At 37.4% G+C, this 131832-nt stretch overlaps 4 protein-coding genes across 10 annotated transcripts; 2 read left to right on the forward strand and 2 right to left on the reverse strand.

Moving 5' to 3' along the window:
• The first annotated feature begins 15032 nt into the window (after positions 1-15032).
• LOC139117432 (aquaporin-11-like) lies at positions 15033-25125 on the forward strand. The gene is made up of 3 exons (XM_070680544.1): positions 15033-15850; positions 21407-22753; positions 23326-25125. The coding sequence occupies exons 1-2, from the start codon at positions 15259-15261 to the stop codon at positions 21586-21588; spliced, it is 774 nt and encodes a 257-aa protein (XP_070536645.1). The 5' UTR covers positions 15033-15258; the 3' UTR covers positions 21589-22753; positions 23326-25125.
• Positions 25126-27767: 2642 nt separating this feature from the next.
• LOC139117433 (large ribosomal subunit protein eL13-like) lies at positions 27768-33676 on the reverse strand. Its single transcript, XM_070680545.1, has 4 exons — positions 33644-33676; positions 31761-32010; positions 28600-28773; positions 27768-28041 (listed from the first exon to the last, which is right to left on the reverse strand). The coding sequence occupies exons 2-4, from the start codon at positions 32004-32006 to the stop codon at positions 27823-27825; spliced, it is 639 nt and encodes a 212-aa protein (XP_070536646.1). The 5' UTR covers positions 32007-32010; positions 33644-33676; the 3' UTR covers positions 27768-27822.
• Positions 33677-33895: 219 nt separating this feature from the next.
• On the forward strand, positions 33896-74030 carry LOC139117431 (probable leucine--tRNA ligase, mitochondrial). 3 transcript variants are annotated; one of them, XM_070680541.1, is made up of 17 exons: positions 33896-33992; positions 36656-36773; positions 38229-38324; positions 40704-40924; positions 41472-41532; positions 42754-42894; positions 43528-43620; positions 44839-44949; positions 50783-50963; positions 54178-54398; positions 56358-56522; positions 57526-57811; positions 58708-58881; positions 63774-63956; positions 64375-64526; positions 65078-65311; positions 73497-74030. In XM_070680541.1, exons 2-17 carry the CDS (start codon positions 36681-36683, stop codon positions 73773-73775), a joined length of 2691 nt encoding a protein of 896 aa, XP_070536642.1. In that variant the 5' UTR covers positions 33896-33992; positions 36656-36680; the 3' UTR covers positions 73776-74030. The 3 variants fall into 3 exon arrangements, with proteins under 3 accessions (XP_070536642.1, XP_070536643.1, XP_070536644.1); XM_070680542.1 differs by having other exon boundaries at positions 33915-33988; positions 73497-73938; XM_070680543.1 differs by lacking the exons at positions 33896-33992; positions 36656-36773; positions 38229-38324 and having other exon boundaries at positions 40762-40952; positions 73497-73938.
• A 25745-nt stretch (positions 74031-99775) lies between these two features.
• On the reverse strand, positions 99776-120381 carry LOC139117418 (uncharacterized). 5 transcript variants are annotated; one of them, XM_070680519.1, is made up of 5 exons: positions 120168-120381; positions 117101-117748; positions 104695-105072; positions 102363-102576; positions 99776-101810 (listed from the first exon to the last, which is right to left on the reverse strand). In XM_070680519.1, the coding sequence occupies exons 2-5, from the start codon at positions 117566-117568 to the stop codon at positions 101632-101634; spliced, it is 1239 nt and encodes a 412-aa protein (XP_070536620.1). In that variant the 5' UTR covers positions 117569-117748; positions 120168-120381; the 3' UTR covers positions 99776-101631. The 5 variants fall into 5 exon arrangements, with proteins under 5 accessions (XP_070536620.1, XP_070536623.1, XP_070536619.1 ...); XM_070680522.1 differs by lacking the exon at positions 120168-120381 and adding an exon at positions 118900-119010; XM_070680518.1 differs by lacking the exon at positions 120168-120381 and adding an exon at positions 118683-119002.
• Between the last annotated feature and the right edge of the window lie 11451 nt (positions 120382-131832).

A 131832-nucleotide genomic window follows, 5' to 3' on the forward strand; every position in this document is an offset into this window, starting at 1 on the left:
GGACTCAGCAATTTGTTGAAATAAAATATCGACTTAACATAAGCCAGATATCGTTGGTTACAAACTTCATGCCTAATTTATCATCCTTTAAACTATATACAAGTTATCTGTATGATGTTTCTGGTACTCTTGCACAGGAAAAAGACGAGATTTTCTAGAAAGGCATTCAAATGATTTTGTACTGTACCTACACATAGACAAAAAAGCTCTACGAAGAAGATGGAGTTGTGTGTGAAGATGAATAGAGTGGAATGATAAAATCTGCGAGAAACTGAAACATGAAGTGGAATTAAAACTGAGGCAGCAAAGATAGAGCAGCCTAGTGAATTGTGAAGATACCAACACAGCTACAAAGGTCATATAATGATCAGGAATAATGTCACAAAAATCCTCTTTGCATACTCGTAGTGACAACAAGAAAATTCAACAAAAAACAGAGCCCAAACCCTAATTATGAAATCGTTGAGGCAAAGTTGGCTGAAAGGAGTATGAACATCAAAACAACAAAGGAAGTAAACATACTTGGGGGTTTGTATACTATGGTAATAGTTACTTTTCTGCCAATGAACGCGAGAATAGAGAGACAGGCTTTCAGTAGAACAGGCAGGAAAGGCAATCCAGGGTCAGCACAGCTTATTTTCATCCGGGAAGCCTTCCAGCTGGTGCCAAGCAGATGAAACATATCTGACACTGAAAGCCTGGCGTCATTATCGTGAATCTACAAGGATAGATGTTACTAGAAAAACAGAGGTTTGCTTCTGAAAGAGAGGCTTTTCTCTCAGTATTGTAGATTCATGGGCTCGACTCACCAGCAAGCAGGCAGCTCACTTGAAGATGAAGATGACAGAAAGATTGTGATTGATTCATTAAATGAACACTGGAGTATATGGTTCCAGATGCAGTCTGAGAGAATATCAAATTTTGATGAGTCTTCATTAGTAATAAATCTCGAGCCTTTCTCACTTCAGCTTCGAACCTTATTGCTTTAACGATGAAATCCCCTTATGCAAACATCAACATATAATTGAGTATGGTAATGAGTGCATGTTCAGAGGCGAGGATGACCATGCATGTGCCTTCTATGAACGAGCTATTAAGCTAAACGAAAATTGGGCCACAATAGCATATTATAATCGTGCGTACTGTACCATGAGGAAATGGGTAGTGGTAACAAAAGAAAGCATTACATGATCTTGGAAAGACCCAGGAAACACTTGCAAACTACAAAGGTGAGTTAACTTTAACGAAACACCTTGTAGATCACTCTTGGTCACTCTCCGACTCGGAGAGTGGATTTGATGAAAACATAAGCATAAGAGCACAGATCCTGAGTTTCTACGAAAAGCAGATCAACGAAACAATACAAAAACTGCAAGATATTAAAGAGAGAGGTCGTGATGCCGAAGTAGAAGCAACAGGTGTGTTCTCACTTGTCCCAAATTCTGACACATCTACTTTTCAAGAACTGTATGAATTATGGCAGCTTGGGTTGTTGAATATATTCTCTGTGAAAGAAAAGCCAGTGTTTTGTTGGGATGCATTGGCTTGCTTCTTCATTGGTCTGGCACAAGTGGAGGCTTGAATATTGGGAACTGAATTTTCTATAAGGGCCTTAATAAGTGTTGGTACTGGCTTAATCTGTGAAGGCATATCAGACATGGTGGATGGGATCGAAGGAATGATCACAGGGGAATTCTCGGGGAAACATTGGCCATTGGCAAAGCAATAGGAACTGCTATCGCTGGAGCTGGAGCTAGAAATCACAAAATTGGTTAGCAAAGGATACAAAGTAGCATAGCTGGGATTTTGCGTCACAATGAAAGAAATCAAACATCTCCCTAAAGTTGCATCTAAAATATATCCATGAAGGGTTGAAGTCAAACCTGAAACAAACCCTGAAGAATACAGGCAAAAAGGTTGCCAAGGAAATGGCAGAAGAGGGATTTCAAGAACTGTAACATATGCACAGGATAAACTAGTAGAAGAATTTATGAAAAAGATTGAAAATGCATGGAGAAACAGGATGACATGATGAAGGCAACTATGTCTGGTTAACTAAGTATCGAAATAAACAACTTGGTCATATCACAATACTTTAAAGGCAGCATTATTAAAGGACATGATGCTGCCGCCAGAAATAGCTTGAATATGGATTTTAAGCGGCTTGGATTGCTGTTGTTGAAGAACTTGTGAATGGTCATGATTGGGAATGGCAGGCAATCTTTTCAGTGCATTCGAGGTTCAAAGTGAACTAAAGGGCAATAAACAAGCATATCAAAAGTTGGTCCTATTCTTGGTGCTATCGAGCCAATACACGTCGGTGCTTCTGTTGCAGATGGTATGGCCGAAATTAAACAACTTGCTACAGAATCTGAAAGCAGACTTTGTCATGAAGTTGATGAGTTTTGTGCGAGAAATGAAATCACTGACCCTGAAGCAGGAAACTTGGAATAAAAGATATAAATCAGCTGAAGCAGGAGATAGGTGATACATTGGCCGGAATTCTATGTCAGGCTGTCACAAATATTTTCCACCAACAAGTGGCAGGACATCTTTTAATCAGATAAAAAGCAAAACGAACAGACTTGTCGGAAAATTTACCCAGGAGGAGCTGAATACTAGAAGAACAAAAGAGAAAATCAGAGCTGCTGCAGACATATTCTATATAACCTACCATGCTAGGAAACATGTCTTCGGACACTAAGTCTGTGAACAAGTACATTAAGTACAAGTACATTAGCCACGGATCTATTAGGATGTTTGAATTTTAGCTGGCGCACTTGATGTGGAAGTTAGAATATTAGAACGTGGAGGGAAGGGGGAAATTAAACTTGCCACAACAGTAGGGTCATCTTCCTGTGGTAAAATTGTCGAACTGGTTTATACTAGGAGAAATGGGGATTCTCCAGAAGGGCATTATAATGTCATGGTCAATGGGATGTTAATTCCAGTGGATAATGATGGAAAAATTGCCTGTTTCACGGACTAGTTAAAGGGCTGAATCCAGAGTTTCTGATGAAAATGATTGGCAACTTGCTAATAAGTTGAAGGCTTTAGAAATAACTGAGCCGAGTAAATTTCTCAGAAATGGGGTGAATATGTGCACTGTGCCCAGTTGGTTGCAAAAGAAAGGGCCATGGCTTCATTTTGAGTGGGGCAGGTTGGACTCTAAAGAAAGAGACTGATGGTCAGATTACTGGTGTAATTAAAGAGGGTTTTGTTGGAAAAGTTGGCACCTATAAAAACGAAAACAGGCAAAAGGAGAGCTAAAACGACAGCAAAATCAAAAGAACCTTTATATTGGTCGAACAAATCTTGATCACCAGCCTCCTGTTAGTTTCATCCGCCATGCTAAAAAGACTAGCTTATGAAATGCTATCGCTGGCTTTGCGGATCGTAATCTTGCCAACCACGGAGAAGGCCTGTTAGTTAACTGCGTATTGCGGTGTCACCATCGGGCTTACCGAACCACTGGAAGCAGTCGTGAGGCAAAAGCTGCTCGATCACTTATCACTCAAGCTATAAGTGATAATGATCCTTTAGCTATGTTCAAATATACTTTTATTGCATCGTCCCCGAAATTTACAAATCAGGTCCATGAAAAACTTGCAAAGACAGAGGGGCTTGACGATACAATCAAACATTCTGATCAAATATCAGAATTTGACGGGCTTGGCTTTCAAGATGTAGTTGATAAATATTACCAAGATTTCTTTGGTGCATTGGATAGAGTCAAAGGGATAAAATGATGCCAACAATCCTTATTACCAAAACATATTGCAGAAATGAGTTATATAGCTTAATATTTAAAATTCATTTACGCGATATTTGTTAAAAACATACAATCCTATTGTAAGTCAAATCACCGATTGTTGTATAAATTTCTGAATTTGTTAGGATAATTTGTTAATGAATATTTGGAAACTAGTATTTATATTTGGAATCTTATAATCATTAATCTAGACAACCACTCCCCCCCCCCAAAAAAAAAAAATAAATAAATAAATTGTTCTTTACCAGTACAGAGAAGATATAGAAGACCAGGTGTTGCATCTTTTGGAATTACATTCCTACCGATTTCTGAATTTCAAATACATAATTCATTTGGACAAATCATAATACTACCAAACCTTAACCTTTAAATTCGCCACGACCCTGTAATAAACTAATAAGGCAAAACAAAATACTAGATGTAATCAAATCAATGAAAGATATCATATCTAACGGTACACACCAAGATGAGCTGACAGATATTTCAAAAAGGAGGATGCATAATATCATCATTATTTCATCATTATAAAGGACACTTATGAATGCCCGATTGTCATGATAAGCCTTTCAGAGACAAGAGATGAATAGTTTACATGGTCTTTTTTGACCCTGTTACCCTTTCTAGTCTGATTGTAAGATCGCTTTGAACAGCACGGCTGATACGAGGAATGGTGATGGGTTAAGGTGTATGTGCTAGAATTTGACTAAAAGTAAACCGATGCTATTAGAGCCTTGATTTGTAAGATAATTAAGTACGTGTTTGTAAATAATTTGATTATGAGTGCGTTGACTTTAATGAATATTGTTAACTTAACATATTCTTTTGGCGTAATGTAACCTTGCTATTTCAAAAATATGTACGAAATGGAATATTTTCGAACTAATATTTCCATCTATAAAACACTTGTAAAAAGTGTTTAGAATATACATAAAAATAATAGAAATGCCTGTACGGGTACTTCTACTAGTGTGTAGATCTACAAACGTAATGTGTTATAGAACGCTATCTCATTTCAAATATAAATTTTAAGTTTTAGGAACCTGTATAGTGCATAACAATCTTTTAATAAGGGATAGATCAATAAATGTACAGCTTTATGCAAGTGATTTCGCTATCCACCACTCCATTGAGCAAAGACCAAGTACACTTTGTCAGAAAATACCGTATGAAAAATGAAATTATTTTCATACAAAGGGTCTATTGTGGTCACAATTTCAGACTGGTTGCCTAAAGCATTTTGAATGCATTATTGACAGTAAGCGCCAAAACACTTATATATGCCAAACTGATTTCGTTCAAAGTGGATACAGAGAAAGAGTTTCTTAAGTTATGTAGCTTGTCACTTCATTTCTAGATATGATAGAAAATAGCAACAAGGTGGTTTTGTTTTTTTATATTAGTCAATTCTAAAGCCATAGTGCTGTGCTGTCATGCCAGACCTACTTTTGTTTACATTTTGGTGCAAAGACATAACGTACTGTCTTACACCACGCATGACAATTATTTTTGTCTGTGGTAAAGTCTAACCTACCTTTCTTGCAGTCACTTTGCTATATTTTTTACCATCCAGATCAATTAATTAGTCTCGGGTTTTTTTTCCCAAACTTTTACTGATGCATTCAAAGTTGGTACAAGTACAGAGTGCTTTAGCTGGCTTATGCACATAATTATGTGGTAAGATCAATTAGCCAAGCTGAAGGACGGCCATTTTCATATGGTCTTTATTAATGTCTAGAGCCACGGAAAGGACGTCGTACAACTAATTTTGATTAGACCTTACAAAAAACCAACCCTATTTTTATCTTCTTTCAGTAACGTCAAATCCTTTAACGCCAAAAAGTTGGGAAGTATATATATGCAGTCATCGTTTTCTATGATGCTGTATCAGAATAACATCATAGGTATTTTCTAGAGAAAACAAAACACGATAATTACGATTACGCAAGAAATACATTTTTAAAAGTCAGTGAAAAAAGATATGTAGCATCTTACTTATAAGACTTTCCAATCGTAATTGGCATAAATTGTGACATTTCAGAATAATTGTATGTAATGCCATTTCCTTACACTCTCATTACATTGTAATATCTTATGTATATATTGGCAGAGTTTACCTTGATATAGTTAAAAACTACATACGAAGCCTGCTTTTTTATATTTGATACTCAATAAATTTTGTCGCATGAATAGAATTATTTCTGTATAGTTTACTCATTTTACCTTGTTACCATTAGTCATAAAACACACACAACACACACACACACACACACACACACACACACACACACACACACACACAAATATAATATATATATATATAAGAGTAGGTGATTAGAGAAGAATGACAAAACTATAAAGTAACGAAATTGGGTTAAATTTGTAAACTTTCTATGACATATTATTAACAACATCATCAAACCTCAAGCATCGTAAGATTTGATTGTTTATGTCGTATCGTTTTGATACATCAATTGCACAAATATGGACTAAAAGGTCGATTTTACAAAGTATTCATATCAAATCGTTCTTCTCTAATCATTTGCTACACTGAAATAAGAGTAGGTGATTTTTCTGGGAGTCACGAAACAAAATCATCTGTTTAGATTCAACAAAGGGTATATATATATATATATATAATATATTATATATATATATATATATAATTATATATATATATATATATATATATATATATATATATATATACGCTTATCATAATATGTGGTAGCTTCACTGTATCTAGCTTATTGTCAATAATAGCTATTAATTAATTACATATTTGACTTGTAAGATGAGAAATAGAATATAATGTGTTCGACTGGCCCCTTATGGCCCTTAGCTGACACCAACAACAAACTATAAAGTAACAAAATTGGGTTAAATTTGTAAACTTTCTATGACATATTATTAACAACATCATCAAACCTCAAGCACGTAAGATTTGATTGTTTATGTCGTATCGTTTTGATACATCAATTGCACAAATATGGACTAAAAGGTCGATTTTACAAAGTATTCATATCAAATCGTTCTTCTCTAATCATTTGCTACACTGAAATAAGAGTAGGTGATTTTTCTGGAGTCACGAAACAAAATCATCTGTTTAGATTCAACAAAGGGGTATATATATATATATATATATATATATATATATATATATATATATATATATATATATATATATATATATATATATATATAATATATATATATATATACGCTTATCATAATATGTGGTAGCTTCACTGTATCTAGCTTATTGTCAAATAATAGCTATTAATTAATTACATATTTGACTTGTAAGATGAGAAATAGAAATATAATGTGTTCGACTGGCCCCTTATGGCCCTTAGCTGACACCAACAACAAAACTATAAAGTAACAAAATGGGTTAAATTTGTAACTTTCTATGACATATTATTAACAACATCATCAACCTCAAGCATCGTAAGATTTGATTTTTTATGTCGTATCGTTTTGATACATCAATTGCACAAATATGGACTAAAAGGTCGATTTTACAAAGTATTCATATCAAATCGTTCTTCTCTAATCATTTGCTACACTGAAGAACTGCATTGTAATTCTGTATCAAAACGATTACCTTATAATGGACTTAACTCTGCTTTTACGTCGATTTTGCAAGTGTCTATACCTCAGCTTTCTCCTCTAATTACTTGCTACACTAAAGACCTACATGGCGATTCTGTATCAAAACGATGCATTTTTTATGAACTTTACTCTGCTGTCACGTCGATTCTTGTATTCTTTGATAGGAAATATGGAATTTTGTTTTTGTTAGCTAATCTGATAAGATAACAAGCAAGGTCTGATTAAGAATAAAACAATTTTATGTGATGGTTGATGTTAATCTGTGAATTGTTCTATGAAATAATCAAAATTTTATTTTATTTTATGTTTATTAGTTTTCTTGAATTGTTCTGTGATTTTACGCCGATTTGGCTTAAGAAACAAGCTAGCTTTTTGAGTTTTTTCATTATAAAACTTTTGTTTTGATTGAGTAATTGAAACACTGGTCACTGATAAAATAGTGGTCAACTCTGCACAACCTCTACTCTGATTGCAAAAAGACATATCAGTCATTCAGTGAAATGTTTTAGGGGTCTTTACAACAGAATAAAGTTCTCCTCATACATGGTTGAATACATTCTCATGTTTTTCCTCTGGTGCCTTTCAAATTGACAAGTATAACAGCTTTCAATTCACTTGCATTGTAGCAGTGTTTATTAGAATTAGGAAACCCAGCTGAAATAAGAGTAGGTGATTTTTCTGGGAGTCACGAAACAAATCATCTGTTTAGATTCAACAAGGGGTAATATTTGACATTTTTGAGTGACTTTATTCAACTATTGTATGCATTCTTGATATCACAAGTAAGTTAGAAAAGAGCGACTGTCCTGTAACTTAATATATACGGATTCGTCTATGCATTGCACGAAGTGTGTTTTGCTGCTGTAATATCCGACATATAATCTGATGTTTTAGTAAAAGCTCGGTTAATATTTTGGTGTGTTGGTAATGTTTTCTGATAAATAAAAATTAGACTTGTAATATTATATCTGGTTGTTGGCCTATTAATTTTATCAGACTCCATTTAATTTCGCCCATGAAAGAAATAACTTGCCGTTTTCTAGTTACCAAACCAATGAGTTGTCTGTTTTTTTCTCCTCGTAGGAAAAATAAAAAATCTCTCTGTCATGTGCGCTTTCAATCAAAGTAAATCTTAAAAGAATGTCACAGGAAACTAGGCAATTTTTATATAAGGTCATAGAAAAATCCTTTCCCCTCAGACTTTGTGAAACCAAGATGCAGGCGAGCTATTTACTGAGCATAGTTAAACAGTTACACTACAGATAAATTTATGATGATTAAAATATTTTGAGTGTACCATCTGTGTGTCACTAAAAATCTAGCTTTTTATTTATCGATAGTAACTGATGATAATGACCTAAGAAAACTGACTTATACCAATTGTAAATGCATTCAAGTTCAAAGTTGATTTTGCTCCTTAGCTGATCTTTTATTGTTAAACGTAACTAAATTGGCACAACCAATGAGAACGCTGTTAATCCAATCGATGAAATAGCTGATGTTGCAGAAATGGAAGCTCTATGGTTTTGACGATTGAAGAGTGGAAGCATCATTTCAAGGGTGTTCACAGTATCAAGCCTGTATCCCGGAATGTTTTTTGCGTATGCTCCCAATCCACAATGTGTAATGCAATATCATGTGTAAAATAACGTACTTAAGGCTGCAATTGAACATACCCGGTACGTATACACTGCACTGATGTAACCTAATAGGTAAATAGAGTACCCATGTATCCCCTGAATATATTTTTCAAACTTGCATTTTGGTAATCCTCAAAGTGCCTAGTAAACAACTTTTACCTTTCCGTCACAGGGTTACAGCTATTGGTAAAAGGAAATACAAACAATGCAAGTAATAAAAACTGACACAGCTTACATAATATCTTGAATGAAATTTTAAGAATAAAAAAATATCTGAGAAAGGCATGGTTAAAAGTACACTATCCATTGTGAAGTAAATCTATGATAAAATAAATTACAGTGGGCTGGAGACTTGTTAGAAATCGGTGAAAACGCCTAAAATGACCAACTACTTGTGGGAAAGTACAGTGTGAATAAGATTCCGATGGAGTAACTCAAGACGACAATGGAAAATGCGAACAAATGGATCGCAAATCAGAGCAAAGCTTACTTGACAGCAGATCGCAAAGCAGGGTGTATGGCCTGTGCAGACACGATGCGAGGGAGAAAGAGGACAACCATCTAAGTCTAGAAAGTCAAACCCATGCGGAATAAAAACCACTGGAGCAACAAAAAAAGGTAAACAAAAAAGAGAATATGATTGTTGAGAAAAGAATGGGTAGATAGGCCCTCGCGTTTACTAATACCATTTTAGGTGTTGAAAGTGTGAATATATTCGAGTTCGCAAAGTCTTCTTGTGTGGGTGTTTGCGGTGTGAACATTTCACATGCAAATGGCTCAGAAATGTGAATTTAACAGTTGGATGGCGTGTAAGATTGTGATCCCAGATGAATCGGACATCATCAATTAATCTGCCCCATTTTGTAGGTTTGAGGTTGGCCTTCTATGACCCCACCCTCATTGTCGAGGTAAGCATAGGATGTTATTATTTTGGATCCCATCGCGAAGTATTTAAATGATGAGGTCGGGATTTGTGTTGTAAATCTGATTTATGTTGTGTAGATAGTGGTTGGCGTCTTTAGTGTATGACCGAAATTATTTCACAATGGGCTGGAACGGCTTAATCCACAAAAGAAGCAAGGGCAATAGTAAAAGCTTAGCATTGAGAAAAAATGGGGTGGAAGGGGTTGTCTCTCTTGTGCGATTTGGGACGTTATGGAGGAAGTTTACTTGCTACATTGTGTGAGATCCAGTTTACTATTTTAAATTTCTTTTCCAAAGATCGACACTTTTCGCGGCAAAAGGACGCTTAAGTTTCCTGTAGGATCTGAAGGAAGTGGTTTATAAAACTGCGTATCTTGAAATATTTTTTCTCATTCAGAAAGCTCAACTCAGTCTCCATGACAACATGAATTAGCCCAACATTTTTGTTTCCGTTATGTGAGTTGAGCCTTCAAATACATCAACAAAGATATTTTGTTGAGGATTAACAAAGGAACAATGCTCACCACATCTCTATTCCTTACATTTGTTTGTGTAGCTTTCATAAGTACGGTAGGTCTCTGAGATAAATTTGTTTGACCTTTCTTTGTGGATAGGAACGAACTCGGATCAATGGTGTCATGGATAGAGTGGTAATACTTCGATACTCTTTTTAAGGTAGAACGCGCCTTGGGGACAGATATTCGGACTCTCAAACTTTTACAATTCTTTTCTGATATACCACTTGTGGGGTTAATTTAAAAACTCTCGCCGGCTTAGTTCTTCGAAAATCGAAAATTTTATTTTTCTCCATAGAGTTAACACAGGGATGGCGGCCAATTGAATTTTAAATATCGGTAAATCTTGGGTTATTTGTTGCTCTTAGTACCAAATTTGCACGGTGACCCCGATTTATTCTTGATTTAGACAAGAGAACGGATGAAAGTTTCATTAGGAAAGTTTGGGCAAAAATTGAAAAAGGCTTTCACTTTCGAGGTATATACTACCTCTAATCCTGTCAGTCGAGGTTTTACCCTCAGTCGCTTGAAATTCTATCTCTCTAAGTTGATATTTACATGTATAATACTTTGCTTTTTTAGGCCTCCGACCCATATTGCAAATTAATTTAATACACAGAATTTTAAGGAGAGTACGAAAACAAATTACAAACATTCTTTTCTCAAACTTGTTGCTTTGTATACAAATAATGCAAGTTTCAAAATTTATCAGTTGTTATTTGATGTCAAAACTGAATAATATTTTTCAGGTGTTGGAAAACTATATGCCCATCTCGAAATCAAGCCCCTGTGCCCTCCCCTCTTCAACTGCTAAACCTACACCATAGGTTCTAAGATTAGCGAGGGCGCTCTTTAGTTTGAAACCAATATCCATGTTAAGTAGTTTTCAGTTAGGAACGATGTTTTGAAGTTACAGAACAAACGAAGTTTATTCTTAGGGCGACATTTTTAATTTTTGTGTTTCTCATCTCCCGACCTACCGTAAATTTCAGCTACGACATGAAAATGAAAAAAAAAGTTTATTTGCGCTGCCTCTGAGGCGATCATCCTAGCAACAGCACCACCATCACCAAATTGTGAGATTGCAGCGACTCAGACTGAAAGGACAGAGAGTACAGAACACTGAACTGAAAGACAAGCAATTGCAGTGACAGTGAATGGACAGAACATTGAACTGAAAAAAATACTGGGTTTTTTTTTTAGTACTTGTATTTTTTTCATTTCAACCGCCCGCCCTGCCCGAGTATTCCTCTGGAGATGAGAAACAAAAAAATAAAAGGGTCACCCTTACAGCAGATGTCTAAAAACCAGTTTTGTTGGAAATATCTCCGTTCTTGTCATCATTTTAAAGAAAAAGATCAAAATCCCCTGGACCTTGCCATGCCAGAGCCAAACATCTCCAAAACCGTATTCATACAATAAACATTTGACATTAGTCGCCCACGATTCTTTTCCACTTTTATAGTGTCATTGTTAACTCGTAAACATGTTTGCTACTCTAGATCTGTTCGTGGGCATTTCTAATAAACCAGTATAAAATTACTTTCTTAAAAGTGTGGATAAAGATTGGTATCTTCTACTATGCGAAAACTGCATGCATCCGGTGTGGATGATTTTACGCCTATAAAAGCTTTACAATATTTCAGTTTTACTCTTTCAGCAACTTGATACCTCTAATAGCCCCATACTTCAGCTCCGTATGTTAGAACTGGCAATATCATTGAATCGAAAAGTTTAAAATACTCTTTTCAAAGGTAAAGCGCCAGTGTTTTAACCATTTGAAAGATGGCACCCATAGCTTTTCTGGCTTGGTCTGAGAGCGTGACAACATATAAGTCAAGTTGATATTTGTTTTTGGATCATATACTAATGTTTGCTCATCTAATAGAGACAGGTGCAGCCAAAGAACAATGCACTTTTACAGAGGTCCTTACTATGATAAGAATATACTGTGCATGACAAGTAATGTGAACGAATTATTTTAAGTCAAGAGGGTAATTAATTAGCTGTTCATAATTTGCCCTCCCACTGAAAATTTTTCGACTTACCCTCCCGCACTCAAACTTCATTTTTACCCACTCCCAATTTATTTTTGCCTGTTTCCCCTCCCCTCTGAGTCTTTTTGAAGCTCCCCTGTCCCGTGGCGAAAAAAAAACTTGCCGATTTCTCCTGCCCTGGAAAATATTCCCTCTCAAAATTTTGTCATTCCATTTCCCCTGCAGACATGAAGCTACCCTACCCTGTGAACAAAAACCTGTCGATTTTCCCTGCCCTGTGAAAAAATTTTGTCTCCACAAGTTTTCTAAAATGGCGCCCTCTATCGATCACAAATATGTCGACATACGGGGTAGTGGTCTCATGCTAACGGTCACGAATTGGATAAACACACACTTCCGCGCCACACCTCGTACGAGCATTCATGAAGGTACGAGAGTTCATATCTAACTTGGCGGCGTGTGTTTATCCAATTCGTGACCGTTAGCATGAGACCACTACCACATACGTTGTCGATGTTCCGAGAAGTTCCCGAGCACAGGACCTTGCTTGGTTCAATTTGTTATCGGTTCACCTAATGTTATTTTCGTTCATTTTTTGCTACGAAATTATATGAAATATTACACAGATAGAGATTGCCAAAAGTCCTGTACAAGTTACCCATATTTCATTGTTCGAAAGCTCCAATTCTACCTGCATGTTTGGTGTAAGTTTAGTCACAAAGCACTGATCATAAGGTTAATTTTGTAAAAAAGTCACATTTTCATGAAATATTTTTTTGTTATACAAAAAGGTGTGTAAAATACTGTGCAATACTTGTGCGTAAAAACAATAGTTTGAACTATCCTCGTGAAAGTTATCATTGAACTCATCTATACAATCAGGGCTCAATTGCACAAGCTCTACATTTTTTGGTAATTTTGTATTTTTTTTTTCAAAGGAATGATGCCAAATTAAACAAATTCTATGTCATGACCTTTGCCATGTTGTTGGCCATTTGGGTAGATAGTAAATCAGCACATTTGATATTTCTGTTAAAACATGCGGAGTTTAAGCTTGTGAACATTTCTGTTGTTTAGTTACCTTGATATTCTTAAAGTGTGGTTGCAAGTCTTTTATGATATTGTTTCCTTATCTTTAAAAGGAGGAGTAGCTTTAACTTCTAAGAATTTATTCAGTATTTTAATAACTGCAGTATTGTGCATCAATTACAATTTCTTCCCCAACAAAGTTAAAGGTATACGGTTACCTATGCAAATTTAGTTTGACTTTGTTTCAATGGTCAATACACTTAATGCAAGATTAGTCGAACGTGGCTAAAAACAACAGGAAATCTCTAGTCACATCGCAAACAGTTTGCCGCACGAATTACCCAACTACAACACAAGCGAACAAACGAAGAAACAAAGAACACACGTGTGTTCCCAACGAAAAAATAGCAAAAAATATATGTAAGAACACAAGCTATAAAAAACAGAAATGTGCGAAAACTGGAACACATAGACCAGGACGGAGCACTAAGCCCGAAGGAGATTATTCCACAAGAACCGATCATCGCATACAAAAGAAATCCAAACATAAGCGATAGACTGATAAAAGCCAAAGTCCACGGCATTTGGAACAAGGCAAGAAACAAAAAAAAAACAAGTATTTGCCTCGGCAGACTCTCTAAACAGTCTGCCGAGGCAGCATACTGTGCCCCGCATCAACTGAGCAATGCTGCTGCAGTGTAATTAAATTGACCATATTTCTTAGGGTCTGCGTTACATCTAATTTAGCATAAATACTGATCATCATTTAGGATTGGAGTGCTGTAGGATACTTTTGTAAGTTTACAATAATACCAAAAATATTGATTTTTATCAAGAATATTAGTAATCATAAATTCATTAATGTACTACAACTACGTAAATTTGTATGGAAACTGATCATCATTCAAGATTCGAATGCAGTAGAGTACTTTTGTAAGTGTACAATGATGACAGAAGTATTTAATGTTTGTCAAGAATATTCATAATCATAAATTTATTAATTTTCTTACAACTCTTGCTAAGATTGGTAGCGCTTTATTACCCTTTGACTGTAGTGTAAAATGTAAAAGTGAAAAAGAAGTTTCTGCTTTGATTCTTAAATGGGCATTCATAATCATAGTAGAAACGTCAACTGTTAAGTCATAATACATGGAAACAATCGAGTAAATATAAGCTTGCCTGTGTAAAATTTTCTCTGTGTGTTTTTGAATTACTTATCGGCCGCATACATTTCAAAAGTCTGAGTTCTTCGAAATAAAAGAATTTAATTGCTCTGGCCTAGCGCGTTTACTTATGGTAGCGTATTCATCGCACGCCACAGAGCAACCCTTATCCATTTACTCTAACATTCTGTCGAATACGTACATACTCATTTTTTTTCAATCAATTTCGATATGGAGACATCATGATAGGAAAGTTTCGGTCATTAATAAATGTTACAGAAGTTTTCCAAATCCCTTCCCTCCAATGTTTATATGCCGATTCCAGTGCAATGACCCGTAACTCAATACCGACAATGGAATGTAAAATTAGATGCCGGGCGAGTACGACGTCATTCCCTATCATTTGCATACATACAAAAGCTGGTACCTGGTATTTGTGGCATTGGAAGAGTAAACAATACTGTCCACCGTTCGGCTGAACATTGAAGTGTACAAATATTTTGTACGACTGACAGGGTTACCCAGTGTCATTACTTGACGCCTATGCAACTTTTGTGATCGAGAACCTTCTCCGCGAACTTGTGAACTTGTTCTGACAGCGACAGTATGTTGGTCCTTCCGACGTGTCCGGCTTGCGTGGTCTTCGTGGCGTTGACAACTGTGTTGGTCTATTTTCTTCGTGCTCTCTATCGACGAGTGCTTCCAGCTAAATACCATGTGTACGCGGCAGAAATGCTGTCCTGTTTCCAGCTAGTAGCTGGAGTACTGGAAGGAGATATCATCATGGATGCCTATGGAATTATTGGCTATGCATTTTATCTCTTCTGTCTGTTTGTGTCGTTCTCATTAACTTTTGATGGTTCAGCCAGTGTCTGTTGTGTGTGGGAGGACATGTTGGCCCGTCGGACCAGCCTGCTCGCCGGCCACGTCAAAATAGCTTGTCAGCTTATCGGTGGGTTAATGGCTCCAACGTATGTCAAGAAGTTTTGGACCTTGGCAATGTCTGAGACGCACTTAGCGAGATCTGAACTTCTTTCCCTACCCTGTCAGTCAGCTCTCAAAGTTTCCATCCTTCCCGGTATGATGGCTGAGATGCTAGCAACTTTAATCAGTACCCTAGTAATCCACGTGCACTTTGGTGGTGACAGATATGCGATGTACATTGAATCGTTGGTGTCGGTCACGATCGTTGTCATCGGTAAGTCTGATTACGCAACTGCCGAAGGATATTTTGGAAAACACTTCCCCATTTGTTTTCAACCCCATGCCCCAGTTCATTCGGCAATATTTTCGGCACAGGCGTTCGTAGGCGTGGTTGTCTGCGTGATCTATCTATCGATCATCTGATCAATCTATCGATCGATTACTCGTTGCTCTGTCCTCCACTGCAAATGAAATACACGGTTGCGATGGAGGACAGAACAACGAGTAATCGATCGATAGATAGAGCAGATGATCGATCGATCAAGCAGACTACCCAGCCCACAAGCGCCTGTGGTTTTCAGCAACACACGCCATGTGATGACCCGACGTTAATAATTGTAGGAGTAGATTCACAATTTCAATTCCGCATTGCACAATTTTACACCTTTATTCAACAAAGGATGACGATGACGTGACAACTGTTATCATATGGGCCACTCGGATAATGAAAAACAAATATGAATTTTCATGAATAAAAAAAATACCAGCATCGGCTTCACTATATAGGGTTCTATTTTCGTCTCTGTAGAACTGTTGATCATCAAAATAAAGTCGCCCAGGCATGCAGTTATCACAAGTCAGATGTACGTTTCTCAGCCATTTAAATTCCAAGTAGGTCAGTTGAGGACACACAGGTTAAAGACTTCATGTCATTCAAACTGCGATTACCGCCCTAACCATGGACAGTAGAGAAACTAAGTCTTCTACAAATGACAGTACAACCTTCCGGTAGCTCAAAGAAGGAAGAGCCACGTTTTGTAAAATTGACCTCGGCATTGAGTAATTTGACGTCCTGGGCGGAATACTAGCCATTGTATAGAGTCCATGCTGAACGATTGCCAGTCACACCATAGTACAAGGAACAAAAAGCAAAGTACGAACTGTGAACACCGGTGAAGTCTTCATCTGGAACACACTATAGGTTGTCGTCTCTGCCAGCGCGTCGCGTCTAAGGGAGCATTCGTTATTTACGGGGAGGGGGGGGTGTGGTGGGAATTTGAGCGACAAATGAAACGTAAAAAGCGACCCCCCCTCCAAATCAGATTTCTAAAATTGACCCCCCCTCAATTCATCAATTGTAAAATGTGACCCCCCCCCCCCCCCCCCCCTCCCATGAAAAAAAAATTCATCAGATTTGATTCATTAACCCTTCGCACCCTGTGCGCCCCGGGCTGAAAAAGTTTCCTCACATACTAGAGAATCAACATTTTTGGTGAAATGCCAAAATCAAATTTTTTGCACACACATGAACTTGTAATCGCTCTAGTCTAATTAAGTACACTAATATCAATAATCAAGAATACATAAATACACAGATTTGCCTAGTTTTATATTGGAAAAAGTTATTCATAGTTTCCATATAGACAAGATAGTGAATCAACATTTTGGTGACATTCTAAAAACAAATTTCTTGCACAAACATCCACTTGTTACCACCCTAGTCTAATCAAGTAAATTAATATCAATAATCAAGCGTACATAAATACACAGATTTAACTAGTTTTGTAATGGAAAAAAATTATTCATAGTTTCCTCTGACAAGATAGTGAATTAACAATTCGGTGAAATTCCAAAATCAAATTTCTGCTCACACATGCACTGGTAACTACCCTAGTCTTATCAAGTACATTATATCAATAATCAAGAGTCTATAAATACACAGATTTAGCTAATTTTGTATTTAAAAGAAATTATTCATAGCTTCTCATAGATTATGTATGGAGGACCTGTGTATTTTCTATTTTGCCTGGGAGTTCTTGTGTGTTATCACTGTATACCTAGGGAGTCCAAGACGGGAACTTTCCAGAGAGTGTTTTACGTTGTATGCTGCACTGGCACTGGAAGGTTTGAGTGTCAGCGTGTGCTTTTTAAATCAGATATTTCTCTATTTTGAGTCTTACTCAAGTCAGCAGATATGTAAAGAAACTGGTGAGTGGCAGAGATCGAATTTTATGCGGATCGGACTGTTTATTTAAACCCTACGCCATCCTCTACTTTAGTCGATGGAACGAACATTGCTCACACAAGTGAAGCCGTGCCGTATATTTGCAATATACGCACTGGCACGCTAAGATGATAATATCACCACAAGTTGAAAGCTGATCTTTCTGCAGCAAATTGTGTGTTAACTGTGGAACTTTATTCCGTTTATGAGTTCAGTCAGATGTCTGAGATTGTCATGAGAACATTATTTATGATCGTTCCACTGAACTTTTGTCGATGCGCGGAGTTAGCAGAGGAAGACTTCAGATTAGTTCGGCATGTCCCGACCGGAAGTAAACAAAAGATCTGGCTGCTTCCGTGGTAGCTGAACTGGACGCTGCTTAGCAGTGAATTGCGTGTGTTGTCGCCGACTTTCATGTGCAGACATTACACGGGACTTACAATTGTGCTCATCATCGAACATTAGTTAAAGTCGCGTGTGAACTATTTGTGTTTCCCAGCCGCGTGGTCAAGTCTGAGGTACCTCTGCGGTAACGTTAAGTTTTCCATAGAAATTGTTAAGCATTTAGAAAGGGTTTGAACAGAGTTTTGTTCTGAAAGTGTGTTCGACTCCTGCCGTCGGGAGGTCGATCAGTACGGTTACTGTTACCATGGAGTAATATTTATAGTTTTGAAGTACGGTTTTACTATTTTATATGTAGACCCCGATATTTGACACAATATAGTAATATACAGAAGTTGTTTGTTACATTATATGACTGTGTGTTGGTTCCTCATTTCATGCCCACGCTGTGTAGCCCTGCGTACAGGTGTGTGCACGTGTGTTCCCAGCATTATATGGCCTCTACCAAAGCCCTGCAATGGTCTTTGAACAGACTTGAGGTCTCTGCGGCCTGGATCTGGACCGCAATGAAGACTAAAGGGTCTTTTTGGCCGAAATTCTGCTCTATTGGGGCAAACTTTTCCCTGCCTACCTTTACCTCCTAACCAATCCCAGAAAAGATGCGATTGACTTCTCTAAACGCTCATTTTCTGAAACATAACAAAATCGACAAGTTGTTTACCCATGGAGATCCCCATTTTGAATCTCGCTGCAGAGACCCCAGTTATCTCCACAGACCGTTGCAGGGCTGTGGTGGAGGCCGTATAACGCCAGGAACACACAGACCTGTACTCAGGGCTACATGCTCTGTTGCTGCTCTAGAGAGGTTAACGTCAGTCTCGGACTTGTTGGCCCTGCTAGAGAAATAAATTTGGCTGAGCTTCGGTCGGTTATTATTCTGCCGTCTCGAAACATCGGTTACACAAGCAACATTTCGGTGAAATTCCAAAGTCAATTTTGTTTTCCATAACTCAATACAAACCTTTGTAAAATTTGACCCCCCCTTCAATCATTGATTGTAAAACTTGACCCCCCCTAAAAAGCGGGTTTGTAAAAGTCAACCCCCCCCTGATTTCCACCACCCCCCCCCTCCCCGTAAATAACGAATGCCTCCCTAACCACCACATTTTGGCATTTGTGTCAATTACTGAAAACGTAGACGGTCGAGACCTGAAAATTACTTTGTTGCAAAGAAACACCTAGCCCCGCACTTGTTTTCACAAGCAAGTCGCAGGGAGACAGGGAAAGTCACATTGTAAATTTGAAATAGATCACTTCCTAAAGGAGAACTTGTGATATTATGAAAGTTTAAAGTTTAAAGTTTAAAAAATCTATAACCAGACAGAGGCCAATTAACGAATCCGGCTCGTAGTCGAATGATGTATCTATGTCATGATACCTCGACCTTTTCCATCAGATTTCTCATTGCCGACCTACACAGCGCCATGCCCATTAAACTGTACGTTGAAAACATCGATAGCAAAAATAGCACGAGCGGTTCGGAAAGCCACGTCACGTGTATTGTTTTTATTGTTACACCAGCGAACTATTTCTAGTAATTAGAATCTTTCAAGGGCAGGTGTTTTCATATTCATAAATATTTATAAATATGAATACTAATGTGGTGAAATGTTAGTACAAGTAAATGAACTGAGAAGCGAAAGTATGCTATTGCGGTCAATAGGTTACGCGTATGGTCAACTGGGGGACAATTATATTTGTTCCGTGCTTATATTTGCTTTCATTTCATGCACGTTTTATGTATATAGTTTGCATTTTGATCGATTAAGAGAGCAATTGGGTAGGAATCAATTAACATACATTTAAATATAAACATTATTAGCACATATTACCTAAAACACACTGTGAAATAACTATTATTTATACGGGTATGGGTCAAAAGTCTTAATAACGCGACGTGATATTTTTATTTACAATAGTCTGGTTCTGAATGTCATTCACTATATTTTTTAGTAGAATGTTGCGGTATGGCACATTTTTTCCTGGATTATATTGGTTCTTACTACGGTATGCATGGGTTCAAAACGTACAATGAGATTACAAACGTACAATGAGATTCTACCGACATTTCTTAGACTTGCCAAAACGTCGAGCTATTTCTGACGTCGGCTGTTGCATTGGTGTGAAAACGCTTACCTAAATAGGGAAGCAGGATGACTCATTTGTAATTTAGTCGGAATTAATACCACAAAATTAGATCTTATGATAAAGTGCCCTAATTTACAACATATTCCTTACATAACCTGCATATTTTCAAAGGTTAACCTTTCCATTCATGTGTGTGGTTTCACAGTTCTCGAATAAAATTTCGACGTTGCTATAATTGCGAATTGACAAGCGATCGTAGGTGATGGTGCATGTAACAATACCATATGCTGAAACGTTTGCTCATCAATGGGTAATTTACATATCTATGAAGATATTTAATAAAGCTGTTGGACCGATTCAAATAAAAAATTATTATCCCGTGTCAGGACTCATGTATTTACTGATTGCATGACTTGCTAAACGAGAAATCCAGAACTGAAAGTCAATGTCAAATTATTAAATCGAGTCTGCGTTTTAGCTCACTTTATTATTCCTTGACTTGTTGCTGAAAGACGCCTGTTACATATGACATGAACAGATGAATTTTGAACGCCACTACATCACATGTGAACATGATTAGACCTAAGTCTGCAGGTTGGACATATCCAGTTGTAAGTGTTACGTATTTGAAGAACCATACCAAAAGGTTATGTGATAAGTTAAGGATATCACCAAAGGTTCAAAGATGAGAGTCAGTCCGTGTATGAAATGCAAATAACAGCAAAATTACACAAAGAGGTCTTTTTAGTGGAGCGGTTTTACTGAGGTAGTTTACGCCTCGAAATTGAAAGACTTAAACTTTTGCTGAAACTCGTGGAACTTTCAACCACACTCTTACCAAATCAACAAAAAAAATCAGGAGTCACTGTGCAAAGTACCAATATTTTAAATTCAAAATGGCCACTATCCCTATGTTAACTCTACGGGAAAAATATTAAATTTTCGATTTTGTAAAAACTAGGATGATGTGGTTTTTTTTCTTACTCCAAGAGCTGTAAAATTAACCCCTACAAGTGATAGATCAGAAAAGAATTGTAAACATTCCGATTCTCTGTCCCCATGCACATTCCACCTTGAGATAACATTTGACCAAAAGTTTTACCCATTCTGTTACAGGTTTGGAATGGACTGGCATGATGTTCAACCCAGCCCTGGCTACATCTCTGACCTACAGCTGTGAGAACCAAGCATTGGTTGACCATCTGTTGGTGTACTGGTTTGCACCGTTCTTGGCAGTAGTGGCCATATGGATCATGACACCATCATCAAGAGAAGAAAAGAGCAAGAAAATTGATTAAAACACAAATCAATATTTGTTTCCCAGTATTTCAATCCAGATTTTTTCTATCAACAGTACTCACAATTTGTTCTTTCTTGTAATCGTTGTGAAAATAAAGTTTTCACGGGCAAAATGCTCTGATGATATCTTATCAAACTCACAAAGGGCAATTGCGCTAGTCACATATAGTAGTTAAAGTGTAACTGACATTGTCATAAAATGTCAAGTCAAGTCTGCAGACAACATGAAGTGTGGCAGTACACTTTACAATTTGATTCACGCCTGTAGAATAGTGGACCCAATACCTGTCATGGTAATCTATCCTCGGAAGGAATGCATCATAAATCATTGAGACATTCTTTCAATTCCCCATCCCCTCAACTAAACCAGAATAATGTTGGATCATACGACGCAGGATTACACTATCACACTGCATTGATAATCTCAGCGTCAAATTTTCAGCCTTGTGCTTTAGTTCAGAGCATCAAAAATAGGCAAGTAGGGGTTTGAATTTGGTTAAAGCAACTTTGCAATCAACTGACTTTATAAAGCTTTTCACTGCCGCAGCAAGTTCATTTTATAGTATGATTGTGGTTAGAGCCAACAGGCAGACGGCTAGTGGAATGATACCATGAGGATAGATGTTGAGATCCCCAAAATGTTGCTTACAACTAATAAGAGGACTTATTAAATATCTGTGGACATCATTTAGTTTCCAACATCTTTTTATGACAATAGAAAATCATTTTTTCCATATAGAGAATGGAAGTCATTTCATAAGTTGGTAGATTGAATTTATTCAAAACTTTTACTCAGCAACCCTTGATTTTACTTTATCAAAGAATGTACTAGTCTAAAGCTGCTCAGAGGAATATGTAGCCTACAACCTCCATGTGATGGACCATTAGATTTTTGGAGGGGATAGAAAGGATGCAGAATTTGATTGTGCATTGTTTGGTTTCCCCAAAATTTACCCTTTTTTTCATGGCTGACCTTCATGTGAGTATTCGCATTTCAAGAATCATCATGGCTTCAACTACATTTCTGGCAATATTTGGTCAGCATATTTTTGTTCAATTTTTTAAAACCCCTCCCAAGATCTACTGGTCCACCCTTTAACCACAATGTAAGTGCTGTTCATTTGTACAGAGTGATATCAGTGTATCATGTTACCATGACGGGATGCTTGCATCTAAAAACAGTGCACTTTTTTGGGCTCTTTCTGTACTGATAATATGCAATCTAAATAGTTATATCAGATATAATCAGACATTACATAACGCTTAGTCAACAACTTCAGATACCAATAGCTTGGCCGGTACTTTATGCCAAGGTATTGTACAGTGAAGCGGCACAAACTCAGTCTCGTGTAAACCTTTACAACAGTATTATCATTTCAGGACATCGGAATTTGTTCCTACTTTTATTAATTTGAACCAACATATATCTTGTAGTATATTTATAGTTCCTATTCTGTGAAAATTAGGGTACAATGTTCAAAGAAGTTCAAGGCGAACGATTATCTGTATGAGTGAAGTGTGTAAGGCAGAGATGTCTTCCCTGTACACTCCCTTAATCGCTATCTCTAATCACATATTGCAAACAGCTTACGAGATGGCAAATAACTTTAATTAGGAGCTCCATACCCCTTGAAACCCCTATTTCAAGGGGTGAATGTGCATTGAATATGTATTGTTTTTTAGATGGAAACGTCCCCTAATGTTTACCTCTATTGACACAATCTCTAATCATTGAGTAAAACAAAAATTATTCCACGTTGGTGTTCTGCAGTCACATTCACAGAAATTGCCATTGAAAAACAGAGAATTCGCTGTTTCTATAAATGCCAATGTCAAATAGAGCAGGTTTTGACATTTCTGTACGATCACACAAGAATGTGAAATTTAATTTTATGCATGGTGTTTGAGATAATTTACCACTCACATTGTAGGATACTACATGTATTCATACATTTTCACAGATGATAGATTTAAAGGGTATCTACCTTACTTGTTTCATAGCCTGTAAATTTTAAAGGGTCACTCACAAGCCGTCAGTAGCACTTCAATAATATTTTAGAGCTCACTGCTTTTATTCAAAATCTGTCACATCTGACACGGATGTATGATAAATGGCAGCACATTTATCAGTGTCAGCATTCTATGTAAAAGCAGTGTAGTCTCCTTTACCCTTCCACCTCAAAATATTGGCATGACCCAATTTTCCTTCATGAGGTCAAAGTTAAAACTCTGCCAGGGGAATCAGGTCAAAAGGTCAAATGAGAATTTGAGCAACTGCTAGTTTTTCTTGACGATTTTTGTTGTAGTCAGATGTAGTTATCTCCTTCTCTCAGCTTGTTTACATATTTTGTCAAAATAAGTACAGTATCAAAACCTTGATATTAATGAAGATTTTTCCAGTATTGCTTTAAGCTGTGGAATCAACCGAGGGAGTCCAAACTAGGTTTTGGCCATGTGTCCATGGTGTTCACCAATTTCTTAAGGCACATGACATTATGTATGACAACAAACTAAAGGTAGCGAATATTTCAATTCAAATGTTCTATAGTCTTAAAGAAATTAGGGATTGGTGTAGTATACTTTTCAGCAAATGTAAAAACAGGGGACCTCTAAGATTTGTTGAAATTAGCTACAGAAAAGTAATTTATTATAAGAGGGTAGATGTGGGGTTAAAGTTTTACAAATGTCACATTTTGGATTGTTACAGAATGTAGTATTTTTGTTTGAAATTTACGATTTTTGTCAATTTGTAACTGCAATTAAAAAGATTCTATATTTGATTTATTTCTTAGTTTTACAAACTTTTCAGACAGAATATTTCCTGAGAAAAGCTGTTTGCCTTTTAATCTTGCTTTTTATCTTACTGTGGTGCTATACATCTTTTTTCAAAGGCAAATCTATTTATCTATTCAAAACTGAACTTGTCTTTTAAATCTTTATCAACATTTTTTTAAATGTGTGACTCTTTATTCAACTTCTCAAGAAGTACATCTTGAATTTCTTGCTGATTTCCAATCAGGTGCTTGACTTCCTTCTCTTAGCCTTGACCCCATCATGCTGTTTTCTTTTCCTTTTTGGGTAAAATTTGTATTTACTCAAGCCGAACTTCTTGGTCAACTCCTTGAATGCTGACCTCAATGACCCTATGATGCCATGTTAGGATTTACTTTGAACTGAGTAAAAGCTAACCCAAGGAAATGATATCTAGTGTGAAAGAACATCAAAGTACTATATTGAATGTAATCTTTTGCCATTTTTTCTTTCAGCACTTGCTGTAAAGATTTTAAGTCTTTACTGCAAGGAGGGAAATCTGGCTTCCTTTTCCCACATTTGTAGTACAATGTAAATTTATGACAAAGCAGCTGAAATGTCAATGTTTTCCTTTTTCAAAGTATGCCATGTTTTCATATCTTCATTTCTGCCTGAGGAATGTTACAAACATTTTCAGTTATTTTCTAAATTGAAACAATGATGTAATTTTTGAATTACCATGTCTTTCCAGTTTTTTCAATTGAATATAAATTTTTTCAACATTACTTGGTGAAATGTGTAACTATACTGACCTGCATGCATGTCTACCCACGCCCATAAACTTGAAGTGTGCTGAATGCACTGCAAATAGTATACTGAACGCCATCGTCCGCTCGCACGGCTCGTTAGCCAGACAGGAGTCTTCCACTAACTACGATTGATTCTGATTTTGGGAAGCATCCAGCTGCCCGAACAACAGGCCTTGGCTAGCGAAGATGACTGAACGCAAATTTGTCTTGCCTTTTTGGCCACAAATATGTGGCATATTTTGGCCTGAATTACTGATACTTTCAGAACATGATCCTTTGTAAACTACAAGAATTAACCTAAACCCAATTGCCAATAGTTTTGTTATCAGTCATCATTCATAGGTTATACATAGTGGGAGTTTTTCTACATCAATGGCAGAATTTGGTCAGTTCACCTTTGACACTGAATATAGACCACTCTGTGGTGTTTGAAATTCTGTACATCAACTGTGTTCTTGAGTCGGGCTGGCTGTTGGCAAAATTTTCACACTTCCTAAATGTATATTAATAATTTAAGGATTTCAAAGGTATTATCAGAAGGCGTTAATAATAATATCAGGGTTATTGGCAGTGGTGGTTTGTTGGTCAAAAAACCAAATTATTTTCACGTCGATCTATAATTGGTATATGTTACATTTTACAATTAAATCTTTACTCCATAACTTATCAGTGAACATTTTGAATTTGTTTTTGCTCAACATATGATAATGCATCTGATAACTAGAAAGCATTTGCAAGCAAAAGCGAAGTTCCAGAGACCAGAGCAGCGGAAGAAACAAGAGAATGTGTGACAAAGATAGGTGCAGAATGAAAGAGTGCTTTGGAATTTAATATTCAAGCACGTACCTATAGTTAGGGCTGATAGCAGTAAACACCAATACAAGGCAGTCCGGGGAATTACAGTACACAGATTACAAATGCCTACATGTACGGTAAAAACGCAACAGATACATATGGGGGCGACAACGCACAGCTCCGCTGACCTACGCAAAAATCAATCGCTTGACGGGTAGCGCTGAGTTGTTGCCGTAAAGAGGCGCGTAGTTTACGATGATGATCAGACGAGAGGAAACATCGGACCTAGGCCGTTGAAATTGAAAACCGAGGCCACATGCATTTTCATTTGATTAAAAGCACAGACTAAAACAATTTTCATTGCTATGTCGCTGTTTTCACAAGATACTGACCGTTTGATCTTGGAAAGTTGAGTTGCTTTTACGTGCAGCCAACGCATGCCGGTGCGGTGACAGACAGTTCACTATGAATGCCTAGCTCTGCATGGCAGGGCTGTGTGTTACCGGCGTTAAACGGCCTCCCACCACAGCCCCGCAGACTGATATAGGAAAAACCGCTGGTGGCTCCTCAGAAATACGGCGGGCAGTTTCTCCGCCCAAACAGCCGATTTTGAATCCAATTTTGCATTGATCTTCGTTTTCGAGCACACCCACCTCGCCTAGGTACACGATGTGCCCAGCCGCGCTTGTAAACTTAGGGAAAGCCTACATTTCTCTCTCTATGCGAGCGAAGCGATCGTATGCCGCCGCCATTTTTAATCTCATTCAACCATGAGCATTCGGGCGAAACAGTATAGCGCCACGTACGGCGAGTATTTAGAGAAAAATAAAATCAAAAAGCAACAAAAAACAAAGCAAGAGAAAGCTAGAATTATTAATAGCTGAACTCAATACGATAGTTGAGCAATCCAAAATAAAAAATAAATAAATAAACAAACGAGAAATGCCCGTAAATCCCGTCCGAGCTGAGCTATGACGTCATAAGCGTGACGCATTGCATTCTGGGTAATTAAGGTAAAATTTGTGTGTAGCATGTTCTATGGTAGTAATACCGGAAATAGAGAAAGAAAGAAAGAAGGAAAGTGAGTAAAAACTAACAGTTCCAGAGCTGGTCTCTGGAACTAATTAGCTGGAAATCTTTGCATGCATTGGAAGTACCCCAAGTATTCAACAATCTCGCCACTAGAGGGCGCCATACTAGGCTATACCAGTGTCTAAGGTGAATCGAGGTTACATCCTCACACTAGCAAGTTTTAAAAGAGCAGTGACACCAACCTGAAGATTGCCAGTGAAATACAACTTTTTTCAGTAATGACATGGCCACTGGGACATGGACCATTTTGCTTGAGACTGAAGAATAAGTTGCTGAAAGAGTTTAATCATGTACATTTTTTGGTTCATTTATCAAAACTTTAAACTTCTGAAGGATGTGACACCACAGTCGTTTCTCCTGAGTGGTTATTACAGTGCACATTGGACAGGTTCAGTAGTTTAAAGTATGTCGTTTCACAGGCCTGGGAAAGATCTTGCCTTTGGGGTCCAGGAGAATTTTCCATGTGCACGTAGCCAAACTCTCTCTCTTGTTCCATTTGATTTTACAAGCCATGTGCTGGATGCCTGTCAAATAGTCGGAACATGGATGTATATTTTGAAATATACCAAAGCACACATTTACCATTATGTCACAGTGAACTGCTTTAAGCTGAAGCTGAGATAGCTTTGGAGAGATCATCACCTCGACAAAAGGGAACTCAGCAATCGCAATCTTCCTTTCTTCATTCACACAGTCACATACACACAAAGAAAGCAACTTGAGAGATGACATCAGTGCAAAAAAGGCTGGGCTTTTCATTTATTTGTACATGTTGGTGTCACAAATTTACTTTTTCTTTGTCATAGCAGCAGCTTCTGCGGCTTCCTTGGCTCTCTTGGCTCTGATACCACTCAACCTGGCATTGGCACGAGCCATACGGATAGCCTGGAATACACTGTGTTTCCTCTCTTCATCAGTGATCGCACGGGCCTTCTCTTTCTTGTGAACCTTCTGGATTGGCATGACTTTACCAGAAAGCTGTGTGGCCATTTTCACTTCCTCCTCCTGGGTTAATTACAAGAAAAATATGAACATCAAATGTCTTTGTACATGGGAAATTAAGGAAGCTAGTGAGATTTACATAAACATGATTCTCAGGAATTTTATCTCTAACTACAGAAAGTCATGAAAATTTAAATTGGTATTATAAATGGGCTACTGGGAAGTAGGAGCTGGCCACTTCGACCACAGGAGTTTATGAACAAGTTAGGGGGCAGGTGTATGGATTTGGCAATCTGCAATCTGCAGCTGTACTCATGGGACAATGACAGGTCTGTTGCCATGCAAAACATATCTACAATTTTAACATGGTGGCTGTACCAAAACTGGTGACCATGGCCGAAGCATCTTCATATAAAGATATGGACGCAACCAGAGTTTCTTTTGCAAAGTCTTGCACTGGTTGGAAAGCCACAAAACTGGTAAAACATGAATGTGCATCAAATTTACTTATAATACAAATATATTGTGCATTATGCAAATTATATGTTATGTAAATTGGTTACCCCTCTGGTTGTCCAAGCTGTGGAGAATACCGTCCTGTGTAATGCAAATACATCTTACCTTGCTGTCCTCCTTTCTTGGTTTGCCAGGCCTCTTGGGGAAGAGGATCAATTTGGAACGGTATTCCTTCAATCTTTGCACATTAGCTTGAAGAGATTCTGTTGATTTGTTCCTTCTCCTGTGATCCACTGCAATACCAATCGTTGGTGCATACTTCTTGTAGATTCCAGCAGCCTAGAATAAATCATGGACATGTTACTATGACGTGAAAATTGATGCTAATTCAGGACTTAAGTGTTGCAATGGCTCTATATCAGAGCTTACAGGGTTATTCACAAAATACGGCCCTGTATGGACGAGGGCTCAGTGAGTGACGTATTGGACGAGCCGAAGGCGAGTCCAATACGTCACTCACTGAGCCCGAGTCCATACAGGGCCGTATTTTGTGTATAACCCTATTATTATACACCTCCCTCCATTAATCGTCCGTATAAACTAATTCTATGGTAAATTTTGAGGGATGCGGCACGCGCGATATGAGTGGAACGTGCGCGATTATTGAAATAAAATTGCTACAAACCCCAAACAGGCACGTCTCGCGTCTCCCGTATTCGGGACTCCGCGTACTATACAAAATACGGAAAGTTATTGGACGGTCAAACTCCCATAGGTACGGCAGTAGGTGTATAAAACAGAGCTTACAGGTACACTTTATTGAGCAAACAAGATTTAGAGATCCTGTGTTAGCGCTGGGTTTGGAAAGCTGTTAGCCACTGTGGCGAATAGTTTCAAATTTTATTAGCCACAGACAAATTTTATTAGCCACACATCTTTACGAAAACAAAGCATTCTATAATGCTATAATCTCCAATGTCGGTTGCATGCACAAGAATAAACTATCAACACATCAACCTTGTATCCAATTGTCTTCATTTTAACACTCGAAATTGCTTGATTCTGGACCGCGATGCAAATCGACAGCAACACGCAACGTTGAGACCACGATTAAAATGAACTGCAACACGGAAGGTTAGGACCGCGATGCAAATCAACAGCATGACAGCAACACTTAACGTTCGGACTGCGATTAAAATAGAAGTTTGGTTACACGGAATTACGTTCCATCAGTACACGTAGCGTCTTTGTCACGTCATACAAGACGTCGCGTACATGTGGCACAGACGTTCGGAACGTCATCAAACGACACTTCTACACGTAGTCTTAATTACGTGCGGTAATTTTTAGATTTTCTTGGTGATTTGCGGGAATTTAGACAGGAAATATCGTTAAGTATGAGTATCAAACATCTTTGATATCAGAAAATTCCGTAGAGTTCACGTGTACAAGACGTACGTGCTATGATTTCCTGACATAAATGAAATGTTGTCGTCTAATTCAACTTTTTACCTGAAGCTGTCACAAAGATTTCCCTAAACCACATAAATAACTGTATTACAGAAAATCGGTAAATTTAATGCGAGGATACAATGAGCTTGAATAGTCCTCGCGTAGAGAAATTAATTGTTTCTTAAAACTTAGACGACTTTCGTAAGTTTGTCAAAAAAAAATACTGCAAAATCGACCAAAAAATCACAACTGAGCATGGATACGCGTACGCCACTGTGTGCCTTCAGACGTACCAGTAATTAGATTATAACCTCTCTAATGAACAACAACACGGAATATCGAGACCGCGATGCAAATCAACAATAACACGGAATGCGTCGTTGGGATGGCGATTTTAATGAACATCAATGCGGGACCATGAGGACCGCGATGCAAATCGACCTCTATTAAAATAAGACCTCGATTAAAATGCGCAACACGGAACGTCTAGACCACGATGCAAATAAATTTCAACACCGAACGTTGTGACCACGATTAAAATGCGTGTGTCTGCTGTAACAAAAGTTTCAATTCTTGCGAGTGTTCGCTTTGCTGGCTGTACACTAGACAAACATGACGTCAAATTTATCGCCAGACTAGGGCTCTATTGCGTCTGCCTGCATTTTCAATTCTCGCGATATATGCATGCTGTACACTATACAAATTGACGTCAAATCTCTCGCGAGACTTGGCTCGATTGCAATTGCGTACGTCGGAGAGAACAATACGGAAGTAGATTTAGTTTTTTCGCGAATCGCCGAAAGAGAAGCGCAGATCAACAAAAGACTAAAAAACCCCACGTTTTTGCTTATTTTTTGGAATTTTTTCAACAAAAATCACTCTCGCCACTGTGGCGAATTAGGATCGATTTTTCTTCGCCACTGCTGATTTCAATTCGCATTTGCGAACGTGGCGAATGGGCAGCGCGAACACAGAGATATGTTAGAGCACCTTTCTGGTAAAGTAATAATATGGGTTGTTGTCAGAATGGGCGCACATCACACATTAATTTGACAACTTTTGCAGGGTGACTGACAACTTGCCGTTTCATAACATTTTTTTGGATAATTTCGATACTCAGTATTCTCTCTTCATCAATGAGGGATGAGGGAATTGCAGTAATAAGGTAAAATGGCAGCTACACACTATCACCTTATACATTCATGCGATTCAAAGCAATGTAAACAGATCTATGCAGGTTTGCATCACATTGTCATGTCTAAAATTATCTATGCATGAAGACACAACTATGGGCCAATAGCTTGATATCAATCACCTGAGTTGAGCATGTGGCCAACGATATTGTTGTTACCAAGTGACGAGCAAAGCAACGTTGTGGTCTGCACAGTGCAGTGTACACGGTATGTTCAGGTTTAATACTCATCAGCTGGAATTTGAATAAACACGTCTAGATATGACATCATTTGATAGAAAAGAATTGCATGGGCTACAAGTACTGGGTAATACTACATTCTATACTATCTTTGACGGACGACAAAGTTTGCCAAAGAGCTAACAGAAAACTGCCGCAAGATATGGGATGTCTTCGCCCAAAAGGGCAAGGGACATGCTACTTCTCTTTAACATAGAGAATCTTACATATACTCCCCTGCATTGGTCTGCAGCAGACAATGAAAGTAGTGCAAATTCAAAAGGTTGACTATACAACTTTCACTATGTTATGCATTAATGCTCTTCACCAAAATTCCTCTATTGCGCGCCAACTTTTTCACAGAAAGACAGGAGTTGCATCAAATAGTAGTGAGTGGGTTAAAAAGGAAAGCCCTACGTTGTGCTCTTTGTAACCCTGGCAATCAATGATTTGCAGTACATACCTTCAATTCCTCCAATGAGAAACCACGTCCACTCCTGATTTTAGTGTGGTATTTGAATGTTGGACACCTAACAATAGGACGAAGTGGGCCACCAACTGGGCGAGGTGCAATTCTACGAGCCTTCTTCAGCCGGTTCTTCCTGCGGCGAATCTTTCTCATTGGTTGGTTGAACCATGTTTTGACCCTTCTCTGCCAATCTTTGTGGAAGTGGGCATTTGGTATCACATTGTTGCGAAGCTTGGCCATGGTGCTACAAAACAGAGATACACTTTTCATGAATATGGAATTACAAACACAGCTAGAGTGGTAATGATTTCAAGGTAATTTCCTTCAAAGGTTGTTTTGATAAAAATCTATACCAAACTACCATTAAAACACTTTTCAGCTTATTATGAGGCATTTGCCATTTAAATACATTCACCAAACTTTTATTACATAAATGTTACAATTACCGCTGGTACTAATTTTTTTCCTCAAATATAACTGACTGAACTCAACTTTTTATTCATAAATCTATAATGGTGTTGCTTTACTGACTTACATGAGTGACTTTGCATGTCATAGATGCAGAAAGTTGTTTATAATCCATTTATTAAAGAATATAAAACAATCTATAATATTCAATGTCATTTTCTCCCATTGCCATTTACACTTGATTACATTCAGTGCAGTAGTCAGCTCGATCTGAGCCAATCTCCAACATATTCGTATTTACATAAAGATAAGAATTTTATAGATGTATTTGATAGTTTGTATAGACAATGCATGTTTTACTTTTTCTGTATTTACAGAAACCTTGCAACAAATTTTCTACATAATATTCTCTGATATGACACAACGTTGACATGTGCGCTATATAGCAAGGCATACAACACCAAAGGGGACATTTTCTCCCAATCGGTAGAACTAGAAATATTACATGTATTTTGATACAACTATCTCAATTACAGTCTTTGTCTTATGCGAAGAATTCTCCCAATCGGAAAAATCTGATGTGTAACAATTTAAAAGTGTTAATGATAGAATTCTGGAACATGACTTTGACATTCAAAAGTACAAATGAAGTTGATCCACACGTCTGAAAGTATGTGTGCAGGTGACAATTTGCTGTATGTCCTTTCTACAGAAGACATCACTCTTATTGAATAAATGTGAAAATATGCAAACAAAATGCATTGGTGAATTTTTCAGAACGATGATAAACCAACCCTTTCATGAACATATTTGAGAATGAATATCCCCATTTTGGTCTAGTGTGCCTTGTTGCTCTACCCTTGTTTACAAATTGTGGCAGTTCACGATCATCACGTTCCGATGGTGTTGATTGCGAAATGCATAAAGATTATACAATTGGTGAACTGACAACAGTCAAGGCCATTCCTACATGCAATGGAATACTTTGACGGTAGTAAAATATTATTGATACTCCGGAAATAAGAACGTGGATTGGTCTGTACGGCATCAACGTGTTCAGTGACGACCCAACATCGACAGCAGTATAATATAGTGAACGAATTATGTTACAGTAGTGCAAGGGACGGGGTTTTTGTCATTAGATTGAACATAACTTGACGCTATAGGTCACGGCTTGCCATGGCTTAAGGCGAAGAATTGGCATGAGAATGAAAATCATTTTAAAAGGCTTCGATTCAGGACGGAGCCTACGGAGGCAGTATGTTGTGATTGTATCAACATCACCAGCCCTGATGTTGTCTCGACTTTCCGAGGGTGTTTTTCAACATTCTCATGAAAAATCTGGACAAATATGCATTCATTTTGAAACAGAATATGTTACCGCGTATTATTTCACGATCGAGACTTTTAATAAATCCAGGATGCCCTTGGTCTGTCGTGGATTTAATTTGAAAACCCACACTTATTACCTTTTCTCAAAATGGCCGTCGCGGAAAGGGTGATAGCAAAGGCTGATGGGTAAAATGTGTGCGATTCCATTAAATAAACAGAAATTAAGTTGTCTCCTTTCTATCGTCTATGTTTCGTGTAGAGAACATGAAGCTTTGGCAGCTTACAGAAAGAGAAAGAATTTTAGCATATTTTTATTCACATTTTTCAAAACCTTGTTGTATCGACATGAGAACAAGACCTTCCAGGGGACCGTATTTTTAGTTGAGATCCCCCAAGTTACCGTGTATTAATCACAACATGGCTGAATACAGTGGCCAGCATGGTTCTGGACATTTTACAGCAGCTATATGAAGCCTGACAAAGTAGGTGAGTGATTATTCGCAAATCATCAGGTCGATACTACTATCATCAGGTCGATACTACTACAAGAGGTTCAGTCGAGGAATTTTGTGGAAGCAATTGCAAACCAATATTTTGTGATAAATTGTGCACAGCAGTCAGCAATCATTTGGTGGGGACACAGTCACCTGTGATCGGTCTATTCCACTCGGCGTCTAATTCTATGCCTCCACAGACATGTGTACATATGCCTGAGAATGTACACACGTCTATGTGGGCATAGACGCCGAGCGGAATACCGATCACAGATGACTGTGTTGGGGACTGGATCAACACGGGGCCGGGCCGGGTGAGGGGTGGACGGAGCTCGAATGGACAGATACAGGATAACTTTCTGCGATCTGTAGTCCGACCTTATGTAAGGCTGTGGGTCGGATCTTCACAACAACTTATCAATAACAAGAATAGTATCTCAAGATTTTTATTTTTATAAGTCATTGATTGAACATAGATATGTCTATGATTTCAATTTAACATGCATTGTAGCTGCAAAATTGCAGTGCGACGGTGAGGCGGTCGGTGAGTTTTGGTTTCAGTACTGGCAGTAGCGACGTGCATTGATGTTTGCTTCGTTTGTGTACATTTATAATAATATTTGAGCAGGGAGGTAGCATACCGACTACCTCCATGATTAGAGCTTGCAGTTGTTGCAGCGTTCACAAAGTGATAGGCGTCGCAAAGGAATCGATTATTCACTCAGCTCAGTATTAATCACCACCAACCAGGAAAGGTACTTTGAAATCAATTTTAACTGGAATTTCAATTTCAAATTCACTGATTATGCCAGCAAAACAAATGACAAATTTACCTTTCAGTGAAAATAGCAAAATTAAATCCCATTGAATAATTAACAGTTTACTAATTACAGTACTATTGTGTCCTCGTTGCATGACAAAATATTTCTAAAAATTAAAGCCTTTTGACAATATTATATAACTGATCACTTGTAATATTTCTGTTGATATCATAGGGCTCAGCCCTAGGTGTTGCGTCAGAGGTTAAGATTAGCAGTTTTATTTCCATCAAAGTCGACGCAATAATAGTAATGATTCATGATAAGTAATGAGAAAGATTCAAATAGCATTAACTTTCACATGCTATATACATTAGTAGGACCACTGCGCATTGCGTAAACATAAAATTCAAACACCCAGTTTATTTTGTCACCCACTGGTGTGCCAATCACACACACTTTGTCAGACTTGGGCAGGTATACATTTTCTGTTCACCGGTAGTATGGCAAAACGTGGGACATAAATAGCAATTTTTGTAAATTGCATTTTGCATTTACAATTATAGCAACCCATTATGTTCAATCAGGGATGTTTTGTATCATCATTTTTGTTGCCAAAGGAATTACTGCCCAACTTCCAATTGCAGGCTGAAAACTTTAAATCTAAAAAACTGGCGATTTTTACATCTAGTTATTGACACAGAGGGCGCTCTTCTGTTGTCTGCAAATCAGTTCAATCACAGCATTCGTGGCATGTTGTCATTCATGTACATTAGAGTTTTGTGTCTTTTTTCTATTTTTATGGCATAATGGTAACGATATCTTGTATCAATGAGGAGGTTGAAAATATTATTTACTGGCTAATGACAGCAACATATTTTATCAATGGCAAGTTTTAAAAAAATTAATACTTGAATGTTTCATATTTGTTTCTTTACAAGCACTTAAAAACATGGCAGCATCCATGAATTTAGTTGGGAACGTATTTAGTTTCTCGCATAGTGCATTGAACCTGTACATGCATAGTCAGTTTGCTGCTAGCATAACTACTGAGTTCACTAGAGATACGTATGTTCTGAAATCCTTGTTTTAGTAAAACAATTATGTCAAATGTGTTGCCTAAAAATGACAGGTACATGTAATTTTCAAAATCAAATACACAAGCATATTAAAAAAAATACAGTCAAAACAATCTCTGTGGTTTCCAGGTCACTTTTTTGTACATATTCTCTAAATACACTTTTTCTGTGGAGGCTGCATGCAGGAAAAGCAGTCATGCTGTTTTCTAGCTGCTAATACTCTGGTAGTGCTATGGCATATTTATTATGTTCAGGTCAGGGGTCATCATCACAGAACCACTGTTAGCCAATCCATAGGCATTTTTGTCAGTTTATTACAACACCACTTGGCATCACTGAATTAGTTCGCAAAATAATGAAATATATTAGTTTTTGAACCTGTATCTGCTTTATCACTGACTGTATCTATGAGTCATTGTCTACTCCAGTTAACTACCTCAGCAATAAGAACATGTATTTTCAACCATTTATCCATGAGTCGTCTGCTTGAATTTGAACTTTTGCCCTCCAGCATATAGCACATTGAGTACGTCAATATTCAAAAGTTCACAATTATAATATTAATTAATTTTGAATTAGTAATCAATGTGGCAATACGTTGCAAACTTCTCCTAAACACCATGTATTTTTTATTAATTTTGTTGGATCTGTGCATTATTGGGAGGTCAAATATTGACCATAGACATCAAAAAATATATTTAGAGAGATTAAATAACTTGAAATGCACAAAGGTTAATACTTGAAATCACAACACAAATTGACACCTTGTGAAATCTATGCACTTATTATAATTAAATAACATTATGACATTTTTCCAGGTGTGTGAGGCGCTTCTTTGCAATTATGGCATTCGTCATAAAAAATCAATTGAGAAAAGCCTTCTTATGGGATACTGTACCAGTGTGTCGTAGCATCTACAGTCAAACTGGAATATGGGTAAGTTTTACAAACTGCATGTATGTGTATGTATGGATGTTTGCATACTATTGTGTGTAGTAGTGTTCATTCGTACATGTAGTTGTGTCCAACACAGATGATGAGAGGTTGAAATCTCAAAAAATTCAATTTGAGTGAAAATTGTTACTCAACAAGAACCTAAAATGACCCAGGCAAAATGTAATGTCACACCATTTTATTCCCAATGTGGGATAGTGGTAATTGAAAGGAAGGAAAAGAGTAGCGATATTTTGACTGAGAGAAAAAAAAAATCAGAGGTCAGTATATGCACTCATCAAATTAGCTTTGCAAATTAGAGTCAAATTGTAACTCAGTTTATTAGCAAGAAGAGCACTCAATGAAGACTCTATCAATTGATGCATCTGTAGCTGAACTAATTGAAATGTATGGAATTTATATCGGTCACTTTAGAGGATGTTTCCGCATAGTATTGCATGTTGCAAACATTTAAGCTAAGGCAATGTCAAGGATTCATCACCTGATAAATTTCCTCCCACGTTCCAACATATACATGTACTGTACCATGCAAGCCCTTATAAGCCAGTTTTGGTTGAACAGTTTCAGAAAATAAGGCATTGATTTGTGCTTAGTTATGCAGACTTTTGAAAAGATGCTATCGTAAAACCAGTTGTTCATTCCTTAACACAGTTGCAGTACTTTGTTCTTCTATTCAGCTTGGTCATCAGTATTTTAGATCACGTTGCCATCACTCTGACGTTGGAACCCAAAATGGCTACCTATAAAATTTGATCAAAATATATTCATGAATAGCAGCTCTCTATATCAGTATGCTTGACAAACTTCTAGACAATCTTCAATATGGTTGAGATTTGGTTCATAATATAAAATGTATACTTCTGAAAAGTCACCAACTGTAATTCTTCAATTTGTATATTTCATACATACCTGTAGACAAAAAATGATACCATGTTTACATGAAGTGTTATGAAGTTAACCTCCAAATCACTTTGTGTAGCCTGTATTGAATTGAACAAAATGCCTCTGGCTTGAAAAATGTCACATTCTCAAACAACTTGCATTTCAAAAGCGATGCAACATGTTAGATGTGAATGACGTGTAAATGGTTTGCAGTGTTTCACCAAACTCAGAGCAAATTTGGATTGTTTTATCAGGTATTCAAGTCAGTGTGTGGTTTTTGTACATGCATAAAAAATGGCTGAATTTAGTCAAATTCATGGAAGCAATCGCAAAACTCAGATTTGCTTTTGAGGAATAAACAGAACAGTTGTACCTAATTATTCCCATCATCTGTAAAGTTTTATTTGTCTGTCATTTCCATGTCTTTTCAAAAAAATGTTATCATATTTTCATAAACAAGGAAATCACCCATTGGCATGTGACAGCTTTTCCAAGTAGTAAACTACCGTAATATCATGCCTTTGTGAATCAGATTAATCTTTGCTATTGTTTCAGGAGAAAAAATTCACCAAGGAAACCAGGACACAAGTTGAAGACTATTGGCAAAAACAGATTATTTTGCACAATGAAAAACTTAAAGCATCTGTCAATGTAAGTTATTGCAGTGCAAGGGAATTTGTGTGTTACCTTTTGATAAAAATCAATATCCAATTCTAAATCAAGTGATCAAGAATTTGTCAATTTGTCAATGGAATATGTTGTTGAATATTTCATAGCCATGCCATAGTAGATGTCTCTTTCATTCTTATTGTCTGAGATACTGGCCAAAATTCCTCAAAATGTATCATAGAAATCCAGTTTTTCACAACGTATCCATAGATATGCATTCTGATTGCCTTGTGATAATCCACGCATATAAAATATTTTGATGAGCTGATCACTGTTATTAGACCGCGTTCAAAAAAAATGGTGAGGGGGGGGGGGGCTGGAGGAATCGCAATTGAAATCTTTTTTTTTTTCAGATCACCCCCCCTCAATACCCTCAAAAATTTTCAAGTCCCCCCCTCAATACCCTCAAAAATTTTCAAGTCCCCCCCAAAATTACCATATAGCTGCATATTTATAAGGAATGCACGCAGAGTAAAAAAAAAACATGTAATGTGTCGTTCTGCACGCAAATGTTCAACACTACCTCTTATCAGCAGGTTGTAGAGCCATATACCTAGGGCAAGTTCTTAAATTGATTCATTTTTAAATGCATCAGTGAACTTTTTGGATTTCTCAGTCTAAGCCGCTTTGAGTTTATCCAACTCTGGACAGTTCAATGGCACCAGCTGAAAAGCACACAAAATGACAATCATGAGAGAGTATGAAAATTGTGTATTCCTAGCTACGTTTAACCAAATTGTGAAAAAATGAGCACTGTGACCTACCGAATTTTTTTTTTTCAAAAGTACAAGACATATACAACTTAGATGCCACTTATAAAATTACTGGAAGGTTAAAATATGCCAGGAAGGGGGCTGGATCTTGTGTAATTGTTTCACTGTCAATTGAGTGTCCTAGGACCGAAACTCTTCTTAAACTACATCAGAGTCAGAGCTACATGTATCACTGTCACTGCCAGTATGTAGTAGCAGGGCAGTAGTTGTATTAACTTTTCATTTTGACAATATTTTTGTTCAGTTTATACAATTGTGTTCTTGTTCTACTCCCTACAGAATGTTGAGCTATCCAGTATTCATCTTGCTAACACAGCCTACGTGTACCGTGCATTTGCATCATTCAATTATCACAAATATTTAGACAAACAGGCTTTGTTGACCAACTGAATATTGTGTTTTTCAGCAGCATGCTGTAGAAAGAAACCAAGAAACTGTGTTTGATACATTGCATAGAAATATTGAACAAATTATCAACAGTTGTAGCTCCTACCCCATTACAAGGCCAACTTGTTCTATGAAAATTTAATGGCATTCATACATTTTTAGACTTTTTCGAGATGGCATTCATACATTTTTAGACTTTTTCGAGATTAAAGACATAAAATATGACAAAACAGTTCTAGATTTTGCTTAATTATTACTAACATTAGAACCATTGGACGACATCAAAATGTTGGGAGTCAAAATATTTTCAGGTCCCCCCCTATAGGCAGAGCAAAACTTTCAAGTCCCCCCTCGACTACCCCAAAAATTTTCGAATCTCCCCCTGAATTCCTCCAGCCCCCCCCCCCCACCACTTTTTTTGAACGCGGCCTTAAGATTTTCCATTAGTATTTGTGTTCATGTCAACTTACTAGGACAGGTTTAAGGTTGTCATTCAGTTGAAGAAATCTAGAGTTGACAAAATTAAAATCAAATTTTATGGCATCCTCTTCTTAATGTTGCACAGGAAATGTTTTTGGTCACAGGTGATCTTGTCAAACAATTATTGTCTGTGTGAGCGCCCTCTAGTGTTAGAAGTGACTTTACCTAAAAAGAAATCTTGAGTCCTTGGGTTTGGAAGTTGCATACTTGTAGTCAAAATTTTGCGAAAGACATCAAGTGATTGTCTTTGTATCCTTCTAATATACTTTAATCTCAACAATATTGTTAAAGAAAATGCCAGTCCATTGTTGACATAAATTGTTTCTTTTATGGGATGTAATTCTCTCAGATAGTTCAGAAACAATAATAAGGAGAAGATTCAGTTATCCACAAAAATGAGTCTGTTGATGAGCAATTTTTAAAAATGTGATAGGAATATTGATCTATGAAGTTCTCTGTCCATCTTATGAAGTGCTCCTAACATAGATATATAGATTTACCGTTGCTTGAATTGTCAATGTACTTACACTGCCAAGGTTATTCATCTGTTTTACAAGGTTACTTCATAAAATGTGCAGACTTTGTATTTATCTGAAAGTACAGATTATCATCACATCAAAACTTCTAAAAAGTCATCGTAATTGGTTGAAATCCTGCACTACAACAGCAGGAGACATTCAAACAAGACTCATGTCATTTGGTTATGTTTTTTTTCTTTCAGGAAAATCGAGAAAAATTTTATGTGTTGTCCATGTTTCCCTATCCGTCAGGCAGGCTACACATGGGCCATGTCAGAGTGTATACAATCAGTGACACCATAGCACACTACCAGCGCATGAATAACAAACAAGTAGTTCATCCCATGGGCTGGGATGCCTTCGGATTGCCAGCTGAAAATGCAGCGATAGAAAGACAATTGCCTCCTGATGAGTGGACCTACAGGCAAGTCTGTGCTTGCTTTGTCATCTTGGTTAGCATTTATGTAACGGTACTCAAGTTAAAGTAGCTAAGAAGTAATCACCGAAGACATCAATGTGAATTATGTTGTACCTGAAATGGGATGCTTATTTTAATTACAGCTTTTAATTATAAAGACAATGTTAGTAATTTAGAAATGACATCCATAATGACAAGGAATGTGACTATATTTTTCCGCATTTTCCCACCCAACCCCAAATTCTTGGTGCTCATCTGTAATGTAGGGCAAATATTTCCTCTTCATTCAGGTGTGAAACTTTTACTAGACCGTAAAGCAAATAAATTAGCAAAACAAATCACATTTGTAAGGTCATATGTGAGAGGTCATCTAAAAGTTGTTGCTCATTCTCAGTCTCAGCTGGACTTCTCTCCAGAATATTTATTTGGTAACTCAGTGTAGTGCCGCATTCAGTTCCATTAAAAGTTCAGTGGCCTAACCTTGTTTAGATGTCCGTCATTGTCAAAAATCTATGCCTAATTTGAATGAGAAATTTTTACGTTTTTATTTCAGCAACATTGAACATATGAGGAAACAACTACAGAGTCTCAGCATGTGTTTTGATTGGGATAGGGTGAGTTAATTGTTTACTCTGTGTTTGATGATATCTTGAAGGAAATTCCTGATTCTACACTCAGAGTCAATCTCTCTTTGTGTGATGCTTACGCTGTATTTACACTTAAAGGGCAGTTCTTTTTACCAGTGACTGGCAAAGCCTCAGAAAAAATTCCAACATTGAAAGATTCACAGACTTACATTATTTTGTCAATGTAAAGATCTTGCCAAACCTGTAGCAAATTCAACACAAAATGCAATTTCTAATATTGGAAAATAGTTAAACAGCTGGCTTTTTGTCACAGAATTTTACGTTATCATTGCAGCTCTAAAAACCTCATAGTTATTAAAAATGCATGTTATGTATGACAAACTCTAAATCATTTCAGTGTTTACATAATAATTATGCACGAAACCATGACAAAATAATGTATTGTTTAGAAAGTACTAATACGGGAATTGATTGTATGCCTTTTCCAAATAAAGAATAAATTACAGTGAAAGTTGAACACTTCCAAAAGATGTGAAATTGTGAATATTTTCTATCACAAGCTCTTGCACATAAATATCTTTCTTTCTTCTGTTTCATCTGTTTAGAAAATACAAGTTGTAGTTTTGATTTTCTACCACAGGCTAGTAGTAATAGTCTGTACTCTGTAATGTACAAGCTGATACCTTCATCTATGGTTAGGGATGGACCATTAGACCTTGGGAGGGAGATGATTAGAATGCTGATATGCAGTTTTTGTTTTCAAATTTCAACATTACCAAATTAATTTTTGCAGTTTACACAGTGTGCACCATATTTCTGAATGTACATGTATTTTTTGCAAACCTTTATTTAAAAGAGCAAAAGTGTTTTTAGCAGTTTTAGGCTCCACAGATATTTATGTTCCATATTTTACCTCCCCACTCCCAAGATCTAATGTTTCTTCCCTTAGTGTACCTCCCTTAACAATACAAGTAACACAAGCAGTGCAATGTACTTGATCTCAGAACAACTTATACTCACTGACCTAATAGAAATCAGCAGCAATACCTTTAATCAATTATCTCTCCAAGTTGCCTGACCTTCTCTGACATTTGTCTGGTATGCAAATTATCCGTCAAAATGATGCATCTCTGCCTCTAGCTACCGTCTAACACATCACCTCCACGTACATGTAAGTACACACACACAGAGACTATATCACACTGAGCTTGGATAACAGTTTCACATTCATTGTGTTTTGACTTTCAGGAAATCTTTACATGCAGAGAAGACTACTACAAGTGGACTCAGTATTTGTTTTTGAAATTGTTTCAATCAGGATTCGTGTATCAAAAGCTCAGCTGGGTAAATTGGGACCCAGTCGACCAGACAGTATTAGCAAATGAACAGGTACATATAAAAAAGCTAAACACATTTGTCTCCATCCTCAACGACAGTAGAAGTAGAGTCCTGCATACGTAAGGATAAAGTATAAAAATCTACATGCAGTGGTGAAATATAGTGAGAGTCTGTGAACAGAATTCTGATAACTAAAATGTGTTGAAATTTCATCCTCAGCACCTACTTCAGGATTTCTTGAATCAATCCTATTTGATCCAATTCGACTTTGCTTCCTTGGCTGTCGGAAAGAACACTTTTATCTCTAAATATTTTCATACCTGAATATGTCTGGTCAGGAACATAAAAAATGAGTCTGAGAAGAAAACAGCCATATCAGATCAGGCTATCAACAAAACATCATGGCAATTTTTGTAGATTGTTGAATTGCTGTTGTTCAGAATATTTGTTCTATTTTTGATTTTGATGTGTGTGTTCAACTGGTGAAGATTTATCTTACTCATTTTGTGATTAGATTCAGTTTGTTCTTTGCAACAAAGCTGTATTATCTCGGAAAACCAATAAAAGAGACACGCATGGATTGAAACTGGCCATGGGTTTCCAGTGCACGCCATCAAGTATTTACGGTTTGTGGTGATTTACGACTGAGTAACAATCCTGGGCGTTGATATGATTTGCCGATAGGTCGACGACGAGGGCTGCTCCTGGAGGTCTGGAGCCAAAGTGGAGAAACAGCTGCTCAAACAGTGGTTCGTGAAAATGACGCACTACTCCAAGGTATGATGTAAAGCCAATCAGCTTTATTACTGGGCTAATGACAATTTTAAGAGAAGCATAAAAATAACGGCCCTGCCTGTCCCCGATGAAATTGATCCAGAGTGGCGTTAATTTGGTGTAGATTTAAGTGGCGTGTTCAGCTTTTTTCCACCTTTATGTACTCAAATGAATCAAAGTCAATGTGTATTTGTAATGATAAATATCACTGCCAACTACTCAGAACACTATGTATCTGAAATTCTTGTTATTAAGGGGTAGTATTAACCAAATATCTTTCACACCACTCAATGTACTTTAATTTGGGACATCATCATTAATTCAATATTTTATGATCATTGAATTTCAAGGTGTCAAGCCAAGCTCTTTTTGCCAGTATCAATAAATCAGTGTTTGAAATGTAGTGCAATTATTTGCATCTCGTACAGATCCACTTTATTACTGTTGTTGATCACGCACATGTGAATGTGGCTCCCCATCGTGTGATTTCTTGCTGTTTTTCAATTGTGTTTTTGTTAGACAGGTACCTAACACCTAAATTTCAGTTGTTCCAGACACAAAGAGGAGGCAAAATGCACCAAAATGTCAGCTTAAAAAACGTCAAGTATTGAAAAGCGTAATAGATTTGTGTAGAGTATGTAGGACAGTACGCCAACTCTGAATTCAAATGATGGATGTGTCTGCGCCGGAGACTGAATAAAACTACGTTATCATTGTGATCAGTGTAAATACACCCAGGCGGCTTTGCGTTGATTGTACTGAGTACAGTAGTTGAAATTGACTAAAGACCAGAACATGATAGCCGAAGATAGGCTGTACAAGGCCGAGACAGGGTTGTATAGAGACCAGCATGTATCAACTCAATTAAGGAAAACGAGACTCAAAAGGCAGAGAAATCACATGGACTCCATTGAGGGTGGCTGTATACTGGCCCATAGCCAGAGTATCAAGCTATTGCCCTCAACTTTGGCATTATGCTGACTGTTGTATTTACCAAATCAGTGTTTATTTCACCGTGCAAAACTGAATAGGTTACAAAATCTGCACAAGCCTAGTGTAATCTATCTGTCATCAATACAGAAAGAGACCATGTGCACAGATTGGAATTCATCCCATAAAATCTGGTGACACAATAAAATCTTGCATCGATTTCACCTGCTGTGCTGCATAAACCTGTGTTCTGTTAACGTCCATTAAAATATACTATATGTTCATTTTCAGTCACTGTTAGACGGGTTGGATGAATTGCCATGTTGGAGTGATGGTATAAAAAGTATGCAAGCCAACTGGATAAGTGACTGTAGTGGCTGTGCCTTTCAGTTCAAACTGAAGGTTTGTAATCTTTCAATCGTATAACCCTTTTCTTGCTGAGGGTGTTGCACACCTTCCTGCCAAGTCGTTAGAAAATGGCCCCATAAAAGTTTGCATTTGGAAACACGCTATTCTGCCAGGCATTTGGCGTGAAAATAGCACATTTTCAGGGTACAGTTAGCCGTCTTTACACATGTTAGACTTCAAAATTTTACATGCCAGTATACAGAGGCAGGTGCTCATGGGTTAGTGCAGAAAAAAATTGAGGTCTCATGCTTACTTTTTCAGAAGTAAAGCTTGTTTGGTATCATGCACATCTACTCAGCGTAAACATCACCCTGCTCATCAGATAGTAAGAGACCCAGGGGGTAGTGCTATGGGTGCGGCAGCACCTGCAAACCTGTCCTGTTTCCTGTGGGTAGTGTCACTTAGCCATGTACTTTTCATGACTAGGCAGAGTCGCACAGTACGTTCATTTTTGACGTAGTATTAACGACGTAGCTATGCCATGTTAACAAAGCATGTACCGGGTATGTAGTTTAGCTAGTTCAGTGCAGAGTTAGCCTAGGAGTGTTACCATTTATTAACAGGTTACTTGTGCAGTCGTAAGTAAGGCGCAGTTTTGTACCACCTTGGCTTAGGCTGCTGCTAGGGTGTGACTAGCAGTCACTACACCAAAGTTGTCGGCCGCACTTCTGCGTCACACAAGTACAGCCCTAGATTGTTTATAGATTACGACTGACGGGGCTGTCTGTCATCATATTCCACTTTGACTTAATATTTCTACAAGTCGTGTGTTGCTTTTGTAGATTTGGCATGTCTAATCATTTGACTGAAGGATTCTTAGCACAATGAACTGTTTCGTCGATTTGGCAAAAAACTCATGGAATGACTTTCCAAAAAAAAAGCTTGGAAGTAAATTTTTGAAAATGCAATATGATTAGAAGAATAGCTCTCATTGCGACTGTTAATTTCCAGATGAAACGCAACATTGCAACAGGGTATAGATGACCTTGAATATTACAAATACCATGGAAACAGTTTACAGGCTTCTCTCCAGTATAAAGATGAGTTGATCATTTTATCAGAATATGAACAAGATAGAGCTAGTAGCAATGTCAGTGCTATGATGATAACCATATTAAAAGGGACATGGCTGCTAGAAGTGCTGGGGGGAGGGGGGAAACGGAAGTGGAAGGCAAGGCACCAAGAGAATTTCAGTTTAATTACACATAAAGCTACATCTAGTTTTTCCAGGAAGTGGAAAATGGGGGTTTGGGGAGGGAGGGAGTGCATGAGCTTAGAGAAATTAATAAGATGATCGTAGCTAATAAAATGAGCTGCATACAGCTATCATTCAGTAAAATCATTTGGCCTATATCCAAGCTAGCGACAGGATATTGGATGGGACTCCCTGAGGGAATGATAGAGTCTAAACATGATTTGTATGTTAAACTGGGCCATGACAATGTTGAAATGCCAGAGGCATGAAAGAATCGTGAAGCGCAACCGAATCCTAATTGGTCTTCACCGCCTACATAGCAATTGAAAGAATCATTTCATAAAATTTGTGCCGTTTGACCGTACTTTGGTTGTGATTGTAGGAGCAGATGGATGAGATAGAGTTTTAAAAATACAAGAAATCATGACAAAAGTTAGAGAAACAACACTGGTTTGTGAATGATGCAAAAACAAAGCGTTTGTGTATGTTCATCTTCAATGAATAGTCAAGGTTCTTACCAATTATTCATGACTGTACTTATATCTCTGTTAGACCTTCAAGGACTGTGAAGGATATGAAAATGATACATAGCTGTAGGCATAACTCTGATACAGTACTGCACTCTCAAGAATAATGAAGGGATTTTAACAGTGATATTCAAAGATTTGTCCATATTTCTTTTATCTGCAAGGATAATAAAGGGATTTGAAAATCAATCCCAGCCATAATCATATTTCTCTTGTCAAGGCATTGCTCTTTCATCTAGGCACAAGATTGAAGAGCCAGTGAGATTTTAAAGGGTCAACAACATAAAGGGAAAAAAAAAAAAAAAAAAAAAAAAAAAATATATATATATATATATATATATATATATATATATATATATATATATATATATATATATACAAATTCAGTGTACGTAGAGAGTATGGGCTGCCACTAATTATTCCTACACTGTAATGATGCTAATCCATATAATAACTATATATGTACTGTCACTTGCACAAAACCCTGAAAATTTAAAAAAGCAAGAAGAGAAGAAAAGCCTAAAAGCTTCACTGTCACAGTGACACTTTCTTGTAAGGCCAGTAATGCTGACATTTGATGATTTTTTTCACTATTTTTGTTTTCAATGTCAACCATGATTTCCTGTTCTACTCTCAAAACATGTTTATATACACAGTATTCAGCTTTCCAACTCAGTCTGTACATGTGTAAACTGCATTGTTATTGTTGACAAGTTAATTCTGGTCCAGACTAGAATTCAAATATAAACAATTACATTGCATATTACACATGTAGACACAATGTTGACAAGCTAAATAGTGGGTGTTTCAACATTCTGTTGGGAGTAGAATAAGAACTTGCAATTGATGTACAGAATAAAATAATGAAAAAATCACAAAAGTTAGCATTACGGGCCCTTTTAGACCCGCAATTACCAGTTAATACAAAGTGCAGTCAAGCTGACACACAGATTGTGTTATTAGGAAATCCTGAACATATATCCTTGTTGTTTGCGTTTATTCCAATAGCTCAAATTGAAACACATGTGATTAAAGGGATATGTATATACATAATAAATTATCCAGTCTTTAATATGTGCATTCATGTGTGGTCCATTAACATTTTCACAAATGTCATCAGGATGAAACCTTAATATCATTGCCAGAAATCTGATAATATATGTTGCAGAGCACATTACTTACACAGAAAGCCCATTTAATATTCAAAGACTTTAATACTCTGCAGCATTTCCATGATAAGTATGTTGTGATAATCCAATTTTGCTTGACTTTGTTTCACCTCTCCTGGTAATGTTTTATTAGTCGAGATGTCGCCATTGGTGAATACAGTACAATGCAATGGATTGTGATGTTAGCAGCTTGTATTTTAGGTATCGCTGGAAAATTTCACAATGAAGCCGCATTTAAATTAATAGCTGTACCATGACATCAAGACCTCGTATTAAATCTGTTTTTTGATTTGTTAGAATTCACAAACAACGCTTGTACACTTGCTTGCTATTCATGGAAACAATAGAATCAGCATGTGGAATTGACAGCGGTATCCGAACACTTTCCTATGGATTCTGATAGGAACTTTACTGTTGCAACCTCTCCTGACATCCAATTTTTGTAGGGGAAGATAACACAAGATGCACAGAGCATTGCCATGATTGGTACATAGTCCCAGCTGACACAAAGGAAAGCCAATTTTCGTAGCTCAACTTGAGGTCAGGGGTTATCACAGCAATGTTAACCTATGACCTCCAGTTTGGTTCAGCCAATCATTTTTAATGTATAAAGCTAATGGAGGGTGAAAGGTCAGATACGGTATATTTCAGGGAATCATTCTGTGTGGGTGAGGTTGGCTTTCGCTTGATTGCCCATAGTGAGTGAACAAGTTTTCCCTGGATGCATCATGGCAGCCTGTCTTCTATCGTCTCTTTAGACATGCCCAGCATGGCCTAGTGATGGCCCAAACATAGGGCTGTCTTTTCAAGTGATGTTGTATAATTTATGTGAACAGACATGTTTTTTACCAACCGTACTCTTTGCTAATCCATCTTGAAAAGTCATCCATGGGAGCAGTGTCAGGTTAAAAGCCAGTGATCCTACCTCCTGGTCTTGTGTGCCTTTATATATTCAGGTATATATTCATATTATACATGTAGTTGTACTTAATCTACATGTACCTTACTGGTCCATTATACTGTCATATCTACCTTACTGGTCCAATATATTGTCATATCTACCATACTAGTCCATTATAGATCATATCTACCTGAAATACTGGTCCATTACTTTACTGATGAATTATGCTGTCAGAATGGCAATGCCAGTAGCCAAGCGAGACAAGTTGTTAGTCATAGCCATTGGATCAATTTAATTTAATTTTGCATGTGTGTTTAGGTTTTCATGACAAAACTTCAAAAACTCCCTCCAAGACAACTGTAGTCAGAGGGTTCATTTGTCCAATCTCAGTTTCTTGAAATCTGTGTATTGGCAGTGCAGTTCTTTTATCAGTTTCGACAAAGTCCCCCTCAAAATAAGTGCTGTTTTTTGGGCTTTCTACTGAGGGAATAGTACATGCACTTTCTTCATCTTATATTATTTACTTGTCTCAAGCTAGGTAAAAGTGCAACCTGTGCCTATCTTCCAGAAGAGGGCGCCCTTCTTGAGCCAAAGAGGGACATGAGTCTGTATTTTATTCTGTATTTCCATGGAAATCTCCCCCTCATAATCACCATACATCTACCTGTACATCTACGCCTGGGTTCATTCCTGTTGTATTCATCAACATTATCTGGTTCATACATGGTGCATTAGTGTATAATTTGCATTTAGGCAAAAGCAGACATATTCATTAACTTGACCCTGAGAGAGTAAAGTCCTCTTAGACTGCCCCCCCCTTCCCAGCGCTTTGCTCTTCCCAGCAGTAGTGGGCCACACTGTTCACCCCATGTTCTACACAACAGCCTACCACAAACACAACAATCTGCTGAAGTTTATTCCTTCAGTTTACTCTGCTTTGATAGTTACATGTCCAAAGATTTGGAGCAAGTCTAAGTACTTTGTTGATATCTCAAACCTAATCTTGGTTGGATATTCTAAAATATTGCCAGTGTAGGCATTTTAATATGCAACAGTGACATTCAATTCACCTGTTATCTTTCAGCTATTTTTGACAAGTTCAAGGTGTTACATGCACTGTAGCCAGCGTAAAAATCATTGTAAGTCTCAACTTTCCAACAAGAGATGTTCCAGTTTACCCTTTCAGTCCATTCATCTTCGTCTATTACTCTGTCGTAAGCACACCTGTGACACATTGCTTGAATACTTTTACATGTTACTTGTCAGACACAACCACAGATTATACACAGTCACTCTACACTCTTCCTGAACTCGTCAATGAAAAATCCCACACTGATTACTTGCAGTAGACTTACAGAATTTTTCTCATAGATGTACACCTATTACCACCTAATTTAGCAACAACTGTGTCACTTTGTGTGATAAAGTATGATCTACAAACATGAAATAGCAATTAAAGGATGGAACAATTTACAAGCAGATAGAACATGCACCAGATCTATGACATTTGGGTTGAGCAATTAGGCTTTGAATTATGAGCTTCGAATCCATTAACTCTGGGAGAACTCAGAAAAGCTTCATGTAATATGAAAATTGAAATACTTAAACCCCAGTAATTGCATTTAACCCCAAATCTGTAAATGTAATATCAGAAAGAAATGTGGCAATTAATGCTCTTTATAGTTGAGATACAGTTTCCTTGGACATCTGATTCACTTCAGAGTTAAGGAGGTCTTTCCTATTATCAAGACATTGCTGTGTATTAGCCGCTTGTAATGATGAAGTGGTTTCTAAGTCTGAAAGGTTCCAATGATGACATATTTCTGTTATCAGGCTGCCTTGCAATTACATGCAATGGTCAAGTACCTCTACAGAAATAGATGAATGTTTTCTCTCCCCTTGACCTGCACTGCATCACCACCAAGTTTGCATGAAAGAATTAAAATTTGATCTTTTATGCCTCTTATGGAGGAATAGTTGAGAAGAAACAAACATATGTCATTTTGTAATTTTGATGATGTTTTTTTTCTTGCAGATCCGGAATGAGTTAATAGATGAAGTACTTTCAATTTACACAGACAGACCTGAATGCATTTTTGGAGCTGCATGTCTGGTTCTGTCTCCAGATCATATTTTACTCCGTAATAAAGACTTCCAGGATAAGCTTCTTGACAGCGATCTACAAACACAACTTGCAAACATGACCAAAGACACAGGTGAGTGTAGTATAAATTATGAATATCTGTCACTCTTTGAAGAGTGTATACCGACTTCAGATGTGTAAAACACCTGCTAGGTGTGTTATATTTCTTATCTGTGTAAAACAAGTGTATAGAAATACATCTAAATGTAAGAATTGCGTTTGTACCTCAACTCATCAGATTTCACCAGTCTCAGTGAGCCTGTAATTTGCATATGCACTGTGTTCAAGTAGCCTCAGTCCTCCATCACACATACCTCAAACTCAACAAACCAGGTGCATACCTGAAATTCAACAAACCAGGTGGCTGATTAGACTTGAACACACAATGAGTAACCTAGAAGGTTGCGAATGGTTTCCTGTATGAACATATGGCTTCAGCGACTCTTTGGAAAGCCAAAACAAATTCAATTTTTTAAGTTGAAGTACATGCTCTCTTCGCAGTCATTATTCATTGATCATGTGCTTCAACTTATATGAAATTATAGTTAACATCTGGACAACCAAAACCAAGGCACCGAATGTGTATTAATTCATGAAAACACCAGAAATTTCTAGCAATCAAGGTTTAGTTATGAAAGTTGCATAAATATTTAATGCTTCAAGTTTTGTACTGTATTATTTCAGTCAGAACCATAGAATATTGTACATTTTGACTGCATTTCATCAGGACAAAGATGACAAAAACATGTTGGCTTTAACTGTGAAATTTAACAGGCCGTAAGCTAAATTGACAAGAATTTGTGAAAGATTATTAAAATGACGTTTGGAGGACGGTTACTTCAAGACAGAGGCATAGACTCTTGCTCGGAGAAAGATACACGGTATTTTTTGCTCACCAAGAATAAAACTGATGTATGTACCTCATCATTTGAGTGGCCTCCAATGTGGTGAATGATGGCTAAAAACATAAATACTACTGAATTGAAGGTTTTCAAACTGAAGCCATAATATATGCCGCAAGTTGTTTCAAAAATCCACTGGGACAAATGTTCTGTAGGTTTATTAACTATCACAATTGCCACAAAATCCAGCATATTTAACAAAACTTTGTGTCAGTGGTTTTGAAAACAGAATTTGAACATACTTTACACGTAACATGTAACTTTGGATGACTTCAAATTAAGTTTAAAATGGCAGAAGGATTTCAAGGACATACTGTCTTATTGACACTTCTCCCCAGGGCAAACACTGCCCTGAAAGTATGTTGCACATTTGTGTGACAGCCATTTACCCATACTTGTGAAGTTTGGACTTTCTGTGTGATACCCACATTGAATAGTTATCAAAACAACCTTCATCGTCTGGTGAACCAGTACACATTATGCTGAAATGCCTCTCTAACCCACGAGTGTTAAGCGACACCCTTAAAAAACCTGCCCAACAGATCACACTTGTAAATCACCTTGCCAGCAGATATTTTGATGTTAGCACGTGAAATACCAACTGAATGCTTGAACACTTTCACAGAAATTACAATGAAAAAACAAATAAAATGATGGGAGGGGTCACAGTTCATTGAAAAGTGTAATGTCTCTCACCTACTTCCTATTATTTGTTGTTGAAAATTTATAGCTGTGATTTCAGTCTGACACACACAGGCAAAGTTTCACTGAATGGTGAAATGTTTACGCTACAATACTCTATGTTTGATGTTTTCCCATTTCAAAAGGTGTTCAAACACATAATTCCTAAATTTCTGCTGTTGATTTTCTTTTCAAATAAGAAACGTCAGATATTGATGTTGAAGACTTTCATGAGAATGAAGCATTTTGTAACAATGTAAAACACTAGTAAATTTCTGAATGATACGTATATCTTCTGCAGAAGACAAATAATTGATTACCAGCCGTGACATTGGCAGTTCTGTAGCTATTGTTTTATTAATGTATGTCTTCATATTGTAAGATATCAGGGAAAGGAACTTTCATCAGAACAAGACAAGCAATAAGTACACAGTATATCAATCAACTTTTAAAGGTATACAGTCACCTGTAATTTAAATATGCCCATATATGGTTAAAAGGGCATTCCTTGGTATTCAAAATGCCCATGTGAGGGCGCTGTTTTTAAAAAGCCACCACCCGCTTAAAATCTGTGATTGGTTAGATTTTCTCTTTCCATGGTAACTCTTGGCAAAATTGGAACAGGTGACAGCATACCTTTAAACAAGTTGAATATCATCGAGTGATCAGTGTCTGCCCTTGACCTCTCCAAAAATATCATAATTTCAAGGTAAAAAAGTCAAAAATAAACATCCATACTCTGGGACCTATACCGGTAATGAGCAATGTGCTGTCAAATTAAACGGCACCTGTTGGAGATAGGTCTGGCTCCAAGTTCATCCAAAATCATGCATGCATGTAACATCAATGAACTTTAACTCAGATACTATGAATTGTAATGCCTGCAAAGTGAGAGGCTTGAAAATTGAGATCTGACCTCTGTTTTCAATCAAGGGGCTAGCTGGCAAGGCCATGCAGTTAAATATCTAGTCATCTAGACTCTTCAAAATGCATGCACACGTTGAAGTATTACAGCTGCCCTCGCAAGTCTGTAGGCAACAACTGATACAGCCATTGCTTTTGGTGTTCAGAGATAATCGGTGTCAAAGTCATAGACAGATGTCAGGGTTAATTGATAAATTTAATCAGAGCATTCACGATCGCAATAAACAGGATACATATGTCTAAGCAAAATCTTCTGTAATAATTCATATATTAAAAACTGTTTCAACTCTTCTCTCCTGTTTGAAGAATTCTGGCTTAGTTATACTCTCGTCTCACTGAGGTTGTTTTCTGAAAAAATTGCTGCAAAAATTACACTCAAGCTGTTTTGATAAAGTGTGGAAAGGGCAAGTCCTGTGTACGACACCTTTCTAAGTGTATTTTTCAGGTACAATGGTGCTACAATGGTGTGGCAGGCATTAGCTGAAATGCCTTCAATCAGTCAGTCTTATTGTCTTGATAAGTTCACTGACCTCAGAGTATTTTACTAAAACATGATAGCATACATATGGCTCAGATTGAATTCCACAATTTTGCACAAATAAAACACAAGCTAATCCCTCATTCACAAAATAAAATGCCCTCTTGTCATAGAGTTAAAAGCAACTATAAATATCTGCAGATCGCATGTCAAGCCATGAACAACTCCCAATATGGTAAAATCATATGCACTTCCAAATTACTGATCTAAAAAGCCTTCTTTCTCGTTTGTGTTCTTTACAGTGTTGAAATTATCAATACTAGCTGTGCACCCTTTCTCTGGAGAAGAAGTGCCTGTCTTCGTCGCCAATGACGACAGATTCACCGAATACTATGACGGTCTAATCTGCATACCCTCGGGCTGCAAGCATGACCTGAAGTTCGTCCAAACTCAGAATATTCCGTTTCAAGAAATTATCAGCAGGAATAATGACAGCAAGGAGATCATTATCAGCTCTGCTCAGGTACAGTGTACTGTGAACGTAGTTGCATCAGTCTTTGATTGTGTAACTTAAGGGTATTTTAGGACCATTATACAACTTCTCTTTTTTTATATGGAGATTTTTGCACGTAATAAACATCCAGTAGACAAGGCAACAGAATTCCACCATTGTCTGTGTGCAATGTGTATACGCATAGTTCTGTGAGTTTAGTCTGTACATATCAAAGACATTCTTTTCACATCCCCAATTTATAAACTAAAACATTGCCATGAATTTTTAACATAGCTGACTATTTGCTTTGCTGGTCTCTTTAATATACTGTTAGTGGATCTGTTTTGCTTTTTAACATATTTGTGTATAGTATTTGCCATTCACCATTGCCTCATAAGAAGACGTATTTCAGTCAAGTTTTCAGGCTTGGAAAGAGCCTAGTGGTTTCAGTAATAAAAAATTCACAATCTCATTAATGCAAAAAGTACACACATATTTACATATAGTCTGTCTCAGGTATGTTTCAAAATTGACCTTGTGCCTGCATTTGCTTTCAACTACTCACAAAACAATTTACGATCTTAGATGCCATAAAAGTAACCCATTGAGTACATTGTGTATTTTTTTGATGTACAAAAGTCATTGACCTTTATGTCTCATTCCTGCCGTTATTGCTATCTTGGGAACCACAATGATTAATGATGCCAAGTTCATTTTTATAGCTAGATTTCGTGACTCACTGCTAGTCCAATGTCAACTTCTTTTTAATAAATTTCTTGAAATTTTGTTTTTGACATTTACTGCACTCTTTGTTGAGAAAAAAACATGAGCATCAGAATCTCAGTATTCACCAATCTGTCCAGCATGATTTTGATCTCTTCCTGGTGTTCTTTATGAAAATGTGTGACCAAACAAACTCTGCCTGATATCCTCTGAGACAGCTGAGGACCTGTCTCTTCAGCGGCAAAGTTAACATGATAAGTCATTCAGAAAATTGAATTTCTCTCTCCGTTTTCCCTACAAATAGAAAAGCAATTCATGTGTATGCAAAGATAATGATGCGAAAATATATTAGAATCACAGGCAATTTACTTCGGTCACTTCAAAGTGTTCTTAGATTCTGATAGCATCTTAGTTTAGTGTTCCTTGCCAGAAAGCTGTATTTCACTTTCTTATCACTGCCCAAACTATCATGAATTATGTTGCCTTGTACAGTTAATTTCTTTGTGTCTGGCATTCTGTTCAATTCTTCCTAGGTAACTCATAGGTGAAAATTGAACTCAGAAAAAATAAGTACTTGTCATTGAAATGAACTGACTGAATGGAAATATGAGCAATATTTGTAAAGTGGTTTTTACAAGGAAACAACATGGTGATAACATATGGCAGGAAAAGAAAAAAACACTTCAAAACATCATTCATATTTGTAAACAGTGGCTTTACTGATGTCATGAGATAACTCTTCTGTATCATATACCTTAGGATGGGATTTGATGGGATTGGTTGGGATTTGATGGGATTGAATGGGTACACTGGGATGCGATGTGGTGGGATGGGGCGGATGGGGTGGGATTTGATGAGATGTAATAGGGTGGGATGGGGTAGGATGGCATACGATAGGATTGGATGGGATGGGATGTGGCAGGATGGGATGAGGATGGGATGGGATGGAATGGGCAGGATGAGATAGGGCAGGATGGGATGGGGGTTGGGATGGGATGAGGCAGGATGAGATGGAATGAGACGGGAATGGGATTGGATGGCATAGCATAGCATAGCATATCATAGCATAGCATAAAAATGTATGTAGCACCTTAAATCTATCAGAAGACGTTCACTAATGCTTAACAAAAATCTTACAGATAAGACCCTAGCCAGTTCATGGCCAAGTTTTTGTATATATATGGCCAACTTCATAATGGAAAAAAAATCTGGGCAAAACCATACATTCGAAAGGGTTAAATGCTCATTTATTTTTATACATTTCAGTTTAGTGGTATGGTTCTGAGCGAAGCCAAAGAGGCCATCACAGCCTATGCCAGACATCACAACTTTGGAGGTCACATGACGAGTGCCAGACAGTTTGATTGGTTGATTTCAAGACAACGCTATTGGGGGACCCCAATACCCATAATTCACTGTGCCAAGTGCAAGGTATTTACATTTGATGATATTCAATACAGTTGTTCAGAAGGTTAAACTTAAGGTTCCAAGACAAGAAATTGACCTCTTTATTCTAACAATTTTCTGGTGGTTAATAAGCTCAGAACCCCCGTACATTATACATTTTCTGAAAGCCTAGATATAGGGGAAGATTTTGGTAATCACAGTGTCACCATTGTTTACATAACTATCACGTGACAGGTAATTTGCATAACCTTTCAAAAATCGGTTTTCCCTATGTTTTGTCTCAGTACTTCAAAATATCTGACTCAAACTTGCTGGAATGCAAGCTGTCACAATGCTCTTCAAAAGAGTGTCTCAGATTTTTTATATCTTGCTTAGTTTTTATTTGAGCACAATTTTAAAGAAATCAACTAGGGTTAAATTCACCGCTCTGGAAGTTTTTCTGGCATAAAAATTGTTTAAGAAAGTTTAAAAAAATTCTGAGACACTTTTTGGAAGATCTTTAGAACAGCTTGCACTCACACAAATTTCAGCCACATATCTCATAGCATTGAAACAGAACATAGGGAAAACCGATTTTTGAAAGGTTATGCAAATTACCTGTCACGTGATAGTTATGTAAACAATGGTCACACTATGGTAACCAAAATGTTTCCCTATATCTAGGCTTTCCGAAAATATGTAATTTACGGGGGTTCTGAGCTTATTAACCACTAGAAAATTGTTGGCTTAAAAAGGCCAATTTCTTGTCCTTGAACCTTAAAAGCTTTAAATGATTCTTACAATCATTGTACATGTATGGAGTGAGTAAAATGTAAAAACTATGTAAATCTCTTCACAAAACATTTGTTTTTATGTGATCCAGATTAAAATTTACAAATAAATTCTGATCACAGCTGGTTTGATTGTTTCTCCATACAGTCGTCCCGGACATTTTATATTTTTCATTTGCATGCATAACATCACAGTGACACAGTTAAATTCATATTTGCTGTCACACTTATGTTTCTGTGGATGTCATCTATTTCAGGATGTGCCTGTGCCATTTGACCAATTACCCGTCAAATTACCCAAGCTGTCAAAGCTGTCTGGCAAAGGGTTGTCGCCACTCACTGAAATCACAGACTGGATCAATGTGAAATGCCCAAACTGTGGCGGCGATGCCAGGAGAGAAACCGACACCATGGATACGTTTGTGGACTCCGCCTGGTATTTCCTGAGATTCTGTGATCCACACAATCTGTCAGAGCCATTTGACAGCAAACTTGCCAACCTTTTAATGCCAGTAGATCTGTACATTGGTGGTAAAGAGCACGGTAGGTAGGAATTTGGAAATTGTAAAATCTGATAAAAAACATACAGTATTCATTCATTCATTTATTTATTTATTTATTTATTTATTTATTTATTTATTAATGTATTTATTTATTTATTTTAATCAGTATGCTACATCCAGGTAAAGCCATGTGTGAAAACTAGGATGATGTGACTCCACATTTTATCCTGAAATCAACAAGCATCTCTTTCAACTGGGCAAATTCTGCATAAGTCTGCTGTAAAGTCACACATTTTCTATGAATGACCGATGCAGATATTAAGAATTGTTGGCTGAGATATCTTCATTACACACTGTAGAATGATTCCTTCATTCAACTTCTACTCACATTAAATCTACGTGCGTATGTTGAAATGATCATCTTATCTGTGATTATGTGAGAAAAACATGTATTTAGTTTATAATATATTATGATGCATCGTAACATTTACATATCAAGTGAAGCTATGACTGAAATCAGTACGCCAGATGATGATATTTATAGTAACAGGAAACCATGGCAACTGTGCACCTATTCATTTGGTAATAGCCTTGCCTGTAACTGTTCTTCCATCAGTACATTCTACTGATACCCTACAGGCCTTTGATAAAGCCTTTTTGCAAATGAGAAACATGAATTGAAAAAAGGTGTTAACAGCAAAGGAGTTGACCTATGATCCTAAATCTTAGCCACTGACCATGATACCGTCACAGAATGAAAACAGGACAGCAGTTAAATGGAAAATTGATGTTGACATTGTGAGTGTTCATGTTCTTGTGTTGTTTCAATTAATTTTCGGTGTGAGAGAGAACAGCACCTTGACAGCCATCAAATTTGACAAATGGAAAATGCTCTCAAGCATCGCCCATCACTTGGTGCTTTTCTCTATCTTGCAGCTATAATGCATTTACTGTATGCCAGATTCATAACGCATTTTCTGCATGACGAGGGATTACTGCAAACCAAAGAACCTTTCAAAAGATTACTGGTTCAGGGCTTGGTCATGGGCCAGAGCTACAGAGTGGAGGCAACTGGACAGTATATACCAAAAGATGAAGTGGAATTGTCAGGTAGGGAAAACAGATGTCAATTTGTATTATGACTGATGTGGGTTGTTAATGGATGTCTTTTGTAGGTAAGTCTCACATCTCCCTAAGTCAATCAATAAAAGTAGTTCTACATCATGTGCTGTTCTGCTTGGTTAAACCTCAGCAAAGTACAAAGTTTATGCTGAGTTCAGGAATGCAATAACATGTTGTACACTTGAAAGCTGCCTCAAATATCAGACTGGTACAATAAAAGCAGCAGACTATACACTCACATTTCATAATTATTATTATTTCATAATTATTAACTAGAAGTTTAAAGAGTCAGACCCGTCATGAGATTGAAAATTAAAGAGAAAACAAAACTTACAATGTTGCACTCATGTAGAACAATGGATATGCATGTATTACATCAAAAATTCTGTCCCTTTCATACTTCAGACCGTTAATATGAACAGAGCAGCTGTTTGATTTACTTTAAGGGACAACAATCCTAATTTAACATGCTAATTGTTCAATAAAAGTTAGAATCCTTGTATTACCATTTTACAAAGAGATGCATTAAATCCTGCATAGTCAGACTGTACCATGCATTCAGTACTTCCCTCAATCACAAGCCATTCAAGTTGATTAGAACTTCGTCATAAATAGTAGGGCACAATTCAAAATACATGAATATGCAGCAAGAGTGATTAGAATAAAATTTGCATAATTGAATGATACAAATAAAATATAATGCACGTTTTTGTGTTTAAAGATATATTATAGGTAACAATAATAATGAAATATTACAGTGCTTGTCATAAACGAGTGATATTTCAGTTCTCAATTTTAAGTAATTGTTCATTATTATTTACACTAATATTTCTCTAGTTTCTCTCTTTGCATAGCAATATATCTCTAGTAAACCCTTTGAGGGCCAAAGTCAATTTTTGTCACCTTTACATGATTTGATAACCCAAAGAATTTTTATAGGTCCAGCTTTCCAGGTTTCAGATTTTTCCCAAAATTTTTATCAAAAATCGTAGCCTATGTAAACTGTCCTAAAGAATATCAAAATTATCAAAAGAATTACGGACATAATCATAAAAAGTGGTAAAATGTTGAACGAAAATTTTTGAGGGAAAAATCACAGCATTCGAAGGCTTAATCTCTTTCCATAGCAATAGAATAGTGAGGCGATAGTTCAATCCAAGCTGTAGAAATTTATAGCAAATGATAGCTTAAAACTCTTTAAATATGAGGTGAGCTGATTATGAATGACATTTTGTTCACACAAATACTATTTCAAAGTGCTTCAAGCATGTATTAGATGTTTCATTGATATATTCAACATCTTAAAAGTGATTACTCACGTTCACAGATACAGTTCAAACATGAACATGACAAGAAAGGCATATCCTACACATCTTCTAACTTGATTGCATAATCAGATCCAATACATAAACTTTACACTTTGACAACCAGAACCCAAACTGACTTGCTCTCAGTTACACACCAATTTCATGACTCGATGCAGTATGGCTGCCTAGCAATCATGTTTGAATAGTTTTACAACATTTTTACAACATTTTACAAATTCATATAAGTATAGATTTTATATTTTCAATTTTAATTTCTTGGTGCATGATAAAGATATATGCATGTAAAGTTATTTCAGGAAGCTAATGGTTCAACATGTGAGCCACTCTCGTCTGAAACAAATCTCAAACATCCCTGTGCTGATTAAGAATGATTGCAATGGCCATTTTTTCTGATTTTTACATGCCTAATAGGCAATTACTTGCACATGACTGAACTCGGTCTAAATTTTTCTATAGGCACATCACACAGTGATAGACATACGTACGGCCATTTATTTCACTGTATATTCCAATATGACTGTGCGATTTCCATCTCGTTCCAATTTGTTCGTGTCCAAAGCAATTACTTAGACAAGCTGTTGCTGCCTGACACGCCATGTAAGCCACACTGCTTGAAGTTGATAATTGTCACAAGGGGGATACAAGAGTGATGTACCAGGCAAATTCATCCGCAGGGACAATTTCATCCACAATTAATCACAATCTGTGGCCTGTCGCAGGTAACTTGGGTAATGACTTTTGATTGCCTCAATAATTTTATACCTACAGTATTTTCCATGCTGTGGTTTGACCAACATCATCTGGGTTTGGATCTCAGAGAAAAATAAGCACAACATTATGAAAAAAGCCCAAACTCTCTTTCATCAATGTCACAGATGATTAATTAAAGCTGTCCAAAGATACTGCACTTTCAACCACCAAGTCCTGAATACAATCAAAATTTCTTTGAACAGCATGTATTTCCATCAGCATTAAGTTTAACTTCAGGTATCTCATGCAGAAATATCTGTAATACTGTAACCCTCCAAATGTTATTAAAGCAATCCACAGCGGGTAGATTTCTTTGCATGTGATTTTTCAGAATTCTCATGTAATCTGATGAAATTCAGTGGAAGTTTGAAAATCATAGCTCACGGCCGTTCAATTGATTTAACTTGATATGCAGAGGAGATATGCTACCTATCACACAAACTGTTCATGAATTTTGCATGGCTCATCATGTGTTCTGTGTTGTCGCTTTTTTCAGCTTTCAGCAAGGGAAAAAAAAGGAAAGCTAGCCAGATAGATATCCAATCTTAGTGACTTTAAAACTATTCATTCCATTGCTATTATGCACACCGAATGAAGATATGACATTGCTCAATCTTCCATGCTTCCAGGGATTACATAGTTATCTGTAAGATGAATTTCATCATTTTACTGATGTGACTGGTTCACATACTTTTGAACCAGCAGCTGGCCTGTCTCTGAAAAAAGATTCTCAATACCCTAGATCGGCTCATGGTGAGATAAGCTTCTTGATAAGCAAGGATATAGCCTCCAGCTATAGACTTGAAAGCTATCAAACCAGCTATCCAAGGCTTGAACACTTGAAAATTTCTTTGCATCCAGATGGTTTTGTGTTCGCCACAGTCTATGATATAGTCCACAGGTACACTTTAAGAGTATCTCAGCACATGTTATATGTACTTTGTGATATAACCTGGAAAGATGTAGCAATTTGAATTGGAAACATCTAGGGAATATCTCCATCCAATGAAGCGTGCATGCCCTTCCCTGTGGAAAATTATGACATTGCTGTACATACAAGATGACAGCTCTGATTTGGATAGATCAGCCGGTAGCTAACACAGCATAACTAATGACACTCTTGCAGCTGAGTGAAATTATTTTACAAAGGTTCAAAATGTGAAAACTTTGAAATTTTTTAGTCAATTTAAAAAGTTGATATCCTTTGATCATGATTTGTATAAAAGCTGTATGCATACACCAGAGCCAAGATGCAAAATTACAAGCACAGGTTATATTATGGTTGTTCATCACTGCCATGAGTCAGCCAGGATAAATATTTTAACGTCACCAAATTTAACGGATGTAATATTTATGCTAAACCTCTACCCTAGAGTCAAACAACATTTCGGCAAATTGTAAGAAATTTATGGAAACTGCTGATGGATCATCACAAAATTGCTCAACAACAGGGATATACATGTCTGCCAAAAGGGATGAATTAGCAGTAATTTCACAATTAACCCATTACCCAGAATTCCTGAATGTCAGGTGAACACACCTCTGCTGGCAGCATCTGTAGATCTCCATTACCAACAGTAATACATCATCTTATACTATGTAATCGATGTGAAAGAGTTACAGGGTCTTTTAATCCTTGCCAATTACGCCTCCTCAAATAGCCATAAGTTTTCTATTTTGAACTGCAGTGTGGACATTTTGGATCTAATTTTGAACCAATCAATATCTGTATAGTATTACGCACCAGTCTGAACATCAGACAGCTTTCAAGATATGATCTTCAGATTAAAAAAGATGTAGGTCTGATGATTAAGGATTTGTTTTACAAGTAACTGATATAATTTTAAAGACGTATAAGAGTTCAATGTTCCAGCACATTTTGAACAGATGTACTGGTTGTATTCTTGATATCTTAACATTAAAAGACCTTTGACTGATAATATCATGAATTATAGAAGATGTTCTTTGAATCGTCCATCAGTTCTTCACAATCTGATGTGGAAAATTTGAAAAACATTTCACTTTTCTTTGTTTCCCCTTAAAGCTTTGGAAATGGTATTGATTATTATGGTTTGATTTAGAGGCAAGAAATTATTTACTAAATATTCTGAGGGAGTTAACATGTCCTTTTCTTTTTTGTAACATATTTTCTATGATTTTTTCATACTTTTTTTGGTACAAGCAGACAATATTTGACCCGACATTATTCAGGGATCATGTGAAATTGAGAAAAAAAGGGATGGTTTTAAGGTGCAAGCCCCACAATAGAATTCAACGTCTGATGACTGTTTTTATCATTTTTAGCGGCCACACTGAAAATGTATAATTCTTCTGATTCACACTATTCTAGGGAGTCCACACTATTCTAGGGAGTCCACACTATTCTAGGGAGTCCACAAGAAGCAAGGCATGTACCACAACACGGTGCAATGCTGTACACTCACTATTTAGAACATGTCCAGACTCCCTATAGTGTTAATGACAAACGTTTGACTTTCAGATCTTACAATTTAACGGGCCATCAAGATGCATACTTCTTCAAAAACCTCATCAGCTTTTATAAAATTTAACGAGATCCCCCCCCCCCAGTAAATGTCAGGTCAAATGTACACTGTTTGTATTAGAATCAAATTTTAAAGATGTTGCAAAAATGACAATGCCACTTGGACTGTAAAAGGTAAAACTAATTCAGTATGTTGATATATTGAACACTGACCCATGCAGTGTAAAATATTGATTATCTATCATACACTGAATGAAAACGCTAATGAACTTTGAATACATTTTCTCATCGACATATAGGAAACACTGCAGTACTTCGAGGAACTGGTGAAGCAGTGAGTACAAAATGGGAAAAAATGAGTAAATCCAAGTACAATGGAGTGGACCCAGAAGATATTGTAAATACTTATGGCATCGATACAACTCGTCTATTTATACTGAGTGGTATTCCACCAGAACATGACATGTTATGGAACACAGAAGGTACAGTAATCCTCATTTTTTTAATGTTTTTTGCCCAAGGGTATGTCTCTGCAGGATTAACATGTTCTTGTACCGGTATTATTGCGGTGCGTAAATGGGGTGGACAGGTTACAGTGCAGAAATTCAATCGAGGATTACAACACACAGAAAGATGTACATATACATATATTTTAATGTGTATATATATCCCCTGGCTTTTTTAGGAAAATTATCTATTTAGTGTGTGATGTATGATATATGAATATCCACAATTAATTATGAATGTCAATAATTAATCAATATCATTTTGTTTGCATATTTAAACAAAGCCATAAATGAACTGTGCATAATGACTGGTATTTTGTTGTATTAGGCATCAAGTGACAGATTCAGTGTCTGATTATCTGTATTCTTTGCCGACATCTTTTTTTATTTGCAGCTATTAGCGGTGTTGTCAGGTGGAAAAACAGACTGTGGTCCCTTGTGACACGTTTTATAGAATTGAAGGAAGGGGCACCCACTGAATCCTCAAGGGGCACACACAAACTTGAACAAAAACTTAGAAAAGAAAGGTGGATAGCAATTGAAGAGGTATGATGTATGATATCTGCATTGTTCATACAGACAGATATTTTCTCTGATATTATGCAGTCATACAAATTACATGAAATTTTAATGCATAAAATATATCTGGTTCGATAAAAATACTCAGATCCAGTGCCGGAAGAACAAAGTGTTATGCAGATGTTTGAGTTTAATGGGCAGATTTTACTATAATTTGTAATTTTGTAGAAATTGTAAGTGTGTCTTTGAGGGAAAAATGTCCATTTAACCGATAGCACAGCAGCATAAATCTTTCATGAAAAATGTTTATCCCTTAAGCTGAAACATTTCAAAACTCCCACTGAAATGTTATGTGAAAATGAAATCACTTATTTTTATGCTCTCCGGATTCTTCTTTCCAAGTCAATTTGAATTATTTATCTGCAAAATCAATGGTTATTACGCACACAAAAAGATAACTACAAAGTATTTGGATCTGAATCCTGCCATGTGACCAGATTTTGCAATAAATGGTTTCAGTGCCGATAGGATATATTGTAACTGTCCCTTATCGTAGATCCTGATCTTCTGTTGCCAAGGTAACACGAATGTACTCAGAGGAATACATGTTGAGTGTTGCGATATCCCGGCTGATAAAAATGACCAATATACTGCGGAAGATGCCCGACAACCTTGTGCAGAATTGCGTAGAATTTGAAGAGATGTTGTGTGACCTGGTCATAATGGTGGCACCGATGGCACCTCACCTGACGTCAGAATTGTGGAAAGGGCTGAGCAATGCCTCCAACCTGCAAAGTCAGTGTTATCAGTGGGTAAGTATTCCAAAATGTACTTCAGTTGGTATGAGGCTGCTGGAAAATGTGACAAGAGATAGAAACAGAGCTCTTAAACAACAGGAAACTTGACAAGGGCTGTCAGATAACAAACAGATAACATACAGAAAGAGTGCACAAGTACAATCAGTGGATAAAAACATGTTGTTGCTATGCTTCAAAATATGATGAACAATATAATGTAGTACTGTAGTTTAAAAGTACACGGTAGCAGCAATATCTCATTGTTTCTGACTTTAATATTCTCAATCAAGTCATCCCTGTCCAAATAGAAAGTATCTGATTTGTTGAAAAAAGTGGTTAGAAGTATGTGAATTGTAACTAACTTATAACTTAAAATGAAATAGACTATTGGATTGGATCATGAAACAAAACACATATAATCATAGACCTATGATCTTGTACCAAGTTTCAATATCAGGTTGCATCATGATTAATACATTATAGTATACAATATGCTCTGTATTATGTCAAATTTGAACAAAATTTATTCTTTTCTGTCTGAGCAATGGGTCTCAACAGTCAAAGAGCAATAGAAAATGACTATCTGGAGGCCATATTGGATCATAGCACAAAAACAAATTGACATGTACATTTCAATGTGTACAGTACATCATAGTGCACTGTCCCTTTGCCCAGTAGAACAAAAGATCTGACAGGCATAGAATTAGATGTAAAATTAGATAAGAATTAGATATAAAAATGTAAAGTGAATCAAACAAAATCAGTCACCAGGCTGTCACACTTGGTTGTATCATGAATAGCCATGTCAGTATTGTAGTACTCTGTGCAAAGGCTAGTTTACTATTTAGTTTGAAATAAGTATGCAAACCTGAGTAATGGCTCTTTACATAAAAAGTGTGTCTGAAAATGGCTGCCAATTTATAAACATTAGATCACTTTAGGAAGCAAATTGATTTTAGTTTATTTGTCATTTTATTAGCCATTGTCCTTGTGCCAGGTCTGAACAACGTTGGTCTTCAGGTACATCTGAAGAATGGTTTGCTTCATAATGAAGTTATAACAAAATTGCCTCCTAAAATCCAAATTGTATCATATGAAAAGAGAAATAGGCTCATCTACAGTATTGTCATGGTAAACTGCCACAGTGTCAAGTTTCACCTATGTCTAGTTAATGGCTCCATGGCAGCCATATTAATTCTTCTCATCATAGGGAAAAAGTTGATAAGTGTATTCATAAATTTGTTTGTTCATGTACCGAATCTAAAGAGTACTGGTTCACATATATCTGGGAAGTGACATTTGGTGTGAACAAATTCAAAACAATATTAAAAACTACCTGATACTCTATTCGTATAGAGTATGCATCACATGTAGTGAAGGGTGGAATGAATGCCAACTGCACTGGTGCCAAATTGCTCAAAAAGTTATGCTTATGGTTATAGCAGACTGTCCTTATGCAAGTTGTAGAAAGGTTTAGATACAGTTATGGTTTCTGATGCATGCTTCAGAACATAGATAGAAACAGTTTAAACATTTCCTTGGATTGTCCATAGGGAATTAGATTTCAGCGAAGTAAATCTTTTGATCTTATCAGCAGTTTTTACTGACATGTCAGATTCTTGCAGCGTTTCTTTCCAGGTAAAATTATCCCATGGGTTTAGCAAATCTACTTGTAGGGAACATTTTTTTGTTGTTAATGACCAGAAGATATTTGCGGTAATTTTTCCAAGAAGACTCAGCAATGTAAACATTCAGTAAGTGGATCAGTCAGTTCAATGGCCGCTTTGGTCTGAGTCTTAGTCACCCTGTTTTTGTTCAGTGTTAAACGCAGTTCGCATACCAAAAAAAAAAAAAAAAAAAAAAACAAAGATGAAAAAGGAACTGTGTTTTCAGTTCTCTACATGTAGTCAGATAAATGGGAAGTGTACTGTGAAACACTTTGAATTAGCAGCATAATTTTTCAGCATTTTCAGATTTTCATTGCAATCGGCAGGTTTTTGATTTAGCAAAAAAGACATCCTAACCGTAATAAACACAGGGAAAAGTTTAAATCACCAAATTGTAAGACTTAACTAAATTCACTAAAACAGGATGCTAGCTACAAACACATGTATTACAGTATTCAAATATTTTCCAAGTACTCTAACAAGAAACAGTCTTTGAAACTGGACTTTGAAAGGTGACAGTGAAGCTGGCCAGAGAATTGCAGTCTCTTCAGTCTATTATTCTGTACAGTTACAATTGTCAGATATGCCAGAATTTTTCCTTAGTCTGAACTTGCTTGCATTAAAAAGAGACCTGAAGTTATATATAGTCACATTATCATCACAGGTAAGGACCTGAAAGCACAAAAACATGCAGGTGTGTTTGTGCAGCAAAATTTCTCAAATGGAATGCTGTATATTAAAAATGAATATTTTAAGATATGCATGTATGTGTACTCCTATAGGCTATAGAAGATGAACCTGAGCACTCATAATAGTGTAGGAAAGCTGTATCTGCCATGAAGGAAAACACATAGATATTATTATAGATCTTCATAAATTATGAACTCCAAAATTTAATGAGCCAAGCTCAAAGAGATTATAACAATATTTGACAGCATTTAATGTAGTTTCAGTATTCCAGAGAGGACTTCCTTAAAGACGTCTTGGCAAAAGCTTCAATAGGTTCTCATTATATTTTTCAGGATGGCAAGAATGCCCCTCTGGGAATTAGCTACCATTGTGTCTTGATGAATCCATGGAATCTACTTTGATACATAATGAATTGTGATAGCTAGAACCATGCATATTAATGAGTTAATGCAATGTGACAGAGTTCATTCTAATGATCCAATTCTCAAGGGCTCTTGTCCAAAGTACAATCCTGTGCACACAACTCAACACGGAGTATCCATTTTTCAGCGGTAAATTAACTCTTAGTCCCTTCACAATGTATGAATACATGAAAAGCAACTTCGACTAATTTTCCCCAGAATCTCAGCTGATTAATGTTCACTTTATTATCAAGTCATTTCTTCAAAAGCCAGCATATTAGAAAGCACTCTCAGTGTCTGAAAGTACTTTCACTTTTATGGTAAGAAATTTTCTGCAGAGAGTTAAGAATTGGACTCAAATTCAAAATTGCTGCTGTGTGACTTAACTTCCTAGCAGTGAAAAATAGACATTATTGTCTCACCAATGACACAGGTGTGTCACCATGGCAACAAGTAATTGACAAGGTTATTTGTGTCATACCTACAATTTAGTATGCCCCCAAGTGAAGCATAGGTTTCTTTCATTCCATGAGCCGCGGTCTGAAATTAACGTGTTTGATCTCCTCATCCCCGGGCTGTATCATAAGACAAATATGTACCACTGTCAGAGGGTAGACAGAGACTTGGCAGTCGAGAAACCATGTCTTTTCTTGGGTTACATCTTTTAATGGAGCATATCATTGAAAACGTTGCTGAAACCCTACCAGCTGGTTAATAAGTGAATGTCGTGTTGCCATGGTTACAAGGACGTCTCAATTCCTTCAGACCCTTATTGATCCAGCCTTGCCAAGAATGGATAGAATGCAATAGACTACTGGGATTATTATCCAAGGAGGATTCATGAAGACGTATCCTATTTCCATACATTTCCAGGCTTTCATGTCGTTGTTTCCATAGCAACACATTCTGCCATGGTTAATTGGTGCACTACTGATTTTGATGTGCCTCAATGTATTTTATGATGAATCTTAGGTTATGTTAACAAGAATGTACTTTAATAAGCTCATTTAGGCATAACTTGTCATGTATATATATCATATGTCAGCCATCCATACAGCTACTTTCTGGGGAGGGGGTAATTAGCATGTCATCAGAGATTTGTAATCTCAAAGAAGCAAAGTTCAGGTTTAATTGGACAATTTTCTTCAAGAGTAGTTTCGAAGCTGTTGTTTGGTGGCATGGCGCTCCTGTAACTGAAGGGTGATGGGAGGTAAATGGTTGCCATCGTCAAAATGCCTACGTTCCAACTTCTGTGCAATTCTCGTCATGAGCTGAATTTTTGTGGCTGCATTTGATGGTGAAAAGTTTATGTCTATAAATGGCATAGTTTTTCAGTAACTCAGCTTCATTGAGTTCTATCATAGTTTACCAAAAGCTAAAACAGAAACAGACCATTACCCATCCACCCCTATTTCATGTTAGAATGATCTGAACCACACCACACCAATCAGTAGGAGCAAACCAATTGTTAATGGGTTCAGATGAATCAGGGAATACTGCAGCTCTGTAGGTTTATGATCCTGCCTTGTGCATTGCTTGAAGACATTTGCCGATGTGAATTTGCTGAATCTTGCTGTTATTCTGTTGCAGTGCACCGTGTACAAAAGATTACACCTTGATCGCAAGGGAATTCTAAAAAATCTATAAAAATCCCAGGTATTCCCATTCTGCAAAGAAAGATGCATGCTTGTCACTTAGGTTAGCATTTTCTCCGTGGAAACCATGTCAAGGTCCCAGCAGATGTCAGTTTTCAATTTTTCTTGAAACTAGCATCGTTGAAAACAATTTCAGAATTCAACAGGAAATAGGGATGAGGATGAAAGTAACTCTGGAGGTTGGTCAGCCGTCTCAACTTGACTTTATGGTCATCAATCAAATGCATTGCATTTTTGTCAAAATTTGGTATGTCAGTGCTTTTCAAGGAATTGGCAAATTACTCAAATTGCTCCGATCCATAGGGTTTTTTCACTGATTAAAAAAGACCTGGCTTTGAAAAGTTTTAATATTCCTGATGGGCCCTTCTGTGTAATAAATTTAAACACATGCATGGTAACAGCAGAGTTCTACTCACATCAGGCAAAGAAATAACCATGCAGTGCCGCTATGAACAAAACCGTGGAGAAACCCATGTATGTCTATGCCCTTTATGCTCATGGTTTATTTGTATGGCTGGTTCACAGACCACATTTTCAAACTTGTCAGGTGTCTATGCACCCCAGGGACAGATATTCAGACTCCCAATTTTTTTCATTACTGTTCTGGTCTACCAGTGGTTGTGGCTCTTGGAGTAAGGAAAATTTTCAGTATATTAGTTTATTGAAGATAAAAAATATTATTTTTCCTCGTATAGTTAATACAGGGATGGCAGCCATTTTGAATTTCAGATATTGGTAAATGTTTGGTTATTTGTTTCTCTAGTACCAAACTTTGTGAGGTGACCTCTGATTTTTATTCTTGATTTAGTAAGAGAATTACTTAACATCCGAAGTTCAAAATAGCCACCATCCCTGTTTAACTCTATGGGGGAAAATTACATTTTTAATTTTCAAAATTAAGAAGTTTGAAACTTTATTCGCTTCAAGAGCTTCAAAATGAGTCCAAACAAATAGTAGGCCAGAAAAGTATTGTAAATATTTGAGTGTGAATATCTGTCCTTGAGGCTTATTATACCTCAAAGGGCATAGGTCATCAAGAAGTTGGGGAAGTATAACAATTCAATTTTTCAAACAGAGGTATTGACTTGCAACACTTCATTGTACAGTGTAAAAGTAAGTTGAGATGAATTGTCAATAGAGATATTTCCTCCATGCTCTCAATGCAAATGAGGTGTTTCACCTTTGACTATGGTTAATAGCTTCTCCTTAGATTGAAATAACTGCGTCTGAATGAGAGAGTGGTGCAACAAGACATGCATCTTTTCGCTGTGTTTGGACACAAATTTCATAATGGTAGTAAGAGATAAATTTATTTTCATGCACACGAAATGAGGGTATCGTTCATTTTCACTGGGTCAAAATTTGCTGGTACACTGACTGTGAGAAGCAGACACCGATATCTTGTGTGTAAGGTAACTATTTATAAACAGGAAAAAACTGGCACATGCAAAACTGATGACCTATGATCTTCATTTAGAGTTCTTAGGACTGTACAAAAACTTTCACATGAGCCTGTACTTGAAGGAAACTGTCAAAAAATATTTTTAGCTCCGCTGTCAGCGACGCGAGCTTATCAAATAGGTTGATTATCCGTCGTCGTCCATCGTCGTCCGTCGTCCGTCGTCGTCCGTCAACAATTGCCTTCTCCTCTGAAACCACAAGTCCAATTGCTTTGAAATTTTATATGCAGTTCACTTGGGGTGACCTCACTACAGTTTCTTCAATCATGGTGAAATTTGCATATTTGTATTTGTGGGGCATTTTTTGGTGTTTTTGGTAAAAAAATCTTCTTCTCTGAAACTGCTAGTCCTATTGCTTTGAAATTTGATATGCAGTTTGCTTAGGGTGACTTAAATCAGATTTGTTCAAATGGTGGTGAAATTTGCATATTTGTATTTTTAAGGCAATTTTTGTCAGTTTTGGTAAAAAAATCTTTAAAAATCTTCTTTTTCAAAACTACTGGTCAGATAGCTTTGATATTTGGTACATATGTCCCTAGGGATGATCTATTTCAGATTTGCTCAAATTGTGCAGAAATATGCAAATTTGCAATTTTAAGGCAATTTTTGCCATTTTTGGTCAAAAAATGTATTTCTCAAAAAGTACTGGTCTGATAGTTTTGAAATTTGGTATACAGGTTTCTATAGATGAACTTAGTAATATATATTGAATTTCTGATGAAATCTGTAATTTTGTATTTTTGGGGCAATTTTTGCCATTTTTGGTCAAAAAATGTGTATTTCCAAAAGTACTCATCTGATAGCTTTGAAATTTGGTATACAGGTTGCTACAGATGAACTAAAGGATATTTATTGAAATTATGATGAAATCTGCAATTTTGTAATTTTGGGGCAATTTTTGCCATTTTTGGTCAAAAAATGTGTTTCTCAAAAAGTACTGGTCTGATAGCTTTGAAATTTGGTATACAGGTTTCTACAGATAAGCTAAGTAATATATATTGAATTTCTGATGAAATCTGTAATTTTGTATTTTTTGGGCAATTTTTGCCATTTTTGGTCAAAAAATGTGTATTTCCAAAACTACTTATCTGATAGCTTTGAAATTTGGTATACAGGTTTCTATATATGAACTAAGTGTGATATTTTGAAATTATGATGAAATCTGCAATTTTTATTTTTGGGGGCAATTGTTGCCATTTTTGGTCAGAATATTTTATTCTCAAAAAACTACTCATCAGATAGCTTTGGTTGACATGTTCTTAGGGATGATCAGATGTGATATATTCAAAGTATGATGAAATCTTCAATTTTGTATTTTTGCAGCTTATTTTAGCCACTTTTTTCTGGCCACTGCATTGAGTTATCAAAGATTTCCACCTTCTTCATCAACATGTGTCAAAAATAGTTATTCTCTACATAAACACAGCGGAGCTATATCGGCCGCTAGGTCGCTTTTTTAAATGTACCAATATTTGATTGTGTGTTTTCAATATTGTTATATTTGTTTTATTAATTGTACCAAACAGCAAAAAAGCCAAAATTTATTTAACTCTTAATTTTATTGGTATCAGAAGAGAAAAAAATCACTTAGGATTTAGATTCTCTCTACAATATTTTTACATCGTTTTGCAACAATATCCTGTTGAACACAGCAGTATGCCTTCATTGTGAAATTATTTTTGTGTAAGATGGTGCAGAATTCCGTTAACTGATCTTGAGCAAGATTAGATAACATCTCTAGTTTGATAGTATTCCTGATAGTGTCCATAAGTGCTTCCCATTACAGTATACTCCCATTTGAAGCCATTATTGCGTGCCATCAAAATGGCGATTTTTTTTTGTCCTCTTTGCAAGTTTAATTGCCAGTAAGATAGGCTCGTGATTGCTGCTGCCCTCAGGGGCATGCTCACTTTTAACTGCTGTGAGAGTAAAAATCCCCATGTAGGGGAAGACTGATTTATGAATCTGTTATTTACATCATGGATTCATTGTCTCAGATTGCCCGTGGTGGTACTAGCTGACTTCTGCAAAACTAGATCAAGCTCTCTGCAGGCGTGATAAAAAAAAAGACAACTTGTCAAATCTGTCAGTTTTTTCTTCCAGTGAACACTTTCCACTCAACATTCCCGTCTTTCCTTGAGAAAGCACTGATAATCACCCATTAGGAATGAAAAGTACAGTTTTTGATTTGGCAAAGGAAATTGAAATTTCATGCACTCCTGACATCCTATGGAGATTTCAGTGAATTAGAGTCAATGTGACCATAGGCGTTGATTTTAGTAGAGAGACGTCATGCATATATGTATATGTCCATCTCTTTTTTGCAGGACAAAGACGTTCTGGAGCAAAGCTGGCCAGTGTTAACACAGTTTGAGGAATCAACGCCAAAGGATGTAGAACTATATATCCAAATTAATAATATCACAAAGGGCAATATCGTAGTGCCATATGAAGTTGCCACAGATTGTGAAGCAGCCGCTAAAATCACCCTGGAAAGTGACATTGGAAAAGTGCATTTGTCGGGGGAAAACATTTCAAGAGTTTTGCTAGGCCAGAAGGGATACGTCATAAACTTCATCACAGAAGAGAAGTCAAGACATTTATAATTTAATGAAAAACTTGCCAAATCATATTCCGGGCTGTCTACAAATCTCTATTTCATGGGATTGAAAAACTAAATGATTAATGGCAGCTGAGATCCGCGCTGACTCAGCGTATAGATTGAATTATTTGCCCCCTCAGGTTAGCAGTTTATTTCATGGAGGAAGAGAGAACCCTTTACATGAGAGAAATGTTAAAGACATTTCCCCGAATAGCCATGTGATCAATAAATCTCACAGAGAATGCTGGGATTTTGTTTGAACAGGTGATGTCATCTCTGTTTTGCTTTTATTGTACACTGTGTTGATAAATTCCTTTCAAACAGATCATGTGGTAACCTAAATAAATCAACTCATGGTGTTTTTTTGTAAAATAATATCAAGCACAATAGGGAGTCTGATAATAGTTATCAGCCCTGGACTGATAATAGTTATCAGCCTAGGAAGGTTTGACATGTACATTTCACTGCAAACAAGTCTGTATGATTGCCTGAGGATATTTTAATTATGTTTATATAATCCCTACATTGTGATGATCTCAAATGCCCATACACACAGGGACTTCTTGTACAGAAACTAATCTGAATCAGGGTCATTTCTCTAAGCATTGTATTAAAGGCACAATGTACCTCAACAGATATTCAGACTCAAATTTTTACAATACCTTTTTGGTCTACCACTTGTAAGGGCTCAGTTCAAAGCTCACGGAGTAAATAGAGTTTCCACCAGCTTAATTTTTTGAAAAATCAAAAATTTAATTTTTCTTCATAGATTTAACACAGGTATGGCCGCCATTTTGAATTTCAGATATTACTAAATTTAAGGTAATTTGTTTCCTTAGTACCGAAATTTGCACAGTGACCCAGATTTTTATTCGTGATTTTGAAAGAGAATGATTGAAAAGATTGAGCAAACGTTTAAGTCTTTCAATTTCAAGGCAGGAACTGCCTTAACATAGAATTGCAGTACAAGTATTGGCATATTCTTTCATTTGTGGCAATATTATGTGACACCAATCACAAATTTTACCTTTTGATGTACTGATGTGATGTCCAATTTGGAAAGTTTTCAATTCCACATCATACATCCAATGTTGTCATGGTTACAATTGAACTAAAGGGAAGTCACTGACAGTGTCAAGTTTGTTATGTTTTCTCATCAGCATCTAGGTCAGATGTTACAATTACAGTAAAGAAATACTGAAAAAAGTGAACAATACATCAATCTGGAAGCAAACATTTTGGTTGAATGAGAAAATGTGCACTTAAAATTTCAACAACCTTGACATCGGCATAATAAAGCCAATGTGTGTGGGTGTGTGTGTGGGTGTGTGTATGGGTGTGTTTTGATGAGGATTCTCAGAAATAACGTGTAGGTATATTTTAATGAGAAATATGCCGTACATTTCAATCAGCTGAAAGACTTGATCAATTTCATGTAATATCATGTTTTACGTGAATTGTATAATAAACTCATGGACATGCATGAGGGGAAAAGGGTCCAGGTTTTGAGGGAAGTCAGAGCTTTGCTTGTTTCCATAGTTACTTCAGAAGAGGTGGGGGTAATTCTGTTGAAACAGGCAGGGTAATTCTGGATTTGATGTGAAAGACTATTTAGTACAATGCATGGTGTGAAATTACATTTACTACATCTGTCGATAAATGTCTCGCATTGCTGATTCATGGAATGGATGGTAGATTTAACCTTGTCTCAGTGTACATGACTTGACAGGTTTCATACTTACAATATCTATTGTAAAAAATTTAAATACAAATAAGTGACCATGTTGTGACAGTTGTCATATTTTTTTTATTTATCAATAAAAGTCACAAAGAATACATACTTTACTGTGCAATCACCTTTCTGGTATCAGCCCTTTTCATCGGAATTGAGAACAAAGTATTAAAATTCTGACATTTGAAAAGCTCTTTTTGTTTTGCAGTGTGATCAAAATGATTGATGATGTCTATTTTCAGCTGCTGTATTATTGAAAAAAAAAATACTATAAACAGTCAACAAACATTTTTGAAAGATATCAGAATGGCGTTATTGGAAGCCAGGGCTTTATGTTATCTATTTATTTATCGCTTTGTCCAATATTGTTGGCAAGGTGGTAGCCATTTTTTCCTCTCTTCATGTCAATGTCTGTGGTCATTTTTGTTGGTAGACTAAATTACATTGAAAAGTGATGCAACCAATAAACATAGCTTTGTTTAAAGAGAAGATATACAAATACATTATGGAAATACATCATCCTGAACAGCCATACTATAGACCAAGCCTGTAATTTCTTTTGCAAGAATGAGGCAGTTCAACATATCCATCTCTCTCTCATTGCCCATTTCAAACATAGGTATGATATTGACATACAGTAGTTGCAATATCTTACCTGTTCAAATTCTCAGCCGAAACTAGAATGATTCCAATCAAATATTGCACCGTCATGTAAAACTCGGTTCGTTTTCAGTACATTGAACCCTGCTTGTTGTGATATTGCATGGTGATTTATTACACTGTATGTTTGATATTTATCTGATGTGTCACTTACTTTTATGTTGACCTTGATCTGAAAAGCTTCATGCACATTTTTCTTGTAGAAAAGCACCTTTTCAAAGCCAAACTTAATCAACAGCTTTATCTGTGACTAAAATCCCCACCTGATAGTCAGACTTAATAAACTCTGATAAAGTCAATGACGGGTGAAATACCCCTGGGTATTTTCACAGCAGCTGTGGAGTCCAATTTATCTGCAGTAATGTCATATTTTGTTAATAGACTGATTTTGTAGGTGGTTCACTGGCCTGCCATGTTATCATTTTTCATATTCATAATGTTTTATGATTTGCATCCATACATTAGAAGATGCTTGTGCATGCCAGGATGTGTATGTGTGTCAGCGTGTGTATATTTTAATACAGTGGTCAATTCAAATACTTATTTGTCCACAAATGCAATGTAAAATGTAGAAATTTGTTTTGGAGGCAGTATGTATGTATTTAATGTATATATGTATGTATGTAATGTATGTATGATGTATGTATGTATGTATGTATGTATGTATGTATGTATGATGTATGTATGATGTATGTATGTATGTATGTATGTATGTATGTATGTAATGTATGTATGATGTATGTAATGTATGTATGATGTATGTATGTATGTATGTATGTATGTATGTATGTATGTATGGATGATGTATGTAATGTATGTATGTATGTATGTATGTATGTATGATGTATGTATGTATGTATGTATGTAGTATGTATGTATGTATGTATGTATGTATGTATGTATGTATGTAGTATGTATGTATGTATGTATGTATGATGTATGTATGTATGTATGATGTATGTATGTATATGTATGTATGTATGTATGTATGTATGTATGTATGTATGTATGTATGTATGTATGTATGTATGTATGTATGTATGTATGTATGTAATGTATGTATGATGTATGTATGTATGTATGTATGTATGTATGTATGTATGTATGTATGTATGTATGTATGTATGTATGTAATGTATGTATGTATGTATGTATGTATGTATGTATGTATGTATGTATGTATGTATGTATGATGTATGTATGTATGTATGTATGTATGTATGTATGTATGTATGTATGTATGTATGTATGTATGTATGTATGTATGTATGTATGTATGTATGTAATGTATGTATGATGTATGTATGTATGTATGTATGTATGTATACCCACACACATTTTGAAAATATCTTTATGTATACATTTTCCATCTGTTCTATCTCTAAAATATGTGTGTTTATGTAAATTGATTTTTTTTACATTTGACGCCTGGTAGCCAGACCGCACCTGAGGTATCAGACTAATCGCTCTGTTCACGGTGTTGCTATGAAGAGTTGTGTCTTGCTTGTGATCTGAACTGTGGACTCTCTAAAACTATTCACAGTTCATTAATCTCTGAGACTATTCATAGTAACCTGGACGTCAATACAGTGGTCAATTCAAATACTTTATTGTCCACAAATACACTGTAAAATGTAGAAATTGGTTTCAGGCAGTTTGTATGTATGTATGTATGTATGTATGTATGTATATATATGTATGTATGTATGTATGTATGTAATATATGTATGTATGTATGTATGTATGTATGTATGTACCGATGTACAGTTCAGGTACTAAAAGTTTGCATAGCGGCACCTTATGTCAGCATTCATGTGTGTGTATTACCTGCCTGTTTGTATGTATGTACCATATATGTATCAACTTATCAATGCGTGTAGTGTTATGAACAATCCTCCCACGTCTGCATTTTGGTGAAATCCATGTTCAGATGTCCACAGACATTTTTTCTCCTTGTCTGTGATATATCGATAGTAAGCGCTTGAACACCTTTGATACGCTTCCAACATTAATCATAAAAACAGGTCCAGCGTATATTTTCTGAGGATAATTTACAGTAACGCCCTGTTGACAACACAGCAGCAATTTCGTGCCTTATAATCTTGGAGTTCAAACCAACAAAACACAGGGAATGACATCAAAAATAGCATATCTTGTCCTAAACATTAGCTTCGTTTTCCTCCGATTTGATAGTTTCACACTTGAGATTTTTGTTACTCGGATCATGGAGGTAGAAATTCTTTTTACCTCCATGCTCGGAGCAAACTCCTTGTTGATAACTCTACGTCATAGCGGTATCAGAGTCCGTGCTGTGCTCATATTCTGGTACGAATATACTTTAGATAGATCTAAATTTCAAGTTGTAGGAAGCGATAGGACATGTAGATTCAAAGTGATGCAATGCTGCTTCTTCATCTGTTTTGGCCTTAGTAATATCGACTTCACGACTGCATAATTTTTTAAGAGACGAGAGTTCTGCCCCGCTGAGGTTGCTGTGGTTTGTCATTAAACATATGCGTTATCCGAAAGATGAAACCTTTTGAACGCCCGTGACTTGTTCGTCAATCGTAGCAAGCCGAACATCGTGAAATTGAGTCGTTCATATATTGCAGTCATCTTGTGTGATAGGGTCACGTGAGCTAGCGATACCTTGGAGACCATAGGGACTTTTGGAAAAGATTTTGCCAAAGTGAGATTTTTCGCCGAGTTCGTCATTCGGAATAATGTCCGTTGAATATTTTATGTTTTGTCATGACTGTAGAATACTAAAAATGCATCGCTCACATTTTACAGCCCCTGATCGGACGCTTTTTATGACATGAAAAGTTTTCCTTACTACCATTGAATCACTGGGCATGCAGAAAAATTGTTGCACCGTTAAAACGGGCGGCAGATAAAAATCATAAAGTGGAAATTTTTTTGCAGACATGGAGAAGGACTTCCGTTACAATCTTGATGGGAGGAAATCGATTCGTTGGATCTGATATATGCAAATCCTTTTTTAGGTGTTTAACAGGGTTGATGTGATGTCACGGGACTTTCATCTGCCTTTATCAAAGGGCACAGACAGCTGAGAAATCCTAGACTTGAAACTCGCAGGAAATGTAATCTATGTGAAGTGTGTGCGTGTCGGCAACTGATTGGGAATTATTCATTTGAAGGAGAATGTTTCCCGGGATTTAATTCCCGCAGATGAAGCGTTTATAGTCTACTCTGCTATCTGGCACGCATGCATGCATTGTCAGGAAAGATTTCCAATGGCGCATCGGGTGCCTGGCATTTAGAATGTGCCGTGAAGCTTGACCAGAGAGAGGTGTCTTGACTGATTGTGGATGTCTATCACATGCGCTGCTTTCTTCACAAACACACATTTCAGTCCATCTTTAATGATCCACTGTCAAGTGCCCGACAACAAATTGTACTTTATTTTTTAACACTGCCTGTCTTTAATTTGACTGTTTGCTAGGAATAATCCATAGAGCAATACATTTTGAGAATATTTAGATGGATATTTATTTTTCAAAAATGAGACCAGTTTATAGTGTCCATAACGTGATCGCAGGTATTTTCAATACAAATTTGAAGTTTATTTAAAAGAAAGGTCTATCGAGGAAAGGAAAGATCTATCATGCTGTCAGTGTTGATGAAGCTCGTGAAGATTTAAAACCGATGGAAAAGAAAGAAAATTATCCAGAACATGAGCCAATTTTTGATAAATTGCCTGAGGCAAGAAGTATTGTTGTAGTTCATGTTAAGTACTAACGACGCAGAAATTTTAGATTGCATTTCTCATCATTTATAACATCCTAATAAGAAAGAATCAATGAAGACGGCAAATTGATGGTGTAGATTTCTTTCATCCTCATCACAGCGCATTAATCCAAGATATTTGAGTCGTGTCCAGGTGATTAAAGTCGGCCTACTTTTTGTCAACTTTCAAACACACACATCACGTTACTTCATAACTAATGGCCTAATTTGAGCGGGGGCTTATTTGTATCCAGCAAACCGCAACGAACGCCGCCACTCTGCGACAAATTTAAACGATTTACAAATCGACCTCTTGGTAATATACAATAATCGTGAGAGAGACGTCAGAATAAGCGATGCTAAACACGTATACGAGAAAAGCCGGCACTCCACCTCTTGTCTGTCCGTCGTCACAGATGATGACGTAGTGTCGACAATACAGTGGCGACATACTCGTACTCTTCGATTCCACTTATGGGATGAGCTGTATCTATTTTCAATTAGTTTAGGGTTAATCGTTTTCTGATCTCCGAGGGACATCAACGAGAGAGGGTTTGCGTTTTTTGGTGAAGTGGCGATGTTGATATACTCACAGACAGGCAGTCTAGTCTTGCTGTTGATAGCTACTTAAAGGTTGGACTAATGGTTTCCTTAAGTGAAAAGCACAACTCCTGCAAACCAGATTGAACTAATATTTAGGCGACAATAGAGTGCTGTACTGATTGCAATTATCTTGTGGCCATCCAAACTCATTACATTGTCACGCGATTAGATTTCAGATTCTGAACTGAATGAGATCGGGGAGGAACACTCGATAGCCGGAGTTCATCTTCATTAATGACGTGCAACTTGAATTGAATGGTAGCATATTATCGCTACCCTGATGGTAGTTTGATTTCAAACTGGATTAGATTAAATCTTGTGTTATTCATTGGGATACTTTGTGATTGTTTGTCGTGTTTCATGAACATGTCTGCTTGTTTCATCTTCCTTCAAACGGTGTACATAGCTTGGTTTAAAGGGTCAGTAGCTGAGTCTAACTTTTGATTGCTTTGTTTTGTTCTGTGTGTCAATTACAAGTTCTTGTTCTGCCCCCTCCCTAATCATGCAGAAACACCCACTATTTAGCTTGTCAGCACAGTATCTTATTCGATCTAGACGTGTAAAATGCACTGTTATTGTTTACATTATATTTCTAGCACGGACCAAAATTCCCTTGTCAATTCATACATGTATATATAGGCTGAGTTGACAGCCCGAATACTGTGTATCTTAACATGCTTTGGGAATAGAACAAGAAACTGTGGCTACTATTATGAACAAAAATGGTGAAAAATTCATCAACAGATACAGCTACTTGCAGTTTAACGCAGTTTATGCATGGACCATTGCTGTAACGAGATAGAGCAAACTGGTTATACAATTAGTATATCAGGGGTTACACAATATGTCATTTACATATAAAGGTTATCCCTGTCATCAGAAGATTTTAATACACCAGCCCCCATTTTCAATAGTGGGGGCGGACTATAGCGCATTATATCAGTAAGTTGGGGGAGAAAGGACGAAATTACACTCATGAATCAGACCCTTGCAAGGCGGCAACTTACCCTAACCAGCTGATGATAACTTAGAATGAGTTATGCGTTTCTGAATCTTTTTATTATTTTAACCGTGTACAGCAAAGTCTCTCTATATGCCCGTCGAGTTCTGTACGTCTTGCCGGCACCTTTGGTTCGCGAGGTTAATAATACCATGGGGCAGTTAATAATGAATGAGTCGGACATTCGCGGTGAATTCCGAGAGACATGACTTTGTTTATCACATTTCTTCGGAGAACAATCGCCAATAATTGCCCGTTATCATGTTTATATAGAACAGTGGGAGATAAATTGCACGTTTTTAACGCAATCGGTAAAATTGCTGGTCCAGGAGAAAGTGTTCAGTCGGCTTTGTTAGAGTTAGTCTGAGCAATACACCGCCACCATAACTGGCTACAACGCTGGTGCAGTAACTCTGGTATTAAGACAAGATTACCTGAACCAATTCATGACTTCGTACACATTATTTTTCAAGTATCAAGTTTTGAAAATTACAAGCCAAAATGACAACGTCGTCTTTCGCAACAATTAACTTTCATTGCGGACCTCTGCGACGTTTGATGTAAGAGTCAATGCAAGGTAGTTTCAATACAGCAGGCAAATTGATGCTACTTAAAGAAATTCTAAGAATTTAAGATTTCAGTCAACATTCTGTCGTTACATTTTTCATACAGACCATCAAATATGATATTGCTACGATCTATTGATACAGTAAAGATTATTGATCAATAAAAGCTAACTTTGAGCACGTCTTATCCGCTTGGCACGGTTTGAAGATTCGGATTGCTCGATAAAGTTTTGCAACTATGGGGATTTTCGGATTGAAAGTACCGTGATACTTAGGAAATGATTTAACTGTTTTGTGTGGCCAAAATGTAAAAATAAAATCGGCGATATTCGGGCCTCGTGAGAAACACGTCACGGAGACAGAGAAAACTTTAAGAGTTTGAGATGCATATTAACCCATTTCAGAAAGGACCAAATGGCGATTACAGTTAATGTATGGCCGTGAAATCCACGGAGATTGTCCAAAATATGACAAACCAAATAGATAACGGGTAATATAGGTACCTAGTTCTTGGATTCCTGGCAATAGCGGTTGAGCTCGCACATAGGGCAAAGACTAACGGGAGACATCGATTTAAGCGCTATGTAGATTCAATAGCTGTGAACTGGTGAACGGCGACAATTCTGTGTATCTTTTGGTTGTATTGAAATAGAATCAAGCAGTCCACCGTAGACCTTCTCGCAGTATATTGGTCGTCTCCTCACATAGCAATGTGACAATGACAACGGCACACAACGAGGAATGCCAACTATAACAGACTATTGGACCATGGATGTAACTCCATGATTGGGTGTTTTCAGGAGAGCTTGTTATATCCTCATATCAACACAGTTACAATTATTCAAGTATGTCAACTGCTACAACTTTAATTGGTAGACGACATGATAAACAGCAGATGCTGTTCTAGCTGCATGTAGACTAAAATTTATTTCAAACCCGTCACTTCAATACAGTAAGGGCCCAATGAACGTAAAATACCTTTATAAGTTTATGAAAATGATCCGCTTAATATTGAAATAACAAGTTTTACCCCACCATCCTTTAGGTCAGTAAACTCAAGGGACCATGAGTGAAAAGAATTTAAAGCTCTTTGTGTGTCATACCAGTGCGATGATACTGTGTGTGTGATTTTGGTTTTGATACGATTCAACGCGAACGATTGCAAATAGTAATGCCGGCAGCCTATCAAACGCGTAATTTTGCATGTGATGTTTGTAGCGTTTCCAAAAGTATGAACCTTTGAAATTTCTACACGGTTTTGAAATTTCAAACTTGAACGAATTACAAGGAGCACATTTACAGTTTCAAAACATACTGAATGTTCGTCCAAATCCAAGCACGGGGAAATGAAGAACCTAGCTGCATTCCTGTCGTGTACAAAAAAAAAACCGCCTTACAACAAACTTAATATTCAATGATAATATCATAGTGTTTACCCTAATGATGACGTAAGTTTGAATATATTCGATGCTGGTAGACGTGAAAAGTTAGCTACAATCACTTTTAAGTAACTTGTCGAGTGGTTTCTGTCAACCAATTTTTTAGTGAAACCATTTAAGCAAATTTGTGGTCTCAACAATTAGAAGAAAATAGGATAATACTGAAAAAATACAAAAACCAAAATAAAGATAGGAATAACATGTATTTTTCTGCCATGAGAAGACTCAACGCGTGATCCGTTTGATAACTGTCTCCTCGCGAGTTCAAATATGCCAGACAACAGTGACAAAAATATCCGGGTCAAGTTTTTTGTCAAATTATGATTTATCGTCTCACAATACTGCCAACAAGCTTTACATTGAATAAAGGCGATTTACAATGGATATGAGAGTCTTGTAATAAGGTTAATTTATCAAAATCCTGTAATAAGGTTCATTTATCATAATCCAAACACGAGATGTCCATCACCAAGGGGGTCGTCGCCCTTGGTAACACGGTGCGTCAAAGTGAACACGTGATTTCGGTAAAACGATGCAAGTCTAATCTAATAAACGTACCATTGACATGACGCTATCGGCTGTAGCGCTCATTTGGTGGGAAAAGTGGTAGCATTGATGTCATGAAATGTCGAGGGATAATGCTAAAAAGCCCATGAACAGGAAATTCCGATGCAAAAGTAAATTAAACGTGACAATGCACAACAAAAGGAACTTTGCACATACAAGCCGTGTTCGTTTTACCATAATCAAGGGTGATGTGTACATCTATCTTTTGTGCGGCTATGCGCAGCTACAAGACGCCTACTTACGTAGCGTTCTAAGAGACAGAGGCACTCAGACACAGATTATATATATTTATCAATCAATCAATCAGTCAGTCAATGTATATATGTAGAAAAAAATCACACAGTTAAAAATTAGTAATTAAAACCATGTTCAACATTTCTCAGCTCGATTCCTTTTCTGTCGTTCACCACGGTCCCTTCTGGAAGGACCGTGGTTGCACAAACCTAACACCTGACGCACGAATTTTCTCATTTGGAATATTATTGTATAGTATATTATGAAGGTCTTTCTTCATGCATTCACACGATGCAATAACGTATTCAAGTATCGATTCTGTAGACAATTCCCGGATCATTCTTAGTCAGGTAGTACGTCTAATATGCGCGGTCGATTTTCTCTCAATTTGCTTGTAGAACAAATGAATAATTGGTGTTCTTCGCCCGTTTGAAGGGGTGGCACATATAATTCAATAAGTGTGGCAGCAAGAAGAAATTTTAGTTATACCGTCATCTGATTTTGTCATTTTGGTGAACCGAATGACGTTGATGCCTGTCAACCCATCAATAATGGCCCATGATTTGTAGCTGTCAACGGTGAAATGGTACTTTTCAACATTTTTCAATTTACACTCCAAACATCCGCCACAAAAGGAGTCCACAGCCCCGTTTCCTGTTTAATCGTCGAGATTGCAGCTCGCCGCCTTGTCGTCCAGCTCAACAGAACACTGCAGTCAGTCTTTGTCGGATAAATGCCAGTTCAAAAAACGGAACTACAATATATCTCTTTACAGTATCTCGCATATTCGAAAAAATCCCACTGATCTGAAAAAAAAAAATTATTCAATGTTCTGTTGGATTAAATTTAGCATGGCAAGACGACTGGCTTTCTGAAATGAAACTAGCCGATTAAGTCAATCTTATCAATTTTATCACTCTTAAATATTGTAAAGGATAAGATAGAGCATGGAGACAGTGTTATGGCGATAAACGAGAGAAAGGATGGCGGGGCCTTTGAAGAAGAAATGAAGAGTTAACATTGTCGCCGAATGAAATGCAAGCTCTATTGAGTGTCGCAGACATAGAGGAGAAAGAGACTATGCGCCGTTCAGCTGGCGTTCCGGCAGACGATGCTGGTGTCATTCTCACAGAAGATGGATGAGACGAGCTAGAAGGTGATCAGAGACACTCAATGCCCAACGGTGGTGCCCAAGGAGACAGACTGGTGATAACCGGGCATTAATCAAGATGCCGATCTGGGATTAAAATAGCAGCGAGCAGAGTTCAATAATGATGCGAACTCATTGTGTTCAGAGATATAATGGAACAGTGTGATGATAATGACGATACGGCAGCGATGGAGCCCAGAACGAGCAAAATTGCATCGTGAATGTCGATCGCCAAGCAGTAATTCATGCGCAAACGACGATTTGAATTGAAAATCCAGGAAAAGCGGCAATGGTAGGACAAAGCTCAGCCTAGGAAACCGATTTTTGAAACGAAATGCTTTTAATGTTCGCAGCCCATCTTTCGAGATAAAAGAACACTCCATTCAGTCAACCATAAACCGTTTCAAAAAGAAACTTTTTGAATTGTAAATTTCAAAAATTCTAAAGAAAATCAGTTTACTTTCCTCAATTTTTTTAGTTTCCATTTTTTCTGAGAAGCATCCGTATCAAATCGTGATCGTGAATGGATGTCCTTAACTATCTTCCCAGTTGATATAATCAGTAGCAAGCCAATTCTAAAGGACGGCAGATGCGACGGCGAATACAGAAAAGCTCCGTGTAAAGGGAGTAGCAAAACAGGCGGTAATAACAAAGGAGAGAAATGATCGTAACCGAGGTAATAAAAGACGGCAGACAATGACGAAGACATAGATTTAATGTCATTAGCATGGCATTATGGATTATGAGCTTTACAACGCAGAAAATGACTGAAATAGATCTGAATGAAAGTAATGGTTTCAAGGGAGCCTCCATTACTTACGGGGGGGGGTAAATTTAAGAAATGTATAAAATATGGCACCCCCATTAATTTATCAATTGTAAAATGTGACACCCCGGTCAAAATTATTGACATGATTAGATTAAGAAAACAATGTAGCAGTAATGTGTCACAAAGATGTTTCACTGGAATTCAACAGCACAACAACATAACATGGATACTATCTGTAACTCTTGGCTATTTTTTCTCTGTTTAATTAACTCAAGTTTCCTGTTCTACTCCCCTATAGAATGCTAAAATATGCAGTGTATTGATGGTAAATATAGTCTATATGTGGCACGACCATTGTCATTGTTGACAAATTAATTAAAGTCCGGACTTGAATGCATTACAACTAGCACTGTTGCTGATAGAATCCTATTTAGATTGTTCCCAGACTTCATAGAGAATAAGCCATATTCGATTCGAATTCTTTTGAATTTTGGTTCTATTTTGGTAATGTCATTGTTCTATACAAATATTTTGTAAATGTAATCCACTCAAACTGTCTCTCTACCCCTCCATAACTGCTTTCTAAAACTCCGGACTCCCATCCCCCATCCACCTCCCCTTCCCATAAAAATGAAGACTCCTAGGCCTAACGGAATGTAAATATATTCAACTCGTAATATATATCTACCAAGAAGACCAAGGGGGTATTCAGCTTGCACTTCGGATCAAAAACCGCAATCGATGAAATTAAAACTTACACATAGTTTCCATGGAATTTTGATTTTAATCCGGGTCACATTATTAACAATCGATGAGTACAACAAGGGGTAACTATATTGACTGGCTGACACACGACTTTGTATTTCTCAGAAAAAATCTTCTGCATCGATTTCATTCCATGTAGATTGAAAGAAATCTGAAACTTGCTCTGAATCGAACCCAGTGGGTCGATAATAAAATCATTGGAGACTTTGTCCATGTTTTGTTCCAGTTCTACAAATAGTAACACTGAACGTTTTGAAATATTTCCAACGTTCGCTTCAATCTTAGAAGAAAATTGAGTTCTGATACAGTGCGCGTATATCATCAAAGACCCAGCTCACGGTTTTCCTGTCAGTGGATACGGATTTGCGCATTCTAAGGGCCTAATATGTTTCTGAGCTCGAATTTCTAAATACTGAACCAAACCAATGAGGGAAATCTGATAAACATTTATGAAACTAATATCTCGAGCCGGGACCGGTTCACTCTCTACGAAACACCTGGGATCATATATTACAAGTGTGCCTGTTTGGAGATCCGTGTATCCTTCTGATATAAATTGGTTGGTTTGACAGAGTTTCCTATCAAATTTATCCGTTGTTCACCCAGTTTACAATTTTGATATATTTGTCGTCACCTACGGGTTATAATCGCACCGCCTACAGTAGGGACTGTGCACCACCCATGTCATCTTAGCGCGCCCTGCCCATGTCACCGTGCAGCTTTAAACTGGGCCAAAAAAATCTTCATTCACCTATTTGACAGTAAAAATATCCCTCCATCTACTCAGCTGCTTTTCTAATAAATCTTTACGTACATGGATAGATGGATAAATATACGGATAGAGGTATACACAGACACAAATACGTAGATATGTTGATTCATAGATACATCATAGATACACATACCTATACATATATAAATGTATCAATCCTTAGTACATATATATATATATATATATATTATATATATATATATATATATATATATATATATATATATATATATATATATATATATATATATATATATATATATATATATATACTCCCCTGAGAAGATACAAGCAAGCTTTGGTGTAAATGGACGCTTAGATATGAAGTTGGGTCGAACCATTTATGGTGACTTGTTATGAGGATATTGACGTCGACAAATAGAATTTGTGTTCGTGTTAATATTCGGAGACAAAATCAGAACGCTTTTACTTATCTGCATTGACTGTGAAGAGCTTCTCTGTCAGACAAATGTTACATTTTTAGATACATTGGAGTAACTGCTAGTCTTTGATAGGATAGACCACGATACCTCAAATGGTTTGTCGTCAGATTTCAAATGCCAGACATTCTTCGATAATTTAGTACCACCAGCATAAGCCTTGCTTTGAAAATATTTGAAATGATTTCATAGCGTGTTGTAAATGAGTTGTCAGTTAGGCCGATCACAGTCCGACCATGTTGAGGAACTGTTGGCCAATTTAACGTATCTCATCAATAGCAGCATTTGTAACTATATATTATAGGTTATGCCTTTAGAATGGCAACATCCTATAATGGTCAAATAGGATTTGTTTCGGCATCTACATTCATCAGTGGGTGTGTTTTCTATGTGCTCAGTGACCCTTTTGTTGTGTAATTTGATGGTACTGGCCATATTCTGCAAGCAGCTGTAGCTCAATTTCACTGTATTCCTGTTTGGAACCTTGTATGAATGTATATATGTCAGTTTTATATATATATATATATATATATATATATATATATATATATATATATATATATATATATATATATATATATATATATATATATTATAAATATGTGTATATATCTATATATCTATATATAGATGTATAGATATAGATATATATATGTATAGATGTATAGATATAGATATATGTGTGTATATGTATATATTATATTACTTCAAATATACATTTTATATACTATTATATATATTTATAATAACATATAGGCCTATGTGAATTTATATATTATATAATAACTTACATATTATATATGTAATAACATATATATACATTACTTTATATTTAACGTATCTCATCAATAGCAGCATTTGTAACTATATATTATAGGTTATGCCTTTAGAATGGCAACATCCTATAATGGTCAAATAGGATTTGTTTCGGCATCTACATTCATCAGTGGGTGTGTTTTCTATGTGCTCAGTGACCCTTTGTTGTGTAATTTGATGGTACTGGCCATATTCTGCGAGCAGCTGTAGCTCAATTCACTGTATTCCTGTTTGGAACCTTGTATGAATGTATATATGTCAGTTTTATAATATATATATATATAATATATATATATATATATATATATATATATATATATATATATATATATATATATATATATATATATATATATATATATATGCAAAACTTATTTTTATACTCATATATATATATTGTTACTTCAAATATAAATTTCATACAATAAAAGCGAAAATATAATTAAGAGTATAATAATTTAAGTATTTGATAAAACTGAAAAGAAATTTTATCTGCCAATTTTAATACAATAATTGCACTATTATTTTGCCGCTAAGAAAAATCTATCATCATACATGTGAGTAGCTACGAGCTCGTGATTAAATTTTGGGCCCACGATGACGGAACGAACAAAGCTGAAATATACTTATCCCTTTGTTAGCTAAATTCGCAACGTTTAGCTTTACTTGATGAGTAAAGTATGTAAATCTATTGCCGTAGTTTAATGAAGGTAAAATTGTTGTATTTTCTTTATGCCAAGTCTTTGCATATCTGTTTATTGTATTCATTTGACGTCATATTTTTACTAAAACAAGCGAACTCGATAAAGTCATCGATTTGAAACGCTCAAACTGTGCAAATCTGCAAAATCTCCAAATATTGAGAACCTATCACATTAAGACTCGCTTTAAATTTCAATTTTAAGTTTTTTTCTTACGTTAAAAATAGTCAAGATTGTGCTTAATACTTGGTTCAGCCTGACCGTAATGTTAAAGTAAAGTAAACAAAACCGTGCAATGGACTGTCTTCTGCAAATGGTGATCTCATTGATCCAGTATTCCCTAGCAAAACCACTGATCATTACGTTTACTTTCTATAGTGACATGTAAACTAAAAAGCAATGTCACACTTTAGGTTGACTGGACCTTACAAATTATTTCCTCTCGTACGTTCAAATTCAAAGTCATTACGACAAGGACCTATGAAAAGGCCTAGAAAGTATCCTTGCAGAGTTGACACCAATGAAAATAAAATCCACTGTCTCTTTTTATCACGTCACGTGACAGCTGTCTCAGGTGCAAACAGAAAGAACCATGGGATATTTACAAACACTAAATAGTTTGTACAAGAATATGTTAGGTAAAGAATGTTGTACATTGATATCACTTCAATATAGAAATCATGTCCACTTCTGGTTTCAATAACACAGACAAGGTTTGTGTTTGAACCTAATACTAAGTGATCATGGGAAAGCGAACTATCACACAAGGTTGGCCTCTGCACTAACAAAAGAAGTACTCACTATATTCTCCATTCGCTCTTCCGGTTCCGGTTCCATTAAAATCTTTCTATTGACTGCTCAGCTCAACTCAGCGATATTTTTTTTCTGTCTCCACTGCATTCATGCTTGTTTCATATTTTGTCTTTCAGTGGGTAGTAATGTATCGGGCTGGCTTGTCAAATGAATGCGGCAAACACTTTTTTTTGAAAAAAAAAATTGAATAAAACTGACCTCTGCCTATCTGCCAATATTCACATCTGAAAACGTTAGATATTTATGATCGGCTTTATTGACAGAAATTACTCAATTTTATTGATTCAGAAATTCAAGTGATTTAAATTACCATTGCTGCATTCACACATGCAGTAATATTACGTCATATTAGTCACTGAACAAATGTGATTTATGGCTGCAAGGTGTTCGCGCCTTTTATACTCCATTTTATCAGAACCGAGCACGATAGGTGTCGGGTATCGATTTTGTTTGCTGGAATGAGAACTATTTCAATACTAGGTGACGGCCACCATGTAAGTGTGTCGGGGCTAACATAAAACGTGTTTTCATTTTACTGATGATGTCGAGGAGCTAAGTAAGGATAACCATTTGCATAATGAGCTGTGGATTCACCTTCTTTCATATATTTATTTTCTGTTGATCGATCAAATGGGAAAGTGAACTATGGCCACGTTATAAGTTACATTTAACTAACGTGACATCTGCCCTACATCAACAGAGGAACCAATCAGCGATAGGGCCATACGATTGCATCTTTTTTGTAAATTATTTCAATTTGAGTTAACCGATTGCCAAGTTTCTTGTTATATTTGATTAGATTGTATACGTGTCATGTACACATGCATATGTTGGCATCCTGTTAGGGCGTTGTCAACCATTATTTTTTTGGCTGGTGTCAATTGTTCTAAATATCATCTAGCTCCATTCTGCTGCATCCACGTCTTATCAAGCAAAACTTACTGTCTCTTTAGCTGTTCTCTTATAAAAACATGGTCTTATTCATAGGATAGAGGGTCAACTCCGGTCAAAGCAACCATTTGCCGTTATTGCTCTTTCACACTGACTTAACCTGTCCATCCCCAATTCCCCGTAAACAGGTCCGCAATCACCATTAACAACAATAGCTTTGGGCCATACCATGGTGGTGAAAGGGTTAAAGTGATATTTATGTAAATATTCAAGTAATGTTCACCTTACAATTATTCTTCTATGTTATGCGTCTCTTCAAGGCGACATTTCACTGAAAAGTCCTTTCCGAATAGTGAGCATTAAACCTATTGGTCTTACAATCAATGTCGTATATTACCGAATACTCTGAGATGTGTATGTGTGCCAATGTATGGTTTTATACGTGTAGCAGATTTTTATGAAGCTGTCCTATGGGAGAATGTCGTAGATTTTACAATCTACGTTAGGTCTAGCGTATTTTATTTTTGGAGTTGGAGGGCGTTCGCTGCAATGCTTGACTTGTCATGATGCCACATAAACTTGACTTAGCTTTGGTTGTTGACGGTTTTCACTGCACGCAAGGCATATAATTCATGGCAAAATGATTAAGTCGGTTGTGTGACCGTTGACCCTGATTTGGCTTTGTAAAGAGATGTTTAAGTGAAACAAATGCACCCAATCAGATGACAAACAAATGTTCATTGGGTTTATAATTGCCAGGTAAAACATCAGAACTAATTACCTTGTGACCAAGTAAAGGAAATGTGATGGCGACATGAATGAAAATTTGCTGTATACGTTCATTTTTGTTGACATAGTACATTGCAGACAAGAACAGAATACTAATCTTGTTTTAATTACTGTTATCAGTAATGAAAAAAAAGATTATTTTTGCTTTGTATATTTCTGTTATCAAAGGTTTATTTTCATCCGTAAAATCCCTTCATGTATATAGCTGAATTACAAATATTTGAAGTCCATATAATGTTATTCCCAGGGGTAAAGAAGCATAACCGTTTACATATTCAGTGACGATTTTGCAACACAACAGAAATAAACGTTTATGTAATCGTTTATACCACACACGGTTCTATTTGTGTAAACCCCAACTTTCATTAAATTGAGTTTTTTAGAGTAGTTGAATGAGCCTGTATGCAGACGACACATTTTGCCGCCTTTTCAAGAAAGGAATAGGCACTGTATTTCAGAACAATGTTGGATGTACTCCTGTCCAGCCTCAATCATCTGGCGATGTTTCTTCGAGCAGGAACCCTTGGTACGGCAGACTGACCAAGGCCGCGGACGACCTATAGCAATTAAAGCCGTGTTGATCAGACGATGAGCCGCAATAATCATATTTTATGCAAGAAAAATTAAACCTTCCCAACATTAACATTTATGTTGATCCAACGACATATGCGGGTGGATTTTGGAGTTGCCGTTTGGCGCAATTCACGCTCTTAACGTCTACGGTACACATGCCATCCATCAATATGCTTATCATTATTCGCTCTCTTTAAAATATTCGGACAAAAAAGCTAATTGTCCCATATGCGGACTACCCACGTCATACGTGGGCTGAACAGGAGCAAATAGAGTTTAAGTCTTTATCGTTCATTATTGAGAAGCTAGTCTTGAAGTAAACCACGAAAAATCGTTGCAAACTTTTCAGGCAATGACGTCACTCCAACCACTGAAGTGGTTTTTTGAATGTGTGTGGACGTAGGCAGAGAGACAGTAAACCATCCAGACCGACAGGCGGGCAGTTGTCGCTGCTTTATGGTATTAAACAGAAAATACGTTAAACACACTCAACACAGCTGACACAAACATTTGGATTTGTGAAAACGTTAGTCCTCATTTCAAAAATATTTGCCTATTGGCGTGCGACAGATAACTTCCATATGATAGGGGGACTCGGCCAAAACTTTGCACTCGTTTCATAATCTATAGTTATTGGTATATTGTTGCTGATATCTGGAACGTTACAAATTTTGTCTATGGAGCTGAGATAGAACGTAAAGGGGAGGAAGTGCATGCGCATAATAACACGTCTGCTACACTGAAAACGAGGCTACATTCTCCTTGTATTGTGTCACGTGACTTCTTGCCATGGAGGTCCTTCTGAAAGGAAGATATCTATTCATAAATCCGTACACCCTTGGTTTTCTTCCATCGGCGCAATGTATTGGAATATATTATCTAGTCTTTAAATCCACCTGTAATACATCGACGACAGATCGCCCCCATAGCATCCATAATAGCCATAATAAAACATTATTGGACGAGTGTGCAGAATATTTGACGCTGTTTTGAAACAAGATTCCTTTGGCGTTAAACCGGTTTCCAATTTAGGAAAGTGATGAAGTGTGCACGCGTTTTTCATTCCGTACAGACAAATCAGATAACTGCATAATATAGTTTATCTTCATTGTTGTTTGAATATTGACATCAACATCTGCGAATTGTACACGTAATGTTGTCATAGCCAAGAATTGGCCAATGAGATCTTTGCTAAATACTTAGATTCTCAGGAAATTGTTTAGATTCGGTCTAATAGAAGTCAGTGAACCGAAACCGTATATCTTTTTCAACGATCTGAAATCTATGGTGATTATACGTTCTGTATAGACGGTCTTGGCTTCAAGAAAGACTTTCACATTTGAATGTAGTCTTTTACAGCAACCATTGTGAATATCACGACAGAGAGTCTGTTTACGGTATTACACACGCCACAATCCCTATACGAGATGCCATTGACTGAAGTATTTAGGCAACCATGACCTTACCTCTGCCGATATGGCAAAACGCAGCATATGTTTTGTAGACACGTTGCGTGCTCTTAAATCATATTCAATAAAATTGTAAGCTACAGCTCTGTTTTTTCCTATTGCAGAGCGTCACGTATCACTGACTGCAACAGAGTTGACATCTTGGTGCCGCAAATGGATTTCATCGAGCGGTATTTATTTACATCTCGTGTGTACAGAAACAGGTGCAAATAGGTTAGACGGTAGCGTTCGCGATTAAATTGTCACAGAAAGACCGATTGATTGTATCGTGAGTGAGCTTGACTAGCGTCACGTAAGGATAAGTGGGATCACATCATTTGTAGAGTGCATCACCCACGTCCTCCCAGATGTTTTATTGAAAATGTTTCGCCTGTCTTTCTTTGAAGACCGCTATTAAAATTTATACCAGATCAGATTTCAAATTACTGTTTAAATCCCACTCATCTATCGTTGAGTCGAGGTTTCAGTTTTTCAGCAAAAGAAAGATCATGCTTCCCGCCGACACCGCGTCGAGACTAGTACCAAGTAACCAAGGAAACTAAATCAGTGACAATGATATTTGTGTCCAATTTGGTCAACGATCTTTTGAAAAATATTCGCGATGCCACTGGATGACTTTGTCAATTATTGCCTGCAGTACGCAGATATTTTTTGATCGTGTATTGAATAACTATTATTGCATATGGTGAAACATATGTTTTTCAGCACGAGAGACACCTTTGCCAGTATGGTACGCTAACTAAAAAGGTTTTCATGAGGTGTCTAGCGCTGTACTCTATCTCATCCTAACGACTCCCTAGGTTACCAGTGATTTATGCAAAACGCTGTCTAAGTCCACAAATCTTCATATTTGACGTTAACTTGCCATATTTTCGCCTTCCACTCCTACATTTTACAACTTTTTTACAGTTCGTGCACGTTGCCATCAAATGTTTCAGTTTAAATAGCAAACAAACAAACGAAGGGATACCGCGAAACAGTCTACGCGGTAATCACTGATGCAACTTGCAAAACAAAGCGATGACCAAGCGGGCTGTATAATCTTTGGAAAACGGCCACTCTTTGAGCAGATTTAGCCAAATCGTGAATAAAAAGACCGGGTATCAATAAATGACGATCCTGTTTGTACAAAATATTTGATATATCAAAATGACTCACAGCTGTAGTTAATGGATCAGGCAAAGAAGGGAAAACAAAATTCTAGGTGACATAATTATGATAAAATAGTTCGTAAATAACCACTCAAAAATCATGGAGATTTTTACAAGATTGTCACATTGGGAAATCAGTACCTTATGCAATATTCAGGTGAGATTTACCTAAATGATGCAATTTTATGGCAGGGGAAACGATGATAAACTAGAGGAATTCATACAGATGGCGCAGGGTAACAAATGACATAGTCGGCATTTCATGAATTACAAACAACCCTGTGGAATTGCATTTTGGGTAATATTGAGAAATCTCGTTTACGTCCATTTTAAGACCTTCAGGTACGTAAAAGTACCCGGGACGTTAATGTGCCAATAACGTTGTTATGGCATTGATGCTATTTCACGTACATACGCGATGCGTTGGGAAGTTGTGTGACAGTGACACGGTTTCCTCTCGGTTCAAAGGTCAAATGATGAAGTCTCACCAGAATCAAACTAGTACAAGAATGGAGCTCCCGTAAAGGTAACTACGCACGTATATTCCATAAAGGTGAGATTCAGTAACATAATAAAATGATACCGGTTTGATAAGAGGTGGTACAGTTAGTGTTTTTAAACTGCATGCGAACAACGTAAATGAATATTTTGCCAGGCGGTGCGTAAAATTCACAACGTCGGCGCTTTGCAGTAACCTAAGATCTTGATAATTTAAGAATAATCTCTACTTCTCGAGTCGTCGGCTTTTTTCATCAGAAAGGTGAGCATGGTTGTTACAGGGCCGAAGTAATACTTTGTGACTCCCAATAGGTATTGAATGGTAATCACATCAAGTATAACCTATCAGTCACACCTATTTGGCTCGATTGAGTCGAACATTATTACCTGCGTTCAAAGGGTCAGCAGTCTTGGTTAATTAAATACATATATTATAACCAAACTTGTGTCGCCCTCTTGTTGTACCATTCCAATCGTGAAATTGTCATTTAGGGTCACTTGAGAAGTCTTGATTGAAACAGACTGGCGAGAATATCAGAGAAACATTAATGCGTAATATTCGAGTGAAATTGAAAACTGTCAACTCGCTTCGTGGAAATTTCGGATGGAGAGATCTTGTGAAGTGCATCGAACCTATTACCAAGAATGCTCCTTCGCATCAGAAGGTAAAGATATATCCGATACGCAAAAGTTATTGATTTAATAGATCACGTGTTATTTGAGAAGAAAGAGGTGTGTTTTGGCCGAAGGATCAGAAGGACGACTTCCAGGACGATGGATCAGGAAACTTTAAGAATAATTGGATTTATTTGATGAGGCAGCGACTAACACATTTTGTGAATAGAGACTATTTCTGTGTGTGAATAAATGGCAGTATATGTTTGTAAATAGATGTCGGTATCTGTGAGTGAATAGATGGCGGTATCCGTGTGTGAATAAATTACAGTTTAAGTGTGTAATTAGATGGCAGTTCCTGTATGTGAATAGATAGCAGTATCTGGTGTGAATAGATGGCAATATCTGTAGGTGGATATTGATGGCGGTATCAGAGTGAATAGATTGCAGTCTTGTGTGAATAAATTACAGTATCAGTGTGTCAATAGATGGCAGTATCTGTATGTGAATAGATGGCAGTATCAGTATGTGAAAAGGGGAAAACCTCGATTAGACGCTTTCAGAATGATTTACTCATACAGGCATGGACGCGCATAAACTTACGGTACACACCAACAAACAAACAAACAAACGTTTTGTAGCGATGTAAAAACTTTAGCAAGGAATCTTCCCCTTCACTAATATGATGTGTACTTCATGTGAAAATAATTGACGTCATTTCAACATGCTGCATTGTGATTTGATTGTACCTTTCACTCTACCTTCAATGGGCTGTTCGTCATTTAGTATCTGTTTGAAGTGTTCACAATGCCAGCCTTATATGTTCGGTATATGGTTTCACATTTCTGAACATCATTATATCGTCTTATAATTATTTTTCATGTTGAATTATTGGATATTAAGTTGCAGAACCCCTTTGCGCGAAAACAGGTCTTCAAAAAAGTCCATTAAAAATAAATACAAAACTAGCCAATATTCTTCATCTTAGCCGTCGAACATATCGGGTTTACTGTAAGACACTCCGACCTATACATTGACCTTTTTACAGAAACGGTGACGTCTTTGCAGGAAAGGTGGAGAAATGTTATTACCGCGGGGAGAAACCTCTACTGTTTCGCCGTTGACGAAGTGGGAAAAAGCCAGGCGGCAAAATCTTCAATAAATTGATTCGTGTCATTTGGGACTTGCGTGCTTCTTCGGAGATGTATCAGTACTAGCTGTCTGTCCTGTAAAGCTTAATAAACTCTTCCGTGAAAACCCATGGCAAAATCGCCAAGTTTGCCCAATAGATAATCTTTGCTTCGAAATGACACAGATCAGACTAATTGAAGCTGTAGCAGTGATGACTAACAAATAATATTACACATCGCTGGGGCGCTTTAGAGACCTGGTGCGGGTTTCAGCGTGCACAGCAGTCCTGTAGATAATTGTTATAAGGTCAATCGAATGTATTGAGGCACATGGGCATCACAACGCAGTTAAACTATTGTGTCTTCTTGTGAACCAAATCACATACACTAAAGCGCCAGCCAACTTTTCACATCTAAATATTCCCAGCAAGCGACAGTCAGGGATCCTGATGATCGTTGTCATGGCGACCTCGTTGAGATGTCGGGATGTAATCGAAGCAACCATAGCGTCTGAGATCTCGCGGTATTCATCGATATTCCCAGGAAATTTGAAGGGAAATCAGTGGCACGCGATGAAAATGTTGCCATGGTAATGAAGATGCACAAGACTTCCTCCGAGGAACCTGCACGACGAAGAGAGAAAAACTCGCCGGAAAGAAGTCAGAATTAGTCAGGTCAAAGGTCATCCTGCACAAAGCAAGACAAGCATAAGAATGAATACTGCATCACTTATCGCAACACGTAGCAAGTGACTTTATGGCGATTAAATGATTGTGAAGATACCTAACAAGGTCAATGATATAGTCAGATTGACTGAAATTTTGATCTGTAGATCAAAGATTTCCGCCGCCATTGTAATGATATTGTAGGACTGACTTTGATTAATTGATAGGTAGTATCTTTCTTCTTTGGGAACCTCTGCAGTAACTCCTATTGATTTACAATCATGACTTCCGTTATCATTGTATTCGAAAAACGATATTTTGAAAACTAGTCTAGGAACGCAAGATCAAAACCTATCATTGATGTTTCTTTTGTCGTCAAAGGGCATATATTTGACCATCGCAGCTGCGCTGTAGAATTTGTGAATGTTCCCGGTAAGAATAGAAAACGCATATCATCAAAGCGACAGTAGTTGCAATTTTGGTTGTGTTTCACTTTTTTTTTTAATTCCGCACATCTGCTGTGGGTTTTCTTGTCCCTTAAGCACCCTAAAAATTCTCTGAAAACAGCTTAGTGAAAGCTGTGAATTCGAATCCGACCCAGAATTTATTTGGTTCACAATGTAGTTTGCATATTTACACCATACAATGCCATTGCAGACTTGATAATGTAGGTCCGGATTTAAACTCAATAACAAATTGCTGCTGCGTGTATGGTAACGAGTGATGTATTATGTACGATCACCTAGTCTAATAAGTTCATTGTGCTTAGGCAAGAAGAATAAGAATACAGGTTATGTCGCAAAAAGACTGATGAAACTATAGAACTTCAGGCCTACATCATAGCCTTAATGAATCCCTTCAAACTTGTACGGTTCTAACCTTTCACAAGACCCAGAGGTATTTCAGACAGTTTGTCACACGTCACACAGCGCATTGTTGTTTGGCCACGGTGGAAGAGTTCTGACGGTTTCACACATAATTGTGGTTGCAGGTACTATTTGCTCCAGTTATGACGTGGGGCGGACGTCAGCTGTGTCGGGCGACTCTCGACCATTTATAATAAACGTCGCCGTGCCTTTTATGAGACTTAAAAGTACCGACTCTGTGACTGCAGACAGTGTGGAACAAATATGAACACGGTAAAAATAATCAATTTGATTTGTAGCTGGGTTTCGACAAATATACTCAGAATAGTTTATGACAAACAAGCAGAATGGTTTCACTTGTGAAATGATTTTATTTCCCCGAATGCACGACTCGCTCTCTTTCATTGACTTCACCGTGGCATGCCCTCTCTCAGGGAACCTTTGATTTGGACAAAAATGAGAACGGTCACCGTGTTCCTGGCCATGCTGTCCGTAAGACGTTTTTACAATCACAGATTGTCAAGTAATGGTACATTTTCTGATTGAATTCTTTGAAATTGCAATGAACTCCAATCAAAGCTGTTGAGGGTGATTCGACGAACCAGAATCACGATTTTGACTTTATTCTTATCAAACTTGTGTCTACAAGCAAAATATATGCCACGTACAATTGGTCGTTGGCCCACAGTATCCAACATAGAATTCATTATACAAGGATTTCGAAAAACGGAGAATATATGGTTCATATGATATGCTACAGGGGAAAGGTTGAAGATTTAAACTAACCACAGAACGTTGAGACTTACTTCATGAGTATAAAGGATATTAGAACCTGTCTGAATATCATTGCAAGATCATTGAACTTTCCCTCTACTACACATGCATGAAAAAACATAATTCCTACAAAAAATATAGGCAGAATAGCTTTAAAAATTTCCTCGTACGTTGTCCGTGTGCCCAGCACTCACAGAACATCCTAACTTCGCGTGAGATTGCCGAAATGGCTGTACCGTAACAATAGGTCTCTTTTGCAAGGCGGACAAACTTTCTTATAGTTGTGCGTGAATCACTTTGTTTGCCTGTCGATTGTCCCATTGGACGGCTAAATGTTCCATGTTAGTGACTAATGTGGCCTGTTGGTCGCAGCACACATCATTTCTAATGACGCATTGGAATTCTCATGTCCAGACAAAAAACTGCACGATGCTAAAGTGATAAAAGGAGAGCATCGATTGAAAGCGTTTCGCGTTTCGAAATTTTCCTACTTAAAGCTAAGTAAAATTATATTGAAAATATTTTTGGAAATAATTGAGGGGTTTACAGAAATAATTGAGGGGGTTCAAAAAATGCTACTACAAGATGTTTGATTGTGGCACGTAATGGCTATACAAGAGCTATTTATGTCGTGCAAGATACAACGGAAGCCGTTATCGTTACAGGTAACACGCAGGGTGGCGTCCGTCTATAGCCGTTCTGAAATTCCAACAGCTGAAAAAAAAAAATTGAATGCAAGCACGTGACTGATCATTTTCTTCGGCATCATTTCAAGCATCCGCTGTGCTTTCCATTTCGATAATAAAGTATTCCGAGCTTGGACGATAAACAATTCTGATCATGTCATGCGAAATTTCACTTTAGACTATTTTATTACTGTTATAAAATTTACATCATATATTGGAATATCACAATTTTGGCAGTATTATTTTACAAATCCAGAACAGAGGTAATTGTATATTATAAATGAAATTTCCTAACACGGAAAAGGATATATAAAAGCATTCATCCACACATTTCAGTTTTACATGTCGTTTTTGGAATATAGAAATGATTTTGTACACCGCTGTACATGTGTCGTCACGCAGAGAGAAGAGAACGATTACAGGCGATTTTGAAATGCATTCATGCGTTATATACCTACAAACACGAAAACAGGGTATGGCGCAGTACCCATAAAAACGTCAATTCATTGGTTTATGATTCATCTGTCATACGGGAAAATGAGATGCGGATTGCTTAAAATATTTTTGTCCTACTTGCTAACTTAGAGAGGTGAAGGTTTATAACGAAGTGAAAGAAAACGTAAAGAAGAAAGAAATAATAATGGAACGACTGTTACGACAACAGAGCATAAATAGATTGTCTGCAAGTTGGTATACGTGTAATAGATATGTAAAAAAATATTGTCCGAAATGGATATGTGTGTATGCACTGGTGATCATTTGATGGATTCGTCGCGGCCCGCTGACCTCAATGTGCATTGCATTTTTGACGTCTTCTCAGGTCACAATCTTCCTCAGCCGTTTTCAAACAACGCGGCTCATAGTGTGCTTGTAAAGATTAAGCTTATCTGAAGATAAATGACATATACTCTTCTCTATGTCCCTGTCATTGTGCCAAACGTCTCCTGTTCCAACGGTCATGGAGTTGCGTGTATTACTAACAGTACATCACGGTATGAATTCCCCCTCTGATGAAGTCTTCAGACGTTTTAATCGCCGATTTGTTTTTCCTTATCAAGGTTTCCAATATCGCCGCACTGCTATCGCTGTGTGAAACGTTTGTGATGAAGTTATTCATGTTCTCCAGTGCGCGTATTCCCAGATTAACTCCCAGGCCTGTCACAAGATACAAGCAAAGGAAATTAAGCCTCATGGAGCGAGACTACAACACATAGGAAAGTAAAGGTCATCACAGACCTTTGGAGATTCTCTCTTGAATAAACACCTCTGGAACTGCTTGATTCTAAAAATAAGAATGAATCTTAAAAACCGGAGTTTAATAGTCCTTAAGTCGTTACATCCAATTTTTGCCCACAGGCGCCCATCTCTGGTAATTTGACGAGAAATTGTACAAAGACACACCTCTTAAACACAATATCTTGAAACAGTATCACATCGACAGGGGAACCGTCTGCAATGGAAACGGTCGTTCGATACCTTTTGACAATTTAATCAACGGAATCATTCGTGACATTCGTAAAATATACGGGCGAGCCAAATTGAAAATCTGACGAACCTGAAAGGAGAGGCCCCTAAATAGTACGAAAGAATTCAATTTGTATTTTCTGTCGCTGCTATCGACAGGTTTCCTAAGGGACGGCGACTTTCTAATTATTATCATTATATAAGCTTCGACAAGTTGCAAAGGTACCAATCAAATTGTTTTACCTGAGTTCAAATTAAGGGACCTCGCCGCGTGTCCTTCCATTGTGATAACAATGTTATCCTCTTCAATGAACAGTACGTTTTCCCGCCTATAAGAGAGCTTCACTTCGAATAGGCGATGACTGCATTTCACGTTCCTCGTGGCAGCATCCGTTAGGCGAGGTTCAGTTTTCAACCTGTATGCATTGTAAGATTCCTGGAAAATGTTTCTCATTATCTGTGAGGGCAAAATCAGAGAAAGGTGTCAGCACATCTGGGTTTTAATGAACAACGTCGATTGGAGAAAAGTGACTCCAACAATATTAACAATCCCATTAGGGTCGACGTGCATATAGTGAGGTGGGCTGATATTGGTTTCATCGGACCGTGTAGCCGTGGGCAGAGGGCTTTCGACTCACTTGACCGACAAAGTCTTCAGATGTTCAAGATTGAGGCGTGTAAAGAATAACGAGATTTTCCTGTCCTCTGCGTTAGCTTAGATAACTGTTGCAACTTTTAACGTAAGGAGGTAATTAATAGACTGATGAATTTTTTTAAAGTAAATCACACCACATATGTTTTTATGCAAACTTATTCCGGCAGTGTTCAAAAACTGGCTATTGCACTATAATAAGAGAAGCCATTGTGAATCACGATGTGCTCAGTCTTTTCCCAATACTTGACATCACCCATTTTACCAGCTTGTTTACTCTACAGGTTCAAATATCCTTCTCTCTCAATACTGTATCTGTTTTCAATATGTTGGTAATTTCTGTTCTTTCTCATCTGTCTATAGTGGTATCTGTATTGGGAGTTGATATATCGGCTGTTTGTTGCAGTAACTTAAACCGACCAATGACTATCAACAACGCTTACCTTTTACCTATCAGTTGCACTATAATCGATGACAAACCGTCTGTAAAATCAGTTTTATTAAGACAGTGCGAGCCTCAAAATTGAAAGACTTGAAATTTGTTCAAACTTGCCATAAGGGAACTTTAAACCATTCCCTTGTAAGTTAAAGAATAAAAATCCGGGATCATTGTGCAAGATTTGGAACTATTTACCAACACTCGAAATTCAAAGTAGGAGTCATCCCTGTCCTAACTCGATGGGAAAAACTTAAATTTTCCATTTCATAAAAATAAACCGGTGAAAACTTTATTTACTTAATAAACTTCAAAACTAGCACCCATAAGTGATAGGCCAAAAAGTATTGTAAAAGTTTCAGAGTCCGGATATCTGTCCCGGGGGCGCATTCTATCTTAATCTTAAACATATTTTCGTTGTCACTGATTGTCAGCGTATATTTTCCAACATAGGCAAGTCAATTGCAGTGCACTGCATATATCCATTGTAACATTTACGTTCATGTAATACTACTTATCAATGACACTAACGAATACATGAATGGATGTATATTGAGTATCAAAGAAATAAATGGCTCTGTAGTATCGATTGAGAAGTATAATAGTTAGCATTTCTTACTTGGACCGCTAACTTGCATGTTATTGTAGTTCAATAAATGCTTGTTTATGACCAAAAACGAAACGGAAACAAGCAAGGGTGAAATATGTTTACGAGAAGTGTGTTGAGGAAATATTTTACTGGGTAAGTATGATTTTATGTTCATGACATATTTGTAGATTAATGATGTAACAATTGTAGCAGGACAGAGATGATTTGTAGTAAGGAGACAAAACTCGACATCATTGTTCAATAGCGTTGCATGTCGTGTCTTTACGTTCATGACTGTTTTGTAGCGTAACGAATGCAGTGCTTTTTCTTGGCTTTGAATAGAGTATACCGTGCCTGTTCATCCACATCTAAGATGGTATCCAAGGATACGTTCAGAAAGCCTACAACTGCGTTTGAATTCAGTGAGTCACATTAATCGATTCGGCATGAGAAGCAGTTTCGGATTAGTTCAAAGGAAGGATTAAAACACGACTTTTCACAAATGTTTGATTGCATTTACATTCAAAAATAAAAAAACGTGATGTCTGCCAAGGATGTTCAGACACACCTCCGTATTTTTGAGCATATAATCTTATAAATCTATGTACCTAATAATATACCCTAATAAGTATGTGTGTATGTATGTATGTATGTATGTATGTATGTATGTATGTATGTATGTATGTATGTATGTATTTGTATGTATGTATGTATGTATGTATGTATGTATGTATGTATGTATGTATGTATGTATGTATTTAGTATGTATGTATGTATGTATGTATGTATATTTATTGTGTGTGTGTGTATATATATATATATATATATATATATTATATATATATATATATATATATATATATATTTATATATATTTAAATATATATCAGGTACTTACCCAAGGATTTGCAGTCATTCGTAATTGTCTTAATAGATTAGAGTCTGATTTAGGACATACTAATGCGATAATCCTATGTCTCAATGTTCCAAAAATCTTCAGATGGAAAGTAAGTCTCGATGAATCCGGTATACAAAATTCGCCGTCGTATGCAGAGAGATCGAGGTTCAAACGATTTACTGTGATTTCCGGCGTTGGGATTTGCTGTTGGTCCATTCGTTCTAGCTTTGCTACAGCTCCGTACAACTTGCATGACTCCTGAACAAACTCGTCGTTGATGGATAGCAGCGTGGACCAATTTGCACTGCTGCTGTCACAAACTACAATCAGGGTCCGTTGCTTGCTCAAACATAAACTGTCAATTATTGATTTGGACAACTGGAAAAGAAGAAGAGGAAGGCGAGCGTTACTGCACGTTAATTGCAGAGGCAGTTGCCCAGGGTAACAAACTGATTGAAGTCCTAGATGCGATGCATTACTGTTCCCAGTTTCTCTTTTGTTTTCAGTTTCTCTTTTCGATTCAGTGCATTTAGGTTCGGCCATCGTCATCATAATTGCCTATATTTGCTTCGCAGATCTGACTACTAACCTCTACTTTATGGCGGCTTTCTATGCATCTGATGTAATGAAAACTTTAATCCATGTCGCATTTTATAGTTCAGCTTTGTGCACGTCCCGTACATCGCTTACAAAAGTATTGTCAGAAATTGATTTTACGCCGGAACCTACCATGGAATTGCGATAAAATATACAATTGAACGTATGGACTTGTATGGTTCAATATGAATTTTGTTGCTGTTGGTCGAAATGTCATTTTTATGGCACTATCATCTGTTATTCCTTCATATGCAAAGTTTACACGTATGTGTATATATGTAATTTGTGAGAAATTGCACATAGTATTTTTGTTATAAATTTTACCATATAAATATGTTTTTCTGTCTGTCTGTCTGTCTGTCTGTGTCTGAGTGGTTTGGCGCACAGGTAAAGATTAGTAACAGCTAAGTGATGTCAGCTAATTGTTCTGGCAGTCCTGTGCAAGCCCTCTAAGGAGAGTAACTTTAACAAATCGCTGAACGCTCATTGTAGTACTGATATTGGAGAAATCATTAACGGTGTTACCTTTGGTCTTTAAAGAGCTTAGTGTGAAAAACGTGAAAATGCTGCAATTGCATCAATACTGATGTCATAAAGACGTCATCGAATATTACTGTAATGTCACAAAAAAATCTAATCACAATAAAAATCCTTCCATTCATCGCTGACAATCACGGCCGGACAATAGTTGGTGTTTAGTCCCTTATGGAACCGCGCCGAGCATTATTACAAATAGATCGATAGACTTAATAACTTGGTCGAATCGACATTTATGTTGACACTTTTCGGGCGAATCAAACGTCTATTAAACACTTGTAATTCATCTCCCAGTCTTTCAGTAAATACAAAAACCACTTGAAAGCGTTACACTAATCATTATCATCAATGCCAATACACGTCACAGTTTATGGATCACAACTATCGTGTTACAGAAATTAACATTATACATTACAGTTAAGCTGTTTGTCAAACAGCGTTTATTGCCAATGGCAGTTTCTTAAATCTATGTCTTTGCATGCAGACCATCTGAGATGAAGATTTACATTTGATGAATGGGAGAAACATTGCTTTTAGTTTCAACGACGTTAAAATGTGACAAGCGAGTTAAATCTTTTTATTAATATCGGAAATTTGATAAAAAAAAGTTGAAGTGTTTAATTTCGCTGTCAATTAATCATTAATTTAAACGCCGGGGAAAGCTGTACCTTCATGTGAAATGACAAGCCATTCTCGATTCCTTTTGGCGTCACGTTAAAATTCTGACAAGTCTAAAGATATTTGATTATGTGGAGGACATGAACCCAGTAAGCACACGGTATTATGTGGATCTGCAGTCTCTACAGCCCACCAGACGTTCAAATTATCCATCTTTTGAAAGAAATGCTCGTTTCATATCAGCTCATTCTCTTGTCAACCATGTGACGTTTGCAAAAACGTGTTGGGGCATGTGTCCCGGCATTCCAATTGACGTGAGAACAGGCGACAAGGGTTGCAAAATGTCTCGTTCCTTGACCAATGTCATTCAGTTGATGACTCGACAAAAGACACTTTTACTAGTAAAAGCTCGCGCGTATACATCTACTTGAGAATTTTACAGCCCTTTTTACAAGTCGTTATATTGATCACAGTCGATTCTGTATAGAATCGTGGTCGGTTGAGGTGATATGCAGGTGAATGTGGAAGAAACGGGCAGGAGAATGTGTCAGTCTTGGTGGATTGCGCTCAATATCCCCTTTGCCTTTCAGTTACATGTGACATCGATAGAGTACAGGAATTAAAATGAAAAAATTACAGGAAACATGTGAGATTGTAATGTTACATGTAAGTGTTGACGATAACACTCGAAGTGAGTCGTTGGCAACCTAGAAACTAGAGTTGATTTAAAGGTATAAATTGCAATTGGAGTTAATGGATAACAGTGAGCGGCGACGTTCTGGAAAAAATCGCTTCGAGCGATATCTTTCCTTTTGGTCTCATTGGAACGTTTTCTGTAGAGTGGGATTTATGAGAGCGCTGGTAAATAAGTCTCGGGACGGTATCCATGGAAACACGTCAGCACATCTTAGGCTGGACGTGAGTAATGAAAGATGTTGGCAATTAATAGCCTTTGGAACGTAATCGACAAGAACGTTAGCAAGAACTCTGGAAAAGCCACACCCTGTGTGGTTTACTTCTAGATCACTGCAGGGACAATCAGAATCTCGGCGTTGGTTGAGGAAGCTTCCTGTCTCGAAATGTGATTCCCAATCCTTTCATTATTTCATTTCATTTTAGTCTCGACAGTGGGTCTTTTTTTTTCTTGTATCATTTATAATCTACACAAAAATTTCACTTGATGTGTCGAGCAATGGTCACACATATCTTATTAACACGATTGGAACTAATTTGGGATAATTGGATCGTCATATTTTTCAAACTTCTCAAAAGTGTTATGTGCCGTATAGCTGGATGTTGCGATATTACAAAATACTCATAAAAACAAATGTGTAACTGAAAAACAAAAGTAGATGAGGTTACATTTGAAGATTGAATCGACATTACTTCATCATCTAATTATCCCAAATTAGTTCCAATCGTGTTTGTAGTATCTCTCTCTCTCTCTCTCTCTCTCTCTCTCTCTCTCTCTCTCTCTCTCTCTCTCTCTCTCTCTCTCTCTCTCTCTCTCTCTCTCTCTCTCTCTCTCTCTCTCTCGTTAAGTTGCCCTACAAACACATCTGAAAATTCTATTCTCACGTTTTTCTTCTATAAAGCATTGACAACAGTAGATCATCCTCGTGACGATATATCCACTGCTGAAATCATTTCTATACCGTTAATAGACTGTGGTAAAGTAACCCAATCGGACAAGTACACAAATTAACATTTTGAAGAACACGTATCAAGAACTGTATCACAATGCTATACAAGTCTTCTATTAGTTCTTTTTTCTCCAGAATCTAGCTCCGAGCAGGCTGAGCAATCCCATAATTCAACCCAAGAACTATCGATTGAATCTCCGTGTAGCCCGATTTCATAGAGATCATAAAGTCTGATTTGTTGTTTATTTGCTGCAGTGCAGTGATTCACACTTGTAAACGAAACAGGGACACGTCATTGGCGTCCGTCTTCTCAGATGTTGATTGGAATTCGCATTGAATGTCATCACAGGGACAGACATGGGTTTATTCCTAACTCGCATTTTGACTAAATGTGTTTTATACTGTGTGTCATTTGTTACGACTCAAGGGATTGGTAGATGAACCCGTTTAGAAAGCTGGCTACGCGAGAGCCTTTCAGTTGTGCCCGGAGACTGGGACAGTAGTCGCTACAGCGCTAGCCTGATAATAAACCATTATCGTATTTGTGCCATCAGTCTGCCGTACGTGCCATAATCATTTTCACTCTTGCATATGCACAAAGTTGAATCATTGGTCTATAAACTGATATATCATCATTATAATGGCGACATGTCGACAATATACTGAAATATTTTTCTATGTTACTGTTACAGGTTCCGGGCTGTTTCGGAATCTACTGAGTTAATATGAATCGTTACCTTTTCAAATCGTTATCTTTTCCTGCGAATTGCCGAATGATCGCCAGTTGAATTCATGGACATAATGAATGTTAGAAATTGTGACATATTGGTCAGTGTGTCTTTAAAGTGCCATCGAGGAGATCAAGAGAGTTGTCGCTTTTGCACAACAGAATCCAATATTGCTACATAACACCTCTCCCCTCTCTTTCTCTCTCTCTCTCTCTCTCTCTCTCTCTCTCTCTCTCTCTCTCTCTCTCTCTCTCTCTCTCTCTCTCTCTCTCTCTGCCCTTTTTATTGTACATAATGACACAAGGTACGATAGACAACAATAGCTAGCTGGCTTACTGTGAGATAAGGCTAGAGAACACAATTTACAATATGACGAAGGCCTATGGCTTAGCCGTCGTAATTTTCTATCACAGTAGAGCACTAGCATTTTGATACAGCAGAGGAGGCTAACACACAGTGGATAGAGGGACTGTGGCTAACATATCCATAGGGAAATGAGCCATGGACAGGTACGAAGAGCGGATATAGCAAGTATGCCACACTGGATGTCAGCCATGACGACTATAGTATCTCGTGATTCAATCATGGTTATTATCGTCTGCTACAGGCATCAGTTTAACTTAATCCTAAGCCAAATCCACGGGACTGTACATTGTTTAATCCGGGGTGCCAATGTAAAGCGCCATGAAAAGTAGCACGCTTGAGGAACCTTCGAACGAGCACGTTTTACGGTCAAGAGAAGAAGATATCTATATATGCATTGTTTCCATTTGAGAGGCAAATTAGCCAAATTTGCCCCGTGTTTGATATTACGAGTTAAATCACATGTCTTCTCTTTGCTATGTGGAAAAATTTGATATTCATATACTGTACACGACTGCAACTCATTTCTCTGGGTGTAGTACATTGAAGTACGCCATTTTTTTACTTATGCTATTCATTGCACGTATGTGCCAAAATACGCATTCTTGTCCAAAACTGAAGTGTTTGGATCTTCCGCAAGACAGAATCGTGACTTCTAGGATCGGAGACAGTGGCCGAGCAGTATGGCCGAGTAGTATGGTCTCAAGCAACATTGATCACCTGCAATTATCCACTCATGCGAAGCAGATTTGAAAGTAATAAGTCGAAGGTTGGCTGGAGACTGATTCCTTGTGATTAGATTTGAGACGGAGGCCACTCTATCTTTTTTTGTTCAGGAATTTGCTTGATTACAATGGAGCAGATATCTAGATTATCATTAGGCTCGCACCGAATCCTCTAAACCGGCTACTGTATAGTACTGTTAAAGGTATAGAATGTGCCTTGGGGATACATTTAGGACTTTTGAAGTCTTGTACTTCTTTTATGAACTAGCAGTCGTCCGTGTGTACTCGTTTGCAAATCTATAAAGAAACTTAACTTTCGACTTTCTGGTGTTTATACAAATAGGAATTTTTTTCAGAATCGAGTCATCACAGTGTGACGGCCATTTTGAATTTCATGCAACTTGCTGATCTAATCCAAACATTTATACGAAGTATCCTTGATTTTTATCTTTGAATGTAAAAAGAATGAATTAAAGATACCTTGAGCGAAGTATGATGTGCTGATGTTTATAATTTCCCTACACATGTAAGGGTCGTTCGAGTGTGTAGGTAGTCCGTGTCTGCAAGCTCAACACTTTAATTTTCAGTGCATGGTATATCAATGATTTTTTCATGAAGTGTGTTTCTTATAAAAGCTGAGACTATGGCATATGTTACCTAAATCACGTTTAAGTTTCGATACTCATGAAGACACAATTAAGGCACGTAGATGCTTTCAAATCGCGGGTTTTCTGGCAATAGTCACCATCAATGCTACATGTACCGTACATAACTATCGCCCTAAAATGTGTAAATCTAATAAGACTCAACATAACCAGAGGATACCTTCAGGACTACACGACTGAAAACTCCTTCATGGGCTGCAGTATACGTGCGTGTTTGTAGGAAAATACACTGTAGTCGGTTCCCTCAAGTGAAGCCATCAGCTTGTTGAATTCGACGGCATTGAAGGAATTGAAGATACCGCTGACGTATTTGCAAATCCGGTCAGTCCAAAAGCACGGAAGAAACTACATATCGAATGAGCGGGCAGACATCTTGCTTATTCCTCGAGGGTAGGGTGTTAAGTGTAATGAAGTCCGAAATTAAACACGATCAAGTAAATTGAGTTTCCACAACGAGAAGTTGCTGCGCTTTTTTCAAGCCGTTATTGTGCTAGTTAATGTTTGTCAAGTTTACTGTGCATGCGTTAAAACGCCAGCGATTGAGTAACGATAGCTTGCGGGAATACTATCGAGCAGTTGCAGCAAATGCGATTGCTTTACATCTACTTAAACGAAATCATCAAGACCGGCCCTCAGAGGACCAACTCAGAAATGCTGTAAAATGCATTTGCATCTCTCCGTTTGAAAATCCTTTAGATGTGGAAAATAAAAGCACTGGAATTGCGGAACACGCATCTTAATGTGCATGTCCTGTCTCTGATGGACAGCCAAAGGGCGAGAAAGGCTTTGTTCCGTACAAAGTACATCCATCCATCCACCCATCCAGCCAGCCAGCCATCTCTGCGAATTTGTTACTAAATGAATTTTAATCTGCATATGTTTGGAACGGCATCTGTTTTTCGCGATGGTGTACACCGATGAATATCTGATAATTCTCCAGGTTATTGGTGTGACATGATTAAGTTTAGAAGATAAATGAACTTGTTCGAAACAAACCATCTTTTACAAAAGACTTGGACAAAGTTCGTGGTCACATCTACGTAAGGTATTCCACTTGCTACGTTGTCAGTTTGTTGATCGAACCAATGACGACATTACAATAAACGAAATCAGTCACCTGTATTTATTTGCTGTGCAGCCAATCATAGATTTTTACCCAGGGGTATGCAAAAACAAAGTGCGCCGTCAAAGCTGCAGTGCATCTAATGTTCACTGAGTGAACATTTCCTTTTTAATCATGTATGGATACAAACCAACTTATGTTGACTCAGTAACTTTAAATTAACCGCTAAACCTTTATCTGGCTGTAAGAATCTGACTTAAAATGCTGCCACTGTCGTCAATCTGCAATTAGCCGTCTTGTGTCACCAACGTGCACTTCTAAGACAGGGTGGCAGTGCCTGGTTAGAGAAGGTCATTGTGTTCTTGAAGCCCAACATATCTCTGCTTACCATGCTTTGTTGAGAACGGCCCATTTTATGAAGCCGATGAATTTACTTTCAGTTTCATAATCGATTTTTTCACCACTTGTTTTTCTCACTTGACCCCGATACGACTGCCCGTCTCTCAGCTTTGGTTTTGGTTGGCAAATAGTATGGTACTTCGGCCAATCAATTATCAAAGTATCTTGAGACAAAATGTGTCTTCAAAGATCAGAGTTGTCTTCTGAGGGAAGGGAAGTGATCGATACAAAGATACTGAATACAACAATATACAATAGCACGAATCATGCAATATTGCCCGTAATAACTCCCGAGTTGAAAGCCAATCCATGATGATGATGATGATGATGATGATGATGATGATGATGATGATGATGATGATGATGATGATGATGATGATGATGATGATGGTGATGATGATGATGATGATGATGATGATGATGATGATGATGATGGTGGTGGTGGTGGTGGTGTTGGTGGTGGTGGTGGTGGTGATGATGATGATGATGATGATGATGATGATTTGACAAATAGTGATCGCTATGAGTTTTACTGTAAACAAGTTAATCTTCTTTATACCAGGCTCCATAGAAAAACCATAGAAATAAATACCACCTCGGAGAAAGAGGATTAACTTCTCCCCGAAATTGGTTTATGTTCTACGATGTTTTTTATATTTTGTTATTAATGTAGAGGTTTACAGGTACGACGACGGAGTAGTATCAAATGATTGGAATACGGAATCGCTCCTAAAGCACATCAGTTTTGATGTCAAATTGCTATCTCGTAGATATGAAAGTCATCGATACCCCAATGATATCTTGGTCATTATCTAACGTCTTTGATCCTCAAAAGACGGCAGCAATCAGTTTAATAAAAGAAATTCAAATTGCAGCTGCACTTATGTTCCCGATTACCATGGCAACGTGAGATGTACGTGAAGAAAGAGTGAGACGCACAAAGGAGGATGGGCGAAAGCTGTGCCTAATCTGTCTTAAGTGAACTTTGAGAATAGGAACGCTGCCCGGGGGCGTATCCGTCAAAGTACTGGAAAGACAGTTTGTCAGACTGGCATAAACTTCAGTTGTTTTCGAGAACTTTCCACATTGCATGTCTGCCAACGGCAAAAATCTGCAGAAAACGGTAAGTCAACTTACAGGGAGGGGAATCGTCGAACAGCGTTCAAGGTCGTATGGGACTCATACGGCCAATGTAAACACTGTATCCAAGGAACGGCAGTGATTGGTGAAAGATAAAACACGTTTGTCATTATGTACATCGTTAAAAAATTGAATTTGCAGCTATGTTGACGTGATGCGTCTTGATATCGTGCATGAAATACATTGTTTGTAGACAAGAAAGTCGTACAGGTGCAGTTCCGACGGACCCCCTTCCTTTCAGTCACCCTAGTGTGACCGAAATTCAATATCCATAGCATTTGATATTCGTCTTTCACGTTAGCTCTATACTACACTAAGCTTATGATTTAATTGCAAGTTCTTCAGCTGATTAAATATTTAATGTACTTTCAATCTGTTTTCGGATGAACATCACTTCCTTTGATACATTCAATCCAATTACACCCATTGCAAGGGATTGATAATATTTCCTCGCGGCAAGCAATGCCGGCCAGTGTGTTGACAAGAAGATGTGCCTCTTGTCTCTGAAACGACATCGAACGATCGATCATTTTCTTTGAGCAATCATGACAGTGCCAGTTTTCTTGTCTATCAATGTCAAGGTTGTCTACACAATTATAACATTGGCGCCGAGAACGTCACCAAAACTAGGTACAGCATGAAAGTTTGGCTTGCAGTTTTCATCGACTCGCATCACTTGCAACTTTCGCGGTCGGAATTTGACTTTGTATCCGAGAAATAAGATACAAAAGCTCAAACAAATATTTGCCTAGTGTAAGGATTGCCTTGTGATTTTGGTGAACAACGTTTTACGTGACGGGAATGAATTACTTCAGAAGGGGGAAGTGACTTTCTCAAAGTGTATTCCCCATGTGGTTTGACGCATGGCACTTTTAATTTCCTCGCTCTAAATTTTCCTAAGGCACTCGACTTTCATCTAACCTCGTTTTTTTTTATCTGAGACTACTTGGGGTGGCATTTGCGACTCAAACCATGCCATTGTTAGTAGTATTAGTAACTACAGATAAAATCAAGGAATACATCTTTTAGGTCTACGAGGATTTTGGTGGGGTGGTGGAAACTTTATTTCCAAAAGTTCAAACCTGTTTTCCTCATTTTAAAAATATGAATAGTTTTCTAAAAAGTAACAAGGGTTAAGAAGCTCACTTTTCAGACCACATTCCCCATTTTGACCACTCCTCCAAATGTATATTGTGTTATCTCTAACTTCACGGCTTGCTGTATGCACGCTCTGTTAACAAAGTAATTGTCTTTTGTGAGCATGTATTGTATGCGGTGAAATCTGCTCTAAACGCACTATCCAAAGTTGTTCACAACAGCGTGAGGAATGAATGAAGCCGAATTTAGGGCTTCCATTTCACCTTTATCATTTACACAAGGTTGTTGTCGTGGTAACCATACACACAGAAAGAAACCGGTTTTTTTAGGTTCCTATACATGCTAATGTTCACAAGAGCAAAGGCTTTTTACATCTTTTACGAGGATCTGCTATTTTGACACGCAACGCCACACACCCTCCCTCTCTTTTCCCTCCCTGAGTCACGATTTGCTGCATAGGAAAGTATAGCAACAGGAATCTAACCATGATTTTTGTTTCTTCACAGTCTTCATAACCTTAAAATATCTAACTCTAGCATAAAAGCTACTCTGCCCACATACAAAACAAAAAACAATTCTCACGATTCTCAATAGTTCAGACAAGCCACGTGATCCACGCCTTCAATAGTTACCTCTGACGTATGACAATTCCTAGAAATGTATATGCAACAAGGACAACGCACATTGTTGGAAAAAAGTCGACAAATCATTTTCGACTGGCAGCATTCAACATTGTCGTAAACATCTTTTTTTATTCTTATGGTTTTTTTTTTAAACGAGATGAAAGACCCGTGTGCCGACCAGTAAAATATCAATTTTGCTCACAGATCCTGGAGCAAAATGTAACGCTTCATTACAAGCCAGTCACTTACATAACCTCGGGCCAAGGCAGTGAATATCTCGCATCTTCACGTTGGTTGAGTTCGGCTACATACAACATATACTGATAATTATGCCATATATTTGTGTTGAACTTTTCGAAATTAGTTATTAGCGCTTTTTATGTTATATAATGATGACATTTCTCTGCGATTTGATCAGTGCAGTTAGAGTAAATATTTCATGATAACGTATGACGCAAGACTCTTCAATAAGGTACTGAAACACACGTGTGTGTGAAGTAATCAACAGCAAATACAATTTTTCATAGCATTTGCTCTTTCACGGAAGCTGTCTGATACGCATTTCCCTCGGTAAAATTCATCGGCAAAAAAACGCTTGTCTATTATTTACCAAAATACACACTGCAGTCACGCCGTATGTGGTCTGTGATCGATTTCCTGGCTCCATCTGGTGAAATACAAATCGTTTAGTTGATCACTTTCAGCAAAATGTTAAGATGACGTGACGATACCAATTAACGCTAACGCGGAGTCACATGCCTTGAGCGTAACGGAGAATATACCCCTCACTAATCTCGGTATTCAATGTGTGACAAATCAAGTCGACGTGGTTAAAGATTACACTGGCTTTTCCTTATGTAGAGAAGTTTTCATTTTTCTCGCCCAGCAGAGGCACCATATGTTTGTCGTAATGAGGAAATCAGTTGTTTCATAGTGACACAGTTTGCCGAGTTTCACCGTATCACGAATGGTTCATAATGAGATCACAAATGGTTCGTAAATCATTCAGAACCAAAACAACCTTAAATTCAAATAAAATTACCATCAAATAATACCAAGAGGCGTGGAAACATAGAAGAAAATGCAAAGAGATTAATCTCAGGTTTGACGAGCCCGCAATTAATTATAGTTAATGAATTAATTAGAGGCCCGATTTCTCATTTTACCTCAAACCCTAGGTTTGATTCTCACACGCAGTGCACGCAGCCATTCCTTCCCAAATATGCCAACAGCAACACACTGTTTTCCAATATCAAGATGCCAGCACACTGCGTTTTCCAATTGGTTTTTATCTTGTAATTCCCAATCGAGATAAATCTTGCAATAATCTGTGCCTTATTAACTGACACGATGACGTCCAACAGCCAGACTGTAAATTTACACGGCCTTGTATTCGTCTATTTGATCTGTATCGTTCCAACATGCCCTGCTTCGGGTACTGGCAAAAAGCCTTTCTCCCCAGAGGCTGTCGTGTGCGCGAAAAATACGAAGAGGATTAGCACACCGATGTGGGTAGTCTTTACTTGCCACCAAATGGTCCCTAATTTTGCGTTTTTGGAAAAGTTCTCGTGAAAAGAAAGCTACCGTGATATCACAAAAGCTGTCAATTCTTCCTAAGCTTGACAGGATTGAGACCAGTGGGCGCCTCGTTTCGAAGCTGAGCGTCTAATTCGCCTCAAAATCAATGTTTGAGATGCCAAGGCGCAACAGCAATGCTTGCTAAACGACAAGCGGACTAATTGGCTAGCCTCCCGGCCCTTACAAATTAGAGATTACGCGTTCGATAATATAGAGTTCTCAATTTGTTGTCAAGGGTTTATTTCTGTTTGCACGGTGTAAATCACAACAGGATTGAGGGCAAGGGCTAAATGGAATTCATGCGTAGCCATGCAGACAGATGAGCTATTTCGGTACTGCCGTGTCCCCTGTGGACTCCGGACTTTCAGATCAGGGGAGAACAATTATTAAATGAGCTTTTGACACTGGGCACAATCCACAGTCTACTTTAACATAACAAAGAAAACTCTAGAGGTGTTGTCAATAACTGTTTACAGTTAAGTAATATCCTAGTACACAGACAGCTCAGGTAGCTTACCTAAAGAGAGGATATATCGCATTGCCCTTCACTGAACTGTGAACGAATTGTAGTTAAAATGCACCAATGTCGATACGGCCCAATGAATCTAGACACTGCAAATATGTCTTACCTTGGTATGGAGCCTTACTTCCATATTAACATTCTGCCTCTCGATGAGACTGAACAGGTATTCTTGCAGGACTCCGAGCGGGGTACAGAATCGCTCGTCCTGCCAACATCCCTCTATGTTGTCGAAGTCGACATCCAGTCTCTTGAGAAACTGAACCGATCGCGCGTCCAAAGCGACTTGCTGAGGCTGGGCGACGAGAAATTTACGACTTTTCTCTTCTAATAAAATTATCTTGGACGTCTTGCACGACTTTGCGGCGATGAGCACCGTGGTTAGACCGATCGGGTCGCAGCCAAGTACCAATATCGTCAGCTTGGTTCGCCATTGTCGTAACACGTTATAGGAACATTTCGATGCCATAAAAGCCAGGGCCACAACAACAGTGACCAGAGTCAATTGGTAGCAAATCTCATTGCTGACGATCAAAAACGGAGTCATCGGCGAGCACTCGATGGACGATTTATCCATATTCTAAACAGCCTTGACGCTCAGCCGGTTAGACAAGTCACCGTGATATTTCCATACGAGATTGCCATCAGGAATCGTTACTCCCGCCACTGAAAAACTCCATGCTTTCTCCATATCTCGCTGTTCTTTATCCACATGCCAGGACTTGTCGAAAGGCAGCTACGTGGAATCTCCTAGTTCCTGTGAAAAGAAAACCCCGGGAGAATCATACGTCGAGTGTTAGCTGTACGGCGAGTCTAGACCATGTGAGCGATGCGAATAGAATCACCCAAGGTCGGGCTGTGCCAGCTTATCACAGTGTCTCCTGTATTGGCTATATCGACGTCACAAATCACTACAGAATAATATTAGGCAACCGAACGCAGAAAGCATTCCACGCTCTCTTTAACTTTTATCCACACGGTAACTATTAAACGTAAATCGAGCAAAATATCGTAAAAAAACCTTCCACCTATTATCGCGCAGGAGTATTTTTGTAACAGCAACAACATGATATGTAATACTTTTGTCAATATTAGTTCGCTCGCCACTTCATGTCAAAAAACTGAAATTGAATTCGATGGGTAACATTCATCATATTAAATGTACGAGGATAATGTACACAATCATGTGTAACACTATCTGCGGCGTGATCGGCAAATTTAACTCGAAAATTCATGCCTTGTCAAATGAAAGGTAAGCCGTAGCTGTCTTCTCAAATGACGATGCGTAAACCTGTGTGTATTCATTATCACATAGAGCGATTGAATATACGTCCGTTGGATGGTGTACACACTATACTGTGTGATGCAGAGCTTTGTCAATAAGACCTCAATACAGTGGAGAGGTGGGGTCAGACAGGTTACCAACCTGTCGTGTGAACGTATCCACATATGTATATAAGGTGTGTTTGTCCATACCTGAGAAACGGCGCGCGTTAGACACAAACAGAACGATCAGTTAAAGAGCGTGCAGTCGGTCTCTAACGCAAACCCAGATATGACGAGCCGGTAGTGCGAATCTTAACTCGCACTTTTATTTGCGCCAGTCACTGCGACAGTTACTGCAAGTAACGACTTCCGTTGAGAGATTGTTTTTAAATGCGAACCAATGTTGGCTCGTAATATTTCCTTACCTGTACAGTGTTCCAAGAAATTGCGTTAATGGCAATATATCACGACAACAGGCAACGTCGACTGGCACGTGATGTGCTAAAATGTGCTGGTATTAACAGAAATATATTACTCACTGAGTTTGGGCAAAAGTCTCTGGAACTATTAACAACAACACTACACAATGAGGGTCGCAAACACCGATCATGAATCACCCCCTAGGTATGTTCCTCGACTTACGCAAATGTTATGTGACTTGAATCTGAAGCCAGGCAAACACCTAACGACGACGCACAACGCCTGATGACCTATGACGGGACAAAGGGAATAACCAAAAGCATAGCAACCGGACGTTGTCAAGGTATCTATCAATGGGTATAACACGGCAACAGTGACCTTGCAATCATTTAACTCACTGTAAATAGCACAAGCAAAAGTCGTTGCCCACGAACGACCAACCATACTTTGAAATTACATCCAGTGCCGAGATTCTGTCAAAAGAGAGGAAAAACTAAAGTAATGGGCAAATTACATAACATATTGGCGGCTCTCGAGGGCGCAATTTATATTCAAGTGTTTCTCCCTCGATACGCTTACTGCCGATAAGTGTCGAACGTCAATTCTCGAGTCGATTGATGTTTCCTGACCAACAATGCGCCGTCGTAGTTACCGCTAGAAATGCAATAAGGAGAAATTAATGCGTCGCAAACAGGATCAAACATCTGACAGAGTATAGAGAGCGGAAACCACCGCCAGTGGCTTTCCTCGCTACTGAGCAAACGCGCATTGCAAAATCAGTCAATAATTCCCATAGGGTACCACATTAGCACGGATAAGCCAGTTCGAAGTTTTAAGTCAATTTGAAAAACTTAAGATGGATATATCATCTTGGCACTTTATTTCCATCTGTATCGCGTGATAAATGTTGCAATATATATATATATATATATATATATATATATATATATATATATATATATATATATATAAAACATATATATATATACATACACATACATACACATACATACACATACAGGCAGGCAGGCAGGCAGACAGACAAGCATGAACGCACCGTGGGACAGTTAAGCATTTATATTGACTCTTCAAAAGCCTTTAAAAGTCCGTCGACGATATGGAACAAAGTCATTCAAGGTGAGACACAATATTCAGTATCCGTCGGAGAAAGCCCGCTGAAAAGATGTAATATCGGGTGTCTTGGGAATGTGTATTCAAGGATAAAAACCTACTCAAGGGTACTGACTCTTTCATCGCTGTCCATACACTCACTTTTACTCGATCAACAATGTCATATACGGGTCATCTGGCGGAACGAAGAGCATCCAGGCGAAGTACGTCGCCACACGTACTGCACATTGAGTCCGACCGTTGAGGGCACACGGCTAAAGACTGCTGGGGACCGTTGTATTGTGAGAACATCAGTAACATATTTGCTACTTCTTGTTCGGAATAATGTGATATCTTAGCAACAAATCCAATTTACTCACCCTACAACAACTCCTTTGTCGTCTGTACTATCAGCATGCCAGCACTTCCTTGGCCCCCGATCCTTGGGCACTATCTTCAAATTTATCAAGGCGTGCCCTTGCTTTAGTGAGACAGTGCTCGCTGCAGTTCTCCAGAGCGAGCTAGAATTTAGTTTTAGTAAAGCAATGAACATGAGCTTGTTCTGAGTTCCACACTGCAACACGATGATCTGACAACTGTTGGGTTTTTTTCCATTTCCAGCGCATGCGGTAATTCGCACAGATGGTGCGGAGATGGCATGCAGTGTCCATTGTTATGCAGGTTCGAATCATTTTGTGACGCACAGGTTACATCGCATGTTTCAATGGTGTGTCCAATGCTTCGGAGACGATGAATCGATCGATCTTAAATGCTTGGCCCTTTTGTTTTACGTCCCAGATATAATTAGAGAGGTCGGTGCTATTTCAGGTTCTTTTGTTAGAAGAAGTACTTGTGAGTTCCACAGTGACTTTTCATTGTTTTCTGTCAGTCCACCATAGCCATAGGTACTCTGATTTAAAAAAACAAAAAAAACAAACAACCCCCAAAAAAACCGTGACACCTCAAAAACAAATGTGACATTTCAAAACAAGAACTATCTATACCAGTGGTCTCTTTACTTAATACTTTAATTTGGAACCACTGATCACTTGACCGCACCCTGATAACACTGTCTAATGAACTACCGTGCTGAACTTATGGGGGGATTAAATCAGTCAGTCAACATCTCTTTCACGTTCTCAAAGGAAGATCAAGTCTTTAGTATATCGTGAGATGTTGACCGAGTGATTTAATCCCCTGATAAGCTCAATACGATAGCTCATTAGGCAGCGTTACAGACTAACAGCATTGTGTGGTCCAGTGATCTGAGGTTGCAATTAAAGTGTCAAACACAGTCCCTCCACTGTGTGTCAAGTAAAGGGCGAGGAGACCGTTTACACCATAGAAAATATAGATCTTTATCGGAAATATTACAGATATTATCAAAGGCTTATTCGAAATTGGCACTTCTCCCTGTGGTTATATCTTCAGTCCGCAGAGGCGATGGGGCATAGGGCTGTACATTTTAATTTTTGCACATGGCAAAACACATGTCTTTTGGTCATACCTCCATGGTCACTGGGAGAAAATGGAAACTTTTCCCGGCATCACTTGCCGAAAAAACAATGTGCATTATGAATGTATGCGACCATGGTCACTTCACAAATGACAAAGTTTCAACAAATATACCAAACATAGTATTTAAATGCAGCGTTCTCCAAAATATTGTACATGTGCAGCAAAGAGAAACAAAAGGGAAGTCGATTTGCTGGGTAGAAGTTGGGGAGGGCAGCATGGAGGGGTACCTCCCTTCCTAAGTGAAGATTTTTTGAAAATTAAACACATTTTTGAGCAAATTTATGCATTCTTATACCTTTAAAACTAGGAAAAAATCTTTGTATGTGATGAAGAACATGGCCAGACGGAGTAGCAGACCCCGAAAACACAAGCTTCATTATAAACAGTATACGGCTAAGTAGTTTACAGTACGCAGAACAGATCGGGAAAGAAGACGGGAAAATGTAACAGATAGTATTTAAAGGGACATAAGCTGTAACTTGTGGCAAGTTTTTCAGTATTCTGCTTCTATATACCGTGTCTGACCCTAGTCCGTTTGTCATGCTGAAATTTTGAGTATTCTTTTTGTCAACACAGCTTGTATGTGTGTAGTGATACTTGTTTATTGTTTACAAATGAATTCTAGTCCGGACTTGAATATAATTTTCAACAATAACAATTGAGATTATACTCATATAGGTTGTGTTGATATGCTAAAAATGGTAAATATGGCCAAAAAAAGAAAAAGAAATGTTTCTGGTCAGCGCGCGCCTCACTTGAACAACAGCGCGTCACGCTTTTTTTTTTTGTTGTGGCCGGCGGCCGTGGCTGACACCAAAATGGCTGAAGAGAAAGAGAAATTCTTGGGGGGCATGATCAGTGACTGCATGAACAGTATATATGTGACTATATTGATAAAACTATAAAACTAACCTTTTTCCCCCTTGAGGGAAAAAAATAAAAAAATAAAAAATAAAATGCGCGTCGCCGCACCATTTTTTAAAGAAAAACCTGACCAGAAACATTTCTTTTTTTTGGCCTAAGCTTTTGGCTTGGCATTAAATTACAGTTTAGGGATTCAATGCAGAAAGTGTAGGGAAACCACAAAACAAAAGTTCTGAAAAAATAGCCAAAAGATACAGCTTATGGAGCTTTAATTTTGCCGGTGGCAGGCTACTAAACATGAATATGCTTGAATTTCATGTCAGTAACACATTACAATTTATACATTTGTTACAACAACACGTCTTATTTGCCTTTTGCCTGACGCTGTCAGTCTAACAAAACGTCATATATTCCATGCGACTTCTTCAGAAAATTGTTCAAGTTGACTCAATTCAAACGGGAACTATATATTCAGCTAATCGCTCATTTCCAGTCAATATGTGCATACTGTTCTACTCAGAGTTACTTGCTGCCCATTTTGGATGTACACAAATAGGATGCCACAGGTGCAAGTCAGTCTGGTAACTGAACACACACCTTTGGTTTCATATGTCTCTGCTCAAGAATACTGCAGTTACTGTAAAACACTATGAATTGGTTAGCGATATAGGAATTTGAATCGAATTTCTGGGTTATCAATTTAACTGACAGGGCACATCGACCATTGCTTTATAGAGAAATGTTTGAATCAGTTGCATTCTCAATTAACGAACTGCAAAAACTCTAGCTAAATTAGTTAAAAAAGCATGCTAGCTGAAAAGACATGCTTCAAAGTAATTAATTTGCGTAGACTGTATTATAACTTCCCGAACATCATGAACATTCTGCATAAGACGAGATGGTCACTGTAATCTAGATTTGACACGAAGGAGTAGCTCGAGAAGTTTTATGTACTTCGTGCCAACCTTTACAGGTGTGAGAAAGTACCTGTTTTCAGTATATGTGTAAATTAACAATACAGTGTTTGTGTAAATTAAATATACAACTGCGAACACTTTTCTTAAACTCCTACTTTGCGTTACCTTTTATTCAATGTTCAGCTGAATGTTGGTCCATTATGATGCTCCAATTAATGGGCAGTGGATACCTTACTCTGTCATTAGACGTTCACCTGTTTAATGATTGATTGAATAAGACAATAAATACTGGAATCAGTTGCAGGCAATTGCTTTAGGGTTTGGTAACTTTTGAGGCATCTGGCCTCCACCTTGCTTGACAGATGTTCAATCATACAACTGAAACCAATAAAGTCGAACCAAAGCTGAGCGTTGAAAGGGGTCATTCACCTGTTAACTGAACCATAATTCTACGGAGCAACCAGCTGAAAGTCACACGTGTTATGTGCTGATGTCCTTGCGCTAAAATAGACCTTTGAATTTATTTAAAAACCGATTCGCCAAAAACTCTAATTAAAACTTAAGGTTTAGCACGACGCGTCAGCCTTGTGGCTTGATCATAACAATTGATGTAACGGCTTGGGGTGTTATCGTAAATATTCTGACAGCAAAGCATCGAAAAGGGAAGTTAGTTATAACCGATATTCTAACCTCATAATGTGAAAAAGTGCCGGGCGAAATGGATTCTATCATTTTTCTTTGTAATCAAAAAGAGAATGGCTGAAACTTTTCATTAGTTTTGTTCTATAAAAAATATACACTTTTTTGTTCTTTCCCATCAAGTAGCATCATATACATTACATTACATTGTATACATTACAACAAGGAAATTATAGCCAGGACACTTACATCCGGTCAGCATGCTTTGGAAATCAAGCACACTTGCTAGGTTCACTCAGACCTAGGGCCACGTCAAGGCCTAGTGCAAGATTGTGATAAGATAAAGAAAACTTAAGTTTGGGTTCATCACACTGTATTTGAATCTTCCGCTTCCCAGTCACTTATCAACCTTGCTCGAAGCCAACCGTCAGGGGGTCAACTTGGCACAGAGCCGACCCAACCCTTTTAAGTACACAATTTAGAGGACCGGCCACAAAACCCAACCTTCAGACCCGGAGTCGACATAAAGTAGGCCGCCGCCCAGGACAGACCCAGGGCCAACACAGCTCGTTCACGTTGGTTATTTAAAAAGCCAGAGCCGCCTCAGGGTGACCTAAACTCTCTGTCGTCTGAAAATAGAATATGCGAACATTGGTCATCTCGATATGATTAGAAACAGTGAGATACGAGCAATAGAAAAATAAGTTACCGATACTAAAACTTTGATGTATTGGATCAAGAATTACATGCTGTTAGATTCTACACTGAAAAATGAATAAGACGGACCCGTAGAATTGTGAGTGTAACTATTGTGCGGGTCGTGCGGGCTGCGGGTCGGTGCGGGCTAGTGCGGGCCACTCCTTTCTTGACAGTTTTTAGGATGCGGGCCAGTGTGGGTTGCTGCGGGCAAGTGCGGGTCACTCCTTTCTGGCCAATATTTAGGTTGCGGGTCGCTGCGGGCTACAACTTTCTGAGCAGTTTACAAGTTGTGGGTCACAGTCAGCCATTATTTTCTTACGGGTTTTCAGGTTGCTTTGGGGTACTCGAGGTTGCAAAGTGCTGGTTGCTGCCCTGCATTAATTATTTTTTAATTTCTGACATTTTCAAATGCCTTATCTAATATCTCAATAAAAATAGGGAAACCAGTTGCACCTGTCTTTCCTGAAAAGTGATATTATTCTTGTCTTTAAAGAACATTTTCACTTTAGACTGTTAACAGGTGTAGGCCACCTCAGTAAGTGATTATTTTGCATCGAAAATCTGAGTATTTTCAGCACCTCTGTAATTTGAGTCTTGATGTAATTCAAACAGAAATGTTGCATGTCATCTGTACACTTTTATAAAATAATAATAAACTGATAATTTGCAGTTTAAAATATTACAAATGTGTTGAAGAGAAAACAGGCTTGGCACAGGAAACATTAAAGCATGCAAATCAAGAGAAATTGTGGGTAATGTACTGTACTGTATGGAAATCCGGTCACGACATGCGACCTGAGTAATAAAATAAAAGTCTTGCTCCTCTCATGCATGAGGTCGTTGGTGGCGCACTCAGACCTGCATTCTCGATCAACAGGTGAAACCCGGAAGTGTAATTATCGGCAAAGATGTTGTATTTTTCGTGGTATCCACGAAAGGAAATATGACCTTTAAGGAACTAGGTGTTTTTCATGGTTCATTTTATTTCAAGAAACAATTGTACACGAAGATAAGTCTCATTTCTATCGTTTTCGGGCGACCAGCAAATCGACCCGCACTTTGACCCGCAATTTGACCCGTCGACCCGCAAAATAACGATACTGTAGAATTGTTTTCTTGCTATAGTGACACGCTGCAGCTTGTACCGCAAGCTCCCCAAGGTCAACAATTTACATATTATTTCAGTTGAAACTCATCCATCGGAAATTTGTAACTGAAACAAAAATTAAACTGACGAGGTGTCGCCAGGAAATGTAAGGTAGATAACACAGTTTTTAACTGTGGTAAGATAATATTTAGAGATAAAAACTTACCACTACTTTAATATTATTTTGTGGTACTACATACAATATAGACAAAGCTGGCATGTCTATTCGTCAATCGAAATATTTTAAGCGCGATAACACACAGCTGTTCTAAAAATGCAAAATTTACACCATAAGTTTATGTGTCAATGCAAAATCCGTAATTAGAGACATGTCAAAGAGAAAGCGTTTTGTCTAGAGACGATTGTCTTCCATTCCAGATGTAATTACCTGTCTCGGAGATTTGTCATGCTTGTTTGTGAGAATATGAATTCAATGAATCGAGATTTCTGTCAGTTTTCTATTATTTAGATGTACAGGAAAAGACCGTTGAAACGACCAAATGCTGCAACAGTTCTGAATTTATTCTTTGGGGAGCATTCGTTTTTTACGGGGAGGGGAGGTCGGTGGAACTTAAAGCCCCACTAGCTGTATCTTTTAGCATTACTTTTATGATTTTACTTTCAAGCTACATAAATTTGTGAGGATGTACTAATTTAGGTGTGTGTATACACTTATTATTAACTACCCACTGGGACTGTATCAATTTTGAACAAGATAAAGATTACACTGCGATCATATGTTTGCCCAAACATTAAATCGCAGCCCCATGCGGAAAAGCAAAATTCGTGGATACTGTGCATATCTGCACTGAAATCTTCACATAAAGTTAACTGCACAGAGTAGTCCAATATAATGCATAGGAGTGAATGTTTTCAACCGTAACACTGTATGTTCTGTTTCCTTTGTAATATTACCAATTTTTGAAAATAGCGGGCAATCAAAATGACCGTTAAAATCTAAATTTACTTGTCAAATATTTCACAAAGGAATGGTTTCCTAATGTAGTAAAAGCCCATATCCCCATATCTCTTCAGAGGGTAGATTTCAGAAAAAAACAAAAACAAAACAGGAGACAATATAGATTAATAGGAAGATATTTTGAGGTCAATAAATCACAAGATTTACAGCTAGTGGAGCTTTAAGCTACAAATGAAATGCAAAAGGCATTAAATTAAACTAAATTAAATTTCTGAAATTTGATCCCCCAATTCATCAGTTCTCAATGCTAAAATTTGACCCCCAATCATTGATTGTAAAATGTGACCCCTAAAAACGGTTTTGTAAAAGTCAACCCTCCCCGATTTCTACCGACCCCCCCTCGTTAAAACGAATGCTCCCTTACGTGAAAATATATCGTCAAATAGCCTTCGCATATCGTTATTGTCTTGATAATTAGTGTATGTAAGCGATATTTTAATTAACCAACCAGTGTACATTGCAGACGTCAATGGACCAACAGTTCATATTGACACCACATCTGTTCTCTCGACAATTGCCTATATTATTTTAAAGTAGTAGAATTAGAGAATAAAATAAACATCTGACATTTTATGGGATAATTATGTGTCGTATATATTTTATTCAATGATGACTGTAATGCTCAGACATCGCCTCCAGAATGCAATTATCGTCCTTATATGGAGACGAATCATTCAACACTGTGATGACGTAATTTGTGGCGTGTACCTGAACTGTGGACGTGGAAGAATTTACATACAATGTATGTGATCAATGGAAGCGGAAACATCTGATGTCGAATTATCCAGCTTTCAATTAGTGTGTAGAATATTCTCATCCGAGTAAAATGATGACAATAATGTAAAAAAAAACTATGTTAAATTTGGCAAACTTAAAGCTACATTAAGTGTCATGTTGGATGTTTTTTCAAACATTTTGTTGTGGTAGTATAAAACTCTTTCTTGTTCTCTCTACAGACATGAAGAAATGTCCACCGTGTTAACAAGGACAGTTTGTGTGTGATGAAAACGATTGTTTTGAAAGGTGAATTTCAGTCCGGACTTGTATTCGTTTGTCAACAGTAACATCGCATATTACAGATCACAGGCTGTGTTGGTGAGATTCATATTGTGTTGTTCGAATACGTTGGCAGGCCGAATTAGACAAATTTGTATGATAAAACTTAAATAACGCAAATATTCCAACACAAAGTAACGTGACAGTATTTCATTATTGCCGTTTCCGACTTGTTTGAGATTTAATGCCAAAGTGGGCCAATTTCTGACTGATACCACAGAACAGAAACGTTTCCGCTGTGATATTAGGGTAACATATTGATCACTTTATGCGATTTACATTTTCATTGAAAATTATGAAATCGAATTGTCTACTCAAACGCTCAACAATAAAGTCAGTGAACTATTCATACGACCTGCAAGACGACCGACAGTACAGTATGCTCATAGGTGATCGCGTGGTATCACTGTCGAGTACGGTGTAAAACCTAGCGTAAGATCGTCACGGGACAATACTTGACACAGTGAAGGATAAAAAGAAATCTTTACAAATTAGTGCTGAGATAAGACTAAGGTTGGTAGTATAAATCTTTATTGGCAATATCATAATCCGATGATTAAAATAAAATATATCATAGCAACAAGAACCCTGTGCTGAAACCAAGACACCCCTACACGGCCCCAACCCCCGGGGACGGACATATAGGTTATCCCCTATGGTATGCTTCAGGGAGCCGAATATCTATAACTTTTGTACGAAAAGGAAAACATCAAGTGAGATCCCAATGTTGCCCTATAACTGTGCACACGGTGTGGTGAATGTTCTCCCATTGTTATGCACTGACAGCTGATCACGAAGGCGATATTTTGTATGTATATGACGTCAAATGAAGCAATTACCTCGCACAATGGTTTTATCTTGATGATACGTATATTGACAGCCTGCGTAATACTTTTATCTCCTCTGGCTGTGTAGGTCATTCATATCGTAAGCACTGTGTTTTCAAAAGAAGTTCACGATATATTGAAATAATTAATCATCTGTTGAATCCAATTTGAGATAATTGGATTTTCATATTTTTCAAATTTCTCATAATTTTCAGTTGCGTTATAGCTGAATGTCTCAATATTACAAATTACTCATAAACCAATTGTGTAACGTAAAAAGAAAAGCAGATAAGATAACATTTGAAGATTTTAAAGACATTACTTCACCATCCAATTATCCCAATGTCCCTCATACCAAACTTTCATCACCGAAGGGAAAAAAATGGCAGACTTGTAAAAGAAAGAACTACGATTTTCAGAACAGCCTGATCAGCAACATTTGTTATTGGTATATTGTATGGTTTTTTTTACAAGGGAAGGTCAGAAACTTGACAAGATGTAAAAGAGAGTTTCACGTTAAAGTTGCTTGGACTGGAATTGCCGTGCTCAACGAGGGTTTAATCTTTTGGAGTCAGTTTATTTAACGTACAAACACTCCTAAAGTGCAAAGGAACAATTGGTAACATCGATACTGTTTTGGATTTCGGATAATTCCGGAGAGTACTTTATTCTCGAGGCTGTTCGGAGAATTACAGCTTCAAGTTGCATAACGTCTCTTTTAAAAATGTAGGGGATTGACTAGCTGATGTCGTGTCTTTCTCTGCAGCTATCTAGTAACACAATGTACAGTTCCTTTCTCTCAGAAGGAATGAAAGCCTAACTTCTGGGCATTTTTGCATGTATTGTCGCCCCGTGTTCGATAAGGGTCGTTTAGTTCTAACCCAGGGAGAAAGCCGAAATGCCGTGCACTCAGGTTGTGAGGGAAATCTGTATGTGTATTGAAAGTCGGCAGCCTATGTCGACATGGAACGGAGAGCTTACTGCACACATGTAATGTGTATGCAATCTGAAAAATTACGTTTTATCATAGACAGTAGAGAAATGTTTCTCTACTGTCTATGGTTTTACCTTGCATAGACTGTACCGAGTCAGGTTGTCCAGTCATGATATTGGATCAAATAAAGATAAAAGTATTATTTTGCCCTTCAATTTCGTTGATTGAACTAAGTAAGATTAATGACTATTGAAGAGGAGTTTTCTCATCATATTTTACCAGTAAGTCACGAGCCTAAACCTGTTCAGTTCTGCCTCGAAGATTGTCCTAAAACAGTCGACACACTTGAACAGAATCTACAGCTTTCACATCAAACTTCATTATATGATGGCGCCAGGCAATTTTACCTGGCTTTCAGAACCCGAACAAAGGATCTTTCAGCAAAAACAGAAAACTTGGAAGAATCCTAGACGGCCATATCCTTCTGTCAGCAGATTTATGAGTAAAGGTGACTAAAGCTTGACAGCGCTGCATTCAATGTTTGACGGCTCAGAGCTCTAGCTAATTTCCGCTGCTATACTTGAGTTTAGCCACATCGTTTGAATGAGTGCTTTAGTTGATTAGTCTTCGTCTCGTCGGGCCGTGACGTCATCAATCTACGCTGTCATTTTGATAACTAGAGAGAATCTGTTCCGTTTCCCATAATCCTCGTATTCTGCCTCAGGGAGACAATAAGGGATCGGCCATTTGATCTTAGGGGTAGTCAAAAATGGAAAACGAATCCGATAAGCAAGAAGTGAAACATTCTTACTTTTGTCAAAAACATTGACATAACTTATAACTGAAAAAAGGGTCGGGATTGTTGGCTTGAAAGCATATAAATTATGTCATGCTAATGCCAGAAAAGTATCAAGTCTTAGAATGCGGAACAAATTGCATGTCCTCATTCTAACCATCATTCCACAAGTAGTTAATGGTCCATCCCTACGCGTGCTTCATCATGGCGCCTGCTAAAGTGAAATATTTAGTCGTGTTTGGATGTTCCGCCACCTCAAACGTGGTTAGAGTCGGAGATTACAGACCACCTACAAAATACGGAATCTTTCAGTCTAGGCGCCTACTTACATGGAAAAGATTATCTTCTAAAACAACAACAAAACCTAGAGTTTCTTTGTGACAACTCACGCACGGTGTGACGTATTGTCATTATTATTGACGGTTGAACATTTCTTCAGTAGGCCTAAATAAGCAGGATTTGAAGACACCGTCTACAGAACAAAGTGGACCAAAATACGTCATATTATATGATTGTTGCTGTCATAAAATATCGTCCATTGGAAATATTGCTTTTTGTTAACCTCTTTGGAAATAGTCTAAGGGCCCTGAAATATTCGTTGTGTTCCACAACTTGCGCCAACAATGTTTGACCCCACTTTCGTTCAGCAGTTGGCAATAAAGTATGGACGTAAAGCTCATAGATGCACTGTTTTCAGGAGCGTCATCGCCTTCAAAGACAAGCAGACAAACATTGCCAATCATCATATCGTGATTTTTTTATCTTTCAGAGGTCGAAAGGCCATACAATGTTTCCATTGGAGAGAAATAATATTGTATGAAAACTCTCGATGAGAGACGAGTTTATGGAGAATGCCTTGCGACTTTGGGTCACTTGTAAACTTAATTAAGTCAGGGCACTCAGTCCATGAAGTATTTGTTTGAAATCAAGGTTGACTCTAGGCACAGACCCTCGAGACGAGAGTCTATGCTCTAGGTAACTTGCAATCTTAATTAAGTCAGAACAATCGCTGTCGTATGAGTGTTTGTTCGGAATCACAAGTCTCCAAAGTCCTCTCCAAAAGAGAACTAGCCCACGGGCAGAATCCACTAGCCTCAACATGATGTAGATTCCATTTGCTGTACTGTCAAAGAAGTTAACCATGATCAGTAAGTGTTGTATATTAGAAATATTTGACTAGCATTACCGAGCAACGACAATTCATTTGTTTAAGTACATGCTGTAGTTCTCTTGCTGCTCATCCATTTTCCCAAATTTACTATTCTGCCACTGTGCAAAAAGTGCTAGCCCATGAGGAGGTTGGGCAAGTGGATTTGCTCCCCCCACCATGTGACAGTATGTTATCTGTGCTACCATGTTAATCATTTAACCCCTTCACCAACATAGTTTGGACCAAACTCATTGTTATGAATGCCAGTTGTGGATTATTTACCAGGAATTCGGGTTGAACAGGTTAAAGGGTAGTAACATGCGGACAAGATTTTGTGACCTAGTGCAACTTAAAGGTATACAGTCACCTGTAATACAAATATGCCCATATATAGTTAAAGGGGTGTTCCTTTATATTCAAAATGCCCATGTGAGGGTGCTGTTTTAAAAAGCGGCCACCCGCTTTAAATCTGTGATTGATTAGATTTTCTCTTTCCATGGTAACTGTGGCAAAATCGGA

Source organism: Ptychodera flava, chromosome 18 (assembly GCF_041260155.1).
Source record: "Ptychodera flava strain L36383 chromosome 18, AS_Pfla_20210202, whole genome shotgun sequence".
Classification (NCBI taxonomy): Eukaryota; Metazoa; Hemichordata; class Enteropneusta; family Ptychoderidae; genus Ptychodera; species Ptychodera flava.

Coding starts and splice junctions, on each gene's coding strand:
- LOC139117432 (XM_070680544.1), top strand. CDS start 15,259: ATGTTGGTCCTTCCGACGTGTCCGGCTTGCGTGGTCTTCGTGGCGTTG. Junction 15,851..21,406: donor GGTCACGATCGTTGTCATCG/GTAAGTCTGATT, acceptor ATTCTGTTACAG/GTTTGGAATGGACTGGCATG.
- LOC139117433 (XM_070680545.1), bottom strand. CDS start 32,006: ATGGCCAAGCTTCGCAACAATGTGATACCAAATGCCCACTTCCACAAA. Junction 28,774..31,760: donor TCTCATTGGAGGAATTGAAG/GTATGTACTGCA, acceptor GATTTATTCTAG/GCTGCTGGAATCTACAAGAA. Junction 28,042..28,599: donor CAAGAAAGGAGGACAGCAAG/GTAAGATGTATT, acceptor TAATTAACCCAG/GAGGAGGAAGTGAAAATGGC.
- LOC139117431 (XM_070680541.1), top strand. CDS start 36,681: ATGGCATTCGTCATAAAAAATCAATTGAGAAAAGCCTTCTTATGGGAT. Junction 44,950..50,782: donor CCTTTCAGTTCAAACTGAAG/GTTTGTAATCTT, acceptor TTTTTCTTGCAG/ATCCGGAATGAGTTAATAGA. Junction 58,882..63,773: donor AGATGAAGTGGAATTGTCAG/GTAGGGAAAACA, acceptor ATCGACATATAG/GAAACACTGCAGTACTTCGA.
- LOC139117418 (XM_070680519.1), bottom strand. CDS start 117,568: ATGGATAAATCGTCCATCGAGTGCTCGCCGATGACTCCGTTTTTGATC. Junction 102,577..104,694: donor GAATGACTGCAAATCCTTGG/GTAAGTACCTGA, acceptor TTGCCCTCACAG/ATAATGAGAAACATTTTCCA. Junction 101,811..102,362: donor GTCCCTTAATTTGAACTCAG/GTAAAACAATTT, acceptor ATCTTGTGACAG/GCCTGGGAGTTAATCTGGGA.